The following is a 105,060-nucleotide window of genomic DNA, read 5'->3' as shown; positions in this document are numbered from 1 at the left end:
ACATTTCAAATTTTGCATCAGTCGGGCATAGTGTATGATTCTAGTGTTCAGAGTCATAAGGGCCTAACTGCGATGATCGATTCTCTTCATCGATTTTCTCTTTTGTTAATAAGTCGGCTAGATTCACGATACGTTTAATGTTGCTTTTGCTAGCTAACTAATACGACCTTTCACTACACGTTCTGAATAGCTACGTCACCTGAAAAATAAAACTTAAAATTTTGCCGGTCACTGTAACAATAATAACAATCGCCAGTCAATCGACACAGCGACGACGAACATTCGAAGCAGTGGAAAGGAGAGAGAGAGAGAGCGAATCAGAGCGGAGAGAAACATCAGGAAGATCAAGTAGAATAACAACAAAAATAACAACAGCAGCCAGTAGTAGTTGGGGCAGAACAAAAAAAAAAAAAAACAAGAACAAAAATCAGAAGAAGAGCGCACCACAAGAAGAGTGTGCCAGAGCAAGTCCGACTCCGAGCAATCAGTGCAGTGGTGTTCGTGCGAGCGATGCATACTAATATTAGTAGTTCCTACTAGGTAGGACTTTGTGTGTCAAAAAAGTGGGTCCCTTTGGTCGCCCCTAATTCAACACAATAAAAAAAGGAAAATAAAAGCAAGGCGGTGGACCAATCGTCTTTTTTTTTCGGTGAATCCTTCCAGGTCCTGCTATTTGCTGCAGGAAGTGAAGCAACTCTTCCCGGAGGGGCAGCACAGAAGACAGTGCCAGTGGTGTCTGAATAATTCGATTTTGTGGAAGTCGGGCTGGTTCTCGCTATTATGTAGATCTCGCCGTCGCCTTCGTTTTTTTCGGTCCTGTGCCTCCGCCGTGTGAAGTCGAGTCGCGAAATCTTATCGTGTGTTTTTTTTTACTGAGTTGATTTATTTTTTGTTCGGTTTTCTTTTTCGGTTGTGCTCTATCGCGTGTGTGTGCTAAAGTTGTTTCGACTCGGATTTATGTAGAGTGTGGGATTTCCTGTTTAATCAGTGCACACAGAGGAGAACAGGCTTAAACTGAAGCAGCAGTAGCAGCAAATCTCGAGTGGTGCGAGTGGAAGTTCTTTGTAGTCTGCTCTTCTGGTTCTGGTCCGGAAGCAGGAGCCACCCAGTGAGAGTGCACAACAGTCAACATCGACGACAACGAGAACAAGGAGGGAGCTTTGCTAGGAAACGGAAGCCCTCGGAACATTCATGAGAAGAGATGGGAATAAAGGCCAGCACAGCAAATGGTGGACAGTCCAGTCCTAGAGCTAGAACCTTCTCCACTAGCAGCAGTTCGGATGTCGTGTCCGCCGGTGCAGGTAATACTACTACACACTACTAACATTACTTTCACTGTATCGTTTTACATTCACTACTACCTTTCAAAAGGGGCACTAACAACATTAGCAATCATATTGGCCAGGAAGCTTATCTTCTTTCTGTGGCAGCTGGCAGTCAGCGTGCTTTGTCCAGCATCTCAGCCACACAATCCGTAATACGAAATTTGAAATCAATTGGAAATATGTTATATTCTTTAACATGATCAATGCTCTTGTATGGACATTCTATGGATTTTTGGTTTTTGAAGTACACGTGAGTCACAAGTAGTCACAGTAGTTGATAATACATTGTTGCTCTGGTTGTGGCAGATAAAGCAGACGGCGAAATGCGCAACTCCTGCTGCAATGGGGATCGTCGCGGACAGTGTTGTTTACCGAGGGAAATAACAACTTTGCTAGTGAGCTTTTTTTAACCCGAGACGCCATTGGGCGCTTTGTTTGGTGTTTATTTTTCTATTTGCAGATTGGGGTATCTAATCAGAGACAGTCACAGAGAGTGGCACTCTTCAAGTGATGATAGCTGCTATACTGAATAGTGGGCAACCGGAAGATGTTTACTTCCTGTTTATTTAGGATTTGATCAAAATAGTCATACTGCTTACTATCTTTTGTTTCAAAAGATAATCTTTATCAAAGTGAGCAATACTTGAAGGAAGTGGAGTGATGGCCAAGCAATTGTTTGGTTTCAGCAACCCAATTAATCATCGAGCAGGTTTGGAACAACGTAATACCAAGGATTTTAAGAAAATGAAGCAATTAACTCCAGTTCGATTGGTAGGAAACGTCATTTTGAACTGCTCGAATGATATTTCCATAATGATATATTTACCTCCAATTCTAGATAGAGTAGGAATTAGGGCGTAACGCTATTGTAAACAATGACTTCTCTCGATGATTTCTAGAAATTCAAGGATCGCACACGCAAATCAACATCACCATCGGATAGGGGAAGTCTTATGTTGGTCTGCATGGGCGTGTCTTGAATTCCTTGAAATCATCGAGAAAAGTCGATGTTACACCCTAATTTCAGCTCTATCTAGAATTGTTCACAGAATGTTTGCTGCATTTTCTCAATATGTCTACCTAAACAAACATGGGGGTTGTATCCGAAACGTGAACGCAATTTTTTTTACAGTCTACCGATAAAACAGCTACCGCTCCGAAAAAAATTACCTTTCGATTATTCTTAAAATATGGGAAAGGGATATCAAAAATAAAAAAAAATAAATCATTTTTTTTTCTAATTCATCATGGCATAAAGTTGGACTCAAAAAACCACAAACATCGAATTTTCGGTTTTGCTGCATTTTATCATGCTAAGATAGAAACAATATTTTTACATGTAATTTTTGTCAGGAATCTTAGGAAGAAACTGGTTTTCTTGGATTTTTTATATTTTTCCCAATATTTTTAGAAAAATACAAACGTACCGAAAATATTTTTTTTATATTCCGGGCGGTAAAAGCTTCAATCCTTGATTCAAATTTTTGAAATTGGGTGACTTGAAATCTGCTTCATGATTTTACGTTCCTTAACCGAATAATGTTTGTTTTTTCACCAAGTGGATGACATTCGCTAATTGAGGCGTATTTTTTAAATCAAACCAGAGTTGAAACGAGCAATTAGAAGTGAAATGTTACGTCAGCGTAACGTAATGGCGAGTGAATTCTGGACTGAAGTGTTCACCATCCAATAGAAGGGTGTCGGCTACCTGAAAAAACCTGGAAAATCAGGAAATTTCAGGGAATTCCTTTTTAGTCCTGGAAAATCAGGGAATTTCAGGGAATTTCTTTAAAATTCATGGACATTTCATTCAAAGTGTTTTTTATGTTACTTCATACGCGAAGTTAACGATTTTCAGAGTTGGTTGGAAATGCTAACATGAAGCTTTAGTGTGATGATTTATTAGCTAGAGAATGATCTTTAGAAGAGTGTAGGTGGATAGTTCCGTTAGAGTACGGCAGTATGAAAATTGAATAGAAGTTGAAAATGAGCGAAGGGCCATTAAAGCGACAGTTTTCAAGAGATAGACGCACATTTTTGCCTAGCCCGTACGATGTACGCGGGGACTTGAAGTATGTCTCCAAGTCCACAGGCAAAAATGTGCGTCTATCTCTTGAAAACTGTCGCTTTAATGGCCCTTCGCTCATTTTCAACTTCTATTCAATTTTCATACTGCCGTACTCTAACGGAACTATCCACCTACACTCTTCTAAAGATCATTCTCTAGCTAATAAATCATCACACTAAAGCTTCATGTTAGCATTTCCAACCAACTCATGGACATTTTTTTATATCTGTTACGCGCGCTACTAAGTCTCCCCGCGCGAAGGTGCGGATTCGCGAAACTTTGTCAACCGAACGAAACAGATTACTAGGCGGAAATCGAATGCCGCTTCCTGCTAGTTGCTTTACTAATGAAAGCCTATGCGCCTGGAAGGAAGAAAAGAGCTTCGCTCCGTATGATACTGAACTTCCAGTAAGAATCACCTGTAGTGATCCGTCTTCTGCTAGAGAGGCCTCAAAGAAAGCCTATGCGTCTGAAGAGGAATCTAAGGATCGTCTAACTGGCTCGCCAGGGAAATTTCGGTATGCACTAACAAACAGCAGTTTGAAGGCTAACCGTAGAACTTCGATTTTATTCAATTCAATTTTCCTTATATTACTATTTTTATGCTTACTATACAATATTTACAATTGCACTGATCGACACTTATTGGTTTAATTCGGCGCATCGAGCCGCGGAATCATAATGCTGATCCTAGCATAAGCGATTTTGGACTCGCTCTACTAGCCCGTATGAGAATGGTTCTTCCCCTCTGGTTTGAGGTTCGATTTAATTTGCAATCTATGTTTGTTTATCGATGCGAGCCGCGGTGTGCTTTGGGTTTAATTTGTCACGTCGGTAACAATATCTTTATTAAGGAGACTTTCAGCCCTGGGCTGGTTTATCTCCGCTCTCATGGAAGTATTTCTTAATTATGAAAAGTATTTCGTTAATTTCATATAATTTCATTACTCGTAAATTAATCACACTTTCAATAAAATTGTGAGTTTGGCATTTGTGATAGTTGAGCAAATAATTACTTAAACAAAGAGCATAGCCTTCTCCAGCTGCATCTGTATTGTATACAAATTTCAGATGTATTACGGTTAGAATTATCAAAATCCTAAGAATTTACACGCTAGTTAGTGTCCGTGAGATTCTGCTTGGAGTACTTAATTTTGATGATTTTAGACCTGATGTCTAACTCTGGGTTGGCACGTCCCTGAGTTGAAGTGGAATCTAGAGGGTCGGTAAAAATCCATTTTCATCTTTGAGTTGATTTTGACAAAATGTATGCTCCAGTGGATTACCGAGTTTCTGGGTGGCGCTGTATTTAGTTGGGTCGAACAAAAATGAAACCACGGACAAACCGTCATGAAACTCAAACTTAACGTTTCCTCAAAAATCTAACACGTCCGTCGATTCCATCTGTCAAAACCATAGAATGTTTTATCTAGATAAAAAAAAAGTAGAAGGGTCTGTGCCTAGAGGCACGAACGGAAGCTTGACGTAGGACCGCTAGTGGACGGAACAAATATGTTGATCATTTAGTTCTTAACCTTTTCCGTTTTTGAATTGGTGGCCCTGAAAATGGCCGGTTGTTTTTCAAATGGTGGCCACACCAGTGCAATAGTCAATGCTGACCGAATGACGGCGGCCTAGTCATGCTGCCTATTGCGGGAAGCCTTTCCTCCGGTCGATGTGGGTGTTTTCGTCGTCGCCGTTTTCGTATTGGTGCGATGCGTACTGTTCCACTCGGACGTCGTGTCCGACGCCTATCCGTCCGTTGCTCGAAAGCAAATGATGAAGAAAACGATATGGCAAGCATTTTTATAACCGCTGCTTCTCTCCTCCCTTCCTTTCATTGGTGAAATTGTGAGCGATTAACCGAGAATTGAGCTCGCTCATGTGAGAAAGGGGAATGTGTAGTGTGTTCGATGTGTGCTCTATAGTTACGTCCGTGTTTGGGATTTTTCGTTACATGTCTGAATTTTGATTTTTTTTAATGTGACCCCCAGTATAGAAATTAAAGACGTAGTCCTACACAGCAAAAAAAAATGTAATATCGATCAACGTAATTCAAGCTGATGTATGAAATAATGATGTAATAGCAAAAAGCAGATACAATATTACATCAATGGATGTAATTTTGTTCGCAAAATCGATGTACATCGTACAATGTGATATTACACAACCGATGGATTGACCTGGTTGCATCAGTTTCGATGTAATATTCAACAACTTTTTTTGCTGTGTACGTCAATAACATGTCCAGAATAGATCTGACATGAACCAATCCATAAATGTTGCACTAGTGTTCGTGGCATAGATAAACGTTTTCCGCGAACACGAAGACATATGTCAGTACTGCGCTTTGCGCAGAAATTTCATGGTAATGGTCATTCATGTCGATTTGTCGATGATTAAACCATACCTCTGAATGGGTTGGAGCGTCTTCGTGTAAATGACGCATTTTGCACCAAATCGTATTCGGAACTAACAGCACCCTCTCAGATTTCAGTAAAACTTTCTGGAACTTTTCATTTCAAAACTAAACCAGTGAAGGTCATAATCTCCTCTGAATCCAATTCTTCGATACAATCGATGTAAATATTAATATTATTTGACAAATCTCAGGTAATCATGACAGCAGTTGGTCTCTTTTCTTCATTCATATTGTTTTCAATAATCAAACGTCATGATTACCTGGGTTTTGTAAAAAAAGGTAATAATTTACGTTGTTTGTACCAAAGAATGAAGCTCAATGTGCAAGTCAATTTTGTCTAATCAGCAACTAAGTTCACTTTGATTAATTATGACGCATTTCTTGCCAAATCGTATTCGGAATTGGCAGCACCCGCTCAATAAAACTTTCTGGATATGTAGACCTTGTCAAAAAATATTATTCTTTTATTATATTGTCTACTACTGATCTAATAATATGTTAGAGAAAAAAGACAAGATTTTTCATATTTCATTTATTTATATATTTTCAATCTATCTATCTATCTATCTATATCTATATATATATATATATAAATGAATTTCTGTCTGTCTGTCTGTCTGTCTGACCCTTATAGACTCGGAAACTACTGAACCGATCGGCGTGAAAATGTGTATGCAGGGGTTTTTGGGGCCGGTGAAGGTTCTTATGATGGTTTGAGACCCCTCCCTCCTCTGTAAGAGGGGGCTCCCATACAAACTAAACAGAAATTTCTGCATAACTCGAGAACTAATCAAGCAAATGGAACCAAATTTGGCATGTGGAGGTCATAAGGGGTGGCCCCTTAGATAAAGAGGGGCTACGTAAAATATAGCATCCTTTTTTTAATTGGCGCGTAAACTCAAATATTGAATCCCGAGCAAGGCTGGGCACACTCAGCTAGTATAGTATATATAAAAATGAATTTCTGTCTGTCTGTCTGACCCTTATTGACTCGGAAACTACTGAACCGACCGGCGTGAAAATTTGTATGCAGGGGTTTTTGGGGCCGGGAAAGGTTCTATTGCTATGTATACAAGATTTTATAGGTTCTGAAACCATTCTGGAGATCTGATTATTTGTTCTACTAAATCACCCAAGACTAATTCATTATAGTTAGTATCGAAATATGTTCAAAAAGATTTTCAGTGTCTATATGGATCATGCCAACCTGTTTCCGTGTATGCCAGATGTTCTAGGATTTCCAAATCGATATTTCGATACTACAGATATTATCCCAGTCTTTGTTGAGCTAGTAGAACAAATCATCTGAACTGCAGGACGATTTGGAGAACCTTTGGTATACATGGAAATAGATCGTGCATTATCCACATAGACACTGTGAATCTGTTTGGACATATTTCGATACTACAGTCATGGGTGATTTAGTAGAACAAATAATCTGATCTCAAGAACCTATAAAATCTTGTATATATAGCAATAGTTCGTGCATGATCCACATAGACATTGTGAATCTGTTTTGATATACTTTGATACTACAAACATCGTTCCAGTGATGTTTGGGCTAGTAAAACATATTAACTGAACTCCAGGACGATTTAGAGAACCTAGAACATCTAGTATACATAGCAATAGGTCATGTATCATCCACATAGTCACTGTGAATCGGTCTGGAAGTATTTCGATACAAGTGATTTTGTCCCAGCTCCGGTTGATCTAGTACATCAAATTATCTGAACTCCAGTACGATTTGAAGAACCTAGAATATCTAGAATACTCGGAAATAAGTCGAGCATGATCCAAATAGTAACTATGAATCATATTTCGATACTACAAATATTGTCCCAGTCTTTTTTGATCTAGTAGAACAAATCAACTGATCTTCAGGACGATTTGGAGAACCTAGAATATCTGTTATACATGACAATAGGTCATGCATGAATCTGATAGGACATATTTCGATACTACAGACATTATTGCAGTTTTGGTTGATCTAATAGAATAAATCATCTGAACTCCAGGAGGATTTGAAGAACCTAGAACATCTAGTATACATGGTAATAGTTCGTGCATGATCCATATAGACACTGTGAATCTGTTTTGATATATGTACATAAACATCGTCCCAGTAAAACCAATCAACTGAACTCCAGGATTTGGAGAACCTAGAACATCTAGTATACATGGCAATAGGTCATGCATGATCCACATAGTCACTGTGAATCGGTCTGGAAGTACTTCGATACAAGAGACTTTGTCCCAGTCTCGGTTGATCTAGTAGATCAAATTATCTAAACTCCAGTACGATTTGAAGAACTTAGAATATCTGGAATGCTCAGAAATAGGTCGAGCATGATCCATATAGTAACTATGAATCTGTTTGGACATATTTCGACACTACAAATATTGTCCCAGTCTTTTTTGATCTAGTAGAACAAATCAACTGATCTTCAGGACGATTTGGAGAACCTAGAACATCTGGTATACATGGCAATAGGTCATGCATGATCGACATAGACAATTTGAATCTGATTGGCCGTATTTCGATACTACAGTCTTGCAGTCTTGATTGATCTAGTAGAACAAATCAACTGATGTCCTGGATGATTTGTAGAACCTAAAATTTCCGGAATACATCACGTATCAAACTTTGAAAATCTTGTAACAGCCCTGGCTTTTGCATTCCCTGGAATTTTTCTAATATTCCTCATAATAGTCTCTTCATAACTACTTGGAGTTAGTTTGAGTTTTCCTTACAATTCTATTCAAATAATTCGCAAAATAACGTAAAACATACATTATTAAATATTTCAGTAAAGTTTCTTTGGAATTCTCCTCAAATCTCAAGTGGCATTCTCAACAAAATGTTCTAAGTAATTCTTCAAAGTGTCAGAATTCTAAAATTTAGTCACAAGTCCAAGAGTCGTGTTTTTTTAATCTGAGATGTTGGAAATAAAACCAAGTTTGAAAGTTCGATAAGTTCAAGAATGTGAACAACTAACTGGCTTTACCTTAAAATCTTGAAAACTTTCCCATGTAATCTTCAAATAATTTCTTAGCCCGAGCAGAGCTGGTAACGAGACTTTTTTTTTCGAAAAAAAATGTCACTGAAAACGTATGGGAAAATAATGTCGTGACTACCGAGGTCTCATTTTTATTCCGTAAATTTTATTGTTTATATAGGAATTTCTAAGCTCAATCCATCATTTTATAACATTCAGTCAAATGAACCACTAGGACCAGTAGTGTTCGGTCTAGTGCCCTTCGAAAAAAGTGCTGACTGCACAAAATCATCTAAAATTAAGTTTTACAATTAGTTGCTTTATGAGTTTTAGAATGATTGAAAACTTATAATGTTGTCCAATTGCTGCAATCAACCATACCGGCAATATTTTGACGTAGGACTACGTCTGTGATTTCTATATGGAGGTACACTTTGTGAAAACCGAAAATGGAACATGTAACAAAATTATGAAAGATTTTGAACGTTAATAACTCAGCGGCCCCTGATCAAATTTCAATAGTTTTATCACCAATCGATCAGATATATTTCTACGCATCTGTTAAATTTAAGAATTTTTCATTTTTCAAAGTGTCACTATTGAAAATTGCACGAATGTGCAACTGTTGCTTTGATAATTAAAATTATCACCGATTGCCTGCGCAAAAAAGCGATTTCCCTAACACAGATTTCAAAGCTGAATTCCATCCGGTCTCAACAAACGGTGTTTATTCAATCACCGCGTGGTGAGTGGTGGTGTTCTCCAGTACACAACGAAATGCTCCCCGCAATCAGCGAGCTGTAGCCCACATGAGCATTAGAGTGACGCAAAATTTGAATTTTTCGCTCAATATTTACAATATTTAAACGATTCCAAATCAGATCCTGACTAACCTCTCAAAATTTGAACCCATTTGGTGAGAAACTGAGATGGCACAAACCATTTGAAGTTTGTATGGGAATTACTATGGTAAAACCAAGATTTTTGTTCATGTCTATCTAATAATTCACCATATCCCAGCTACAACCCACAATTTTCCCAGCTACAACTTTGCGCAATACCACTTTTTGATTAAATGCAAGGATCAAAAGTTATCAATGGTTCAATGCGCTGATGTCTTATGATCATGCTCAATCAACTGCTCAGCAGGCAACATTGGTGTTTCTGGGGCGTTGAATAGGACACAAAAATCATGGCTACTATGTCACACTGCAAAATACAGTGTTGTCTACAGAGCAACTGCTTGATCATGTCATAAGTTTATCAATCTCTCAAATAATTAATAACTTTTTCCTTTCTCGTTTTACATAGAAACGATCTTCAGCAAAGTTATAGCTGAGAAAATTTTCTATAAGAATAGCTATCGAACTGTTTCGCAGCTTAATATAGAAAAAGACTAGAAGGCAATGAACAAAAAGTTGAGATTTCCCATAGTAATTTACAAGTAAACTTTAAATGGCTTGTGCGAAGTCTGTTTCTAACCAAATGAGTTGTAACTTTGGGAGGCTAATCAGAACCCGATTTGAAACCATTTAAGCACTGTGGAGCGAAAAAGTCAAATTTTGCATCAGTCTAGTGGTACAGGCATAGAAAGCTCTCAATTAACATGTGAAAGTCCTTCAAAGAACGCTAAGTTTAGAGCAAGCAAACAGCTGATATGTTATAAGCAATAAGCTATAAATGCCATGTAGTAGTAATACAAATGGTATTTAAATGCAATGAAAACAGTTTTTTATCTGTCGTGGATTAGTATTTGAAGTCACGGATTTCTTTTGAGAAATCGCGGATCAAACTTAGAAGATATTGTAACAGCCCTGTATTTGCTTTAGAATTCCCTGAAATTCTACTAATATTCCCCATAATAGTCTCTTCATTACTACTTGGGGTTAGTTTTGAGTTTTCCTTACAATTCTATTGAAATACTTCGCAAAATAACGTTTAAGTTTCACGTTTCACTGAAGTAAAGTTTCTTTGGAATTCTCCTCAAAACTCAAGTGGCATTCTCAACAAAATGTTCTAAGTAATTCTTCAAAGTGTCAGAATTCTAAAATTTAGTCACAAGTCCAAGAGTCGTGTTTTTTTTTTAAATCTGAGATGTTGAAAATAACGCCAAGTTTGAAAGTTCGACAAGTTCAAGAATGTGAACAACTGGCTTTACCTTAAAATCTTGAAAACTTTCCCATGTAATCTTCAAATAATTTAGTAGCCCAAGGAGAGCTGGTAACGAGACTTTTTTTTTTCGATAAAAAAAAATGTCAATGAAAACGTATGGGAAAAAAATGTCGTGACTACCGAGGTCTCAAATTCCGTAAATCTCATTGTTTTATATAGAAATTTCTAAGTTCAATCCATGATTTTATAACATTCAGTCAAATGACCCACTCGGCCCAGTAGTGTTCGGTCTTTCATAATTATTAACAAAATTATTCTGTGACTTTCAAATTTCTGACTGCACAAAATCATCTAAATTTAAATTCGACAATTAGTTGCCTTATGAGTTTTAGAATTATTGGAAATTTATAATGTTGTCCAATTGTTGCCATACCGGCAATATTTTGACGTAGGACTACGTCTGTGATTTCTATATGGAGGTAAACTTTGTGAAAACCGAAAATGGAACATGTAACAAAATTATGAAAGATTTTGAACGTTAATAACTCAGCGGCACCTGAACAAATTTCAATAGTTTTATCACCAATCGATCAGATATATTTCTACGCATCTGTTAAATTTAAGACTTTATCATTTTTCAAAATGTCACTATTGAAAATTGCACGAATGTGCAACTGTTGCTTTGATAATTAAAATTATCACCGATTGCCTGCGCAAAAAAGCGATTTCCCTAACACAGATTTCAAAGTTGAATTCCATCCGGACTCAACAAACGGTGTTTATTAAATTACCGCGTGGTGTTCTCCAGTACACAACGAAAGGCTCCCCACAATCAGCGAGCTTCAACCCACTTGAGCATCCATAGAAAGAGGAAGAAGCTGCACCGCTAATGCAGGGAATCAGTAGCTCTTCGTGGACTCATGGTCCTGGATTAATGTCTATTCTTCGATGCAATCGGTGTAAATATTTACATTATTTGACAAATCTCAAGTAACCATGACAGCAGTAGGTCTCTTTTCTTCATTCAAATTGTTTTCAATATTCAAACGTCATGATTACCTGCGTTTTTTTAAATAAGGTAACTATTTCCATTGCTTGCACCAAAGAATGGCGATAACGCCTGAAGGTATGCAACGTTTCATATAAATAGCTGATATCGTAAGTAAACATACCGAAAACCAAGGTTGCAAAGACTCATTTCAGCTAAAATAATGTTTTTCGGAATAATAAAACCAAAAGATGGTATGATGGCATGTTTTACTTGTAACTTACAAGAAGAGGTTACAAAGTATGCGTTGGAAACATAAAACCTGTAAATTTTGCTTTCTATGAGTCACAATCAGCGATTTGCTGATCGCTGAGTGAGTGAGTGAGTGAGTTTGTGAAAAATCGCTGATTGTGACTCTCATGAAGTGAAATAAACAGGTTTAATATGTCAAACACATTCTTTGCAACCTCTTCTTGTATCCTACCAATTCAAAATTTGATCATGGCATCTAATTATTTCATAATTAAGAAAAACATTGTTTTAGCTGAAATGAGTCTTTGCAACCTTGCCGAAAACTTACGTTTACCATCTAACAGAATCACTCAATGATTATTCTTGCTGAAAAATGTCATTCGAGGATGCCTTTAGCCATGTTTTATGGGTGTCCAATAATTAGATACAAAGTGTGCAATTATAGAATTTCATAGCAAATGATGCGTGCCACAATTGGACTCTGAGGGACATGCAAAAGTTTTACTATACAGAATGGTGTTACCAATATAAATTGCTGATGAGCGCAGTAAATGCTTAATCCATCACATTCAAAAGTATTTCGAGGCATCCCTACTTCAAAAACGATATTAATCTCTTAAAAATACAGATAACAAAAAGTACGTGCTTAGCTGTACAACAATTAGCAAATTACCCTAAGTCTATAATAATAATCAAGTAAATTAAAATTACAACAACTACATTGATAAATACATTCAACTCTTCCTTACTCGATAACTCTAACTATCTTAGATGGACATTCAGGCTACTTCTAACGCTATACAACTTTCTTAGATATCGATCCATAGCTCGATATCTCCCCTATCGATAATCCCTTCAATAACGAGTTGAGTAGAGTTAACTGTATAGTTTCTCCTAGAGTGCCTGTAGGGAGAGTGACAACATCTCAGCAATTTGACAGGTCTCATTGGAATGACCTTTTCGAAGCCGTTAACAGATTTCGGACATGTCGTCATTCTACTTGTAGGCACTCTTACTTTCTCCAATATTTGAAAAATCGACACACAAATCCTCATAACTGAAAATCGCTTCTTTCCGTTCTCTTTTCTTCCAGGAGCGCCGTACGAAATATCCTCCGCCAGTCCGGAAACCGACAGTAGCTCCGCCGAGGAAAATGCAGCGGCGAGTGCCGCGTCACTAGCGCTAGGTAGGGTCTACGCGGCCACATCCTTGCCGGCACACATCTGGTCATTGAATGGTAAGTTTTGAAATTCTTCTTCTTGCTCCTCTAGTCTCCTCTGGTCTGTCTTGCTTGGGTGAACGAAACTTCATCGCATAGAGACTGTGATTGTGCAATGGCCCACCAGCTGCTAGCACACACGGCGACATCGTCTTTGTTCAAGACAACAGGAGAAACAGCTGTTCTCTGTCTCGATCCCAGATCGATCTCGCATCAAGACAAGTGTGGAAAATCTTGATGCACGATTTCCCGGTTCAAAATCTTCGAAAGTTGCACAAAGACGGGGAAGCATTTCCCTTGAAGAGCGACCGGGTTGATGGCCCGTGCGTCCAGACCAGACCGTTATTATTTTTTTTTCAGACGTAGAGCAGGAAAATACCCAGCTGTCATCAGATCCTACTGGGTGTAAGTTGGGCTGATTCGCATGGATGTGATAATCCAGCTGGTTAGAGCAATTCACAGGTTTGGGTTCACGCAGGGCGTGTGGACTTGCACGCAATCATCTCAAGCATTTTGTTAAGTGACTTGAGTGAAGTGACGTAGATTGTGTTTGAGTTGATGACTCAGTCGTTGATGATTGACCCACACTTGACCATTGATTATCGTCTGACTCAGCAGATCGGGAACTATTTCGTATTTGTTTTGGAAAATCATATTGTATTTTGGTTTAATATGTACACGCAATACTCATATGATATGATGGCTGCCGCTCATATGTTCTGGAATTAGATAAACTCTACGGAGCCGAGTTATTGAAAATTAAACTAAAAATTCATTAAAACTAATGGAGTTATGATTAGCATGTCAACATTGTATGCTAATTGTTAGATTACATCGCAAATTTGCTGTGGAGTTCATTGACTCTTCGAAACATGCAATGGAATATTTTAAGAGAGGACATTACAGAACTTTAAAAATGAACTTTGGTCCCACACACAGTGTTTTCAATTAAAACACTGCTTGGAACAAACTCATTGCTTGTAACGCAATGTGCCAGCTCCCTAAGCCGCAGGCTTCCCTTAAACAAGTGGCATGCAGTATGGCCTCACAGATTCAAAACCGCAGCTGTACAACTCAGCCGAAAACCACACGCGAATCCACACAAAATTCAAAAGAATTGTCCTCTAATGCAACATAAAAAAAAGATCCTCATGCATGGAAAAGCAAAACAAACGCCATACCGTAAAGGCGTATTCAAGAATCAAGTAACGGCTCCGGACGGAACTGGCCATGGTTTGTTTGGTACATGCAAACGCATGATATCAACAATCAACATATACTTATGTATGTTTACAAACAGCCTCTCGCGTTTCCGTCGCCCTCCACCCTTGATTGGGGCCGTTTGTTTTGCACTCGAAATCACAAGGCCTAATTCGAAGGCAGCTTCACTCGTTATGATGACAAATAATGCCTCTCCCGTTAGGCTTTGTATGTACCTACTGATTTAAAAAAAGAAGAAGGAAACACAACATTCCTCCCGGTTCGTTCCAGTTAAAGCGGATTTGCCATGAGTGACCCGACGATGTGGGGCACTTTCTCATCTACATTATTTAGGAGTGGTGCTGTGCTCGATTCTAAGCCCATGTGAGTTGATTCTTAGATTAATCTAGAACGGTTCCAGATGTCTGACTCGTATTTACATAACCCCTGCTGCTGTAACGCATTGATGGGCGGCGCGATGTTTGATTGTGTATTCACAGTCCACAAGCAAAGCGTTTTCTACGGTGGATCGATAAGTGATTAGAGCCTCTGTTGTTGTGTGTTTTCTTCTTGTACAGAGCGTTGCATCTATATTAAGGGAATATGGAGCTCTCAATGTCAGTTAATATTTTCCGCGTGACATTTGAAAAGGATCTATCAGCTTTTGTAAACAGACACTTGTAATGCACTTTTCACCCGAACCGAGGTATGCCTACGAAAACCTATAGAACACTGCCGGGAAGGGGTGAGTTTTAGAGGTTGTAGACCCTGAACCTTCCTCAGTGTTCATTTGAAATCATCATCATCTGAATTGGAATTCTCCTTAAAATTTTCCTGCTATTCTCTTCGCGAATCTTATTAAATTTTCCTCAGCATCAATACAGAACTTCCTTCCACAACAATCCATTGGAATTCATCTAAGATTTTCTTAGTACTTAATCTCAAAATTAACTTAAAGAACTCCAAAATTTATTGGTCCTAAATTTGTTTAGAAATCCTTCTTAGCGTTTATTCGGAGTTAGAAATTTAATTCTTTTAGAATACTCCCCAAATTTCCATAGGTATTCTCGGCAGAATTATCTAAAACTAATGTCAAAAGTGTTAGAACCCTGAAAGTCCCAAAGCTTTAATTAATATTAATAAATAATAAAAAAAAAGTGCCGCCTTTCTCCATACACTGCATAATCGCTGAATCGCTTTGTATGTATTTCAACTGGACTGACCACCACACAGTCTGCGATATCTACACACAATCAAGCAGAACAGGGCAGTGTAGTGCAGACAACGGCTTCCAAATGAAACGTTTTCGCCACTCTACGATGACCGCTCTGTCTCTCTCTTTCTCTTTCTCTCTGCGGTAGTTGGTCGTGTCGTGACGTATGTTCCTCAAATATAATGTTGTTATTATCACATTTCTGCCGAACAAACGCACAACAGCAAGTAGGCAAGCCGTTTGTTGACGACTCTTGACTGCTGCCTGCTGGTCCGCCGTCGCGCTGTCGAACGTGAACAAAAATCCAAGCCACGAGGACGCGAGAGCTTTATTTTTGTTTTCGCCTCGGTTGCCTGCCTGCAAAAGGACCGAGCTTGTAATGTTGTAATTTAATTATAAACCTTAAATTGTGTTGAGCTGATGATTGGCTGCAGCCGTGGTGGTCACTGCTGCGACATTAGCCCTATCAATGCATCGGAGTGGAGCAGCAAATGATCAACACTGCATAGCAGCGTTTCTCAAACTATAAAAAAAAATCGGAATTAAAAGGACTTTTATCTTATACTAGGTGAAACCTCTTAACCGAATCTTACGTTCTTAAATATTTTATCGTTTCTAAATAATTTAGGAGTTGCAATGCCATTTTTGTGATAAATGGGTTATTTGGGCGTGTTTAGCACGTTTTGGTTATTCATGGCTGTTCTTCCATTTAGTGATTGATTTCAGAACTACACGGCCAATGAGAACGACCTAAATTTGAGTTTAGTTTACTCATAAATCACATAAAGTGCAGCAACTCAGCGATGAGTAAATTTGCCTCATGTTTTTCCAAGTTTGTCCAGGAAAAAATCCCAAATTTGAGAAAAGTGAATCGTTACTACTCACTCTATTGGTACTACTCCTAGACTGAGTAACATTTTCGTTAATTCTCCTCATTTTCCGGCAGATTTTTGAGGTTTACCACAGAAAAACATGAGGCAAATTTACTGATCGCTGAGTTCCTGCACTTTTGACGATTATGAGTAAACTAAACTGAAATTTGTGTCGTTATCATTGGCCGTGTATGTTGGCGTTTTCAAGCCATTTGCCCCCTCCTCCCTCTTATCTAAGGGGCTACCCCCTATGACCTCCACATGCAAAATTTTGTTCCATTTGCTTGATTAGTTCTCGAGTTATGCAGAAATCTCTGTTTCATTTGTATGGGAGCCTCCCCTTTACAGAGGGGGAGGGGTCTCAAACCATCATAAGAACCTTTCCCGGCCCAAAGTGGGGCAGCGAAGCCATTCGCGTGGCCAAAACCTCTACCGCCGTTGGTTTGCTTTCTACAGCGATACAATGCTTTGCAAAGTTGCTCAATATTAAAAGCGCCATCTTTTGAAAGTTTCATATTAGTTCATTATTACGCCACATAAGTGGCGCTCGAGTCTATCGTTTGAACGGAGCATCCTAGTCAAAAGGTTTTCACCGCAAAGTTGTGTAATTTAAAGTGTTGAGAAATGTTGTCGAAGACATCGAAACTCTATGATTGACATTAAGCGAGATATCGGGCAATTCAGAAAACTAACCTCTAAAATAACGTTTTTTCCTTTTTTTCACCTATATACGTCAAACGTATAAGTTTTATACTCTGATAATTATCTCAATGTTTTGACTCATCAAATAAATACCCATTACTTTATGTATCATGCTTTATTATAAAGTTATTAACATAAAAGTCTCAAAAAAGCCATATGCAATATTCAAATAATGTTATATGAAAATGCCTGCAGTTGCCTGTTGAACTGTGGTCGTTACTTTACCCAACAAAGTCAACACTAATCACTGTAAAAAAATTGGCTGTTACTTTTTGTTCTATTTTGAGTAATTGACATTTTTATTTATCACTTTTTGGAGACATTTATGTTAATAACTATATAATAAAGCATGGTATATAAAATAGTGGGTATTTATTGCATGAGTCAAACCATTTTGTTACTTATCAGAGTATAAAACTCATACATTTGACGTATATATGGGTGAAAAAAGGAAAAAACGCAATTTTAGAGGTTAGTTTTCCTAATTGCCCAATATCTCGCTTAATGTCAATCATAGAGTTTAGATTTCTTTGACAACATTTCTCAACACTTCAAATTACACAACTTTGCGGTAAAAACCATTCGGCTAGGATGCTCCGTTCAAAAGATAGACTCGAGCGCCACCTATGTGGCGTAAAAATGAACTAATATGAAATTTTCAAAAGATGGCGCTTTTAATATTGAGCAACTTTGTATCGCTGTAGAAAGCAAACTAACGGCACTAGAGGTTTTGGCCATACGAATGGCTTTGCTGCCCCACTGTGCGGCTCCAAAAACCCCTGCATACAAATTTTCACGCTGATCGGTTCAGTAGACTCACTATAAGATTTAGACAGACAGACAGACCAGTGGCGTTTCCTTAACCTCAATCTATCTGTGGACCAACTCTCAAAACATAAACAATTATCAAAATATTGCTTGCCATGGATAGATATCGAGTAAACTAGAAGATTAAGTGTATTTTTCAACCGATTCGAGTATGAGTATGGCCAGTGATGCAAAATATCACGACACTCACGTGACACTCGTCTTCGCATCAACCGACTATCGCTGACAGATCGTTTTGTCACGCAGTGAGAGTTAGAGCCATGGCAAATAACAATCACCAGTAATGGTCGCTGCTCACAGGCAAAACGTTACACTCGCTGCTGATAATGAAAAGCACAACGAAAACAGTGAAGACTTCTGCAGTACGATCATGAGAAAAAGGGAAACGACAGAAGAAAATGAAACAATGCCTACGCATTCCAAGTTCGTCTCGGCAGGCGCGAGTGTGTGAGTTACAAACAAAGTAGGCAACATTAAACGGAAGCTGTTGGGCTTACTCACCAACACACCCACATAAGCAAGCAAAGCAGCAACTGCTTCAAAACGAGCACAGATGAGTATCGTGATTGTCAGGAATGACCAGATCGGTGATGGATCACAACAGAAGACGACATTCACCAGTTGCTTTTTACTTCTTTCGTCAACTTGATGGATGGTCATGGAGAGAGCTTCGACGAGCACATTGATAGGAATGCACAAAGTGTTACTACCATCAGCTGTTTGATGATGGTGATTGTGATAGGTCGCAACTCTGAGTATGGCATTGAATCTGGGTTTGAAAGTTGCTGAACAGGTAAAAAGTTAGGTTACGGGACGCCACTGAGTTATAAACTAACTATTCTATTCACACTACCTAGTGCATAAGGATGTTGTAGACAAAACATTCACATTTCCAGACCACGCTGTGAGAAATTGTGTTTACACTCCTGATGGTGGTAAGCTCCAACCGGTATTATCCTCTGATTAAATCCTGAACACGAATATCAGGCTGTTATAGTGGTGTCGACGTCGATGTTAATCAATACGATCCTTAATAAACATTTGGCAGATCCTTTAATCAGGGCCAGTATTGAAAGTTGATCCGAGTTGGAGCTTACCGGTAACAATTTCGATTGGAAGGAGCTAGCTAGGTAACTGGTTTCTGAAGCCTCCTTCAGAACTCTCGGACGGTTGACCAAATCCTGGCTGGGCAGGGGCAAGCAGTACAGAAACAGAAGGATAATACGACTGGGACACAATGGCTGGAAATTGTTTGGAAAGTTGGGGATGGTCACATCAAACTCTAACATCAGACAAACAAAGGAATTCGTATATCGCCTGTATGTAGGGAAGATCACGGGTTCCCAATACATCTCTTACTTCACGGAAGGGTTGTCTATCTCGGGCCACAAGGGTATCCGACAGTCGTGCTCTGGAGGCGTCATTACCCGGCCAATACCAAACTGCGTGATCGATGTCATCATAACCGGTTCTGCACCTACATATATTGCTGTCAACGAGGTTTATTCTGTAGAGATGTGCGTCTAGCGAGTTGTGGTTGGACATAAGTCTTGACATCACGCGAATGAATCCCCGACTTACGTCCAGACCTTTGAACCACGCTCTCGAAGAAACATTTGGAATAATGGAATGTAACCACCGCCCAAGAGAATTACTTGTCCAATCGTTTTGCCAACTTAAAAGAGAACTCTGACGTACTAATGGGAAAAATTAATCATGTGAAATTCTTCCATCATAAATCACGCCTTGTTGTGCGCCCACCTTTGCGAGAGAGTCTGCTTTCTAATTGCCTGCGATTGAGCAATGTGAGGGGACCCATACAAAGGTAATGATACATGATCTTTCGACCAGCAAACTCATCTGCCCTTTACCTTTGAAAGGAAATAAGATGAGTGCCTACCTTGTTTCATCAACCGAATAGCCTCAATCGAACTGAGACTATCCGAGAAGATAAAGTAATGGTCTATGGGCATGTCGGAAATCATTCCCAATGCGGAGTTGATTACTGCTAGCTCAGCAACATAAACGGAACAAGGTGCCTGAAGTTTCCGAAAGGCGGTTGAGTATTCATTGAAGACGCCGAAGCCAGTGGATCCATCAGTGAAAAATCTTCTATTGGAATTGACTTGTTGGTACTTTTCAGCAAAAATACGGGGAATTGAGATACGTCGAAGTTGATCTGGAACTCCTTGAATAGCCTGTTTCATGGAGAGATCACAGTCAATGGGGGAACTGTAGTTAGTAAAACATACACTAGGGGGTTATAGCACGGAAGGCTAATACCCGATGACATATACACAAGGTTGTTACTGACACTACATTTAATCAATATTCTTAATGAGAGCTCCCAGAAATGGTTCTGCAGGGGTTTTACTCCCGCTAGAACCTCTAGGCTCATATTGTGTGTTGAATGCATACAGCCAAGGGCAATACGTAAACAACGATGTTGAATGCGTTCCAATTTCCAATTTCCAATTAGGTGGTTTTTTCTCAGCAAGAAAAAGGAAGCAAAAAGAGCCATACTAAAGAACTGAAAGAATAGTCGTTTTAAACAGTTTAATTAGGTCTTCCGGGTGAGCACCCCACCATGTCCCGGAAATTGATCGTAGAAATTTGACACTTTTGTTTCAAATACGTAATGTGGGTACCCCAAGTGCATTTTGAATCAAACCAGACTCCAAGGTATTTGAAGGTTAAAGATTGGGTAATGTTTCTGCCCAAAAGATTTAGACGCAGTTGAGCTGGAAACCGCTTCCTTTTAAACACTACCAATTCAGTTTTTTGCGGTGAAAACTCGATCCCTAAATGTCTTGCCCAGAAAGACAGATTATTTAGGGTATTTTGCAATGGTCTTTGCAAGATTTCCGCACGTGGACCTCTCTGGGAAAATAAATACCTAGATGGTTTATATAAACTTAAGGATGACAATGCGATGTAATACGATATCGTTTACGAATGAAATCAAAGCTAATTCACGACGGCCGGCGCCGGTGGTGTAGTGGTAAGCGTGACTGCTTTCTAACACCCCGATGGGTTTGGGTTCAATCCCAGCCGAGGTCGGTGGGATTTTTCTGAGGCATAAACATCTCTGGTCACGTCTTCCTTCGGAAGGGAAGTAAAGCCCGGTCCATGTGTGTTGAATGGGTGCGATATCCTACGCAGGTGTGGTAGCTGTCTTCGTGCACATTCGATTGCCGTCAATGGATGGCTATCGATGTCCGTCGGTGATTGGCACTAGATTGCGGAACAGAGACCGACGTTAAATAAAGGAAAGAAGAAGAAATTCACGACGCTCTTTTAATGTTTGGATATTAATGAGCATACACCGAGCTGTGTAAGATGGCAGAGGAAATACAGTCCAACCTAACTTGTTTTTATCGTATACGGATCGTGAAAGTTATAGCAGAAACGTTTTATGAAACCAAGCATGTTGTTAGCTCTGCTAATAATTGTGTTACACGTAGTACGTTTTGAGTCCAAAATAACACCTAGATTCCTGACTCTATCACACTTTTCTACGTTCTCGTTTCCAAAAGTGATTGTTATATCGGGTAGGATTCGTTTTCTACTAATGGTAATTAAGATACATTTTTTTTATATTTAATTGTAGCAGGCTTTTATGACACCAAGTATGCATATTTATATTTAATCTCTTAAATAAATGTTGGACTAACATACCTTTCCTATCCCTACCAGTTGTAAGGACGTGGTCAGGACAATCCTTAACTGTTGGAGCGGGATATGTCTTTATCTGGGAGATAGTAATTACTTCCTACTTACTATCTGTCCAGTAATAGATATCCGTCTTGCTCTTAATAGTTTTGAATTCGTACCACCTACGATATTGTGCAACTTGTTCGATGCTAATGCTAAGTATGCAATATCTCTATTTCCTCTTTGAATGTCTTTGGCATCTTTTATTTCCAAAAAAAGTTTAATGTTAAAAGATTAAAACTTTCAATTTCTTAATAATGAAAGATATGTCATTGACGAAGAAAATAAATAAAAGCGGTCCTAAATGGGAGCCTTGAGGAACTCCTGAAGTGACATCAAAGGGATTTGATTTCTTTCCTTTGTATTTTACTATTTGATGGCGGTTAGTTAAATATGATTCAGGAGTGATTGAGTAGTGGGTAATGAATTCCCATTTTTCGAAGTTTAAAAAGAAGCATGGGTATTAGACTGATGCAAAATTTGACTTTTTCGCTCCACAGTGCTTAAATGGTTTCAAATCGGGTCCTGATTAGCCTCCCAAAGTTACAACTGATTTGGTTAGAAACAGACTTCGCACAAGCCATTTGAAGTTTACATGTAGATTACTACACACTCAGAAAAAAATCATGTAAATTTAGGTGCTCTGAGACTGACATATACGAGCGTCAATTTTGACATAAAATTGAGTCATAATAGACGCGAAATTCATCTCAATCAAACGTCCTTTTCGTCGAGTAACGAACTTTTCAGTCTCGGAGCACTTAATTTTACATGACATGTTTGCTTACACACTTAGAAATAACTAATTTTACACGTGACGGAATCCATCTTTGACATAAAGGATCAGACGTAAACAAATATTTCATGTAAAATTAAGTGCTCCGAGACTGAAAAGTTCGTTACTCGACGAAAAGTAGATTTTATTGAGTTGAATTGCGCGTCTGTTCTGACTCAATTTTATGTCAAAATTGACGCTCGTAAAGGGTGATACGGTCAAAATTTGGTCAAGGGAAAACGCGTGTAAATCGGTGAAATCGTTTATTTAAAAAAGCAAATTAAATTTCTTTTTCAAGTTCAATTAGTATAAAATTCAGGAAAAATATTCAGTTAGGCTTCCGCTTTTCCAAATCCGAATTGCCGGGCCTTACGCTTGACCCCTGCCATCAGATTGTGTACAGCCACCTTGTCCACCTTCTTCGCCGCAGAAAGCCAGTTTGCCTTGAACTGCTGCTCGCCCTTAGCAGTTTTTTTGGTCTTCTTTAGGTTCCGCTTGACAATAGCCCAGTATTTCTCAATTGGGCGGAGCTCTGGCGTGTTGGGAGGGTTCTTGTCCTTGGGAACCACCTGCACGTTGTTGGCGGCGTACCACTCCATGGCCTTTTTACCGTAATGGCAAGATGCCAAATCCGGCCAAAACAGTACGGAACAACCGTGTTTCTTCAGGAAAGGCAGCAGACGTTTATTCAAACACTCTTTCACGTAAATTTCTTGGTTGACAGTCCCGGAAGCTATGAAAATGCTGCTTTTCAAGCCACAGGTACAGATGGCTTGCCAAACCAGATATTTCTTTGCGAACTTTGACAGTTTCATGTGCTTGAAAACATCTGCTACCTTTCCCCTTCCTTTTGCCGTATAAAACTCCTGTCCCGGAAGCTGCTTGTAGTCGGCTTTGACGTAGGTTTCGTCGTCCATTACCACGCAGTCAGCATCGTCGTGTACAGCCTCCGGGATCGCGCTTTGGCCGTCGTATTTTGTTTATCATCGCGATTTGGAGTCACTACCTTCTTGTAAGTCGATAGTCCGGCTCGTTTTTTGGCTCGATGCACGGTTGTAGACGATACACCCAGCTTATTTGCGGCATCTCGGAGAGAGAGGTTAGGGTTTCGCTTGAAACTACCGGCAACTCTCTTTGTCGTCTCAGCGGCTTCCGGTTTTCGATTTCCCCCCGATCCAGACTTCCTGGCTGTCGACAAACGTTCCCCAAACACTTTAATTACATTTGTAACGGTTGATTTGGCAACTTTTAGCGATTTTGCCAACTTTGCGTGCGAGTAGCTCGGATTTTCGCGATGCGCGAGCAAAATTTTGATACGCTGCTCTTCTTGCTTGGACGGCATTTTGACAACTGAAGAGTGAATTCCAAAATCAAAATAGGAGCAACATTCTACACACACACACCTTCAAAATGAGGGGTGTTCAGGTTTTTTAAATGCAAAATTAAAAGAAATACGTCAAGTTGATATTGACCAAATTTTGACCGTATCACCCTTTAGCAATTTCAAATTTGTATGTTTTGTGGAAGCTGACATTTGTGCCTTTTATGTTTCACGCTAAGGCTTCCTTAGAGTATCACCTTAAAGCTTGCAATGTTACTTGGGTAATCACTACCTAACGTAACATTTGAAGGGCCTATCATCTTGTATAAACAAAACTTGTATGGCCCTTTCGGCGCTAACCAAAGTAGGAGGAATTGCAAAACTTAACTAATTCCAGCTGAACATTGCATTAGGTTCTAAGTAATATTGATCAATTCTCTTCGTCGATTTTCTATTTCATTAATAACTTGAGCACATAACCATTTCTTGTTGTGTTTGTCGTATTAGATGCTAGATAAAAGCTTCTTTTATCGATCGGTGTGCTGAAAATATCTGGGAATGTCTTTACATGGCCGTGGAGATACAAAGAGAAAGTCGACGGAGATAATCTGTCAGTATTACTTAGGACCTCAGCTTGAATTCTCGTTTTTATCACAAGGCTAACTCTTTCGACTGAAGTGTAATAAAGAATATCCGTCAAACAGTTCCAAAAACATTTTTTGATACAAAACACTGTCAAAATCTAGAGAAAATTCATAGTCCTCTGGGTAGCAAACTTGAATTAATCAACTCCTTATTCATCAGAACAACACTATCAGAATAAACCAGGGGAAGCTCATAAGTTTTGACAGGCGCACCGGCGCAACTATCGGTAATTGAGGGATTCACAACTGACAAGAGAGTGAGAGCGGCTTTTGCGCTCTCTTTCTCCATTACTCTCTTTGTCTGCAATCAGATATCCAAGTGCACAGCGAGAAATGCACACTTTGGGCACCCATACATCACAAATGTTCTTCTAATTTAAACTCACACATTCAAACCGGTCTGCAAGTATGATAACGTCCAAAGCGTACCAGACTGCTGTTTCCGTGTTGCTCCCGTTTGACGCGTAACTGCTGAAAGCTTCAATTACCACCAGTGGTGCAAACCGCCATGTATTGTGGAAAATTTGTATGTATGTTTCAAGAGGTGATAGAAGGTCTGCTTGGCTTACATGAGGCATTGACCATTCACAAACTTGCCACTCCCACCCAAAAAAGCTCGCTTTTAGGTGCACTATTTAACGAGTTTTGTCATGGTAGTGTTATCGACATGTTTAGAAATCAATGCATTAGGGATTAGGCAGACCATCCGAACTGAATTTAACCCTTTTTGAAGCAAACCAAGGTCGAAGATTCAATTGAACCACACTATAAAATAGTGTATTCATGGTCACTTGTGGTCTGGAGTAAAGAAGTACAGCTATAATGTGACCATTAAAATCTATAAAAATCTAAGCGCATTTTTTAAAATTATTTACATCTGTGTCGTGCACAGGTTGCATATGTGGACGCGACGCCACTGGAGTTTCGTGTGTTCGATTGCGTGTAATTGTGCTATGCTTCGAAGAACACAGGTAAGCAAATACAATGAATGTGTGTTTTATCCAGGAATTTTTTGTTCTAAAAACATGAAATACATGTTGTAAATTTTCGTATAAATAATTTGTTAATGTATGGGTACACTATTGATGATGATTGAATGATATTTCAAAAAGAACAAAAATTCAAATTTACTTACCCTTTGTAGAACCTTAAGTGCTTTTTTACAATTTTGTCTTTGTTATATATTTTTTATAATATGTCTTGAGAACTAATTAAAAAAAAATACTTATAGCTAACGTTATGCGAGGAATTAAAATATTGCTTTAATTTGGTTTTTGTCTTTGTAAATTCAATGTTATCGCAGTGCTTATTATATGTGTCCATCATTTGGTTCAAGGGTCCAAATTTGGCATAATTCGTACGATGACGATTTGTAGCAAATATATTTCTATTTCGTAGATACCTAGATTTTTCTACTAGTTCGTTTATTTACTAGGCTCAGTCGTGTGTGACACTTTGCGGAACCAAAAATCAGTAATGCTTGAATTTACATTTTAAACAGCAGTAGTTCTAGGTTAGTATTGGGTACCAATTACTCGTGGCGGACTCGAGGTTAATGGGTAACAATTTCGATTGGAAGGATCTAGGTAGGACACAGGTTTCTGAAGCCTCCTTCAGAACTCTCGGACGGTTGACCAAATCCTGGCTGGGCAGGGGCAAGTAGCACCGAAACAGAAGGATAATAAGACTGGGACACAATGGCTGGAAATTGTTTGGAAAGGAGGGGATGGCCACATCAAACTCTAACATCAGACAAACAAAGGAATTCGCAGATCGCGGGTTCCCAATACATCTCTTACTTCACGGAAGGGTTGTCTACCTCGGGCCACTAGGGTATCCAACAGTCGTGCTCTGGAGGCGTCATTACCCGGACAATGCAAAACTGCGTGATCGATGTCATCATAACCGGTTCTGCACCTACACTTTACAGCTCTTTAGACTAAGCATCATTGTAAACCAATTTTAATTATAAATTAATAAATATAATAAATTGTGAAGTATATGGTTATTAATGCTCTTCAACATTATTAAGAGTATAACTGTTTGTTTGTGTTTGTGTCTTCTACATGTACAACTACCCACTGTAGCTACTATACAAACGAATACAAATAAACAATATATCAGTGAATCGTATGCCTCCGCCATGGCAGGATGGCCATGCACATCGGTGTATATTATTATATTTATTCGTCCCCGTACTTATCCGTATTACAACACAACGTAGGGATCCCACCCGTGCGCGACCACTGTTATTTTCACATGACTTGTCAAAAATATCAATATTACATATTAATTCTTCTCATGCAATTCTCATTAAACTTCAGCATTTTTTCTTGGAACTCTACTCGTAATTACCTTGGGAAATTCTTGAAACTCCCCTAGGCATTTCATTGGAATCCTTCTTAAAATTACATTCATTCTTTTTATGAGAATTAGATGTTATGAGAATTCTTTGAAATTCATCTAAATTTTCTTTGAACTTATGACTTTCATCAGAAGTTTCAGCAGAAATCCCTTTTAATTCTATTCTGAATTTTCATAACCCTTTACTTAAAAATTTCTTTTAAATTCTCCTTATTTTTTTTATTCTCCTAAGAATACGATTTCTTTGATATTTTTGCCGAATTCTTTTGAATTTATTTTCTGAACCATCTTCAGTTTTCCTTTGAAATTATCCTCAGAATATCCTTTTAATTCTGCTTATAATACTTTCTGAACTCTTATCTGAATTCTCTTGAAATTCTCCTTCAAATTTACCTGCTATTCTCATCACGATTCCCAATAATCTTTCCTCCGAATTACCGAGGAATTCAATTCCAAACTTTATTTTTTTCTCCACAGAAATCCGTTAGAATTTATTTTAAAATTTCTTCGATCTTTATCTCAATATTATTTGGAATGTTAATTAAAACTCCCTCCTTTTCACATCTTTTTTTTAGAAATCGTCAGCATTTCTTTGGAATTTAATTTAATTAACAATTTAATTTCTTTTATATGAAATTTAAAAACTATTCTCGGCAGTATTCAGTAATAAAATTTCTAAAAAAATTAGAACCCAAATAAATCTTCTAAATTCCAAAGTATTTTTTTCAGGACAAAATGTATAATATAGGACATTTTTCAAAACCTCACATTTTGAATATTTCTTCAGTCCCAGATTGATAAAAACATTTCCATTTTTTTTTCTTATCTAGAATCACCAAGATTTGTACGAGTCACAAATCTCGAAAAAATGTTATATGTCAAAGCCTCACAATCTTGGAAATTTTCCTAAATTCCAAAAGGTGACTAACTAACTAAGTACTAACATTTTTTCTTGCTTCGAGGTCTCCAAGAATCTTACTTAGATCTGATTTGCAATCAAATGTAATGTGAACAAAAATTATAATCTAATTTTTCACTGCTTATGATAGTGTTCGGTATAGTGACCTTAGAAAATGCCTGTTTTTCAGTAAATTCTTGGGTACGGAGTTACGGAGCTTTTAAAGTGATACAAACTGATTTTTCAGGGTGCAAAGAACTCTTTATAACTCGATATTGATGGGACCATTATCATTATTACCAATTGTAAAATTTTAGAATTATCGAGTAATAGACTAACAATTCTACAAGAAATCTACTGTGATGGTGATTGAATAACTCGATAATTCTAAAATTTAATAATTATATAACTCGATGGTTCCATCAATATCGAGTAGTAGCGAGTTCACTGTACTTATAAAATTGTAATGAAATTAATTTTACTATGGTTTTTTGACGTAGGACTACGTCTTTGATTTCTATATGGGGGTACACTTTGTGGAAACCGAAAATGGAACATGTAACAAATTAAGAAAGATTTTGGACGTTAATAACTCAGCTGCCCCTGGTTGACGAGGCTCGGTAGCTCAGTGGTTACCGTTTCTGCTTACTGAGCAGAAGGTCGGGAGTTCAATCCCAGGCCCGTCCCCTTCCTTGCAATTTTTCACTTTGCCTTATTCTATACCCACTAGATTTTAATGAAAACAAATTCTTCTTTAACACCGATCGCATCACTTACCACAGTGTGGGTCCTGATCTAAAAATAGAAATTGGATGAGTGTGTGTTGTGTTGTGTTTGTGTATTATAATCGCTCTACCAAAAACGATCCCTGCGTGTGCGTGCAACCTTTCCCCACATCCAACATCCCAGTGATTTCTTGTGGAAGCGCAGAGGATTTCTCGGTTTCCTTCACAGCGAGTACCACGTCAACACATTCCTTCCCATTCCCTAGTTGACCTGCATTCGGACACGGCCGGCGCTGGTATTGCTAAATATTAGATCTCCAGTTCTTACACATTGAGGATGAATGTTAGCCCCAAACATCATCTGTTGGTTCTCTGTGTAATTGCAGCTGATCTGGTAATAACAGAGCAGCAACCGTGGGCGGTCAATCTGATTTTTTTTTTTAATAACTCAGCTGCCCCTGGTCCACTTTCAATAATTTTATCACCAATCGATCAGAAATACAATGCTTCCGAATGTTGATTTTCAACAAGAAACTATTTAAAAACTGATAAATGTCCAAAAGCGTAGAATTAACTAACAAATCCACCAATTACCTACATGCATCTGCTGCTGCGGACCCTTCGCAGACTACGAGGCTGGCGAACTGTGGCCATGGATCGAGTAGAGTGGAGACGACTTCTTCGGACAGCAGAGGACAACAAGGCCTTAGCCTGATTGGTAAGGTAAGCATCTGCTGCTTTCCCAGCACAGTCGTCAGAGAGTAGTAAGTAGACGAAACAAGTCGAAGTGGCATTTGCCTCCGATCCTCGGGCGCGTGCGAATAGGGAGGATGGAATTGCGTAATATTTTGCACACTCAGCGCCATACTCAGAACCACACGCTCCCAACGACCACACCACTGTGTGGTGGTGTTCGGTCGTCGAAATTAGTAGCAGCAGTAGCAGTGCTTTCGGCGTGTGGCGTTGAAAATTGTTCTCCAGTAACAACGAAAGGCTGCCTACAAGCAGCGAGCTGCAGAGCCCACATAAACAACCATCAAAAGAGGAAAAAGCTGCACCGCTATGCTATGGATCGGAATCAGTAGCTCTTCGTGAGTCGCTGCGGGTCGATCATCTATGCCAAGCGTGTCACCCTCGCTTGAAACGACATACAGCTCGACAGCCTCATCCGTGTTGAACACCCAGCTCAGAATTACTCAACAATCACTACAAAACGGTGCTTTTCAGGGCCACCACAAATTTGTTAAAGAGTATTATTTGGACATTGGTCAAGGTCATCAGTTCCCGCAAGCAGCTAGCTATCAAGGCTCAACCTGTCTATAGAAGGTGTGGAATTGTAGGCCTGAATATATTGGTGCAATTAGTTTTTCCTCGGCTTTCATTCCGCACGATTCGTTTAATCAATCACCCTTGTAGTGACGTCGAAAAGATTGTTTCAATCGGCGCTTACCTATGAAATTTAATGTGGATTATAGAATTTTTTGTATGTTACCAAAATTTATGAATGGTTTTCCACTAAATGTTGAGATAATTTATTGATTATTGAATTATCACATTGTATACCATGAAAAAGCAGCCTGTTTGTGAGTTTTTGCCTGTTTTCAAGTAAGTAGTTATCATAAAAAACAAATCGCCAGCTGGTATTTCCCGGCGACTTTACAAATAAATAAAATCAAACAAAATCATCATGTAGAACTAGCTAGGATTTGTTTTACTTCATATTTCACAAAATTGCTTTCGAGTGTTTAGACATCGTCTCCCGCAAAGTTTACGTTTTTCCCTCTACCAACATATACATCAGGGCATACTCTACAGGATCTATAGAATCCACGCAATTTAAAAAAAAAAAAAATGCACAGCATTACGAAAAGAGGTCAGGTTTCGACCAATAGCAGATAGATTTTAATTCTAAACAAGCCAAACGATTGGAAATTTATCTACTAATCTGCTTAAATGAACTCTTAGTTAATTTTCAATAGGTCACTATTGAAAAGTACCAAAAGTCCAACTGTTGCAATGGTGATCAAAATTATCATCGAATGTCTGAAAACAGCGCATTCCCCCTAACACAGACTTAAAAATCGAATTCGATGCGGTCCCACTGAACTCATTCAATCACCGTAAGTGGTGGTGTCCAGTCCAGCAGCAGCAGTTAGGCCCGAATGTATAGGTGAGATTAATCATCGTCCGACCATTTTCTAGAACACGCTGGTAGGAAGTGTTAAAAATCCATATAGAATTTGAGAGAAGTGGGAATAATTCGCTTTGGGTGTATATTCAGTCCCCAGAAAGCCAATAAAATCAAATTTGTGAGAAAATTAGCTCTCACGAGTTCAATCTCTCGAAGTCCCTCCTTTTTTACATATTCTGCACAAACGATACTTTTCGCCCCGCCCCATTCATATAATTCGGAAGGAAATCCTGTGAGGGGTGAATTGAATACTCTTTAATACCAAAATGCACAAACTTAAAAATTAACAAATAACAAAAAAAATCAAAATACACCGTTTAAAGTCGGGTAGATAAATCGAAAATACTCAAGTTGACAGTCCTTTGGATTCGATTCATCAACTTTCTCTTTGAAATAAATACTACAAATTTGATACGCTTACAAATTAAAAACGGATAGAGTTAAGATAACTGATGATTGATCAATTAAAAGAACTAAATGTTCACATTTGTTCCGTCCACTAGCGGTCCTACGTCAAGCTTCCGTTCGTGCCCCTAGACACAGACCCTTCTACTTTTTTTTATTCGATATCAAGTTCGTGGACACCCAAGTAACATTGCAAGTTTTATCGAGTTTTTAAAGCATTCTACAAGTCTAAATCATGTTCTACAGAACCCTCATAAAACCACAATTGTTACTTGGGCATCGAGCGGAGAGTTGATTGTATTTCGATGATGTATTTTGCTTCTTGAAATTCATTCCGATTTGCTTCTAAGTTTTCCGTTCAATACCATTCACAATCCCCATAATAGTCTCTTCAGAACTTGCTTAGAATACACCTGCAGTTCTCCTTACATTTTTCTTGAAACACTTCTTAAGACTACCCTTAGATTTCTTTTCAAATTCCATTAAAATTCTCCCCAGAATTTTCTTTTAATCATAGTGCCGTTCGAATAATTTACATGTAACTTAGATAATTTTAAAAATCTTGAGACATTAAGGAACATTTAAAAGTTCGTACTTATCTATATTATGCTAAAACCTTGAAAATTTTCAAAATTCTAGAAATCTTCCTTTATTCTCAATAGCGGAAAGGGGGATCCCTGGTATACTGCGTGGGTCGCAATCGATAACAGCTGGAGAACCACTGCTGTATAGCAAAGCCCATTAAGATAACACACTACTCTGCTGAGAAAAAAAAACTAACTTCAGCTCTATACGTGTTGCTGGGATCCACGGCTGGAGATGGAAAATACGTACGACGATCTTGATAATGATAGTAGCTTTGTGTGAAATTGATTGTAATGTATACTAATGTGTACTACTCATGCCCTCTTTCCCTATCGGCATCCGCTGAGGCGTTTCACTTTCCTACTGCGATGTGCCTCATTTCGCTGTGCAGCAGACGGAGAGTGCAAATTACAAATGATTGACTAACGATCTGAATGATGACGGAACACCAGCGACAGACAATGTTTTGGAACTGGCGCCGTCGTCGCGTAACGTCACTCGTCTTGAACGACTTGGTCGAACGAAACCGGTCTTCCATATTCTGTTGCATCAAACACCAAAGTCTAGGCCGGCGGGCCTTCTTCTAAACCGTCCGAGGTCAACTGGAGCGTGCTACGCTTAGACTAAGTCAGTAGCTGTATGGGTACCTGTTCTCACTTGGAAGACTGAAATATCAACAGTTCACTGTTCTGCAACGGTGACTGCTTTAAGTGTACCTACGCAAAATATTTGCTTCCTGGCCATTTCTTTTCGAAGGTAATTCAAACGCATCGCATTTTACCTGCTGCTTCTGTTGCTACTGCATGCATCACTGTACTATATGGGGAAAATGAGTCCTGCCTGCCTGCTAGTGTAAGCCACGTTGCACTTGAAAGGTGCTACCTCACTTCAACTAGTAGGTCTTCCCCGATGTGTGCAACGCGTAAAAAGAGAGCCAAAAGGAGGTACATGGCACGAAAATGCGACTACACGGCGGCATACTCTAGTAATAATAACAATATTTGCCACATACGATGGTGACGGTGACCGAAAAAAAGGAAACTGCTGTTAATAAAGCGACAACAACACCAACAACAATAACAACAAAAGCGAAAGATTGAATGCGATTATTCTTGCTTCCTTTCCTACCTACATGTGCTAAATAACAACAACTGCATACACTCATATATAAAGCGAATCATCTAAAATAATAGTATACACTCCAACACAAAGACAGGAATGTTCTATACTTATTCAAACGCAATTCTACGTACACCTTTGCCTTTTGTTGACCGCCGGTACCAGCGGTCTGCGTCGTCGTAACAAATACTGTTCTGCTTTTACGGAGTAAACTGGAAATGCATGCATTTTCCATGAACACTGTCATCTCCATGAAATCTTTAAGTTTTCAAACACAAGGGATATCCAATTCTGGAATTATTTAGTTGCTTTGAGGCTTTTTGAATTTTCTCTAAAGCATTCACAGACGAATCAATCCTAACTACCAATTTCGCACTGTTCCTACCGAGAACTACCGATTTTTAGTAATAGAGGGAATCGGTACAAATACCGGGTTCATATTCCAAGAATTCCTAGCTCCTGGATAATGTTGATTTTTAACACATCCTCAACAGACAATATTTTGGAAATCATTCTAAAATCTCATTCATTGAACCTCTCTGAGAGAATAAACTCGCGTGTGAATATGGCAAGCAAAACTCGTGCTTGAAATTCTCATGCATATTAACGCACTCACACTCACAACGACTATATGAAATACAACAGATTCCTGTATCGACGATATGTCGTCCGTACGCAGTCATCTCTCCGCAGAAATCCAAAGCGTTTCTGGTCGTTTGTAAACTCAAAAAAGGACAAAGTTGGTTTGCTATTATCAGTTCATCTCGGTGAGCGAACTGCTAGCTCTGAACCGGAGAATTTCCGCCTTTTCACTCAACATTTCATGAGTTCGATCAATGAATCTTCAGCGTCACCAAATCAAGTCACTATTGCTATAAGTGATTCTCCAAGAGATGCATTTGAGCTCCGTCCGTTTCACATCAGTGAACATACCGTCAATCTAGCTCTTCAAAGGATGAAACTCCCGTTTGCTGCTGGCCCAGACAGCATACCTGCGTCCGTTCTGAAGCTGTGTTCGGAGTCGTTGCTCACTCCCTTGGTAGAGCTATTTAATCTATCACTACAGGAACGTAAATTTCCTGAGGCGTGAAATATTGTTCCCCGTCCACAAGAAAGGCGATAAAAGAAATGTCCAGAATTACAGAGGCATCACATGACTATGTTGCTGCTCAAAAGTATTCGGCATCACCATCAATCGCTCATCGCTCTTCAGCTCTTGTTAAAACTACAAAACGGTTAGTTACAACCAATTTGATCGAATTCGTGTCGCTTTGCGTTCGGGTCATGGTCTCTGGCGGACAAATCGACGCTGTTTACACTGATCTCTAGGCTGCATTTGACCGAGCAGACCTCAACATTATTTTGAGCAAGCTTGAGAAACTCGGAGTGTCTGGATCCTTCATCTCGTGGTTCAAATCTTACCTTAAGAACCGTTCGCTTTGCGTTAAGATTGGAGCTTTTCGTTCTGAAGTGTTCACGAAAGTTTCCGGCGTTACCCAAGGAAGTAATCTGGGGCCCCTCTGTTTTCGCTTTTCGTCAACGAGTTTTCGTGTCTACTGCCACCTGGATACCGGCTATCCTACGCTGACGATGTCAAAATGTATATGGTCATCAATTGTATCGCTGATTGTGAGGAGCTGCAGCTGATTGTGGATCGTATGTAGAGTTGGTGCTTCCGTAACTTCTATCATCATAATTCTCTAGCCAATGCTTCGGAGTGTCAAAATCCTAACATATTGTCCATGTCCAAGAGTCATGATTTTTTTAATCTGTGATCTTTAAAATACGCCATATTTGAAATCCCGCATAGTTCAAGAATGTGAAAAACTGGCATAGCCTTAAATTATTTAAAAAAAATCATATTTAACCTTCAACAAACTTTTTAGTCCAAAAATTCACGTTTTACGCCTTGTTGATAGTGATATAAGACGCGGGTTCCCCGACTAAGGATAATCTTGAATCAATAAACAAATTGGTTAACCTTTTGCGTGATTACTAATATTCTGTTCGAAGTTCTCTAGTTTAAAATGGTTTTTTTTTTTTTTTTTCCTTTGGTTTGTTTTTTCCGTCGATCTTGTTTTCCGTGCTGAGCACCAATGCTACCGACGTGCCAGGAAGGCAACTCCCACACCTGGACCCTACCTATCGACCCATCAACTCATGAACCGGGGACCAACGGCTTTACTTCCCATCCGAAGGAAGGCGTGATGAGAGATGTTATGCCTCAGAACATCCCGGCGGCGCCGACTGGGATTGAACCCAGGCCTGCTGGGGTGAGAGGTAATCACGCTTACCACTACACCACCGGCACCGTTCGGTTTAAAATGGTTAAGCACACACTTTTCCACTATGGGAAAGGGGACGTCATTAATTTTTGGAAATTAAAAGGCAGTTTTTTTTTTGTTTAATCTAATCTAATCTAACACCAACACAGCCAGTTCTTGAAAGCATCCTGGAAAATGATATATATACCTACATCATTTTTCTTGTCTATTTGATATATGTTTCACATCGAAGATGTGTCACACATATCAAAAACGGCCAGGCCTACTGTGCAGCATTTAAGGGGCAAGATGATTCAGAAAACATCGCGCCTGTTTAAATTGAAGATTTAAACACGATGCTTCAGAATCCAATAAATGGATGAAACATGGACATCTCGTACCGTACGTTCCGATTTTGGTAATTATATGATTGGTTGGTCGTTGGAAGCATCAAATCTAGAAAGGTTAAGTGATGCTCCATTTTCTTCTGACGGCTGGGGCATGAACACTAACTCTTGTCCTAGCCTTTTATTACTTATAACTATAGCACCATTACTCGCTTTCTGAAAAGAGAAGAGGGAATGAAAAAGGAGAAGGACAAAGGGAAAAGGATTATGCGAAATCTTTGAACATAAACAATATTTTAGATTTGAAATATACGATATAGAAATGCAGAACCCGAGTCTTGTCACTATTATCAAGTCATAAAAAGTAACAAGGACTAAAATGTGATCCTTTGATTACTGGAAAATCCTGATTCCCTAGTTTGAAGTTGTCACGACTAGGGTTCGGTGGTTGATCTTATACCAGTAACGCACCACTAAAAGGTGATGTCCCAACGTTACTGGTTTGAAAAGATGACAATTAACAAAATGTAACGAACTCACCAAGATTAGCCAATTGAACCTGAAAGCTGCCTGACATGTGTTGATGTAGAAGTCCAAATTGTAGACGAAGCTTGACGAAGATCAACATAAACTAGTCCGGTTTATGGTAGTTGCGCGGAATGTCTTCCTTCGATTTGAGATAAACAAATGTTCGGATGTATGTAGTCGATTTTTGATGTGCATTGAAGCCTTTTCGTGGCCAATAGTCAGGTTCAACGCTGCGACTCAACGAATGATGGGACGAATGATGGAACGCCTCGTGGAGGTTCTACTTGGCTTCGGAACAGCTTCTCAGCGGCAAATAATAGGGACTTAGAAATTGTCTCCTGGCCCTGGTTATGGCCAGATCAGTAACCGATTATAGATAAAAAAAAACTCCACGGAAAAAAACAAACGTCAGGTTCGAACACCTAAAAGGCAGTTTTTTTTTGTTTAAAACCGAAATTATGTAAATGCCCTCCCCATGGACATGGAGGTTGACGGTACTGAAGCAAAGGGTTATGTTTAATTTCTTTACATTTGCAACGATGATGATTTCCTATAGTGACACATATCACCTTCTTAATGCTTCAGTATACCTCAAACGATTAATTCTTGGTTGTTAATAGAACTTCCTTGATGAAATCGGCTGCTTCATGCAGACTGAGCAATTCTGATTATAGTATCAGATTTGTTCTGTATACAGAGGAACTGGGAGGGCTTATTAGAAACTTCTCACCAATAAAGTAATGATCTTCTAGTAAATTTTGCATATCATTTTATTAAAATTTTATTTTATTTTAGCATATTATTTTTGTTACAGCCAATTGGCATTAGTATACGATACAAAAGATTTAATATTACTTGCTCGTTTTTGCGTAAAATAATCAATATTTATTTTACTTGTAATTACCTATGAAAGTTTTTTTCAAGTTTTTTTTTTGTGATCTGAAAATTTACCCAGTTTGGTTAGAAGTTTCGAAGCTAACGCATGTCCACAGGCCTAATAGAAAGGTAGGCAGGCTTCCACTCACTTGCTATAGATGATTGATTTTCGGAGTTTTGAATTCGTTAGATGTTGTAATGGAGATTTGTGCTGTTGGATGCTGGAGAAGATTGGAGGGCGGGTGTTTGACGCATAGAGCCTGTCAATTTCGCTTTCAGAGTGTCGCAGTCAGCGGTTTTATGATTCGTGAGCGCTTACGATTCGTAGAATCGTTGATTGTGACTGCAAGTGGATTTTACGGGTTTTGTGTGTCGGACGCTTGCTTTTTGGCCTCTTCTTGTGTCTAACATGTGCAGAGTATCATTATAACGTCTAATGGTTTTGAGGTTCCTGGTGGCGTGAAATATATTTGTGAGAATATCTTTTTGAGATTTTAGCAGTCACGTTTTGTTTGTAGTTTATATTTTATTTATTTCATTTAATTATCGTAAATATTAGTTATTCAATAATAGATAGTTCATGCATATATTCGTACTTTGACGCGAAGCGCTGTGGATTATAAGATGCTCGATGACCCTCGAGGGATCGATTTTGCTTACTGAGCAGAAAATCATGGATTGAACCCCAAGCTCTTCCACAGCACAATAAATCGTCCACCATTTGTATATTTGATATTGAACATTAACCTCGGAAACTATTTGCATATCAAGCGAAAACGTAGTCCAGTATTGTCGCGAAGCGTTATGGTTCTGAGATGCTCGATGACCCTGGAGGGATCGTTTTTGCTTACTGAGCAGAAAATCATGGGTTTAATCCCAAGCTCTCCGTCATGACTCTTAAAATTCATTATCACTAAACAAAATTAATATGTTCTTTCGATAGCCGGCTATCGAGAGATTAAATAAACAACAAATAAACAATACATACTTTTGGTTGCATCGCCAACTTGAGGTGAATCCTAACCGAATACCCTACCCAACCCTCCAACTCCGTAGCACTTATGAGGGTGTCGCTAAGTCGGTGGCCTCTCGTTAAGTAAGTACTACATCAACATTTCCTTCCCTATCCCTAGTTATGGTAAAGATGGGCGTGGCCGGGAATAGCGACAGTCATGCTTCTGCTACTCTTGTTTAGATTGGAACCAATGTTTACTCCTCAGCATTATTCCTGAAAGTAGTCTAACTGAGAATTTCAGAAGAGACGTGAGTGTCGCTAGTATCCAATCTACGAAGTATATCATAACAACGCTAACGCTAACGCTAAAACCGAAATTATGTAAATGAAAATGAGTGTTCCGGTAGGCAGTGAACAAATTTTCCCCTTTCACCTGAATTTCGTTTACTGAAACTGGTCATTTTCACCGAGATTTTTACAGCCCAACGCCCTGCAAACTTATTTCACTGACAGGGTGTTCAGGTAGTCGAAAATCAGGGAATATCATAGAATTCATCTTTGGACCTAGAAAATCAGGGAATCGCAGGGAATTTCATTCAAAGTCGGAGAAATATGTCTTGATCAGAAAATTATTATGAGTATGACTGACCTCGCTAGTTTCAAACAACTTAATTACTCGGTGTACTTTGAGTAGGGTTGTTATTTCAAATTTTTAATTAGAGTTGCAAACTTACTTACCTTACTAATCAGGCTAAGGCCTTGTTGTCCTCTGCTGCCCGAAGAAGTCATCTCCACTCGATCCATGGCCTCGTAGTCTGCAAAGGGTCCGCAGGTCGCCTTCTACTTAGTCGATCCACCTTGCCTGCTGCGCGCCGCTTCTTCTTGCTCCTGTTGGGTCGTTTTCGAGAACCATTTTTACTGGGCCGTCGTCTGGCATTCTTACGACGTGCCCAACCCACCGTAGTCGCCCAACTTTTTCAATGTGGACGATGGATGGTTTTCCCAGCAGACGGTGCAATTCGTGATTCATTCGCCTCCTCCACGTTCCGTCATCCATCTGCACTCCACCGTATATGGTCCTTCCGTTCGAAAACACCAAGCGCGCGTAGGTCCTCCAGGTCTCGTGGCCATAGAGGACCACCGGTCCTTATCAGCGTCTTGTAGATAGTCAACTTCGTGCGGCGGTGAATTTTATTCGAGTCCAAAGTAGGTACGATTCCCTGCCATAATGCGTCTTTGAATTTATCTGCTGGTATCATTTTCGATGGTCACCAGTGAGCCCCATGAGTCAATCACCTCGATTTCATCACCGTCAATCTGAACTCGGGGTGCGAGGCTGACATTGTCTTCCCTAGAACCTCTTCCTCTCATGTATTTCGTCTTAGATGCGTTGATGGCATTCCGATGCACCTAGCTTCAGCCTTCAGTCTGATGTACGTTTCCGCCATCGTCTCAATGTTCCGTGGCATGATGTCGATGTCATTGCCGAAGCCAAGAAGTTGGATGGGCTTCCTGAAAATCGTGCCCCTCGTGTCTATCCCAGCTCTTCTGATCACACCTTCTAACGCGATGTTGAATAGCAGACACGAAAGTCCGTCACCTTGCCGCAACGCCCGTAACCCCTTTCGAGATTCAAAGGGACTCGAGAGTGGAAAAAATTATAAAGGGATTAAAGACAAGTGTTTCATATGCAAAATGCAGCAGAACTATGTCAATTTTTGCCCCTAGCGTTGATTAAAAAAGTTCACGGTATTTCATGAAGTTCAACAAGGGAAAAGTTCACGAGTCATAGGAAGTTTTGGTGAATATTTTCAACACTGCTTCTAAGGGTGAGAAAATCGCCATGCCAAGGACCTTTTCTCATATCATGAAGTAAATCGAGCAAATTTGCTGCAAACTTTAAGCGATTAAGCAAGCCTTGTTTGTAGATTGATATCGAGATGGTTGCAGTTATCTTCACACATCACTATTAATCATGAATTGAACTGATTCCCTGGCGCTTACTACGATTAAATTTTTTTAAACTAGTTCGTTTATTTGGAAGGATCAATCGCGTTAGCTTTACGGAGCCGATAATTCATTGTTCTTTGTTTGTTTGGGCCGAATACTCGATGCTTACCCGAGGTTAGAGAGGTACATTGTCGAAGGATAGGATCAGGGAAGGAGTTTGGGGGCAAGGTTTCGTTGTCTCATCAGAGCGTTGTCGTCAGTATGAACGGTAGTACGGTTCTAGTTTCGTCTAGAGTTCGACCGGCTATGGTGACCAGTGGGTGACGATGAGAGACAAGAGAAACGATTACAATTTTTGAATTTAGAAAAATGCGGTGCCTTCCCGTTTTTGGGAACACGCGATTTCTATCTTTTTTGCATCCTATAAAATGTATCGAATGCTTTATTCAATTTGAGATTGTACTGGACCCACTCTTCATGGATTAGAGGTCCATGTGGTATTTCATAAAAAAAATGTCCAGAAAGCACTACCCAACTAACAATTTTGGCTGCATACTAGCTCATACAGCAAAAAATTCCCTTATGCAGCTAATTTGTACCTGTATAGACTGGTCTGCTGCTAGAATTGTTTGTTGGGTAGTACATATCTGAGGAAAGTAATAGCTGATGAGGTCGCGTTGAAAAAACCATGTAGACACCGTACCTGGTTTTTTTTTGAAAATTACTGGAAAATCAGGGAATTTGGTTTTCTTTATTGAGTCGACACCCTGTATTATCGTATAATTGCCGTGTGTCGTTTACGTGGTACATATTTTCCATAGCCTCGCGATCTCGGTCTTCCTGCTGACGCTTTTTCGTTCGGAAAACCGAGCTTTGTCTGAATCGCTCCACATTCAATCTCATGCGGTGTTGCATTCTTCTCCTCTACTAACAGTTTGCATTCGCCGTCAAACCAGTCGTTTCTTCGGTCCAGGATCGCAGTACCTAGTGCCGCTGCAGCAGTACCATCTATGGCGGAATGGATGTCTCTCCAGCCATCTTCAAGAGTAGCTGCGCCAAGTGGCTCTTCCGTGGGTAGTGCACCTTCCAGCAAGTTGCAAGTTGCAAATCTCTTAATAGATGTTTCACTCAGAATCTTTAAAAAAAATTACCCCCTTATTTTCAATGACGATTTCTTTAGAACAGAGCTACCCTTTAGGCTACCCCCAGGGAATAGAATGAGTGAAATTGATATGTATAGAAAGGTCAACACCAACGATAGAAGTGAAGAAGGTCAGTTACGTTATGGAGTACCTGTATTTACGGCGATATACTGAACGGCTACACAGAAAAGAATCTGAATTTTAATGGTGATGTAAACATCCATGCTTGCAAAAATTCATGCATTCATTTCCTTTTTAGCTAAGCTAGCTGCTTGCAAGCTATGTTGCTTACAAAGATGGATGGTTGCATACAATATTTGGAATATTTCATTAATTTTCTCATAAATTTACACGATCTGTAATGTAAAGTTGTATGATAAATGACGGTCCATTTATGTGCATCATAGCAACACTACTTTAATAATATAATAATGTGATGTTGTTGCTATTGCTGTTGAGATGAAATTTACTTACTGAATTTCAGAGTAGAAAGCGCTGCTTTTACTATTCCCCACCGGAGAAATGCGGCCGCGAATTAGCGTTTTGGTTAAGCGCATCATCCGGAGTAATTTTCTTGCGAAGCTGGGTCTTAACATGCTAAAAGAAAAATAAAATTATAATGGGATTAAAGACAAGTGTTTCATATGCAAGATGTAGGCAGGGCTGGTAGCAGGTCACTTGTTACACTAAAAAGTCACTAAAGTCACTATTTCCCTAAAAATAGTCACTAAAGTCACTTTTTCACTACTAAAATAGAGTGAAACTTGAAAATATCACCAAAATGTTTAAATTGAGTACTTGGCACTAAGAAAGTCTACAGTAGTTTTAACAAAATGTAAATATCTGTTAAAACATTAAAATTTTTAACTAGGGTGACCAGTGAACCGCAAAACTTTAGAACACCAGAAAAACTATTGAGAAATGCCTACTATTTCGATTAAAAATCGGGAAAAATATACCTCCTTTCCCAAAAAATAAATTGTAAACCTTAGAAACTTTTCAAAGATATTTGTCTGTGATAGATTTTCAAAAGTCTTTCAAGGATGATTAAGGACTTTAAAAAATCCAAAGTAAATTTTAAAGGATTCTAGGCATGACACCAAGATATATCAGAGAAGAATACCAAAGTACAGACTACGAAAGTGTCATGTAAAATTAAGTGTTCTGAGGACGGATTTCTTCTTTTCCGCATAAATCTTAAGCCAGGTTTACCTTTATAGGTAAACTTGGCTTAACACATACGAGCGTCGCTTTTGATTATTGTTTAAATTAGAGACGCAAAATTCAGCTTTGAAACAATTTTGGAAATAATTCCAATAGAAGAGAAGAATTCAATGATGATTGGATGAGGATTCTAGGTCCAATTGTAATAAGAATTCAAAATTAGTTCTGAAATTTTGCTTAAGGGGGGGGCTCTGATGAAAATTCCATGAAAATCCCGTGAACTCCAAAGATGGTCTCTGCGGATAGTTCTAAAAGAATTCTGGGGTGATTTCTGACGATAATTCCAAGAGAATTCTAAAGAGTTTGAAATAAATTTCGAAAAGAATTCCAATGGAATCGAATTTTGAGGGTAAATCTCAAAGGAATTCTGAGAAGAGTTTCAAAGTTTGTGATGGATTTTTGTTTTGAGAATTTTGAGGAGATACTGTGGGGATTCTAAGGAGAATACGAATTGAATTTCCAATTGAATGCAGGGAAGAAGTCCAAGATTATTCTAAGCAGAAATTTATGAAATTTCTGAGGTTAATTGCATGGACATTCTAAGAATGGATTTATGGAAGGGGCCTTCAGGGAGTTCCTAGATGAATCAATAAAAAAATCGAAAATACTCTACGATTAGTTACATGTGTTATTACTTCATGCGTGAATTTAACGATTTACATAGTCGGAGATGCTTAACGTCAAATATCAGACTTAAAGTGGAGATTTTTTACGATCGATGAGGAGATTCAATTATAGAGTTGATAGTTCCGTTCTAGTACGGCAGTGTGAAAATTGTACATACAAAGTAAAAAGTGAGCAAAGGACAATTTTGAGGAAGGTTCGAATCGGGTAGTTGTTTACGTCAGAAGGCAACTTGAGTGTGAAACAATCGATAGAACTGTTTCCGCACAACAGAGGTACATGAGCAAATCGGCGATCATCCCTTTTGCCAGTAGTTTCAGGGAGAAACACCCCTCACCATCCCTCATTAACGGATGAGCTTGGGAAAGGAGATGCTCTACCCTATTCGTACCTTTCTCAAAATTGTCCTTTGTTCGCTTTCTACTTTCTATAAACACATTTCACACTGCCACACTATAACAGAACTATCAACTCCTTAATTTCATCTCATCATCTATATTCTATCGTATAAAATGTCCACTTTAATTCTGATATTTGATGTTAAGCATTTCCAATTACGAAAATAATCAAAATAATCTATTCCCAAGAATTTTGTTGATTGTTCTGCAAAGAATTCCAAGAATGCAATATTATTTTTGTAAAAGCTTATTTGCCTCTAAGTTTAAAAGAAGGGGAATTATTCCAAAACAGTTCTTGAGATCGTTCTGAAGAAATTCTATGAAAAGTTCATATCGAATTATCAAAGTTATCTACCTAGATATATCAAATATTTAAAGACTTCGAACGCAGAATCAAGTTCAAGATCATAAAAAATGGGAATTACTATTTGCTAGTCATCATGTATAACGTAAGTAAAAGTAAAGTATTAAAATCACTTCAAATGCTCTTCACAGGAGATTCCATTGTGAGATTCGATTACATTAGAGGAATTTATGAAATTTCATTTTAAGTTCCATGACATAAAAAGTTTATTTCAATATCAAACCGTATTTGAATTTCTAAGTTACCATATAAATGGTTACTTATGTAGTATTTACAAGTCACTATTTGGTCACTATGTCCGTAATTTTAGTCACTAACTACTACTACTACTAACTACTACTATTATATTGCATCAGCACTACCTGAGTGTATTTCTGCCCCTAGCGTGGAATTAGGAAAGAGTTAGAAAAGAACTTCTAAGGGTGAGACAATTTCCATGCCCAGGACCTCTTCTCGTATCATGGAGTAAATCTGGGTAAGAAACGGATCACGGAACTTGCTGAATACTTTATGCGATTAAGCAAACTCGAGGGAATTTGGTTATCTTCATTGCGTTGACATCAGCAAAAATAACGTTTGATTACTAAATCTAGGAAAATGGGTCACAAACAAACACGAGCAAATAAACATAATGTTTGCTGCGTTCTCACTGTTCTTAGTAAAATGTGGCTATGCAAATCAAGATGGGGAAAACAAAACTAAGTGTATTAATTGTCGAAAGTTTCCACTATCTCGGCGTTTGAATAGCGTCAGACGGTAAAACATTAAGTTCAAAGGATGTATACTCGTATAGAGGTTTCCCAGCCTAGCCTACTTAGAGGACGCGCTAGCTTTGTAGGATTTATTGAGTTTCATTGCACCAAACCCTTGACATCAACATAAAGCGAGCTTCAACTGTATAAAACAAACAAGACAGCAGTATCGTCTTATTTTTTTCGTGATAAGGTCAACGTTCCACACCGCCGTAGCCGTAAGCATCAGCGTAGTGCGTATAAGTGTAGCACCCAACACACTCTGACTACTTGGCAGAAATCAGCGGTCACAGATGACCGATTCCTGTTCCGCTCCCTGCCAATGATGTTCCGCTATCGAGCATTTCCAGCTCAAAACGGCAAAAGTAAAGCTTCTTTTGTCGCGACCCTTTCGGATTTGAATGAAACTTTGCCCATCTGTTGGTTGCTACCGAAGATGACATTTTCCATGAATTGTAAATTTTTCCGGGCTAATTTTTTATTAAAAAAAAAGTTTTTTTTATTAAATCATTGCTTGAAAACAGTATGTTTGATCAAAATGAGGTCCGAGAAGAAGTTTGTAGGTAATAGTAGGTTTTATCCGAAAAAAATAGACTGAGGGAAAAACCACTGCAAAATCAATACTATCCCGCTTTCTACGCTCGGTTGGATTTTTTACCAGGTATATTTTTCCTGACAAGGAATAAATTTTTCCAAAAACTTTGTCTCAGACGTCATTTCGATATGAATTGTCGTTTTCGACGGTTGAGATTTGTTAAAACTTTTCGAATATGCCAATTTAATGTTTTTTGCGAGATTCCAAATGGCCGATTTTAGCTCATATGTAAATAATTGGCCATAACAAACAATTATGCAAAGTTTGATGCGAATCGGAGAAGGTCGCGTCTGGTTGATTCGTCGTTTGGTGTGGAATTTTCGATAATATATTCGCCACTACGAAGCAACTTTTAGGGCAATAATCAAATCTCTTGCTCTCGACTTTTCCCTGCGGTGTGTGTGCTTTCATGCTGAAACACGCCGGTCCGACCCCAGAGTTCGACAGAGAAGCAGAAAACAATCATCATCGGTCATCGAAGGAGGCCAATCGATATATCCATATGTAATTCAAGGCCATTTATTGACATTGCCTTCGCGTTAGCTCCGCGCTCACTTTTGCCAGTCTTGCCAGTTGTAACGATAAAAACAACAACAATTCCATCTTCGAGCCTTGTCTCGCCTCGCCTCGCCTCGCTACATAGTAGTGGTGAACGAAACTTCGTGGTTCAGCGAATCTTCCGAAATTGGATTCATTCTTTTATGACTACATTTCTCAGTATTTGCTTTACAGCCTAGAAGATGAAAGGACCTTTACTTCCGCGCCCCTTCGTTTGGCCTCATTCGCACCTGCTCGTCCATTATTCAACTTTAATGTGAACAATTATGTATATGAGATCCTGCCATGCACCTTCCCTACTACCCTGCTCCTGTAGCAAAGTTAACGTACAATGTGCGTATGGCTCTCTGCCGGGTCGACGGCAGTATGAACTTTCGGACGCAATCTAATTGTTAGTTTTTTATGTGCCTTCCCTTAATGCCACGTTGTCGTCGTCGTCGTCGTCGTCGTCGTTGCTGAAGGTGGGCGGAAAACCACATTTTTTTGTGAGGTAGGCACGAGGATTTATTTACATTTCCCTACTCTCAACTCGATGGATGTGGAATTACTTGTTACTCTCCCTGCTCCTACCGAACTGTATAGCACAGACAAACAGACGTAACTCTTTGAATAAGTTTTTCTTGAAAATATTTAAAAATAGGACCTCAATAACGACATATCTCGAGTTTCTCGCGGAAAACAAGCTAGCTCGCTAAGTTGCTAACAATGTTGCATGCAAGGTAATCAGAATATATAGAAACGTCCAAGTAATCCGATGCCAGCGCTGTAGTGTGTAGTTTTTTATAATGCGTTTATTTTGTCAGGCTCATTTGCCGTAGCTTTGCGGAGCCGATATTCATTGTTTAGATTACAATATTACTTGATCATGATGATGATGATGAAGATATGTAGTCCCACCTCTCACCCCTACAAAGGTTTGAGCTGGATGACTTATCTTTAAGAAAATTAAATATGACATTTTAACCAGGTTAGCAAACAAAATCGAACTGGTTTCAGTTACATACCTAAATTCCCTCTAGAGTTTAAAGTTGCTTCACAGCGATATAAATGTGGAAAAGCTCAGGCTCCCACCTCTTAGTTCGCCTTTTTGTCCACCTAAAATATTCATAAGTATTACAAGCAATCAAGAGTTAATGAACAATCAACAAAGCATCCTATTACACTAGTAACCCCGGAATCTGATGCTATCATAATTTTCAGCAATGTCAGGAGTGCTCACGAACCCCCAACATTTGCCAGAAAACTTACAACTAATTCAAGGTATCTTCCAAATAAGCTTCAAAATTGCATTTTTTTTTATCAAATGTTAAATTCAGTCCTCTATATCCGTAATACGCGCGTGAGGCTCAAACCTTTGTAGACTACTATTAATTTATTATTAAATCAAATATTAAAAATCCATCATCACCATCGTGGCGAACAGAAATAGTTTTTGCAGTGCTACAATACTTATTAAAAAAGTCTTTATGACAGCTATCCATATAAAATAATCCGTTAGAGATAACTTCGTCAAGATACATAGTTTGTCAATTCATAAAAAAAATCAATGGAAAACTGTTCAAAAAAGACAGTTTTAAGGTGTGAAATGCAGTGTCTTTTAAATTCTGTAAGTGTTGCTGAACGTTTGATATGTCTAGGCATCGAATTGAAAACATTTATTCCTTTAAAATGTAATGAATTTTGTGAAACACAAGTCAAGCAATGTGATGTTCTTATTTCAACCGCTTTTCTAGTATTATATCTATGAAACTCACTTCCTCTTTCAATTCGATCACAAATATCGAGGCAGCAAACCGTTAACTACTTTAAAAATGAACACCATAGTCAAATATAAAATTCTTTGCTTCACCGACAACCATCAAAATTGAGGAAGTGAATCTATTATATCTCAAAATCAAACGCATTATTTTATTCTGCAAGCGCTGTAATCTCGATATTTGTGTTGCATTGGCCAGAAATAAAATGGAAGGGCAAAAGTCTAGATGAGGAGAGATGATTGATTTGTATAGCTGTATTTTACTGGCAATAGTTAAATCGTTTTTTCAGTCGACATAGAATTCCATACTTCTTGGCAATTTTATTGATGACATTGTCAATGTGAGAGTTGAACTTAAGTTTGTCATCAATAATCCCACCAAGATATTTAATCTCGCAAACGCGATCAATAGTCTCATCATCAATTACAACATAGACGTTCTCATTTACTCGATTCCGCGAAATTACCATAAATTTAGTTTTACTTGTATTCAATTTCAACTGCTTATACTTCAACCATCTACTTAGAGAACGCAAATCTTCATTCAAGTGTAAAACGGCATCATCTAAATCCTTAGCTGCAATGAATAACACAGTATCATCTGCAAAAAGATTAATGTCGCAAAATCGTAAAACACGTTGCAAGTCATTAATATACATAATAAATAACAGGGGCCCTAATACACTTCCCTGGGGCACTTCAAGATTATTCCCCATGGGACTGGAAACAGAATCATTAAAACAGTCCGTTGAGTTCTGTCAGACAAATAGCTTTCAAACCATTTATATGCAGTACTCGTAATTCCAAAGCGCTTGATTGATCTTAACAATAAGTGCCTAGAAATTGTTTCAAAAGCGCGTTTCAGATCAAAAAAAAAAAAACAGCAACAATCGTATCTTTACACTCCAAGTTATTTTTCCACTTCGCTAATACCAAATTCAACGTGGTTTCACAAGAATGACCTTCCCGATATCCCGATTGTTCTGGTATCAACAAACTATTACTATTTAAATACTGCAACAGCTGGCCTTTAACAACAAGTTCCAAAATTTTCTCTAATGTGTGCAATATGTTGATGGGACGAAACTCTTCGGCTTCAATCGTTCCAGCAACTTTTTGAATAGGGACCACTAAGGATTCCTTCCAAATTTGACTGAAATGGTTATGGAACTTTACATGAACGTTTGTGTGATAAAGTTTTAACCTTATATGGTTTTTTGGATGTTGTTAAGTACGATTACCATTCCAAATTCTTGTTCTCTCCATACATTTTCGGAAAGAGAACTATATTAGAACCTTTCTACTTATTGTTCAATAACTTTAATGGTAATGGTTATGATAGTCAGTAAGATCCATGGTTTTGTATTATCGGTCAACTTAACGTGGAATATACCGTGAATTGGTAATCATTTATTTACAGGCAGCCAATTCACGGTATATCTACCAGCTGAAACATGGACACAGCTGGGTGGCGTAGCCTGGGCAATGTTGCCAGTCCGGCAATAGCAAAGTGAAGAGGTGCGACGTGAACACTGGCGCGGTAACCATAGTACGGTGATAGAGGAAATGCTTCACCAAACCTGAGCGTCTGTTCACCATGGAGGTGCGGCTCAAAACGGCGTCTGTTCTCCATGTTAGGAGCGGCTGATCACCGTCCAAGTGCCAGCGTGGGACTCTAAACAGAGCTGTGTACGATGGTCCCCCGGCGAGACAGGGGGTTGGGGCAGGCCCAACAAGCCGCCCTGAAAAAAAAACAAAGTTGAATCGGAACAATCGGCACAGACCTACGCAACGAAATAAGGACTACGATTGGAAACTCGGAACATGGAACTGCAAATCGCTCGGCTTCCCGTGTTGAGATAGGTTAATCTATGACGAACTTCAACCACGCAACTTCGAAGTCGTAGCACTGCAGGAACTTTGCTGGATAAGATGCTCCAACGCGTGATTGGTTGGCAGCCGATCAACGCGAGGATGTGCAAGTTGAGGATTAAGGGCCGTTTCTTCAACTACAGTATCATCAACGTGCACTGCCCACACCAAGGAAGACCCGACGACGAGGAAGAAGCGTTCTATGCGCAGCTGGAGCAGGTGTCCGACGGCTGTTCGCAACGGGACGTCAAAATCGTCATCGGCGACATGAACGCTCAGGTAGGACGGGATGCAATGTATGGACCGGCAATCGGGCCAAACAGCCTGCATGCCGTATCGAACGACAACGGCCAACGATGCGTGAACTTTGCAGCCTCTCGGGGTATGGTAGTTCGAAGTACCTTCTTCCCCCGCAAGGATATCCACAAAGCCACCTGGAGATCACCTGACCAACACACAGAAAACCAAATCGATCACGTTCTAATCGACGGGAAATTCTTCTCCGACATTATCAACGTCCGCACGTACCGCTGTGCGAACATAGATTCGGACCACTACCTAGTTGCAGTATGCATGCATAACACACGTCGAAGTCGAACGCCGCGACCCAACGTTGAGCAACTACGGGACGCCGGAGTTGCCCAGGACTACGCGCAGCACCTGGAAGTTGCACTACCCACGGAAGAGCAGCTTGGCGCAGCTAGAAGATGGCTGGAGGGACATCCGTTCAGCCATAGGTAGTACCGCTGCAGCGGCACTAGGTACTGCAATCCCGGACCGAAGAAATGACTGGTTTGACGGCTAATGCAAACTGTTAGTAGAGGAGAAGAATGCAGCACGGGCGAGAATGCTGCAACACCGCACGAGATTGAATGTGGAGCGATACAGACAAGCGCGGAACAGATAAAACTCCGTTTTCCGAAGTAAGAAGCGTCAGCAGGAAGACCAAGATCGCGAGACGATGGAAAATCTGTACCGCGTAAACGACACACGGAAGTTCTATGTGAAGCTAAATAGTTCGCGCAAAGGTTACGTGCCGCAAACCGATATGTGCAAGGACTTGGACGGTCACCTTCTCACGAACGAGTGTGAGGTGATTGAGAGGTGGAAGCAGTACTATGACGAGCACCTCAACGGTGAAGCAGCAGAAAACGAAGGTGGCACGGCAACAGACCTTGGAGCACGCGCAGAAGACGACAGGCTACCGGCCCCTGATCTTCAAGAAGTTGAGGAGGAGATCGGTCGGCTGTAGAACAACAAAGCAACTGGTGTAGATCAACTACCAAGTGAGCTATTAAAATACGGTGGTGAAGCACTGGCTAGAGCGCTGCACTGGGTATTTGCCAAGATTTGGGAGGAGGAGATATTACCGAAGGAGTGGATGGAAGGTGTCGTATGCCCAGTCTACAAAAAGGGCGAAACTGCTGAGCGCCGCCTACAAGGTACTCTCCCAAATTCTATGCCGCCGTCTGTCACCATTTGCAAAAGAATTCGTGGGGCAATTCCAGGCGGGATTCAAAAGTGCCCGCGCTACCACGGGCCAAATTTTCGCGATTCGGCAGGTTCTGCAGAAATGCCGCGAATACAACGTTTCAAATCCGCATACGATACTATCGATCGAGATCAGCTATGGCGGATTATGCACGAGTACGGATTTCCGGACAAACTGACGCGATTGGTCAAGGCGACGATGGATCGAGTGATGTGCGTTGTTCGAGTATCGGGGACACTCTCGAGTCCCTTTGAATCTCGAAGGGGGTTACGGCAAGGTGATGGACTTTCGTGTCTGCTGTTCAACATCGCGTTAGAAGGTGTGATCAGAAGAGCTGGGATAGACACGAGTGGCACGATATTCAGGAAGTCCATCCAGCTCCTTGGCTTCGCCGATGACATTGACATTATGGCACGGAACTTTGAGATGATGGCGGAAACGTACATCAGACTGAAGGCTGAAGCTAGACGGATTGGACTTGCCATCAACGCATCAAAGACAAAATACATGAAAGCAAGAGGTTCTAGGGAAGAATGTTAGCCTCCCACCCCGAGTTCAGATTGACGGTGACGAAATCGAGGTGGTCGATGAGTTTGTGTGAAGCTAAATAGCTCACTGGTGACCGCCGAAAATGATACCAGCAGAGAAATTCAAAGACGCATTATGGCAGAGAATCGTGCCTACTTTGGACTCCGGAGGAAGCTCCGGTCGAATAAAATTCGCCGCCGCACGAAGTTGACTGTCTACAAGACGCTCTTGGTGTTTTCGAACGGAAGGTGTTGCGTACCATCTACGGTGGAGTGCAAATGGAAGACGCAACGTGGAGGAGGCGAATGAACCACGAATTGCACCAGCTGCTGGGAGAACCATCCATCGTCCACATTGTCAAAATTGGGCGACTACGGTGGGCTGGGCACGTCGTAAGAATTCCGCACGACGACCTAGTGAAAATGGTTCTAGAAAGCGACCCAACAGGAACAAGAAGAAGAGGCGCGCAGCAGGCAAGGTGGATCGACCAAGTAGAAGGTGACCTGCGGACCCTTCGCAGACTACGAGGCTGGCGAACTGTGGCGAACGAGTAGAGTGGAGACGACTTCTTCGGACAGCAGAGGACAACAAGGCCTTAGCCTGATTAGTAAGGTAAGTAAATTCACGATATATTCCACAAAAAGTTGATCGATGTTACAAAACCATTCATGGACCTTACTGACTACCGTAACCATTGCCATTGAAGTTCTCAAACCATAAGCTAAAAGGTTCTAATATAGTTCTCTTCCTGAAAATGTATGAAGAAAACAAGAATTTGGAACGGTAATGGTTCTTAACAACCTATTAGTTGTAAGGTCCACTTCCAAAGAACCATAATACATAAGGTAATCACAAACGTTCATGTTACTGAAATGGTTATAGAACATTTCAGTTAAAGTTTAGCAGGGATTATAAACAATTTTTAACCATTTTCGGTAAGGTCAATTTATGGTTAGTGTTTATGCGGGGTCTTTTACATAAAAATTATAAAGAAGAGGGCTTAAACATGAGCCCTGGGGAAGACCCATGCAACTAATTCGTGAAGAAAAGCTCATATATTTCTCAGACAACAAGTTGCTGAAATAGTTGTTCATAATTGGTGAAAGCCCACTATCGTGGAGTTTATCCGAAAGGAGGTGAGTAGTTCACTGAAATGATAATATTCAAACCAATCGTTAAATGCGATAACGATGATCCAGAATGAAGTGCTACGTCTGTTTGTCTGTGTGTATAGTGTGGGTGGGAAAGGTTCGGAGGGATTTCGAGTGGCCCCCTTGTGTGATGTGTTGGCAAACGGTCACTACTAAATCCTTCGTTTGATGGTTGGTGGTCATGACCTAAACAGGCGAATTAATTTACTGCTGAGGCGACTGTTCGACGGTGACAGATGCAAATGAGGTGAGGGAAGCCAAGCAACAGCTTCAAAAGGGTAATTCAGGAAGGAAAAGGGTACGTCAGCAAAATTATATGCAGAGGTTTTATGCAACATTGCTCGAATGAACATGGATTTTTTTCTGATTTTAATAGTTGATTGACACCTGGCATAGACGAGTGACAGTTTCATAATATTCATTGTTCTATTGCACCTCGTCTTATTTTACAGACAGTCTATTTAAAAAACAAAACAAAGTGACTACTGATCTCACCTTCTACAGACACCTGCTGAGCGTCCCGTCGCACTTCCGTTTGCTTTTGCTTTTGGCAAAATTGTCCACTCCCAATCTTTGGTTGGTCCCTAACAACTCATCCTTCTCCCTCCGAGTCGCACAAAACGGTGCCTACTAACAACAAAGAGTAAGTGACTACAAACCAAGTACCTTCGCCCTCTACGTAGCGGAACATACCCAGAAGCTACGAAGCACTCATAGCTCTTTGACTTTTTCGTTCTGGCAGGCAACAGCATCAAAAGCTGCCGGCCGAAAAAAGGAAAGGGTTGAATTTAGAGCAATAAAAGAAAGAGGTAACAAGTACGACAAAAAAAAAGAACGGTGCAACAAAAGGCTTACGCTTATGGGTGTCGTCGAATGGTTGGGCGGTCGTCCCGTAGGATCATGTCAAGTCAAGTGTCGCACACGCGGAAAAGTTAGCACCGTCCGCACTGAAAATTAATCTTACTCAGAGAGTGAGTCACTTTTACTCATTCGTATGGAGAAATTTCTTAAAGTGCCGAGTGACTTACGTTTTTAAAAATTTATCCATATGAATGAGTAAAAGTGACTCACTCTATGATTAAGATTCGTTTTCAGTGCGGAACCGGTCAGACGGTGTGGAGCACCCTCGTGTGCAAGCATGATCTACTATTGCAGAGCGGTCATGGGCGTGCAGTCCGATCATACATTCTATTATATCTATCTCTGTGTCATTCACATCTTCTATGATGTGAGATTCTTTATTTTTTTTTAAATCCTTGTCGGGTGTTTTCATCACTGCGATCATTTTTTTGATCTATTGTGATACATTCCCAATTTTTTTTAGCTATATCAACATGCCGCATCACTATTATTAGGAGTGATCGCCATTGTTTGACTGATAGCATTATCCCAGCAAGGCATTACACTTCGAATAAAGTGCACTGCCGTATTGGGAGTTGTTGTCAAAGGTTTCTATCAGCCCCTTGTCGAAGAACTTTTCTATGCCAGAGAAGCGCCATCTTGAAGTTTTCCAATCAGCTTCAAGTGATAACGGTTCGGACAATGACCTGTTATAAGACCTGTATATATGCTAATATCTTTTTTGAAAAGTTCCAAGATTTTGTGGGTCACAGAAATGTTTGAATTAATGAATCGCTTCGACTGCCTAGCAGTGGAAGTGTTCTTCCAGTTTTGCTCAACTTTTGAAGATTCCCACGCTTTTAGCTCCATTCTAAAAGATGCAGCCGATAAGCCACAAAAGGGCTCTGACCATATGCACTTATGAGAAAATCCGAGTCTTGCTAGTGCATCTTTTTCATTCCCGTCAATCCCATACAGTTGGCCATCTGCCCATAGGAATCGATATGTCTATTCCTGGGTCAGTTACTCCTGCTCCCACTTGATTGTTCAATCTTGAATCATCTGTATAAAAAACAATCGATCCTGGACGAAGAACCGAGCCACCAAATTGCCATGAATTACGTCCAGGGTCAAATACTTGAAAAAGTCGATTGGAATTGTATCTTTTCTCCATCCAGTCTTCGTTGTTTCTTACTAGAGCGTTGATACTAACAGTTTTTAGAATCCTAAGATGTCCTCTAAGGTCTTCTTCAAAGAGTTTCACTGACCTAGTAATCCTTAGGGCACACTTTTTGGCTTCTAATTGTACAAATTGATGCAATGGTAGCATATAAAGCAAAGCATCCAATGCCTTCGATGGTATACTGGAGATGGTGAGATGGAGAGAATTGCTAACCTTTGGAGTTTTTCTAACTTTCTCTGAGCAACACTCTCTTTTGTTTTTGGCCACCGACCAATGTACCATAAGTAACCCTGGGTTTGACAATTGTAGGATGTGAGATATACATGGTTTCTAGGTAAATGAACTGAACCCTATGAGTAAATGATCGTGGTTCGAAACATTTTCATTGTTTTTCATGGTACCCTGGGAATAATCCAAAGATTTCTACAAAATCAATACGATTATCAACAAGATATTAGTATATATGGAAAGAATAACAAAAAAAAAATGATTATAATTGTTCGCTTGGATGGAAACTATAATGTCTTGTTGACTTATAATTTGATTTTTGATGATAGCGAAATAATTATCTATGCTGATCATGGTTCGAACCATTAAAGCTTTTAGTTCGAACTATTGATTTCAAAAATACCATTTGTTGAAATTGAGGTATTAAAAGTGATTGAAACGTACTTGCGATACTAGATGTAGTTTTGAGATTTCCTTATCCACCTAGGAGTGTGAAATAAACGTGTAAATTTAATTTGGTTCATGATCAGACTGTTCCAAATACGATAAATTCAGACTTAATTTTACATACCGTTACAGACATTCTGTAACGTAACTAGTCTGTATACTATTCTGATCATTCTTTTTTTTTGGTGGGCGTTGTTGCGTGAGTTGGATTTGTAATCCAATGTATTGTTTAATCAAGTTAAATGTTTATTTTTAAGGTGGAAAATCATCTTTAGGGCGAAGTCAATGTATAAATGTATAAAATGATACAATACGCAATAAAATATGATACATTCGGATAGGGTTTGGAATAGTGTTTATTGCACTTTCATAGTAAATGAATAATCAATTGTTCCAAACTAAGCAATACTAATTCGCTGTTTCGTGGCACATGAAATCTGTGTATGCAATCGGCCAGCTGCTGCTCATACGAGGCACTTAAAACTGCATCTTTTCCAAGTCGCTGGGTATGATTTCCATTCAGGTTGTCGCTTAAAGTCGATTTCAGGATGTGATACTTTTTGTGGGTCGCTTACGCTGACAATGAGCCACTTATCACTTCTTCCAGAGCCTTTTGCAGTGTTTCGGGGAATATTTTATGAGTCTCATTTTAAGCACCTACGGTGGGAAGAGGACATGATTAATTGTTTATAAAAATAAATATCAATCTACCATTCTTGTTGAAGCTTACTTTGGTCATCGCTTCGTCGACTTCATGTGAAATTCTGACCCGTTTTTATGTCCTTTGATGTGTTTTTGTTGGCGTAGCAGGCAATCAGCCGTCGCTTTCCCCTGTTACGTTATTGGGAAGCCCTCCCTGGCAACGACCCGTTACCTGTTTGTGAAAATTAATAACTGTTCATTCCACAATCGCACTTCGTCTAGTACAGAAGTTTAAATAAACCTTTCTCCGTTTTTTCTTGTTAAACCATATACTTCGTTTGGAGTCTCCCGTTTGTTCCTTCAAGAGGTTATGGGGACCACCGCGAAGGACGTTTCGTGCAACATCCCGTTGCTGCGTGGAAGCGGAGCTGACTTCCAAAACTGGAGTTATCGAGTGCGCCTGTTCCTGGAAGCCAAAGGCGTCGCGGATGTGCTGACTGAGGTGGCTCCAACGGAACAAGCTGCAGAGAAGAAGTTTGAAGAAACGGACCGGATCTCGAAGGCGTTGCTGGTGGGTTGCCTGTCGGACGAATGCCTCGAGATCGTTCGAGAGAAGGCGACCACGAAGGAGATGTGGGTCAGTCTGGAGGCGGCTTATGCGAAGAAGTCTGTCGCGAGCCAAACGTTAGTACGGAAGCAGTTGGCTTGTTTGCGGATGAAGGAAGGGGACATGCGGACGCATCTACTTGAATTCGACGGGCTCGTGAGAAAATTGAAGACGGCCGGAGCAACTCTGGCGGAAAGTGATCTGGTGTCGCAGCTTTTCTTGACGCTTCCAGACTCTTTCGATCCCCTAGTCACGACCCTGGAGAACGTCGCGGAAGAAGATTTGAATTTGGACCTCGTCAAGCAGCGTCTATTGGCTGAAGAAAGGAAGCGATCCGACCGGCCCAGTTGAAGACAAGTTGGCAGAGTTCTCGGGTGACTCAAGATCCCAAAAGAAGTCCCAGAAATTCCTCGGTAAGTGCCACAAATGCGGGCGTCGCGGCCACATGAAAAAGGATTGTCGCCAGCGTGAAGCCAATTCAGCGAAGAAGGATGCCATCAGTTTCATGGCCGATGCAAACATTGCGGAAAAGCGGCCTGGACGAATCCTTTTCAAGCTTGATTCCGGGTGCAGTGACCACCTGGTTGGCGACAAGTTCGTTTTTGCTGCCCTGAAGAAGATGACCTGTTGCGTGGAGATCAAGGTCGCCAAGGAAGGAGAAGCTATGTTTGCTGAACAGATTGGCGAAATCAACGTGACCAGCAACAAAGGTGTACATTTCAATCTAAAGAATGTGCTCTACGTTCCAGAACTACGTGAAAACCTGATATCCGTCAGGAAGATGGCCAATGCTGGGATCGATGTCTTGTTCTCTGGAAACGTAGCAGTTCTGAAGAAAAGTGGTAAGTTACTGGCCAATGGACACCTTCGAGGCAGCCTGTACGAGCTTGAGCTATCGTTGGAGGAAGTTGAAGCGAACCATTGCGAAGTATCGATTGGAAACCTGTGGCATCGTCGACTGGGGCATATCGGCCAACGCGGATTAAAGACCATGACCCGGAAAGGAATGCTAAAAGGTATGAATGAAAAAACAACCAAAATTGATTTCTGCGACGCCTGCGTGCAAGCCAAGCAATGCCGAGAACCGTTCAACAAAACGCGAGTTAGGGCCAGCCGGCCGCTGGAGCGGATTCATTTTGATGTTTGCGGACCGATCGATCCGCCGGCATGGGATGGTTCTCGTTTCATCGATGACCATACTCATTTCTCGATGATTTATTTGCTGAAGCGCAAAGCAGAGGTATTCGAGAAATTTCAGCAATTCGAAGCAAAGGTCACAGCTATGCTGGGAAAGTCCATTTCAAGAATAACGGTGGACCAGGGACGAGAGTACTGTTCCACAAATCAGATGCAGTTCTACAAGAGAAAAGGGATACAGCTAGAGACAACGGTTGCGTACACGCCCCAGCAGAATGGTGTAGCGGAGAGGTTCAACCGAACCTTGGTTGAAAAAGTCCGTTCCGTGCTCATCCAATCCAATGTGCCGAAGCAGCTGTGGTCCGAAGCAGCCCTCGCCTGCGTTTACTTGATGAACCAAAGCCCAACAAGTGCGTTGCCCTCTGGTGTTACTCCGGCTGAAATGTGGTTCTGTATTAGATCGGATCTGGACAAACTTCGTGTGTTTGGCTGCAAGAGTTTCGTGTGCATTCCAAAGCAGCAAAGGCGTAAGTTGGATGCGAAGAGCAAGGAGATGGTCATAGTTGGGTACGCTCCGAACGGCTACCGCGTGTGGGACCCAGTGGCTCGAAAGCTTACGATTGCTCGAGACGTCAAGTTTGATGAGTCGTCCTTCCCGTACGCTATGATGCAGCAAGAAGACGATGTCCCATTGACCGTCCACCTCCCGTTCGAGCAAGAGGGGGAACGTTGCCAGCCGGCCCCCACAGATGAAATTCGTGAAGCCAATAATGAACCTGAAATCAATCGAATTGAAGCAGAACCCGACGATGATCTTGAAGAACCGGTTGAAGAACCAGAAAATGCGCTCCCTTCGCCCACAGAAAGACGCGAAATTCCTAGTGAATTGTCGTCGAGGCATAGCGAACAGGAGCGCAGGCTCCCCGTTAAGTTATTTGATTACTTTATCGGTTATAGAGCTATTTCTGGCGAATTGATTTCCGCAGATATACCCGAATCGTTTGATGAACTGCCCCAGCGTGCTGACCGAGCCATGTGGATGGCTACGGTACGAGATGAGTTACGTTCCATGGAGGAGAACAAGGTCTGGCGTCTTACGAGCTGTCCGAAGGGAGTGAAGCCTCTGAAATCGAAATGGGTGTTTCAGCTGAAGGACGATTCAAACATAAGGCGAGACTGGTGGTGAAAGGATTCCTGCAGAAGGCTGGAGTCGATTACGAGGAGACATTCGCTCCTGTTGCAAAACTGGCCACCATCAGGACGGTTCTCGCGGTCGGAGTGCAACAGTGTTTCCACTTCCATCAAATGGACGTCAAGACGGCGTTTTTTGCACGGCGACCTGAAAGAGGAATTGTACATGGCGGTTCCCGACGGTGTTGCAGCGTCCCCTGATACAGTGTGCCGCTTACTCAAGTCCCTGTACGGCCTCAAGCAATCCCCAAGGTGCTGGAACGAAAAGTTCAACGATCGGTTACTGAGTTTGGGATTTCGTCGATCGCTGCACGACTACTGCCTCTACGTGCGGGTGGTACCAGGAGACGAAATTTATATCATTCTGTATGTGGACGATTTGCTCATCGCTGGGAGGAAGATTGAAACGATTGTGAATCTGAAGAAAGCCCTGAGTTCGACATTCAAGATGACGGACTGTGGTGAGATCAGTCGTTTCCTAGGTATGAAACTAGAATACGACCGTGCGACGAATTCCATGAAACTCTCTCAAGAAACGAATATCGAAAAAATATTGATACGCTTTAAAATGACGGATTGTAACCCGACCAAGACGCCTATGGAGAAGAACCTGGTTGTTTCCCGTGATGGTGAGTCAACCCAAGAACCGTACCGTGAGCTGCTGGGCACAATTATGTACGTAATGCTGTGCACCAGGCCTGATTTGTGTTTCCCCGTCGGATTCCTGGACCGTTACCAACAGAACCCAACAGTTAACCATTGGCAATGCCTCAAGCGTATAGTACGGTATTTGAAAGGGACGAAAACGAAGCACCTGAAGTTTGTACGCGACGAATCAGTGGAAGCGTTGGTAGGATATGCTGACGCCGACTGGGCATCGGATGCGGAAGACAGGAAGTCAGTCAGCGGCTACCTGTTCACGGTATTCGGTAATCCTGTATCGTGGTCAAGCAAAAAGCAGGTTACCGTTGCTACATCCTCGAGTGAAGCGGAATATGTATTGCTGAGTTCTGCTGTTTCGGAAGCGATCTGGTTGTCCGGAGTGATGGAAGATCTTCAATTGAAGCGGCCTGCGGATCCGGTCGTAATATTTGAGGACAATCAAGGAGCGATAGGTATGGCGAAGAATTGTGAAAGCAAGAGAAGCAAGCATATAGATATCAAGCACCACTTCATCCGGGACCACATTGCGAATGGACGTGTAGCGGTGAAGTATAGCAGTACCGAAAAGCAACTGGCGGATTTGTTCACCAAACCGGTGGACGCGGTGCGCATGCAGAAGCTGTGCCAAGGCTTTGGAATGGCCGATTGAGAGGGGGTGTTGACGTAGTAGGCAATCAGTCGTCGCTTTCTCCTGTTACGTTGTTGGGAAGTCCTCCCTGGCAACGACCCGTTACCTGTTTGTGAAAATTAATAACTGTTCATTCCACAATCGCACTTCGTCTAGTACAGACGTTTAAATAAACCTTTCTCCGTTTTTTCTTGTTAAACCATATACTTCGTTTGGAGTCTCCCGTTTGTCCCTTCAAGAGTTTTCAAGCAATTTTTCCGTGGAAACTTTGATGCGATTTTTGCGCGAAGGAGGCAATCAGATCGTAAACAAAGTGTAGCGACGGTAGCGACCCTAGCGGTGATTCGACGAAGCTGATAGTAAGAACCACGTTCATTTGTGGTTCGAACCAAGATCAAAAACAACAATCGTATTTTCAAAAAATGCACACATTCAGGGATTTTTCCTATTATAGAATTTTGTAGTAATGAAATAATATGTACGCCTCGATGCTCGAGCATTGTTCCAAGCTTTACTTTGGTGATTACAATACTTGCAGACGGATTAAATAAACAACTTGCATAGGGACAATCAGAATCAAATTCACAACTGTTTTCAATGTAATTAACTAAACTTGTTGCAGCAATTATTATTCTAAAACAATAAAGGGGTGTGACGGGAAATGTCCAAAGCTTAGTTTAATAATATTTTGATTCTAAATTTCTGAATGCTGAATGGTTTGTCAGTTTATTTTTAAACTAGTTCGAACCACGACCATTTTTTTCACGATTCGAACCAAGATCATTTACCCTAGTACTTGCCATATTAGAAATTAGAAGAAAGTAATTGCAATTCTGAATAAGTATTTTCAGTAGGATGAGAGGCAATTGCTGTCAAAACGTAAAATCTTGATTAACATTTTTCAAAATGTCCTATCTACTTTGATCGATTCTCTTCATCGACTAAGATTTCCACTACATTGAAAAACATGGAAAAAGCTGGAAAACCTGGAATTCTCAGGTTATTTATTTTTTCCTGGAAAGACCTTATGCGTCCACGATGACCAGATAGAACTCACCCTCAAGTGGGCCAGCGTAGTCGACGTGAATTCTCTGCTAGGGAACCATACACACAGAAATCTGTAAAATTTTACCGAAATCTCAACAGCTGAACGTTCGGTAAACAGTTTCGCAGATTTTCTGTAACTTTTCACAAATATCTGTGATTTTTGCACAGATATCTGTAAATAATTACAGGAAAACTGTAACATTGTTTACCGACCGTTCAACTGTTGAGATTTCGGTAAAATTTTACAGATTTCTGTGTGTATGGTTCCCTAGCAGAGAATTCACGTCGACTACGCTGGCCCACTTGAGGGTGAGTTCTATTCGGTGGACACTTTGCTGCAGACGAACAACCGTGACAGGCTCGAACCTAACTGACGATTTCCCCATCGAGACCAGGCCAATATACAAAACTCCTGGCTATCGTTTTCATCCGCTGTACTCCTGGGTGGCCTTTGTGGAGTTGATTCAAGCACCGCTTCCTGTACAGTGCTGGGATGGACCAATCTATTGCTGAACATGATGCAGCCTTCGACTGTTGATAGTGCTTCTTGACGATCGTAGTAGCGTAATATCTCACAATCCTTGATCTCCGACCGATGTGTAGGCCAACCATCCTTGACAAAGCAGTATACTTTTCGAAGCCAGGTGTACGAACTTGTTGAAATCCGAAGAAGATATTTGACATGCTGGTCAATAATGCGTGATAGATCATCAGCATTACCAAACTTGTCCGTTGCGACATATTCAATCGAAGAGTCTTAAGTCGAATCTTTAAAAAACATATAGATCAGCATGAACTAAGAAGTAAAATATTATGAAATAAGATACCGTTTCAATATAAAACGTAGAAATTACGGTATCAAATCCAGAGTATATTGTAATTGATATGATATAACAACAAAAACAAAAAACGTTCGCAGAGAGATGTCACCTTCGGTGAATGAATCCTTACACCCTCCAGAACATTTTCACACACTTTATTTCACTCTAACCATGTTTAATCGTGTTTAGCATGTTGTCGAAATTGGAAGAACTGCGCTCGCACCTTGTAGAATTCTTTCAAGCGAACGAAGATCGTAGAAAAAGGTACTCGGTGGACCATTTTAAGAGGGAAAATGTTCCGGTATCCACCGTATACCGTCTTCTGGCATCCATGGCAGTAACTCGGGAGAGAGGTAGCGGCCGTCCAACGAAGATAATGAATAAGAAGACGTTCCGCTCGCTGCACAACATGTTCAACAACAAGGATTCGGTTAGTCAACGGGAAGCGGCCATAAAGTTCCGTTGTTCAAAGTCACACATCTGCAAGACTCAAAGGAAGGAGGGAATAGTGTGTAGAAAGAGAGAGAGAGAGAGAGTACACCGACGAGCAAATCCAAACCGTAAGATCCCAATGCCGCTGGATGACCCAGACGTACGGCGGAAAGCCAAAATATACCATATGTGCCAAAAGACCGGAATCGGACAAATTTGCCGCAGTGCCGTCCTATCGAGGATTTATTTTTCGGTCTATTGAGCTCCATGGTATACAAGGATAAATGGAAGTGGTGGCGGTAAGCATGATTACCTCTCACCCCAGTAGGCCTGGGTTCAATCCCAGTCGTCGCCGCCGGGATGTTCTGAGGCATAACATCTCTGATCACTAGAAGTAAAGCCGTTGGTCCCCGGTTCTTGAGTTGATGGGTCGATAGGTAGGATCCAGGTGTAGGAGCAGCCTCCCTGGCGTCGGTAGCATTGGTACTCAGCACGGAAAACAAGATCGACGAAAAACAAATCGAGGGAAAAAAAGATAATTGGAAGCCAAGGACACCAATGTTCAAGGCATCAGAAGTGATGCCATTTGGAGAACCTAGGAATGTCCTGTCGTATCGTTGTAGTTTGCACATGAGCCCATCATGTCAGAAATTGTTGAACGCTTTTTCAACGTCCAACAATGCCATGGCAGATGTTTTCGATACATACTTGTTCCGTCTGAGAATATTGCTTACACGCGTCAGTTGGTGAGTAGTCGACCGACCTTATCGAAAACCAAACCAGATGTTAGAAGATGCCGGTAAATTGCTTTTTCGAGAAGCTTTGATAACCCTGAGAGAAGGCTGATGGGTCTGCTGCTGGAGGGAGAGGAAGGATCCTTCCCAGGTTTGCGGATAGTATGACTTTAGCTAACTTCCAACACGAGGGGAAGTAGCCAAGCCTAAGGTAATCATAGGATCTAGAACTTGTATGTGTGAGGTCTAGAATCAAGATGTTATCGAAACCTGGGGTCTTCAAGTTTTTGGTAGATTTGATATAGGCCAACAGTTCGTCAGCTGAAATCTTTGAAAATTCGGGAATGTTGTTGGGAATCAAATGGAGCAGCCTCATGTAACATTGTACCTCAAAAAATAGGACCAACATCTCTCGAGTTTCTCGCAAAAAACAAGATAGCTCGCTTAGTCGCAAACAATGTTGCATGCAAGGCAAACAGAATGTATAGAAACGTCAAAGAGATCCGATGCCACCGGTGCGGTGAGCAGCGTTGCCAGAATGTTTTAAAGCTTATCGGTAGCAAAGGTTTTAAAAAATCGGTATTTATCGGTATTTACTATTTATTTATTTTTTTGCTGTTATTGAAAGCGAAAATTTTTATCTTTTGGACTATGATCGGAAAATTCCGGAAGAAAACTCCGGGGAATGTTTGAATTAGCTTCTGGAGGAAACTGATAACAACATCCAGCTATAGAAGAAAGAAGCTCTCTTGGAGAAAATTTGAGGAAAGTTCTGAGAGAAGTCGGAAAAACATCCGCGAAACTTCCGAGACATAAATTGAGAAACTTCTGGCAAAAATTTAAAGAAATTTTCAGAAAAACAATCGGATTTCACATTCAAAGGAAGGCAGAAAAGTTTCAGAAATCGTAAGTAAATTCCAGAAGTAGTCATTTCCAGGGGAAGCCAAAAGGAGCTTGGAAAACCCTTCCAATAGAAGTAAAAAAAAACCAACTGGACAAAATTCCAGAACTAGACGAAAGAAATTTCTGGGAAAAGTTTATTTGAACTTCCTGGAGAAGACTGAAGAAACTTCCTGGAGACACTGGCACAAACTTCCTAAGGTAGATTGGGAAAAAAAATCTGAAGAAAGTCGGAAGCCAGAGCGCTTTTGGAACAGTCGAAAGACACAAGGACATAATTCCGGAAGAAAGAGCTCCTGGGGGATGTTCTAATGATGCGGAAAATTTACCAAATGGTCATAAAACATCCCTGAAGGGGTGCACGACGTTAGGCACACGGTCGTTAGGCATACGTACGTTAGGCATACGGACGTTAGTCATAATGTACGATAGGCATAATGGACGTTGGGCATAAAGGACGTTAGGCATAATGGACGTTAGGCATAATGGACGTTAGGCATAATGGACGTTAGGCATAATCTAACGGATGAATTCCAGAAGGATGATAATGGACCGTCTATTGATTGCTGACTTCGGTGACAATAATGAAAGAGCCTTAATTTTTCGAACTCATTAACGACGTCTTGGACAGGCAAAGTATTGGGTTACAGATGGTACGTTTGCCACAGTTCCTTGTTTGTTTCGGCAACTCGTCACTGTTCATGGAAGTATCGCTCCCTCACATCAGCAAGTTTTCATTCTGATGACAACAAAATCAGAATCGTTGTATCGAAAAGTATGGCAGGAAATCCTGGAAGCAGCAGGTATGTTTTTTTGTTATTGAATGAAAAACCACAGAATTAACCATTCTTGATTTCATGAGCTGTTCTTTGGCATCATATTTTATTCAACCTTGGCTATTTTTTGTTATTGAATGAAAAATCACAGAATTCACCATTCTTTATGCCCCTGAAGTTTTTCGAACATTCCTGAAATGTACTTAGGAATATTACATATTTCCTCGGAATTCCTTAAAAGTTCTTGTAATTTTCTTAAAGTTAATAGGGCTGTTTTGGAGTACTCTGATCATATTTGAAATACTTGGAACTTCCCTGATTATAATGAGACTGCCGGAATACCTCTAATCAACTTTGAAGACTTTCTTGAAGATTACGAAATTTCTTAGGCGCTCTCACAATTTTCTTGAATTTATTGTAACATCAGCATTGAAGTTCTCTGATATTTTTAATTTTTGGAAGTTATCGACCCTGCCATTAATAAGCACGGAACTTCCCAAAACATGTTCTCACAATGTGCTAATGTTCGTGTAACTTCCCTTACGTTTCTTAAATTTGCATGAGCCCCTCGGAGCATTGCTGAAGTTTTCGGAAATAGCATGAGTTTTTCCGAACTCCTTTAAAATTTCAGCACTTTCCTTGAAGTTGATTGATCTGTCCTGATGTTCTCGGAGCTTCCTAAAGTTCTCTCAATTCTCTTGAAACTAATGGAACTGTCCTGAAAACCATTAAATTTTCCAGAAGTTCTTTAGACTTATGAAGTATCCAAAATATGTATGATGTTTCCTGAAGTCACTGGAGTTCACTGGACCGGGTTTTAGAATTTTAACAGAAGTTATTGAAACATTCTTTAATTTATCGAAACTTATTAAAAAGTTTGGACTTTTCTGAAGTTTGAGAACTTCTTAAAAGTTCCTGCAGCTAGTGTGGATCTACAATCAAAATCTGGAAGCATCCCTGAAGTTCCGAAAATGTTGAAAAAACTGGCGGGAGAAGATGGAGGAATCATTCGAGCGAAGGCTGAAGAAGCTTCCAAGGAAAGTCGAAATAAGTTTCCGAGAGGAATCGTAAAATAATTTACGATAGTGGAAGAAAATTCCAGGGAAGTTAAAAAATGTTTCAAAAGTATTTCCCGATTCCCCCGGAATTACCAAAAAGAGCCATCGACTGTTTATCGATTCATGAGTAGCCAAAAATGGTGAGGAAATTGAAACATTAATCGAAAGAGTATCCATGAGACATTTATGAAAATGATTTTTTTATTAGAATTTTAAAGGCTAAAAAAAGATATTCAATAAGATACAAGTCTCTCCAAATAATTTTCTCCAAAATTCGAGCGCGGGCAGGCAATATTCATTTTGATTATTTAAAAAAATCGGTATAAAATTTCAAAAATCGGTATTTTAAGAAACCTTATCTGTATATCGGTATCTAGTTCGGAAATCGGTATAAATATAGATATCTGGCAACACTGGCGGTGAGTAGTTCGTGGAAATGCTAATATTCAAATCAATCGTTAAATGCGTGAACGATGATCCAGAATGAAGAGTTACGGAACGAGTAGTGGAATGGGTCTGGGCTTATTTTTTAAGATTCTGGTTAGCTTCCAGAAAGGCTTTGCCCAATCAGTGCGAAATCGTTATTTCTGAGATGCATCATCCCCTGACCTGAATGATGTTTGTTAATCGATTACAATTGGTCTTCAAGTTAGGCAACCCAGAACGCCTGCCTTCGAATGGTGTTACGAAATCTAATGAGATCTTTAGTAGAGCTGTCAAGGTTCAGAGTGTTACTCACCTGTCTAGATACTTGCCCGGGAAATCGCCTCCTCGATGGTATGACGCCGGCCAACAACTTCGGACGTCTCCGGTTGGACATCGTAGTCGACGCAGTGTTGCTATTGAGCACAGTTGACACGATGGTAGTTGCGCCGAGAAGCTTCGAATCGCTTCACCGAAGGACCAATTTCGGCCAGCACCGGATAGTGGTCCGAGCTGAGTTCTTGGTAAACTACAGGTTGCGAGATGTTGTTGGCCAAGTTGCTGATATAGATGTCGATGGTAGCTTGGGCACCGAACCTACGCTACCGGGTTGGAGTGTCCGGACTCAAGATGTTGCACTGCACTTTCTGCAGGTCATTGTACAGGATGGTGCCATTTTGGGGCAGTAAGGCGCAACGATGGTGACAAGAGTAGAACTTCCACCCCTACGGCTTCGATTATTTTCAGCTGGAAGTTCGGCACGATGGAGAGCGATGGTCACTCCCCCCCCCCCAGCCTCACAAGACGTTAATCTCAAACTTCAGGTGTATTTCGGTGATGATGGCGATTACGATGTTTCGTTCGTTGAGGAATTCAACGAAGTCGATGCCCTTACTCTTGAGCGAGCAAGCGTTCCAGTTGGCAATTTTGATGGCTTCACGGTTCACACTAATTGACGAGGGATACGGTAGCATGAAACTGTTTTGTTCGGGTCCTGCAGGTGCGCTGGATTATGATGACTTCTGTCAAGAGTGTAACAAGTTCCGCCGTTGTAAGCTAAGTGTCTGCATTCTCGATCGTTGGTGAAGGGGGAGCACCTTCATGGTGCCACGATAGCCCCGGAGATGGAGAGGTGCTTCGGGATGCAGCGGTTGCCGCATATGACTGACGTCTTGAGTATTCCCGAGTGTTCGGCACCCCAGCTGTTGGCGGGACCAATGCAGCAGCAGCAAAACGCTTGTTGAGTGGAACTGGCGGAAGCACCGGAATTTGGCGCCGTTGGGGGATGGCAGGTAAATTCTTGCTTCGGGCATGTCTTGCTGGTTGCCCGATGTGCTGCACCACAATTGGCACATTTGGGGTCTGCGTCCTCCATTAGCTCGCAGGCATCAGGTGCGTGCTGCTTGCCACAATTATTCCAGCGTTAGGCCAAACTGCCCCAAGTTTCACGTTGGGTGGCTTCACCACAATCACCACAATGTGCTCTGAAGGTTCTTCAAATATGTTGCATTCCTTTCCAGGTGCACCAGATACAGCAGGTCGCGGTGAAGCGTCATGACGATTCATCTTGAAGATGTTGATTGACATGAGTCCATGTTGCTTCAATTCATCCGACAGTGTGACTGTTTTCCTGTCGGGAAGGCCACGCAAGACCACCTTGAGCGGTTTTTTTTATCCAGTTCGTTAATTTGGAAGGCTCAATCGCGTTAGCTTTACGGAGCCGATAATTCATTGTTCACTGTTCGTAACAAAATTCACTTAATTCTATGTCTAGTAGAAGTTGGGCCGAATACTTACGGTGCGGCTTACTCGAGGTTAGAAGGGCACATTGTTGAAGGATAGGATCAGGGGAGCGTTGTCGTTAGTATGAATGGTAGTACCTTAAGCGACTTGGTAGTCAATGAATGGGAAATTTTGATGCTTCCACTATTTTCACTATTTGTACTATATGCCACAAAATTGCTGGATAAACTCCCCGTCGAATGGCATATATTGCATGACATATTTCACATTAATGCTTTGGAGAAATATGCGTTTGAAAACACCCCCCATTTTCGTTACATATCTCATTTTCGATATCTTAATGTGACCCCCAGCATAGTAAAGAAAGACGTAGCCTTACGTCAAAAGGTTGTAACAAATGCAATACTTTTAAGTACAAAAAAAAAGCTCAAGCACATCGACCCATGAACGACAGACCAGTGAATGTTGTTGCTAGGTGTATAAATATTTACAGCTCAATTTCATGCACCAATTTTATATCCTGCCATTTCATGCTCTCCTTTTTCATTATCCTTTCAGGCATCAAATGTCCAGTGTGCAGCAAGTTTGTCATGCCCGACGATATAGAGTGTCATTTAGTAATGTGCCTAACGAAACCTCGTTTGTCTTACAACGGTAAGTGTGGGAGTCCGCTCCGGTTCGCTGAAAATAGATCGCAGCGGTTCATTCTTTTCTCTCCATCCTTTTTTTCAGAGGACTGCTTAACGGATGCCAAGGGTGAATGTGTTATATGTTTAGAAGATTTATGTCCCGGTGATATCATTGCTAGATTACCATGCTTATGCATCTATCATAAAGGGTTAGTATGATCGGAATATATGGCCTATGCTAGAATTTATTGACTTGGTGTCCTATTTTGTAGATGTATCGACAAATGGTTCGAGGTGAATCGCAGCTGTCCGGAACATCCGGGTGACTAGTGAAGCTAAATTGGTTCGCGTCAAGTTCGGTTTTCTTTTTTTCTGTACTACGCAAGGACCCTGCCGTCGGACAGGTCATCCTAGTTGGTCGCGCAGCACAGTGGGGACAGAGGGAACGGGGAAGAGTCTACACTAGTGGTTAGTAGTAATAGTAGTAATTAAAAAATTGAAACATTGAAAGAGATCAAGCAACTGTGAAAGAGGAAGGACGATGACGACGGACGTCGTCGCGTCGTTGGATGGGATGATGATGAGGGAATGCTCGCGAGAGGGTTTTGATTTGCTGGGCAAATTGGAACCCTCGGGAAAGTGGAGTCAGTTAGCATCAGGGCCACCGCCACCGCCAGGAACGAAGAGATGATTGTACCGGGGGGTGTTTCTTTTGTTATAGTGATAGTTTTTTACCTGATTTTCCGGGGTGGCGAACTAGGGAAAATAGCAACAAAGGCAAACAGACACGCAATAGAATCTTTACTTAGCAGCCACCGAAGTGCGGGGTGGTGGGCGAGAGACGCAGAGCAGAAGGATCGCGGAAAATGTGCAAGCTTTTTTTACTGTATACTGCAATAAATCGATGAGTAGAGGAAATAGACTAAGCTAACGGATGGGAAAATTGATTTTTTTCCGCGCGAAAGCAAAATTAGAGTGACAACCAAAAGCAAACAACCAGAAGAACAAGCGCGTTCGAATGAAATAGCTATATCGAAACAAAACACACACCCATATTTAGGCAATTATATTTTTAAATCTACCGTCTCAGAAGTAGTTTTTCAAACACGAGTTTCACAAACCAGACAAAAAGCGTTTTAATTTTTCTATTTTTCTTACGCTCTCGAACTGTCCATTGTTAGCTGACGTTTGTGTGAGCTAAAACGAATCATATAAAATATACTAAGAAAAAAATGTGGCCGAGGATGTGTTTGTTGCTCGCGAGGAACGTCGCTTTGTAAATATTTCAAATAAGTAAGTTTCAACCGAATGGAGGAAAGAAAAGTAACGATAAGAAACTAAACAATTAGATCTTAGCAAAGGGAAAACAAAATCTAACTGATTAAAATAGTGAATCAAAGAATACAAAAATAAAGCAAATGATGCGACAGACAGAACAGGAAGAAATCATAAGAAGAAAATATCTGTAAATGAAATTATGTAGAGATCTAAACGTGTTTGAAACAAACAAACATAGTAAAGAAGAAAATCGAGAAATTACCGTTAACAATCCCGCTACATTCTTAAACAGCAACACACAGAAACAATAGAGAAAATAACAACATCAATAAACAGTCTTAAAAACAAAAACCGGCAGCAGTATGTTAAGTGTATATGCAGCAAAACAATAAATAGCAATTTTCCAACAATTTCAATCCCTGCTCTTTGGTTTTATGCGTTTTGTTTCATCCTTTTCTGATTCACCCCCATCACATCCATCTAGCTCTCATTCACGTTGAAAGCGAAGAAAAATGGCCGCATGTAAATACAACCAGAACGGATCTCTTTTGAGACATCAAGCAAACCCACACTACTACTTAGAACTCGTAAAACAATAGGCGACGGAGATTGACGGGGAGAACAAAAACCGTCTTACGGTTTTAGAGCAACATTTTGGAGCTATAATAAAATAGAAAAACAAACAACTGAGTGTGTGTGTGTGTGAAAAAATAATAAGCTATAATCAGCAGCAGATGAAAGAGGAGCTTGAAATGCCACCGTTTGTTACTAGAGATCTATAGAAAGAAAGAGAAAGAGATGTGGGGAAGTGACACACACTTACACAAACATATACAAGAAGCCGGGATATCTCGAGAGAAGAACCAAAATCTGTTACATTGCAAAATGTTGATTGACACCGCGCATACAACTACAGAACAACAGAGATAATGCAATGATGAAATCGTATTTGACAATGTCTTACACTAGGAACAATAGGAAAAGGTTCGTCGCTGGTCCTGAAAGAAGAAGAGGAAGGGAGGAACGAGCGACTGACAGCAGAGCATCATCAGTAGCATCAGTTTTAGGTAGATAGCTAAAATCAACGATCGACTATTCTAAACTCGAAAGTATGAAGGTAAAACAAACAATGCTATAAAGAAGGGAAGATTGCAGTTTGGATGAATGTTTAAAACAGAAATTGAAACTACGGAATGGGGCAGGTTTTTCGGTGGTGGTTTTCGATTTACGCTCTTGCAAGTAGTAATTTATCATTGCTTTACATGAGAAGGCCAAATAAGGTACAGTGTTTACTAAAAGAGTAAGACGTCATTTGCTTCAGTTTGTCATAGTCATTGCCAGCTCAGTATGAGTGCTATTCTTCAAAATAATGACATTCTTGTTGTTTTCCACTAAATTAAGCATGGACCGTTTAATTGCAAATTAGCACACAATTTTAGTTATAGGGACCTGGGAACACCTGAAAAATCTGGGAATTTCAAGTTGCCATCCTGTACAAGTACACTAAGCCGATGATGATTATGAAATTGATCTACCACCCATTGTAGCACGGAAAATAAGTCCGAGAGCAGCGGGCTCTCCTCGCTGTTCGACTGGATCAAGCGTAATAACCTCTGATTATCTTTTTTTTTTGCTTTATTAGAGAGATTTTTAGCCTTGGGCTGGTTCATCTCTTAAAGACGAGGGGTGGGGACTTCAGACGGGAGTCCCCCTAATTTGAGCTAATAGGATGGGGAGGTGAGGTTCCAGAGGAGAACCCCGAGGATACGGAGTTAGGAGATGGGTGGGAGATCCAGAAGGGAGTCTCCATAATAACAGAGTTTTAATATTTCAGAGTTGGGAATTTTCCTTCAATGCTACCGGTGTTACTGTCCTATTGGATTTTCGTGGTCAAGTGGTCAAGTTCCGTGTCCTGTTCCTTTGTAGCCGCTGTGTTTAATTTTAGTGCCGTCATTCGTCCACTTCCGTGTCCTTGTACGTGCTTTGCTTGGTTCAATATCTTCGTTCATCCGTGTCCGAGTCAGTATTTGTTGCCGAGGTATAGTTTTGAGTCCGAATCATTGTCCGTTGTCGTTGCTTGGGTGTTTAAATTTGATTAATCAAACCTGCTTCCTGAAGGAAGCAGAATAGTGCAGCGATGCTGGATGGGTAATCCCTCAGGGTATCCCTGATGCTACCTGAGATCCCGTAAAGGGAACGGGGTCCGTGGTACTGGGGGCATTCGCATAAGAAATGCTCCACTGTAAGTGGAACATTGCATGTCTCGCACTGCCGTCTGAATCCGCCTCCGCCTCCCATGTTGTGGGAGACTTTGGTATGTCCGGTTCTCAACCGAGATAGAATGACTTGAAGTCGGTGTTCAGGTGGATCCTCCCATTTCCTGGTATCCCCTTTTACCTTCCGGAAAAATAAGTCTCGAGATCGCATCCATTCGTTAGTCCAGTAGTTCCATATAGTGATTGTGATCCACCGCTTTATGTCCTGGGCCGGAGCCTTTCTGGTGTAAAAGTTGGACTGTCTTCCGGATGCCGCCAGGTGGTCGGCTTCCTCATTACCTCTGATCCCACAGTGTCCGGGGACCCATACAAAGGTTGTTTCCTTAGGTGCGAACTGCTGGATACCCTGGATCCAGGGGTGTTTAGCTGTTTCAGACTGGAGAGCTGCTAAAACACTTGCAGAGTCGGAGAATATGACGATCGGTTTGATCGAGGGTAGGGTGACAGCTACGAGAATGGCGGCTGCTTCAGCAGTGAAAACGCTGCATGGGTCTGGTAGTCGGTAAAAGGTGCACAGCTCCGGATCGGAAATTCCAATACCAACTCTACCGTAACTTCGGGATCCATCGGTGTATCGTACTTGATGATTGTTGTATTTGGTTCGATATAATTTGGCTACTGTTCTCACTAGCGCAGGGGAGTTGGTTCCCGCCCGGAAACTGCTCTTTATCACCGGATCGATGGACAGACCGGGTGAGTTCCAACCTCTGGCTCCACACCAGTGGACCCTGGCTACAGGGGGGAGCTCCAGGTTAGCGGTATTATTCAGGAGATCGTTCGCCTCCATGAGGAGGGACACTCCGTCACTTGTCACTGTAGTCTTTTCTGCCAATCGCTTTCTTGCAAACAGATGCGACAATGTACTTTTCAAAAGGCAGCCTTCCACTCTCCACGCAGGCTGCCAACCTGGGGGTGGATGGGAGGAGACCTGATGTGACCCTAATGGCCTGATAATACACTGGAGCCAGTTTGTAAATCAACCTATCAGCAGCCAGGCAAGTCAGTTCTAAACCGTAGGTCAGTCTGGAATCAACTACCGCTTTTGCTACACGCATACGAATAGCACGGTTGTTCATTAAGTGTCTTTTGGCCAGTGTTCGGAGTAAATCAATGCTCGTTTGGCAGCTCTTTTTCACCTCATTAAAGTGGTCGACAAAGTTTAGATGCCTATCGAGTCGTAGGCCGAGGATGCGGTTAGACCTCTTGACCTCTGATTATCTTGAACTGTCACTGTATGAAGGACCAAAAACGGATTGCGTGGATCGATAGGCAAAATCACCTATACGCATCCACGGGACAGTGAAGCATCTCCTTCCAGCAACATGATCATACAATTGGTCAAAAAAACAAGCCAGAGTGTGTTTATCCACGACATGTTCATTCTTTTATTTAACGTCGGTCTCTGTTCTGCAATCTAGTGCCAATAACCGACGGACATCGATTGCCATCCATTGACGGCAATCGAATGTGCAGCAGCAAGGCAGCTTTCACACCTGCATAGGATATCGCACCCATTCGAACACGCATGGGCCGGGACCAATGGCTTTACTTCCCTTCCGAAGGAAGACGTGACCAGAGATTTTTATGCCTCAGAAAAATCCTACCGACCTCGGCTGGGATTGAACCCAAACCCATTGGGGTGAGAAAGCAGTCACGCTTACTACTACACCACCGGCGCCGGCTTTCTGAACCATTTGGTGGATTATTTTAACTTTTGGTTAAAATTTGACAGATGGAAATTTATCGATTAATCCAGCAACCCGAGCGTGGTTATTTCTGACAGACAAGAAGTTAAATTTTGACAATCGTGATTGAGTTCTTCTCGAAAACCGGTCGATCGACAGCACAGGGATTTTCAAACATAGAGAATAACTTTCGAAATGTCACTTTTAACGCCTTAGCTTAGTCACTCGGCAAATGGTTCACAGCCTTAGCTATCCTCAATCGGATGTAGGAAAAGATCGACGCGACCAGTTCGCAAAACAGTCAGGCTCAGTGAGTAATTTTCATATGAATATGAACTGCCATGATGTGAATGATGAGGCAGATAGGGTGCCTTCCATTCATTTTGGATAAAAAATGTATTACTAAACTATGGAATAGTAAGATATTATAATAATATTTTGTTTGTGTAAGCAACAAGAAAAGATTGTGAAGTTTGTGTTTGACACATAATACCTGCCAATTTTGCTACATGAGTGTCGCAATAAGCGATTTTGTCATTTATCTCACCCACTCTTCGATTTTCACTCTTCATGAAGAGGCGATTAGAAAAGCGCTCATTGTGACTCTGGCAAAGCTAAATTTGCAGGTTTTGTGTGTCAAACACTAACATTACAGTCTTTTCCTATTACTTACACTTACAAAATATCATCAAAATATCTTATTTATTTAATAAAAACAAAATTTTAGCCAAAATGGATTAGATGGCATCTGCCTTCCCTAATAAAAATTGTATGGTTAATTTGCTTAACGACGTGTTCTGGGTATCATCAAAACCATTTGTGGAATAGTTCAATGATTTGGGTTATCGTTCGTTTATGGTTATTTTTTATTAGGGTTATCATTCACTGCCTCGTGAGAGTCTGAATGATTAAGAGGTAAACGAATCACTGACAGCCGAGCACTCAGTCAGTAGCTCAGTCAGCATGTTTATTCTTCCGTGATGGAACCCAATACTTGTTTGAATGACTGAAAATGTATGCTTTTCTATGGAAAAATGCCTCAATTACCAACGTGAATGAGAGCGAAGGCAAGCGGTGTGAGCAGTGCTGCAAAATATCAATATCAATACCTACAAAATGATGAATTTCACTAGCCACCTGATGTCAGTATCAGTTCAGACAGTTAGATTATCAATATCATTCGCCGCAATATCAGTGCGCAAATGACATTGACATAATAAACGGACCGCTGATATTCAAAGTTTTTCCATAAATGTTTCGTATATACGCCAGCTAATTGAGTACCGATGTTTAGATCGGTAGATCTAACAGATCTTGTGTGGACCATATTGTCATGCTGGAGCAGGTCAACAAATTCCATGAGTCCCTCTGTTTGGTATTCATTGTCTAAAAAAAAAGACCGACTCATTCAAGAAAATGTTTGGGACGCCCTGAGACGCAAATGAATCCCGGATAAAATCGTCAACCGCATTGAAGCGCAGTACGATGCTTTCACGTGTAGAGTCCTGTATAACGGAGCTCCGTGTAGTCACAGATGTGAGGCAAGGATGTGTACTATGACCGCTACTGTTCCTCATCGTAATCGACGAGATCATGGCAGGCGCAATTGACCGTGTACCGAACCGTGGGCTGCTTTGGCAGCCTATCACTATGGAGCACTACTTCTATGGAGCACGACTGCCACGGATAGAAATCTCCTTATACCTTTTGGCAAAATTCTATTGCTGATTATTCATAAAATGTATAAGTCAAGTAATAAGCAGACGCGTTGCAAAAAGTTAATAAAGATCATGTGTCAAATGAAATGTATAAGCGATCACACATACCTTTTATGCATTCTTGTAGGACCTATGTGGTTTGTCTTATGGAATGTATAAGGCTGATGTTTTGGCAAAAATGTATAAGTGAAACACATGAAAAAAATAATTGATTTTCGTTTCGTGTCGATTTGGCTAATGATGTTTCGCTATTAGCACAACGGCGCTCCGAAATGCAGAGTACCTCAACGACCTAGCCGAACGCTCCTCTACCAACCGGTGGATACTAACGATTTTAAATTGCCTATTGGTCCCAAGCCAATCGATTAACGTACCCCATTCTAGCCAAAGATGTTTTTTTTGATTCTCTATGAAAGTTTGACAGATAAAATGAGGGGTTCGTGGATTTTCCTATGTTTCGAGGGGGGCATCGATTAGCTTGGAACCGAAGAGAGTATCAGAGCTGAGCCAAAAAGTTGAGCTCGTTTCTTCGGGATCTTCTAGTCTTAGAGTTACCTCTATGCCTCTACGGCGGGTCTCACCATCAACGTCAACAAAACCAAATCGTTGGATGTCAACACGGACAACTCTTCCCAATGTCCTTTATATAATTTCCGGGCCACCAGGCTTATTAGTATTAGTGAAATGTGCAAATGTTTAGTGGTAGTCATATTCCATTGCATAGAGGCCTCCCTTAGATCAGTCGGTAAAGGCGCAGCTACAAAACAAGATCATGCTGGAGGTGGCTGGGTTCGATTCCCGGTTCGGTCTAGGAATTTTACGGGTTGGGAATTTTTTCGACTTTCCTGGGCATAGAGTATGCTTGCACCGAGGATTGTACCAACAATCAATACGAAACTAACGATTTTAAATTGGCTCACTACTTGACTAGCCTATTGGTCCCAAGCAAACGATTAACGTATCCCATTCTAGTCGAAATTCTAGTACTACGCAATGTTTGTTTTGATTCGCTATGAAAGTTTGACAGATAAAATGAGGGGTTATTGGTTTTTCCTATGTTTCGAGGGGTGAATCGATTAGCTTGGGACCGAAGAGAGTACCAGAGCTGAGCCAAAAAGTTGAGCACGTTATTTCGGGACCTTCTGGTCTTAGAGTTACCTCTATGGTACGATGCTTTCACGTGTAGAGCATAACGGAGCTCCGTGTAGTCGCAGATGTGAGGCAAGGATGTATACTATGACCGCTACTGTTCTTCATCGTAAGAGATCATGGCAAGCGCAATTGACCGTGTACGGAACTGTGGGTTGCTTTGGCAGCCTATCACTATGGAGCACGACTTCGATTTGGCTGATGATGTTTCGCTATTAGCACAACGGCGCTTCGAAATGCAGAGTACCTCAACGAACTAGCCGAACGCTACGGTGGATACTAACGATTTTAAATTGGCTCACTACTTGACTAGCCTATTGGTCCCAAGCCAATCGATTAACGTACCCCATTCTAGTCTAAATTCTACTACTACACAATGTTTGTTTTGATTCGCTATGAAAGTTTGACAGATAAAATGAGGGGTTATTGGTTTTTCCTATGTTTCGAGGGGTGAATCGATTAGCTTGGGACCGAAGAGAGTACCAGAGCTGAGCCAAAAAGTTGAGCACGTTATTTCGCGACCTTCTAGTCTTAGAGTTACCTCTATAAAGTTACCTCTATGATTGTACTTGCCACACAATGATAGTAATGCAAAAATGGTACAGGCATCGAAAGCTCCCAATTAATAACTGTGGGAAAAGCATCTAAAACACTAAGTTGAGAGCACGCAATAAGCTAATATACGATTAGCAATAAGCTTGAAAAGCGAGGAAGAAGTAGAAGAACAAGTATTCAATTGCAGTATGGAATGTTTGCACTGTTTGCAGTATGGAATGTTGTAGTAGAGTGAGGTCGTGACTTGCTTCTAACACCGCAGAAAGCTGTCTGTTGACCTAGATCTTGAATAAACGTCATTTAAACGTCGTCCAACTTTACGGTAGCGGGGCTAGTACACTGAAACAAAGATAATAGTTAGGAATACTATTTTGCAGAAAACACTTATTTTCAGTATAACTACGCTTAATACCGTTAAATCTACCATGATTTCAGTATAATTGACTATAAATATAATCAAATTTACTACCATTCTGTCAAAACTACTATGCTTACTCAAACGACATAGTAGTTTTGATAGAAAAAATAGTAAAATTAAATGAATTTCTCGTTTCTGCCAAAATCTATTGGTGGGAGTATTTAATTTAAACCATCAATATAGTATTTTTGCCAATGGATTTTGTTTCTGTGTAGTGAAGAAAATCGAAAGTTTCCCATATCCCAGTCAGACCAAGAGTGACACAGGTGCACGAATCAAGAAGGCCAGGGATGGTTTTGCAAGCTTACGAAGAAGAAGATCTAAACAAGTCAGTGTACCAAAATTCGAATCTTCAATTCAAATGTGAAATCTGTGAACACTCAAAAGCGGCAGCAACCGATGACTGGAGACCTCACAACTGGATCTCGAATGCTGAGCTCCATCGTCGATGTCTATAAGAAACCGATGTCAACAGAAATTCAAGAACGTAAGTGGAGACGGGCCGGCCACACACTACGAAGGGGCGGAAACGAAATCTACGAGCAAGCGCTGATTCAGCTTCGACAGGTTTGCATTCACCGGCGTTGACAAATACCTTTCTAAGATATAAAATAGGAAAGTATGTAATCATTATTCTAACGCATTTTTTGAAAAGAATGCGTGCTGCGTTGGCAAAGAAAGACGGCATATTTTATTACGTTTGTTTAGCAATGATTTCGATACGTTGCATTTCCAGTTGCTGGAGTGTTGGAGTAATTCTTTGGGAAGAAGAAATGTTTTTCCATGATTTATTTCATGCTTATAAAGTTTATTTTGAGCAACAGCTTCGCAATTATCAACTACTAAAAGAGATTTACATCTTACTGACACCTGTGATGATGTTGGTCCGCTCCTCTCTTATACTGGACCCTCTCTAATATCGTCCGCTTCCCTCGGCTGATCATCAACGTCCGCGCAGGCATCTGTCTTGCTGACACCTGTGAAGTTGGCGGGGGATTCCCAACATGAACCAATCCCAGGTAACAATTTGATGCTTAACAAGTGTTGTTCAACAACGGCGCCGGTGGTGTAGTGGTAAGCGTGATTACCTCTCACCCCAGAAGGCCTGGGTTCAATCCCAGTCGGCGCCGCCGGGATGTTCTGAGGCATAACATCTCTGATCACGCCTTCCTTCGGATGGGAAGTAAAGCCGTTGGTCCCCGGTTTAAATTCTTTCAACTCGCGGAGCGGAATAAATAAACTTAACACAGCAGAGTTTCTTCGAGTACTACTTTACATAAAAGCAGCTGTTTGGTTTATTCAGACGGTTTATATAGGTAGCTTTTCGTGTAGTTTACAATCTATCTTTGTTGCACACTTTCGTTCGTCTCACTGGGGGGTTCGGACTATTTCGCCGAATAGGATAGAACTCCTACAATTCTCTTCCCTTTAGTTAATGCTTAACATTAAAATTCAAAACTAAAATTCAACTCGGGAATGTTACTTCAAAAATAAACAAAATCATTATTCTTATTGATAATTCTGCTTCTTTTCGAACGCCTAGTTATAGAAGGCGTTGGCGGCATCTTACGCTTGCTTGGTCTTGCTTTCGGATCCGAAACTTCATGTTGCTGATAAGAGCGATCATCTTCAAACAACCTCTGCGTAGAAATCGACGGCGAAGATCGGACGGGCGCATCAAAGATGTTAGAATCCGATGCAAATCCGTAAAAATCTTCATCACTGGGTTGAGCTGTTAACTGTTGGTTTGCTGCGGTTTGATCTTCAGGTGGTTTTGGCGAGTCTCGATCTATCAAAATCGTAGAAGCTGTCTGGCGTAGAGAGTCTTCAGCCAAACGTAATTGTTGTCGGTGGGCTGAAAACAAGCGACCGCCGAGTGAAACCTTTTTTTTCCTTACGGAATACCGCTACTTCCGACCAAAATCTGGCTCGGATCGGGGATCAGCACCACGGTTCCACTCAAATGGTCACAGTAACCAACAACAGCAACCTAGCAGCAACCAGCTTCACAGCAGCAACCAGCAACAGACCTCTGTAAATCGTCCGTCGTGCTTCTGTAAACGGCCGAATTCCTCCGTCAATTTTTCTTCTTGCCGTTCAGCGGCCAGCAGCACCGAAAATCGGTACAAAACTTCCAAATTCCGGTTCCAGATTCCTTCCGGATCAATCTTTCACAATATTACACTGCCTAAGCAAATAAACAGCCGGTAAAACAACACTGCTTGGCAAAAAAAAAGACAAAAGCCTAAATTAGCACTCTCTTAAAATCACTTTTTTTTTCTTCATGAAAAACACTCCGCTTTGTTCCGACAAAATCTGCCGAGCAACAAAAGATGGCCTTTTCAGCAGCAGCTCAAAAATGGTTTCACAAAGCGGCACAAACAAAACGCGTAGCTCGCTTTTCAGATTTCTTACCGCCGGCTCTCAACTCCACGGATTTCGCGTTCCACCAAAATCCGGCGGGATCAGCTGCCACTTCACTTTTCACTGTTAAAAAAAAAATCACCAAACGACCGAACTATCCTCGTACGCCACTTTAAATTCTTTCAACTCGCGGAGCGGAATAAATAAACTTAACACAGCAGAGTTTCTTCGAGTACTACTTTACATAAAAGCAGCTGTTTGGTTTATTCAGACGGTTTATATAGGTAGCTTTTCGTGTAGTTTACAATCTATCTTTGTTGCACACTTTCGTTCGTCTCACTGGGGGGTTCGGACTATTTCGCCGAATAGGATAGAACTCCTACACCCGGTTTATGAGTTGATGGGTCGATAGGTAGGGGCCAGGTGTGGGAGCTGCCTTCCTGGCACGTCGGTAGCATTGGTGCTCAGCACGGAAAACAAGATCGACGGAAAAAAAACAAACCAAAGGAAAAAAAAAGTGTTGTTCAATCAATATTAATTCTGCCTTAGTTTGAATAATTGTTGTACATAGACCACGTTAACCTTTGTTCAGCTTTTAAGCATCTAAATCTGGTGATTTTAATCAGCCAAAAGCTTAACTGTTATATAAATTAAATAATAGTATTTTTCAACCGTTGTTCAGCCTTCTAGTTTTATTTAAAAAAATTGAAGACCGCTTCATATCTTATATATTTTTATGGAACTGCAATAAGGTGCTGACTAACTAATTGGATTTACATATTTATACTGTTATTATAAGTCTAAAAATTACCTTTGCATTTTGGGATTCGAACCGGCAGTCGCTGATTCAGAGGCACCAATCATACTTACTGGACCACTTAAGCATATGTGTGGCAAAAGGTACGTCAAATTTAAGTTGAATAACAGCAACCGGAAGAGTATTTTACAGCAATGTAGAATTGTAAACAACAACTGGTGACAGTAAAATATTCATTTCATTTTCACAATGTAGACACAAGTGCGCGATTTATTTCGATCGTCATGTGGAAGCTGTGTTAGTGCCATAATTGAGTTATATTTTTGGATATCTATCTGAAAATTCAGTGCAATATAGCAGTCTAAACACAGAAATACAAAATTTGATGTTTTAATGTTTTCTGACGTCGTTGCACTTCTACCTGTAGCTATTCCTTAAAAGCTCCTCTACCTTGTCTCTACTGCTGCCGTTGCTTGGGATAAGAAAGGTAGACAGTGAATTTAGAAGAACTGAAATGCCGGAAATGCAACGAGTGACACTGACTACATTTAACTAATCAGACTATCACTATATTTGTAGTGCATTGCTGATTTGTGGAGGATTACTAGTCTAAAATAAGGCTTGTTCAATCTTTAGATCAGCTAACTTATTGAGGTTGAATTATGGGGATACAATAAGCTTCACACACTACTGATCAACCTTATATTCAGCCTGCACCTTAAATCAACCAATAATCAGCTTCTGCTCTTATTGTTCAGCTTGAATTGTTGCTTGGGAAGCATCGTAGAAAAAATGTTTGGTTCATAAATTTTCAAAATCCGAAATCTTCAACTAAAATTTTCCAGGAAAATTAGCTCTGCGGAGGAACGTGCTGTCAAATTAGCCTACTGATCATTGTTGTAAAAAATAGTACCAAACGTAAACAAATCATGTAGATTAACCCAGATTTTTTTTTCGTTCATATAACCATAAACTCTGTCTGTGGGTAACATTTCTTAAAATTCTAAGACCCTAGTCCGTTCAGAGTCCAGAAGAATCGCCGTCGAATATTACGACCGCTGCCTATTCGTGAACTCCCCGTGCTGGTAAAAGGGCAAAAGTACTGTTGCACAACTTCATCATCACTTGATTATACCAACAATCAATACGAAACTAACGATTTTAAATTGGCTCACTACTTGACTAGCCTATTGGTCCCAAGCAAACGATTAACGTATCCCATTCTAGTCGAAATTCTAGTACTACGCAATGTTTGTTTTGATCGCTATGAAAGTTTGACAGATAAAATGAGGGGTTATTGGTTTTTCCTATGTTTCGAGGGGTGAATCGATTAGATTGGGACCGAAGAGAGTACCAGAGCTGAGCCAAAAAGTTAAGCACGTTATTTCGGGACCTTCTAGTCTTAGAGTTACCTCTATGATTATACCAACAATCAATACGAAACTAACGATTTTAAATTGGCTCACCACTTTAGTAGCCTATTGGTCCCAAGCAAACGATTAACGTACCCTATTCTAGTTGAAATTCTATTACTACACTATGTTTGTTTTGATTCGCTATGAAAGTTTGACAGATAACATCAGGGGTGTGTGGATTCATGCAGAACATGCAGGGGTGAGTGAAATAGCTTGGGACTGCTTGGGACCGTTGTTCTGGTACTGAGTGAGCCAAAAATAATAATGATTTTCTTCGGGACCCAGTGGTCTTAGAGTTACCTCTATGATTATACCATGGAGTCAGCTGCCATCATGTTCGAGCAACAACCTGCCGCCCGCCGTTGCGTACGGAATATTCATGTCTCAACATTTATGATCTCACGAACAATTTTTGTTGTGTTTATCTTGTTTGGGGTTGAGAAAGTCGCTTAACTCTAAATAGAAACCAACACGGATCACCGGTAAGAGAATTGTGTGCTAAGCTAAAATAGAGATCGGTGTGGAGCGTTATAACAACAATCAATTCGAAACTAACGATTTTAAATTGGCTCACTACTTGACTAGCCTATTGGTTCCAAGCAAATCGATTAACGTATCCCATTCTAGTATAAATTCCAGTACTACACTATGTTTGTTTTGATTCGCTATGAAAGTTTGACAGATTTAATGAGGGGTTCGTGGATTTTCTTATGTTTCGTGGGGTGCATCGATTAGCTTGGGACCGAAGATAGTACCAGAGCTGAGCCGAAAAGTTGAGCTCGTTTCTTCGGGACCTTCTGGTCTTAGAGTTACCTCTATGGTTATAATAGCGATAGCGATGGCGATACCCATGCCCTAAAAGGTAGCAATAGCAGAACTAAACTTCACTTTTCTGGTCGTATCTCCGGAACCAAATGTGCGATTGTGATTATATTCAGTAAGGATATATGGAGGTCAATTAGGCGAACAAAGTGAATGAATAACATTATGAATATGCATTACTGTCATACAATTTTGATAATATCTTACTCAACATCGACACGATTTGTTGACATGATAGCAGATGCCACACTGCCGCTTCACCAGTGGGCAGCTGGTTTTAGCGAGGGTTCTTCGTGGGAGTAGCTGAGCAGCCACCACAGTCGCCATCGACGTAATGCCATAGAGGTAACTCTAAGACTAGAAGGTCCCGAAATAACGTGCTCAACTTTTTGGCTCAGCTCTGGTACTTTTTCGGTCCCAAGCTAAACGATTCACCCCTCGAAACATAAGAAAAACCAATAACCCCTCATTTTATCTGTCAAACTTTCATAGCGAATCAAAACAAACATTGCGTAGTACTAGAATTTCGACTAGAATAGGGTACGTTAATCGTTTGCTTGGGACCAATAGGCTACTAAAGTGGTGAGCCAATTTAAAATCGTTAGTTTCGTATTGATTGTTGGTAATGCCTTGTTCAGACTACAGAGTTCTTTGCTGCAATTATTTGACAACCGTTGTAACATGTTATAACTGCTCAGTCAGACATCGCTTAAATCGATAGTAGTGGGAGCACATTTAGATTTCATAAATTTATTTAAAAAAAAACGTTTATGGGTAGAATTTATTTTTGAGCTTGAAAACCATCACCAGAACTGATTTTCCGTACGTAAAATAAACTTTAACGAATAAATTTGTCCATTTAGGTTTCATGTAGACAACACCAAACACACAGACTATGATGAATGGATCAGCACTTCACAAACACTCAAACAATGTTTTTTTTCTCTTCTTTACACCTTTGGCTGAATAAAATAAAATACTATAAATTAACAATATGGTCAACTCCTTAGCCTATTGGTCCCAAGTACATATATAATTGTATCCCATTCTAGTAGAAATTCTAGTACTACACTATGTTTGTTTTGGTTCGCTATGAAAGTTTGACAGATAAACTGACTGTTTGAGCAATAAGTAAAACACACATCGATGAACAGCTGATAAACATCAACGGGGTAGAAATGGCGGCGAGTTGAAAGTGTGATTATACTTTCTGGGACACCCTATAGTTCCCTCCATCATACGTCAATACAAAAACGAATAAGTTGAGTACAAAGAACAAATGAGAATGCTCTTGCTGAGTGACTGAGAATTTTGTCCTGGCATCCACTTCCCTAAAATTTAGTTAACCGAAACATGGCTTAGCTGAATTTTATAATGTTTGGAAACCTGTTTACCTATCTGTAGCATTAATCCGGTAGAGAGAAGAACTGGAAGGGCCTTCTTTTGAGCCAGAAACTGCGCAAAACCATTCACGGTCCATGAAAACAACTCTAAATTGAGTAGGATGCAGTTTTTCTAGTCTTTTAGCGCTTTTGTATACTATAGTGAGAATTTTGCTGAATCTCAACTTAAAACAAACATCTAAGAATAAATATTATTCGTTTTAGACTAATGTTGTTTTTTTTCTACTACAGTACTGAAAAAAAACGGGAAATTTTCTTTTTCAATATTGTATCCATCAAAATGATTTTGAAATCAAGTTTAACCATTATTTATCCACTATTAATGGAATTACTGATTCATTATTACCAACAATCAATTCGAATCTAACGATTTTAAATTGGCTCACTACTTGACTACACAGCAAAAAAAGTTGTTGAATATTACATCGAAACTGCTGCAACCAGGTCGATCCATCGGTTGTGTAATATCACATTGTATGATGTACATCGATTTTGCGAACAAAATTACATCCATTGATGTAATATTGTATCTGCTTTTTGCTATTACATCATTATTTCATACATCAGCTTGAATTGCGTTGATCGATATTACATTTTTTTTTGCTGTGTATCCTATTTGTCCCAAGCAAATCGATTAACGTACCCCATTCTAGTATAAATTCTAGTACTACACAATGTTTGTTTTGATTAGCTATGAAAGTTTGACAGATACAATGAGGGGTTCGTGGATTTTCTAATGTTTTGAGGGGTGCATCGATTAGCTTGGGACCGAAGAGAGTACCAGAGCTGAGCCAAAAAGTTGAGCTCTTTTCTATGGGACCTTCTGGTCTTAGAGTTACCTCTATGTTATTACCATAGAGGTAACTCTAAGACCACTGGGTCCCGAAGAAAATCATTATTATTTTTGGCTCACTCAGTACCAGAACAACGGTCCCAAGCAGTCCCAAGCTATTTCACTCACCCCTGCATGTTCTGCATGAATCCACACACCCCTGATGTTATCTGTCAAACTTTCATAGCGAATCTAAACAAACATAGTGTAGTAATAGAATTTCAACTAGAATAGGGTACGTTAATCGTTTGCTTGGGACCAATAGGCTACTAAAATGGTGAGCCAATTTAAAATCGTTAGTTTCGTATTGATTGTTGGTATGACCAACAATCAATACGAAACTAACGATTTTATATTGGTTCACTACTTGACTAGCCTATTGGTCCCAAGCATATCGATTAACGTACCCAATTCTAGTCAAAATTCTAGTACTACACAATGTTTGTTTTGATTCGCTATGAAAGTTTAACAGATAACATGAGGGGTTAGTGGAATTTCCTATGTTTCGAGGGGTGAATCGATTAGTTTGGGACCGAAGATAGTACCAGAGCTGAGCCAAAAAGTTGAGCTCGTTTCTTCGGGACCTTCTGGTATTAGAGTTACCTGTATGGTATGACTTGCTCTCTGTCTGCTTCTGTTCTTGCTCTCTGAACACGTCTTCTGGCTCTGAGCCAACTAGCGCGGAGGGTGCTAATTGCCTCGTTGCAGCAGTAAACTAAAGGCCGTCTGTTATTTAGCTCCAGTTTCGTCGGCATGGTCGTGTCACATGCTCTCCCTAACGATTCTGTCAACTCGTCTTCCACTGCAGGTCGCAAGTTCTCGTCCTCTGTACTGCCACAGGATTCCGTTGGCCGATGCCATATCGGATTGCCTGATGGTCACTATGGGTATACCCTTCACACACTCTCCAATTCATGTTTTCCACCAGCGACGGGCTGCAGTCCGCATAAAGTGATTTCGATAATGTATTCCCGGCCATCTCTGCAAAAAGTGCTGGTGGTGCCTTTATTGAACAACCTAACTTCCAGCTTCGCCAGAGCTTCCAGCAGAATGTGCCCTCTTGCCTCTGCCTAAGCATTGAAGTCTCCTCCGATGACTACCGGTCTTCGTCCGTTCAGCTCTTCGGTAAGTCCAACCAGCGTCTCGTGGGACTGCTCCATCGCCCATCGGGTGCTTAGCAACTGCATATGAATATTCCGTTAATTTTGGCGATCACGTAACCTTCTTCTTGAATGGGGTATCTGCCCATAACTTGTATTGCAGCCATCCCAGCTCTATCCGCCACCTAGTTACCTTTATTGGGAGGGACTCAATACAGCTGTGCAGTATTGCAACAATTGAGGTTACCTCTGTTGTTGTTGCGACAAAACAATTACGTGTCATTTGGAGCGAAATGCTTGAGAATTCATCCTTAAAAACCAAAATGATCAGCAAAATCTTTAGGCTGACAAAATCGGGAAAACAAAGCTGACAAAATCTGGAACTGACAAAATCGGGAAAGCACTGTAAATACATAATATTCTGTTGTACCATAACCTCCACTTTAAGTTATTGTAATATAATTTAATTTTTCCCAATTATGAGTACTGTGAGCTGTTTTTGATAGCCTCGTTGATATTGAGATGTCAAATGCTAAGCGCTCAATTTACAGTGTACTAGTCACCTTTCGTGTCACTAGTGTCGGGAAAAATCGTGTCTTGGGGATAATAGAAGAGTGGACCATATTGTTAATTTATTATATTTGATTATATTGAAGATGTATGTGCATATAGTTGTGCATAGATACATCTTAGCAAAACAATCTAGTAATCTGCAAAGCTTTATTTTCGGTTTCGTTTAAAAAGATATTTTTAGAAATTATTGTTTTCAAAATTCATACACACACAAACATTCATCCTAATTTATTGAGCTACTGCAAGCCGAAAGCTAGTTAAGCGCATGAGATTACAGTCTATTATTCATTTAGTAGCGTAGTAGAAACAAATCAGAATAAAAACGGAAAAAATGAAGAAAGGGAATAAGTACCAGAAAGTAAACAAACATTAAACAGTATGGATCTAAAACAAACCATTGTACATAAAATAAGATAAAAAAGCGAACGAAAGTAAGGCAGAACAGAATGAAACAAAACAAAAATCTTAACCCGTTAAGTCGTCAAAGAGCATATCCGGAGTGATTTGAGATTTGGGCGTTATTGCTTTTGTAAACAAACACGTCAATCGCCGATTTCTCGAGAATAAACGCTCAATTCCTTAAACAAACTATACCAAATGATAGGCGAGAATGGACTTTTCATATGATTTTTTTTCTGTTCTCTCGAGCCTCTGACAAACTAACGTAACACTTAAAATAATTTTTCCTTAAAACTATCGTCACGGAACTCATTGAAGGCATCTTGCGAGTTATTTTCGGACAAAGATCTTCCTTGCCAAGTCTCAAACAATGTTGCTGAGTGTATAGAAACGTCAAAGTGATCCGATAGTAATATTAAAAAAAAAAATATTTAAATTGAGCGTTAAATGAGTGTACGACGATTGAGGAGAAAGCGTTACGTCTGTTCGTCTGTGTACATTAGACTGATGCAAAATTTGACTTTTTTGCTCCACAGTGCTTAAATGGTTTCAAATTGGGTCCTGATTAGCCTCCCAAAGTTACAACTCATTTGGTTAGAAACAGACTTCGCACAAACCATTTGAAGTTTACATGTAAATTACTATGGGAAATCTCAACTTTTTGCTCATTGCCTTCTAGTCTTTTTCCATATTGAGCTGCGAAACAGTTCGATGGCTATTCTTATAGAAAATTTTCTCAGCTACCACTTTGCTGCAGATCATTTATATGTAAAACGAGACAGGAAAAATTTATTAATTATTTAAGAGATTGATAGACTTATGACATGATAAAGAAGCTGCTCTGTAGGCAACACTGTATTTTGCAGTGTGACATAGTAGCCATGATTTTTGTGTCCTATACAACGCCCCAGAAATACCAATGTTGCCTGCTGATCAGTTGATTGAGCATGATCATAAGACATCAGTGCATTGAACCATTGATAACTTTCGATCCTTGCATTTAATCAAAAAATGATGTTCAGCAAAGTTGTAGCTGAGAGACTCCTCAGTCAGGACGCGAAACGACAGCACACCGCGGACAGACTGGAATCAAGCACAGCTTTTGTTGGGAAAAGCGGCAAGTTTTTGTTCAAGTGCCACGCTTGTGGAAAGCCCGGACATAAGCGTGTAAATTGTCCGGAAAATGCGAAGCAGGAACGGTCGCCAACAAAGCCGGAAAAGAACAAGAAGAAAAGTAAGGCACACGTAGCGGAATCTGCAAGCGATTTGGCCTTCATGATGGGTGATGGAAAATCGGACAGCGCCAAATTTCGTTGGATATTCGATAGCGACGCATCGCCTACCGTGACGACGATTCGCCTACCGTGATCAACGTCGCCAAGTCTGGAGTATCGTTGACCAGCCGTGTTGCTGGCGAAATAAAGATGATTGCCAACGTGGAAGGTAGGAAGCAGACCTGCACAGTGTACAATGTCCTGTATGTGCCTGGACTGTATGCCAATTTGTTCTCTGTTAAGCGAATCGCAGAACGTGAAATGCATGGAGGTAACGTTCGGAACGTTGGTGTGTACTGCAAGTCGGAAGGGCCGGCTATACGAACTGGATGTAGAAGTGCCGAAGGTTGAAACTGCGATGGCTTCGATGGCAAAATGAAGTTGTGGCATCTCCGGTACGGTCACATCGGAAACACTGGATTAGTGAAGCTCGTCCGAAGCGAAATGGTCGAAGGTATCGAGATTGGTGGAAGTTTGAAGCCAGACACAGGCATTTGTGAATCATGTATGATGGGGAAACAATCGAGGCTCACAGCGTCCTGGGATGGCCAGAATGATATTCGTCAGGTTCATCGACGATTTCACCCACTTCACGGCGGCGTACATCTTGAAATCGAAAACTGATGTTCTGGTGCTCTTTGTAAGTCATGTGAAGAAGCAGGAATCGTGATGGAACCGACAGTGCCGTACACACCGCAACAGAACGGAGTCGCTGAGCGAATGAACAGGACGATCATGGAACGAGGGAGATCAATGCTGAATGATGCAGGGTTCAAACGATCAATGTGGAGCGAGGTGATTCTAACCGCGGTCCTACTAGTGCCTAGGCTGGGAATAAAACGCCATACGAGATGTGGTTCGGGCACAAGCCAAATGTGTCTAGACTGCGTGTCTTCGGAAGCAAGGCATTCTGTCACGTTCCTAAGAAAAAGCTATAAAATCAACGGATATCGAGTTTGGGATCCTATGCGACGGAAGATAATCATCGTTCGTGACGTTGTCATCGAAGAAACGGATTCAAGGTTTCGGAAGGAAGTATACACCAATGACCATTTGGTGTCCGTTTGCCTGGAACCGTTGGAAGAGAAGTCAACAAGTGATCCAGATGCAGAATCAAGTTCGGATGGTTCCGAAGATGAAGCTGGTGGTGGTCACGATTCATCGAGTGGAGAATTCGGAAGTGCAGAAGACAACGTAGTTCCAGTTCGACGAAGTGAGCGCCGTGGAAGACAGTCTGATCGGTTTTCTGTGCTTAAATATATGAACGTCTCTTTAAATTGTATATGATATGTGCGTTGCTTTTGCTTTGAATGCAAAAAAACTACGTGGAAGCATTGCCAGTCAGTATCAATAAGCTTCGGAAGCGAGACGATTGGCCGGAGTGGAAGCGTGCAATCAACCACGAAATACGCGCGCGTGAGAAGAACAACACGTGGTATTTTGTGGACCTTACTACTGGTCCTCGATCGATTCCCTGCAACAGGGTGTTCAAGATTAAATATTTAGATAACGGCTCCATCGACAGGTACAAAGCTAGGCTCGTAGCCAAGGGATGCTCCCAGCGCCGCCAAGGCTACGACTATCAGGAAGCATATGCTCCCGTGGTATGACAACTGTGAGGACCCTGCTGGCGGTGGCGGTACAGAAAAGCCTCCATTTGCATCAGATGGATGTGCGTACGGCGTTTCTCAACGGGAACCTGTCGGAAACCGTCTACATACGTCAACCACCAGGATTTGAGAAGGGGGATAAAGTATGCAGGCTGAACAAATCACTGTATGGCCTGAAGCAAGCGCCACGTAGTTGGAACGAGCGAGCGCTTCAACAGCTTTATCCTGAAGTTGGTGTTCCAGAGTTCACAATACGACAGCTGCCTTTATGTGAGGAACATGAACGGTGTTGAGATGTATCTAGTTTGGTACGTCGATGATATCATTTTGGCATCAAGTTGCCTGAAAGAAGTACGACGGATTAAACGACGATTGGCAAAAGAATTGGACGACATGGAAGAGCTGAAAAACTTCTTGGGCTTGCGTGTTCAGTACAACATGGCTGAAGGTATGTTGCTATTGAATCAAAGTAAATACATTTTGGACCTTTTGAAGCGTTTCGGCATGACTGGCTGTAAGCCAGCTTCAACTCCTTTGGACACCAATCTCAAGTTGGAGAGGAGGAAGAATGGTGAAGAAGCGACTCAACATCCGTACCGGGAGCTCATAGGATGGATGCTTGACCTACCTGATGCTATCGTCGCGCCCTGACATAAGCATTGCAGTGAACTTTCTGAGTCGCTTCCAAACTGACGCAACCGATGTGCATTGGTGTCATTTGAAGGGAGTATTGAGTTACCTGCGTGGGACCATGTAGCTTAGCCTAGATTATCGTCACGCTGAAGGCGCTGACTCGCTCATTGGATTTGCTGATGCCGATTGTCGATCGACGAGTGGTTATGTGTTCAAAGTCTATGGTAATACTATCTCGTGGACGACACGGAAGCAAGCAACGATCTCGTTATCATCGACGGAAGCAGAATACGTCTCCCTGAGCCAGTCATCGTGCGAGGCGATTTGGCTGAGAAATTTGCTCACCCTGAACTCTCCTTCGGTGATTAACGAGGACAACCAGTCCTGTATTCCCATTCGCTGAAAATCCTCGGGACCAGAAACGGATGAAGCATCTAGATATTCGGTACAACTTCATCAGGGAATGTATACAGAACGATGTCATCAGATTGAAGTATACATTCCTACTGGAGACCAACTGGCAGACATCTTCACGAAGGGCCTACCTGCTGTCGCTTTCCTGAAGCATCGATCCACGCTGGGTCTAAGAGGGGGTGTTAGAATGAAGACCATCTGTATGCTAACAAATATGTGCAGGCAATAGACCATGAATTTTTGAATATTCCTTGTATATACTGACTGTGTAACTGAACTCTTTCCCTTTCTGCATTAAACCAGTAACCAGTTAACAACCTGTTTTTCTATCATTAATAACATGTGCGCTATATATCGCAGAATTTTACATGCTTTTTCCATACGGTGTAGACTAGACTGATGCAAAATTTGAAATTTTCGCTCCATTGTGCTAAAACGGTTCCAAATTGGGTCCTGATTAGCCTTCCAAAATTTGAACTCATTTAGTAAGAAACTGACTTGGTACAAACTATTTGAAGTTTATATGGGAATTACTATGGAGAAACCATAATTTCGGTTCATATCTATCTCAAATTCACCAGTTCACTCTACTTTAGAAAATGATAACTGAGCTTGTTGAAAATTTTCTCAGCTACAACTTTGTTGAAGACCACTTTTCGATCAAATGTAAGGAACAAACATTATTAATGATTCAAGTCACTGGTGTCTTATTATTATGCTCAATCAACTGTTCAGCTGGCAACATTGGTGTTTATGGCGCGTGAATAGTGCACAAAAATCATGGCTACACGGCGAATGAGAACGACTCAAATTTGAGTTTAGTTAACTCATAATCGCCAAAAGTGCAGGAACTCAGCGATGAGTTAATTTACCTCATGTTTTCCCAGGTTTTTCCTGGATTTTCCAGGGAAAAATTCCCGAATTTGAGAAAAGTAAAGATTGGATTCACTCAGTCTATTGGTACTACTCCGAGACTGAATAAAATTTTCGTCAATTTCCTCATTTTCCGGCAGATTTATTAGGTTTTCCACAGGAAACCATGAGACAAATTTTACTCATCGCTGAATTCCTGTACTTTTGGCGATTATGAGTGAACTAAACTCAAATTTGAGTTGTTCTCATTCGCCGTGTACTATGTCACACTGCAGAATTCAGTGTTGCCCACAAAGCAGATACTTGATCATGACATAAGATTATCAGTCTCTAAAACAATTAATAACTATTTAAATTGACGTTTCACTGACAATCGGTTTTCCGCAAAGTTGTTGCTGAGAAAATTTCCCATTACAATAGGGTTAACTACCCCATTTCCGGCCTATTAAGCACAACCCGCACTTCATCTTTCTTAATCTAGCGCAGTTTAGCACCAAACGGAATGTTATTATTACTGATGGCTTCCAAATGTATTTACCTTTCCGTACGTACCGTAAGATTTGGAGAAACCAATCGTTGAGATATTGTCAAAAGTCTAACACTGCTTCTTGACGCCAAACTCGGCCTACGGATTCTAAACTCGGCCTAATGCATTGAAACGCCAATGAATTTACTTCGGCCTATCGGTTGAAGATAAAAATTGATTCGGTCGGAGCGCTTCTTTTGTTTTTGGGAATAATGGGTGCAAACCTTCATACCACGCGTTCTCATTGACTTCGTTTGGTAGCTTATTAACTAAAGCATCGTACCAAACGCATAATTGACTTGTTAACTCTGAAATCATGGATTTATTTGAAGTTTTCTACTCGATAGGCCCGAAATGGGCGATTAGGCCGAAGTAGTTCTCTACCCTAGTTATAGAAATTTTTTTCAGCGCAATATGGAAAAAGGCTAGAAGTCAATTAACAAAAATTTTGGGTTTCCCATAGTAATTTCCATATAAACTTGAAATGGTTTGTGCCAAGTTAGTTTCCTACTAAACGAGGTAAAATTTTGGGAGGGTTATCAGGACCCGATTTGGAACAGCTTGAGCACTGTGGAGCGAAAATTTCAAATTTTGCATCAGTCTAGTGTACACGTCCTCCCAACTCCAATAATACCCATATTGTTGGGTATTTGACAGTATTTCCCAGTTTATCTCTAACCGAATGCCACCATCTTCGAATTCAAAATGGCGTCAGAAATGGATTTCTGGTTCCTACAGGTCCTCAAGTTTTTTTTTGTCGCATTGTCGTGATGAACTAACCTTCGACTAAAAACACGTTAATAATGCAAATTCCGCGTAAATTTCGGAATCCGCGTAAATTCCGAAATTTGCGTAAAACAAACCTTACTGACTCCTGTAAAATAATCTAATTGGGGGAACAAGTGTCTTCAACTTCAAATCAAACTATCTTCTACTTATTCACAGCTTTCAGCTGTGAAAATTATTTGATACATTTTGGTTGAAAATCCAAAAAGTTATTAATAATTTTCATGCTGACTGAAAAATGTGGGGTCAAATGTCTTCCCTATAGGAATCATTCCTCTACCTTTCCCCTATTAGTTTTCGAGATTGAGCTTTTATTAGCATGAAATCGGCGATTGAAGTGTTGGCTAACAAAAGCAATTACGTCCAAATCTCCAATCGGTCCGGATATGCATGTTGTTAATGACAAGTAGCAAACAAAAAAGAACAGAAACATCCGGAAAATGCTTGTTGTCGTATGCTGTGAGATCTCAAAACGACAATTTATCACTCAGTTCTTTCCTTTCTCGGTGTATATGTGTTTTTTTTTCAGGAAAATACACACATCGTGGAAAACCACGAAACTGAGCGACGGCTGAGCAAGAAGAATGGGAGAAAAATAGCCATTTAATAAGAGATGAATAAATCTTAATCTGTGATTACTCTTACAATTAAAGATAAAAAAAATGAGAAAAAAAATTAACTGACGAGTAGTGATTGTTTTTTTTTCCCCTGAATTGGGTATCCGTACCTTAGCGCTTTATGTTTCTTTCGTTTAATCATCGAATGAGGAAAACCCACTAGTAAATTGGTAGGTATGCAGCTCATCGGAATCGTGGGAATCAAAGCGCGCGTGCTAAGCATTACTGTTTTCGTTCAATCGAACCTTTTTTTTTGCTTTTCTTAATTCGACGATAGACTTACACATAAAATCCCCGAATAAAATACTTTTTTACAAAACGAACTAAACCATTAAATTGAAGCGAAGTAAGAATCGAACACGAAAGATCATTGTGTCGAATGGGATGCAATTGATGCGCGGGCAGAAAGTATTAGGATGTAAGTAAATTAATGAAAAAGAGACAAAAAATACAAAACTAGGAGAAAAAAAACAAATCTAATTAAGGATTATTATTATTATTATTATTGATGTGCGCGTACGCGTGTAAGTGAGAGGAGACGCCTCGAAGGAAGTGTTGATTTTAATAGTTGGAGTAAAATAAAACAACAGAATAACAAAAAGAAATTGAAACAAGATTAAAGAAAACGAAGATAAACACAAACGGAAGAAGAAGAAGAAGAAGAAGAGGATTAAAACATATGAAAAGTAACAAAAAAAAATATTCAATTAACCATCTATGTATATGTATGTAAGCATATAAAGGTTTTACTCATAACTGAAAATAAAAACCAAAAATTAAGTTTCTCCTTCCGGTTTGCGAGTGCTTGCGAAAGAAAGCCTACACAGTTAATTTATTTCACCGAGGACGTTCATTTTTTTTGCCGAGAATCCAACAGCCTTGATTTCGTTAAAAATGTCGGTAAAAGTTCAGTTTACCGAGAAATTAGCAACACATAAATTCTGTCAAATTTTAACGATAATTTCGGTACACGATTACGTTAATTCAGGATATAATTAACATAGCCGAATTTCGGTAAACATAAAAAAAAAACATATTAGGAATTAGCGTTTTTCTTACATTTTTTAAAATAAAAGATGTGTATTTCAGTTTTGGACATATTTTTTTATTGTGCACATGTCATAACACATCATCGTAACGCCAAAACGTATATAATTAAAAATATAAAAATCTTTAAAATCCATCTTCAAGGGATCTTACAAATTTTTCCCCTGTAGTGGAAATTGAGGAAGCGGAAAAAACAACAGCTTTCAAGAAAAGCAAAAATTCAGTGCCGACATTTCAAAGGGGCGTAATTTCTTTTGTAAATAATGGCTTTAGCTATCGATTTCTCGCAAATCAAAGCCCATCCCTTACAATTAACAATGCTACCTAGTAAAGGAAACATTCCTTTACCTGCTGGTGTCATGATTCTTCATGAGTAAGTTTTTATTCACGAGAAATCGACGGCTAAAGCCATTGTTTACAAATGCAATTACGCCCCTTTGAAATGTTGACACTGAATTGTTTGTCAGTCGGAGCACAAGTTGTTCCAAATACAATAAAGCACTGACACAGTATGCCAAATGCCTGAGCAATGTTACTACCCACTGGAATGTTTACGTTGTTCCAGGAAATGAAACATTGTTCACCTGGTGTCATACTGGTCTGATGGCTAGTACAGGATTTTTAAAACTTTCCGGAAGCGGGTCGTCCAACTAGAAACGTTAAAAAATGATCTGTAATTTATTTTCTTTTAAATTTACATTACGAATTTACCCGATTAGAGGGTTTACCTTCGATGCATTTTCGTTGCGCAAACGTTTCGATCCTCGAGTTGGATTTTTATGCGAATAATTGCAAGCGCTCTCAAAAAATCTAAATACCAAAAATATACACCCCTATTCTGTATTTCGTTTCGAACGAAATTCTCATGCAAAAAAATATTTTTTTGTATGAGAATTTCGTTCGAAACGAAATACAGAATAGGGGTGATAATATTGAATGAAAAAATACCATAAAATTGCATGTTTGTACACTTACCATTAGAGATTTCTTTGAACATGTATTTGTATGAATGAAGCACTTTATGCTGCCAGCATGCCCATTCTTTAGTGGAAACGACATTTTGGCTAGTCATCCATTTGAAATCATATTCAATGTGAAATTTAAATTTTCATATTATATTGAGTGGTAAAAGAAGCTAGTATTTGATAAAACACTTAATAAAATGAGTTTCGACTAAAAATTTCATCTGAATCAAATTATATGCGAACAACATTCAAAAAAAAAAAAAAAAACTTACCAGTTCTCCATGAAATGCAGCTGAAACAGGAAATTCTTCTAAGAAGGACATGAAATCATCATTAGAGCAATATTGACACCGAATTGCAAAAGGATTGTTGGAATTGTCTAATGTGTTCTTCAAGTTCCACACCGCAAGCATATAGTCCGAAACGATGGGGGACATTAAAATTCTTACGATTGTAGTAATTTTTCGGATCTTGCACGAACACGTTTTATCAGGAGAAAATAACTTCTATGTATTTACAGTTCGACTGTCGTATCTCGAATGATCTATTAATTGCGTCTTCTGTTTTTGCTACTTCCGCTGTGGCACGTATAACGGAAAACGCTTTAACTGTTGGGCATCTGCCCAACGGGTTCATTACTGTACGTTTGGACAACTCAAACTGCTACAGCTCGACCTTCCTGACCTCTCTGTTGCCCTCAACAGATTACCTAACGCTCTTCTTTTTAAAAACTAATATAAACATTGTTTTATTTTTCTTTCTGAACTTCCTGATTAGGCACTCCAAGTTATTGTCATTTTAGTCGCTTATTTATCATCTAGATATTCTTCTTTAACGTATTCTCCTGACTCTGATTCGTCTAGGTGCTCAACATCTTCGAATTCTTCCTCGGAATCTGAAAATTTAGAGATTTCCTCCTCATCTCTCTTCTGGTATAATCTCATGTTACTCGGATCGAAAACTCCCTCGAATCGGCGATTAGAAACTTGATAACCATCAATATCCGAAATTACGTATCGATTACGATCCAATACCTTTTTGACGATATACGGCCCTCTGAATTTGGGTTTCAATTTGTTTCTCTCTCCTACTTGTTTTACGGTCCGAATAGAAACGAGATCGCCTTCATGATACTGAGTATTCACTTTACTCCGCTTATCGTACTGGTCTTTGTTATATTCTTGCAATTTTCGAATACTTCGCGACGCTGCTTCTCTAACTTCTGATAAATCCCGCTCAAATTTCTCATTCAACTCTTCAACGTAGGTAGTAAGATCGTCCGTGACACTACGCTTTTGAACTATTCCAAACATCAAACGTTAAGGTACATCGCCAATCGACCGGTTAAACGTATTATTTAGTAAATACTCGGCCTCAACCAATACTGAATCCCAATCTTGTGAACGTTCTTCGACTAGTTTACTCAATAACGGAATTAACGTTCGGTTATACCGTTTTAAATATCTGTCCGTTACCTTGTGGACACGCGGTTGCTACTTGCTGATGTCGAATATCATGATCCTTCACGAACGACGCGAACTGTTTAGACGTGAACGCGGTTCCTCTATCAGTCACTAAAACCTCAGGTGTCGAATACGCGATGAAATACGTCTTAAGATGTTTCATAACTTCGCGAGAGTTTGTTGTCTTCGCTGCATAAAGCTTCAAAAACTTTGTAAAAGCGTCTACGACTGCGAGAATGTGTACGTTCTTACCATTAGTTAACGTTAACGGCCCGAGATGGTCAGCGTGAATCGTGTGAAACTTAATGCTGATTTTATCAACGATAAGAAGTGGTCCATCCAACTTCTTCAACTTGGGATTGAACGCGATACAAGTGATACACTTGGAAATATGGTCCTTCAACTTCGTCTGCATTAGTGGAAACCAATAAGACCGCTTTATCAATTCGCTAACTTTATCGATACCAAAATGTCCCAAACTATTATGATACTTAAACATCACCGATTGCTCCATACTTGTAGGCACAAATAACAATAGACGATCCCTATGTTTCCGAAACAACAAGTTATCCCGCACTTCATACAACTTACTCTCTCGATTCTCTAAGTCCGCCTTAATCCTGACAACGTTCGAATCTCGAATCTGATTTACGTAAACAGCATTTTCAAAAATGGAACTGGATTTCTCATCAACAGCATAGCAATGCATTCGCGATAATGCATCTACATGCTGCATTTTCATACCGGCTCTATGCTCAATCTCAAAATCGAATTGATCTAAGAATAATGCCCAACGCGCAATCTTAGAGTTCACATCTTTTTTTGATAGCGTCGCTTTCAACGAATTGCAGTCCGTTATGATTTTGAAACATATTCCGAATAGATAAACGCGGAACCGTTTAACACTGTACATGATTGCCAATGTCTCAAGTTCGAACGAATGTAAAACCGACTCAGCCGCTGTCGTCTTACGCGAATAGAACATAACCGGATGGAACTGGTTATCGTACGCTTGTCGCTGCATCAGTATTCCGCCGAAACCGCTAGCTGACGCGTCCGTATGCAGCTGTGTTTCTAACGCTGGCGAATAGATGCTTAATACGGGTTTCGATATCAAAGCCTCTTTCAGCTTCTCAAATGCTTCGAAATGTCGTGACTCAAACTTAAAATTCTTTTCATGATTGTTCATCAATTCGTACAATGGATTCGCGATATGGTTGTACCGATAAATAAATTTCCGAAAATAACTCATCAAACCAAGGAACCTTTGTAACGCTTTCTCATTCGTAGGAACCGGAAACTTTTCAACGTTCTCAAGATGATAATTACACGGTCTTATTTGATTAAATGTCACTTCGTAACCGAGAAACACAATATTTGTCTTCAAGAACGAACACTTCTAGAGTAACATTTGAAATGGGCCTATGTCCAAAACGTAAACAAATCGGGTTTTGATACCATTCTTTAGCACCGCTTGATAGCTACTAATCGTGTAAGAAAGTTCCGCATAATCGAGAAAAATCATTAAAAATAACTCGATTTTTGAAACGGCCTATCAACGAAATTTTTCGATTCATTTATAGGCCCGCATGCTAAAACGGCCAACCATTCATTTATCTCATTTCATTGTTAAGCCTAGTGACGTAGAAGGGCCGATGATTGAAAAATTTCAAACCAAAGCTAGGCCCTACTGCTTGAGGCAGGGCCGATGATTTGTTTTGAATTTATTTGACGTTGCGAAAAGGCTTAGCAAAGGGGGCCCATTTCTGATGACAAGCACAACGGCTTAACAAAAAGGGCCAATCCATTGAAAGATTCACAAAAAAGGCTTATTAATTTATGAAATTATATTGTTATCGATTTTCATATATTTTTGAAAGGTTTTCGCATATTTTGGATGTTGTATACTGAGATACAGTTACTATTGTTATTGTGAACAATATAAATGCCTAAAATACTTCAATTTTCTTAAATATGAATTGAATACAGGCGGCCAAAATTTAAAATTCATTTTCTGGTTTGTTTACGTTTTGGACATAGGCCCATTTCAAATGTTACTCTAGACTTCTTAACGTTCAACCACAGACAAACAGACATAACACTCACAAGTTGTTCATCGAACAAGCATTTAACGGTCAATTTGAAAGTATCTCAGTTGGTAGTACTGCCACCTGTGGCGCGCATAGAAAATTCCCTTGCGTTTGACGTTTACACACTACCGCCATCTATGCAGCGCACTACCCACCACAGTGTACTCAACAGGTGGCGGTAATGTTTTAGCGACGATGTTTTACAATAAGAAATATTCAATGAGTTATGTCTGTTTGTCTGTGGTTCAACTGAATGTGATTATCAGCTAATACTCGAAAAAGCCTCTTCAGTAAATCCAAGTGCTGTTCTACATTGACCGTCTAACTAAAATGTCATCGATAAACACTACGATCTCGCCGCTCCTTACAAACTCATCTAAAACTTTCGCTACATATCGTGAAAATATGGCGGGCGAGTTTGCGTAGCCAAACGGTAGCTTATTAAACTCATACTGACCACTGTCGGTTATGAACGACGTATACTTTTTTGAGTCTTCCGCGATATCGACATGATAGAATCCATTTTTCATATCAAGCGATGTAAAATACTTTCGCCCCTGAAGCTTACTAATTTGATCCTCAATTATCGGAAGCGGATAATGGTTACGTTCAACAAGCTTGTTTAAAGGTTTATAGTTTACACAGAGACGATACTCTCCGTTCTTTTTACGCGTTAACACAACCCGACTCGAATAAGGCGATTCACTTTCACGAATGATTCCCTTCGACAGCAAATCATCAACGATCTTATTCTGCTCCTTCCGTTCAAACTCGCTTAGACGCTGAGGAGTTGAATTGAAATATCGATTATCTTTGAGTTTTATCTCAACGCAATATTTAACTAATGGTTCGACCGGTTTTTGACGAGACAAGTACTCAGTTTCGAAAAGTTTATATACAGTACCACTTAACAATCTAGTTTCATCTGTGTCACCCACTTCGAGGTCATATTTTTCGTCCACGAACAAAGAATCTACATAACCGTCAAATAAGTTTTGCATCGATTCACCATCGAAGTTCGCTTTAACACTTCGATCGCGAGCAAAAATTATACCGCGAATATCGTTCTCCTCGAAGAATTTTCGACCCAATATCATGTCCATTTTCATCGTACTATCAGCGACCACTGTTAGATTAGCTACGTAAACATCTGATCGAATTATCGCTTTGGTAGAGTATGACCCTACTATATTGATTTGAGAATTATTCGCCCCTACTAGATCATCGTTACTTAGCTTACTGTAGAACTGTTCATTTTGAAAACAACATCTCTTAATTAGACTCACCAGGCATCCAGAATCAGCCAGAGTCTCAATCGTCTGTGATGACGTCAACTGAGAGCAGCGATGGACCACTAACCTCCAAAAATCTTCCCATTACCTTCCTCGTCGTTCACGATTGGGTACGCTGACGTGTTTCCGCTCACTGATGGCTTCGGATCAGCTGCTTCACCGCTAGCTTGCCTTGAATTTGATTCGTTTCTCCGCTTGAAACAGGTTTCCTCACCATGACCCACTTTATTGCACACGGGGCAACGGGGACGACGCTGTGGCTGCGGACAATTTATCGAGATATGTCCGGAACCATGGCAGTTGAAACACTCGTCCTTCGTATTTCGTTTCGGTAGTACTTCGGCATCCGCATTTGTTCGGTTCTCTTCATGCTGCTTCCTGCTACCCGGATTCATCACACTGGCTTTTGGAACGTTCAATCTGACAGCATAATTTCGACGCTTGCACATCTCCTGGTTCGACTCGCAGTAACGAATGTGTTCGAGTAGCTCATATATACTCTCGTAGCGCGGGGTTACCACACTGTTGTACAACGGATCGTATGACAATCCGCTAATCACGTACTTAATGATCGCCGAACTGCTCAATTTCCCCTTCTGTCCGATGGCATTCATCCGAAAAACATAATTATCGTAAGACTCTTTGCCATCCTTCACGCATTTTGCCAGCTTCCGATGAACGTCCGCTTCGTCTTCATACTCCGGAAAAGCAATACAGATGCTGGCCTTGAAATTTTCCCACGTTCGAATACACTGCCAGACACCAAGATACCACTGGTACGCTGCTCCACCAAGCCGACAGGATGCATACGTCCACGCATACAGCTCTCGATAGTGATCGATTGTCTGAAGCCAATCCAATACACCGCTTCCCTCCTTGAACAATGGAATGAGCTGCTAAAGTTCCTCCGGATGGAAATGTCGCTCTCCACCACCGGCACTCATTTTTACATCATCCTTCGTTTCTTCCTCTTCTTCTTCCTGGTCGTCGGCATCCTCATAGGGTCCCTGAGACTTACGGCCTCCCTTTCGTCTCGGCATCTTCACTCGCTCGCTGGAGGATCCAAAATCGCTGTCTTCGGATGGGGCTAGAGTTATGCCACTCGTTTTCGCTGGTCAACGCTGGCTCGATGCACTCCCACTGGATTCACTTGACGCTCGAATCTCGGTTTTCGACATCCACAATCTCGATACTTCGGTGTGGATAATTTCGAACACTTCAGGATTGCCACGCTTTACGAAAGGCCAATCCGATCAGGCCAGATCCTACTTCTGAATAAATTGTAGTAATTTTTCGGATCTTGCACGAACACGTTTTATCAGGAGAAAATAACTTCTATGTATTTACTGTTCGACTGTCGTATCTCGAATGATCTTTTAATTGCGTCTTCTGTTTTTGCTACTTCCGCTGTGGCACGTATAACGGAAAATGCTTTAACTGTTGAGCATCTGCCCAACGGGCTCATTACTGTACGTTTGGACAACTCAAACTGCTACACGATATTTATCAAATGTCCAATCAACGACATAATATGGCAAATCAACATTACACCATCGAATAGGGGAAGGCTTCCCCTACCCGATGGATATGTTGGTTTGTGCAGGCGTGCCTTGAGTTGCTAGAAATCAACGAGAGAAGTGATTGTTTACAAAAGCTGTTAGCCCTAATTCCAGCTCTATCTAGATACACGGGCAATCCACTGGAACATTGTGCCCGAACAGAAAAGGAAATGAACGTAGTAGTATGACATTCTGTGATGAAGTCTGCTTTAGTTTACATGCGTTTGATTTGCTCAGCATCTCTTCCGTAAAATTTGACGATGGTTTATTTTTCCTATCCACATATCTGTAACCAGTTGGTTACAATCCGTGGATTTTCGTTTGTATGAGTTGTTGTTGTTTGGAAAATTCACGTATTTTAATATCAAAGACAGAAGGCAACGCACAGCAGCGAGAGGGCTACTACCGCTGCAAAAACACTCGAACGATACTACAGGGAGGAAAATCTAAGCCCTAAGCTAAAAATGGATGCGCATATGCTGCATATGCTGATATGCTGATAGGGGAATTTACGTATTCTCGTCAATCTAAGCAGCGTCCGAACTTCTATTAGCGATTTCTCAGCGTCACACACATACATGACGGTTTTGTTTGTTGACATTTATCTGCTGCTTGCTGTTCTACCAATTCTAATCGACAGAATTGATCAAAACGGGTTGAACATGTTTTTACAACGCTCCAAACTTCTCAGCTGAGAGTGACTATTGTCGGCAGTCTCTTTTTCTTCGGCACCCTTTCCATTTGAACTGCGTGTTAACCAGCTGTTCTATTATCGGCAACTCGAAATCAGCCGTATTTTGTAGTATGTATATTTCATTTAAAGAAAAATGTGGTATAACAGGAATTCACAGTCGTAAAAATGTAATCAGATTGAAGCTGAAAAGGTAAGGAATCGGCTTAATACATTCAGCGAAGAGTTTTGATGGGAAAATACAGTGAAATAAACGTTTCAATTTCGGTTGCCGAAAACAGTCAATGGGTGCCGAAGCCATAATTTACCCTATATGCTGATTGAAGAAAGCCATCTTATACCCCGTTCACATTACAGCCTATATCACGTAATATAGGCTGTCTTGCAATCAGCACTCATACATAAGATTTCCAGTGAAAACTAGATGTATGAGTGCTCATTGCAAGACAGCGTATATCACGTGATATACACTGTAATGTGAACGGGGTATTAGAATTGGAAAATTAGGCAGAAGAAAACAGGCGTCCGTGTGAACAAGACCATAGTAAAGTGCAGTGAAATGGTTTATACCCCCCCCCCCTTTAGGGGCTCGGGATGGAAGGACTGCCTCCGTTCAGGACCTCTTGTGCTTTTGTACATCTTGTACACCTCGTACCGTAACTAAAACGGTCTCACACGGCTCGGCTCGGAAGTCAAGATGGCTTCCGAGCCTAATAGTAAATGATCCTCGATCGTCCGTCAGGGACGATTCCCTCAGACCGGTGGCCTTAATTACCAAGGAGGGTCCTGTCTCGGCTTGAGCAAGTTGGCCATGCCACTGTAGTGCAGGAGCAGCCGTGTGGGCCAACGCCAGCGTCGCGACGCCGAAGGAGATTCTGCTGCAACAGTGAGTACCGTACCGTTCATAAACTCTCGTATACCACATATTTGTGAAAACCCACACCCACACGCCACAGAAAAGTAAAAATAAATGTTATAGAAAATGTGAATGTTCCTGTGTTCATACTTTGTCCGCGTAGCCCATCCGAATACCCAGTAACATGCCGGCCCTGGTCTCATGCTACTGAGTTAGTTACCCGGGAGTGTCTGGTTATGCCATAGTTACATATCCGTAGGCAAATGTGTTGACTCGAAAGTTAATATATGAGTATCAAGATCGAACTCTTTGTTTTTCAAATAACGATTCAGAACCAGCTGCAAGATCAACGGAACAATACCTTCGGCCATGTCATGCATTACATCAAGTACGTAATTTTCGCAGTCATGGAAATTGTTTAAATGAGGATGCAATTCACATTCCGTTGATGTAATTTCGCCTAACTGCAGTTGTTGCATCTTGGTTTCATACCAAGCCTTGGTTCTAATCGTATGTTGGGAATGTGGATCTTCCTTGAACATTGGCCTTGAAATGGTACAAATCCTGCAGAAAAAATGGCTCCTGGTCCCAGTAAATTGAACACATCGTGTACTGCTAAGGTGTCACCAACAAACACCGCCAGCGATGCTCTATGGACGAACGATTCAGAGCCGTAGTACCAACAATCAATACGAAACTAACGATTTTAAATTGGCTCACTACTTGACTAGCCTATTGGTCCCAAGCAAATCGATTACGTAGCCCATTCTAGTCAAAATTCTAGTACTACACTATGTTTGTTTTGATTCGCTATGAAAGTATGAAAGATAAAATGAGGGGTTAGTGGATTTTCCTATGTTTCGAGGGGTGAATCGATTAGCTTGGGACCGAAGATAGTACCAGAGCTGAGCCAAAAAGTTGAGCACGTTTCTTCGGGACCTACTAGTGTTGGTTTCACTGTCTCCCAGTACGTGCTAAACAAGCTGGAGCCCTCGACCATCGAGAAGAGTTGTCATAAAGAAAGGCTGCTTTAATCTATATTATAGCAGCTTTGTGAACGGTGACGATTTAAAAAGCTGTAAGATATTAACAGCCAAGCAGGAAAAAGTGTTTTCAGTGGAGCACTTCAACCTGGAGGAACATTTGATAAAGAGAAGTCAACCCAGAGGAATTG

General features: G+C 40.5%; 1 protein-coding gene across 1 annotated transcript; it reads left to right on the top strand.

Moving 5' to 3' along the window:
- The first annotated feature begins 546 nt into the window (after positions 1 to 546).
- LOC135707503 (E3 ubiquitin-protein ligase znrf2-like) lies at positions 547 to 70,140 on the top strand. The gene is made up of 5 exons (XM_065229352.1): positions 547 to 1,301; positions 13,260 to 13,403; positions 68,376 to 68,471; positions 68,550 to 68,655; positions 68,719 to 70,140. The coding sequence occupies exons 1-5, from the start codon at positions 1,202 to 1,204 to the stop codon at positions 68,774 to 68,776; spliced, it is 504 nt and encodes a 167-aa protein (XP_065085424.1). The 5' UTR covers positions 547 to 1,201; the 3' UTR covers positions 68,777 to 70,140.
- The last annotated feature ends 34,920 nt before the right edge of the window (positions 70,141 to 105,060 follow it).

This window comes from Ochlerotatus camptorhynchus, unplaced genomic scaffold (assembly GCF_037179485.1).
Source record: "Ochlerotatus camptorhynchus isolate MF236.1 unplaced genomic scaffold, CSIRO-AGI_Acam_v1.1 ptg000313l, whole genome shotgun sequence".
In the NCBI taxonomy this organism is placed as follows: Eukaryota; Metazoa; Arthropoda; class Insecta; order Diptera; family Culicidae; genus Ochlerotatus; species Ochlerotatus camptorhynchus.
This window is presented reverse-complemented; position numbering and strand designations above follow the sequence as displayed.

What these genes read in the sequence shown, in the direction of transcription:
- LOC135707503 (XM_065229352.1), top strand. Translation starts at nt 1,202, where the DNA reads ATGGGAATAAAGGCCAGCACAGCAAATGGTGGACAGTCCAGTCCTAGA. An exon ending in ACCTCGTTTGTCTTACAACG is followed by an intron (nt 68,472 to 68,549) that starts GTAAGTGTGGGA and finishes CCTTTTTTTCAG; the next exon opens with AGGACTGCTTAACGGATGCC. An exon ending in TTATGCATCTATCATAAAGG is followed by an intron (nt 68,656 to 68,718) that starts GTTAGTATGATC and finishes CCTATTTTGTAG; the next exon opens with ATGTATCGACAAATGGTTCG.